At 37.4% G+C, this 118,927-nt stretch overlaps 18 protein-coding genes and 2 non-coding genes across 23 annotated transcripts; 14 read left to right on the forward strand and 6 right to left on the reverse strand.

The window, feature by feature from the left end:
- On the reverse strand, window positions 1,469-5,354 carry LOC18766705 (zinc finger CCCH domain-containing protein 32). Its single transcript, XM_007200935.2, has 7 exons — window positions 4,690-5,354; window positions 4,394-4,536; window positions 3,852-3,914; window positions 3,579-3,698; window positions 3,193-3,480; window positions 2,801-3,118; window positions 1,469-2,147 (listed from the first exon to the last, which is right to left on the reverse strand). Exons 1-7 carry the CDS (start codon window positions 4,769-4,771, stop codon window positions 1,746-1,748), a joined length of 1,416 nt encoding a protein of 471 aa, XP_007200997.1. The 5' UTR covers window positions 4,772-5,354; the 3' UTR covers window positions 1,469-1,745.
- LOC18767487 (peptide chain release factor APG3, chloroplastic) lies at window positions 7,321-11,806 on the forward strand. The gene is made up of 15 exons (XM_007201490.2): window positions 7,321-7,576; window positions 7,726-7,782; window positions 8,307-8,387; window positions 8,500-8,557; window positions 8,662-8,765; window positions 8,941-8,992; window positions 9,293-9,342; window positions 9,666-9,731; window positions 9,810-9,974; window positions 10,075-10,147; window positions 10,257-10,389; window positions 10,600-10,657; window positions 10,834-10,881; window positions 11,242-11,325; window positions 11,446-11,806. The coding sequence occupies exons 1-15, from the start codon at window positions 7,436-7,438 to the stop codon at window positions 11,515-11,517; spliced, it is 1,242 nt and encodes a 413-aa protein (XP_007201552.1). The 5' UTR covers window positions 7,321-7,435; the 3' UTR covers window positions 11,518-11,806.
- LOC18766457 (spermatogenesis-associated protein 20) lies at window positions 12,237-18,017 on the forward strand. The gene is made up of 15 exons (XM_007199598.2): window positions 12,237-12,786; window positions 12,896-12,968; window positions 13,082-13,103; window positions 13,209-13,287; window positions 13,466-13,498; window positions 14,094-14,242; window positions 14,353-14,509; window positions 14,853-15,093; window positions 15,308-15,549; window positions 15,727-15,990; window positions 16,097-16,207; window positions 16,572-16,796; window positions 16,884-17,087; window positions 17,179-17,355; window positions 17,471-18,017. The coding sequence occupies exons 1-15, from the start codon at window positions 12,427-12,429 to the stop codon at window positions 17,672-17,674; spliced, it is 2,541 nt and encodes an 846-aa protein (XP_007199660.1). The 5' UTR covers window positions 12,237-12,426; the 3' UTR covers window positions 17,675-18,017.
- On the forward strand, window positions 18,119-19,617 carry LOC18767973 (transcription termination factor MTERF15, mitochondrial). Its single transcript, XM_020570133.1, has one exon. It carries the CDS (start codon window positions 18,354-18,356, stop codon window positions 19,551-19,553), a length of 1,200 nt encoding a protein of 399 aa, XP_020425722.1. The 5' UTR covers window positions 18,119-18,353; the 3' UTR covers window positions 19,554-19,617.
- On the forward strand, window positions 19,775-19,847 carry TRNAA-AGC. Its single transcript has one exon. It is a non-coding gene; the product is annotated as a tRNA-Ala (tRNA).
- LOC18766732 (peroxisome biogenesis protein 6) lies at window positions 20,542-27,392 on the forward strand. Its single transcript, XM_007201155.2, has 16 exons — window positions 20,542-21,136; window positions 21,436-22,068; window positions 22,193-22,436; window positions 22,667-22,808; window positions 23,158-23,341; window positions 23,552-23,734; window positions 24,418-24,702; window positions 24,849-24,920; window positions 25,230-25,316; window positions 25,415-25,537; window positions 25,660-25,770; window positions 25,863-25,901; window positions 25,995-26,116; window positions 26,273-26,417; window positions 26,814-26,894; window positions 27,022-27,392. The coding sequence occupies exons 1-16, from the start codon at window positions 20,867-20,869 to the stop codon at window positions 27,109-27,111; spliced, it is 2,811 nt and encodes a 936-aa protein (XP_007201217.1). The 5' UTR covers window positions 20,542-20,866; the 3' UTR covers window positions 27,112-27,392.
- Window positions 30,152-40,353, forward strand: LOC18767729. The gene is made up of 14 exons (XM_020569630.1): window positions 30,152-30,914; window positions 31,767-31,839; window positions 31,946-32,076; window positions 32,205-32,603; window positions 32,697-33,979; window positions 34,170-34,627; window positions 34,720-36,626; window positions 36,708-36,856; window positions 37,415-37,575; window positions 37,692-37,852; window positions 38,253-39,070; window positions 39,231-39,379; window positions 39,476-39,595; window positions 40,066-40,353. Exons 1-11 carry the CDS (start codon window positions 30,753-30,755, stop codon window positions 38,445-38,447), a joined length of 5,079 nt encoding a protein of 1,692 aa, XP_020425219.1. The 5' UTR covers window positions 30,152-30,752; the 3' UTR covers window positions 38,448-39,070; window positions 39,231-39,379; window positions 39,476-39,595; window positions 40,066-40,353.
- On the reverse strand, window positions 42,119-49,085 carry LOC18766582 (cullin-1). The gene is made up of 20 exons (XM_007198936.2): window positions 48,860-49,085; window positions 48,018-48,188; window positions 47,795-47,894; window positions 47,475-47,660; window positions 47,302-47,349; window positions 46,990-47,193; window positions 46,827-46,904; window positions 46,058-46,147; window positions 45,892-45,972; window positions 45,743-45,802; window positions 44,944-44,973; window positions 44,778-44,864; window positions 44,547-44,696; window positions 44,371-44,426; window positions 43,956-44,076; window positions 43,707-43,868; window positions 43,453-43,596; window positions 43,124-43,342; window positions 42,855-43,022; window positions 42,119-42,644 (listed from the first exon to the last, which is right to left on the reverse strand). The coding sequence occupies exons 2-20, from the start codon at window positions 48,146-48,148 to the stop codon at window positions 42,543-42,545; spliced, it is 2,217 nt and encodes a 738-aa protein (XP_007198998.1). The 5' UTR covers window positions 48,149-48,188; window positions 48,860-49,085; the 3' UTR covers window positions 42,119-42,542.
- On the forward strand, window positions 51,511-54,531 carry LOC109950704. The gene is made up of 3 exons (XM_020570624.1): window positions 51,511-51,810; window positions 52,205-53,781; window positions 53,856-54,531. The coding sequence occupies exons 2-3, from the start codon at window positions 52,688-52,690 to the stop codon at window positions 54,433-54,435; spliced, it is 1,674 nt and encodes a 557-aa protein (XP_020426213.1). The 5' UTR covers window positions 51,511-51,810; window positions 52,205-52,687; the 3' UTR covers window positions 54,436-54,531.
- LOC18767188 (homeobox protein LUMINIDEPENDENS) lies at window positions 56,166-63,827 on the forward strand. 2 transcript variants are annotated; one of them, XM_020570598.1, is made up of 13 exons: window positions 56,166-56,521; window positions 56,685-56,712; window positions 56,877-57,022; window positions 57,376-57,725; window positions 57,813-57,906; window positions 57,985-58,078; window positions 58,448-58,580; window positions 58,656-58,707; window positions 58,796-58,839; window positions 58,938-59,026; window positions 59,368-59,808; window positions 61,854-62,419; window positions 62,948-63,827. In XM_020570598.1, the coding sequence occupies exons 1-13, from the start codon at window positions 56,360-56,362 to the stop codon at window positions 63,692-63,694; spliced, it is 2,946 nt and encodes a 981-aa protein (XP_020426187.1). In that variant the 5' UTR covers window positions 56,166-56,359; the 3' UTR covers window positions 63,695-63,827. The 2 variants fall into 2 exon arrangements, with proteins under 2 accessions (XP_020426187.1, XP_020426188.1); XM_020570599.1 differs by having other exon boundaries at window positions 56,892-57,022.
- On the forward strand, window positions 64,420-68,824 carry LOC18767033 (metal tolerance protein 2). Its single transcript, XM_020553643.1, has 12 exons — window positions 64,420-64,943; window positions 65,242-65,311; window positions 65,449-65,546; window positions 65,739-65,893; window positions 66,182-66,297; window positions 66,407-66,503; window positions 67,103-67,187; window positions 67,421-67,483; window positions 67,600-67,705; window positions 67,920-68,059; window positions 68,274-68,365; window positions 68,460-68,824. Exons 1-12 carry the CDS (start codon window positions 64,557-64,559, stop codon window positions 68,578-68,580), a joined length of 1,530 nt encoding a protein of 509 aa, XP_020409232.1. The 5' UTR covers window positions 64,420-64,556; the 3' UTR covers window positions 68,581-68,824.
- LOC18767522 (protein indeterminate-domain 2) lies at window positions 69,749-72,020 on the reverse strand. The gene is made up of 2 exons (XM_020570683.1): window positions 71,629-72,020; window positions 69,749-71,290 (listed from the first exon to the last, which is right to left on the reverse strand). Exons 1-2 carry the CDS (start codon window positions 71,982-71,984, stop codon window positions 70,105-70,107), a joined length of 1,542 nt encoding a protein of 513 aa, XP_020426272.1. The 5' UTR covers window positions 71,985-72,020; the 3' UTR covers window positions 69,749-70,104.
- Window positions 75,645-80,445, reverse strand: LOC18768647. Its single transcript, XM_007198964.2, has 3 exons — window positions 80,289-80,445; window positions 78,384-79,142; window positions 75,645-77,922 (listed from the first exon to the last, which is right to left on the reverse strand). Exons 2-3 carry the CDS (start codon window positions 79,113-79,115, stop codon window positions 76,186-76,188), a joined length of 2,469 nt encoding a protein of 822 aa, XP_007199026.1. The 5' UTR covers window positions 79,116-79,142; window positions 80,289-80,445; the 3' UTR covers window positions 75,645-76,185.
- On the forward strand, window positions 85,052-86,020 carry LOC18767596 (nuclear transcription factor Y subunit B-5). The gene has a single exon (XM_007201615.2). The coding sequence runs from the start codon at window positions 85,131-85,133 to the stop codon at window positions 85,659-85,661; it is 531 nt and encodes a 176-aa protein (XP_007201677.1). The 5' UTR covers window positions 85,052-85,130; the 3' UTR covers window positions 85,662-86,020.
- Window positions 90,090-94,485, reverse strand: LOC18768185 (potassium transporter 5). The gene is made up of 8 exons (XM_007200250.2): window positions 94,468-94,485; window positions 93,974-94,238; window positions 93,652-93,877; window positions 92,810-93,058; window positions 92,638-92,688; window positions 92,073-92,333; window positions 91,374-91,796; window positions 90,090-91,294 (listed from the first exon to the last, which is right to left on the reverse strand). Exons 2-8 carry the CDS (start codon window positions 94,145-94,147, stop codon window positions 90,318-90,320), a joined length of 2,361 nt encoding a protein of 786 aa, XP_007200312.1. The 5' UTR covers window positions 94,148-94,238; window positions 94,468-94,485; the 3' UTR covers window positions 90,090-90,317.
- Window positions 97,426-101,337, reverse strand: LOC18768331 (wee1-like protein kinase). The gene is made up of 10 exons (XM_007201461.2): window positions 101,025-101,337; window positions 100,853-100,913; window positions 100,699-100,765; window positions 100,290-100,556; window positions 100,108-100,175; window positions 99,879-99,988; window positions 99,758-99,798; window positions 99,500-99,648; window positions 98,399-98,752; window positions 97,426-97,774 (listed from the first exon to the last, which is right to left on the reverse strand). The coding sequence occupies exons 1-10, from the start codon at window positions 101,237-101,239 to the stop codon at window positions 97,679-97,681; spliced, it is 1,428 nt and encodes a 475-aa protein (XP_007201523.1). The 5' UTR covers window positions 101,240-101,337; the 3' UTR covers window positions 97,426-97,678.
- On the forward strand, window positions 105,410-108,894 carry LOC18766927. 3 transcript variants are annotated; one of them, XM_007201221.2, is made up of 12 exons: window positions 105,410-105,579; window positions 105,660-105,727; window positions 105,853-105,892; window positions 105,981-106,036; window positions 106,180-106,336; window positions 106,431-106,750; window positions 106,837-106,962; window positions 107,041-107,156; window positions 107,254-107,348; window positions 107,525-107,622; window positions 107,739-107,869; window positions 108,030-108,894. In XM_007201221.2, the coding sequence occupies exons 1-12, from the start codon at window positions 105,513-105,515 to the stop codon at window positions 108,091-108,093; spliced, it is 1,338 nt and encodes a 445-aa protein (XP_007201283.2). In that variant the 5' UTR covers window positions 105,410-105,512; the 3' UTR covers window positions 108,094-108,894. The 3 variants fall into 3 exon arrangements, with proteins under 3 accessions (XP_007201283.2, XP_020425149.1, XP_020425148.1); XM_020569560.1 differs by having other exon boundaries at window positions 107,525-107,616; XM_020569559.1 differs by having other exon boundaries at window positions 106,186-106,336.
- TRNAD-GUC lies at window positions 109,099-109,170 on the forward strand. Its single transcript has one exon. It is a non-coding gene; the product is annotated as a tRNA-Asp (tRNA).
- On the forward strand, window positions 109,302-112,604 carry LOC18767285 (autophagy-related protein 18a). Its single transcript, XM_007201019.2, has 4 exons — window positions 109,302-110,492; window positions 111,293-111,500; window positions 111,968-112,094; window positions 112,268-112,604. The coding sequence occupies exons 1-4, from the start codon at window positions 109,638-109,640 to the stop codon at window positions 112,356-112,358; spliced, it is 1,281 nt and encodes a 426-aa protein (XP_007201081.2). The 5' UTR covers window positions 109,302-109,637; the 3' UTR covers window positions 112,359-112,604.
- Window positions 113,447-114,633, forward strand: LOC18767567 (glutathione S-transferase F13). Its single transcript, XM_007201063.2, has 3 exons — window positions 113,447-113,781; window positions 113,920-113,968; window positions 114,053-114,633. The coding sequence occupies exons 1-3, from the start codon at window positions 113,635-113,637 to the stop codon at window positions 114,517-114,519; spliced, it is 663 nt and encodes a 220-aa protein (XP_007201125.1). The 5' UTR covers window positions 113,447-113,634; the 3' UTR covers window positions 114,520-114,633.

The following is a 118,927-nucleotide window of genomic DNA, read 5'->3' on the forward strand; positions in this document are numbered from 1 at the left end:
TATTTAATGTCAAATTGAAGAGCTTGGATCCTCAAATGGAAAAACTTATATGAATTAGGAATAACATTGTTTTGTTATTTTTAGCCAATTATGTTATGTTAAATAAAAAAGTTATCATGCATGACATAACGTGATTGACCGAAAATAGCAAAACAGTAATGAGAAGATAAAATAGGGAGTAGAAAAAAGAAAAAAAGGACATCAATGGGAAAATGATGTCTTCCTGTTTTTTTACCCATGAGGGTGAAAAATGAGCTTGAATCATTAGAGAAGGTGAGGAAAAGGGGTGGGTGAGCCACTGATTATTTTAAGAATTTTTTATTTAAAATAATAATAATAATAGTCTAAGCCCATTATTTTAGTTGTGGAGAATGATGGTGTGTGAATGTATTTGAAAGCAAGCATGTGAATGTAATTGTCAAACGTGTGACTAGGTGGATCATGATGCTGCTTGAGTTGAGTTATTAACTATTTTAAGCAAAGTTCAAGAGATGAGATGTAGATATGGGCCTTTCTTTCAATTATTTGGGGCCGTGACCAACATAGAAAGTCGCATGATACCATAACTTTTTTCCGTTTCAAGAACACTTATGGCTACTGTGGGTGTGATTTTCTTAGGATTATGGCAGCCAGCCATTGGCCAAAGTCCTCTCCCCTTGTACACTTTTTTTCTTTTTTTATAGAATCAAACACATGAGCTCGGGTACATGAGTAAATGCGTTTAACCACTTGAGCTACTAGTCCATTGTAGTTTTTTTGTTTATGCTTTTAAGGGCTGGGGTCAAATTCTTCACCAAGCTGCCCCAAAGCAAGCATGACCCTAAAGAGGCTAAAGTGAAATTGTTTGCTACTTTGTTGAAAGTGGTAGGTTTTTACACTAATGTCAATGATGGCAGCTTAGAATATATGTTTTTTTTGAAAACGAGGTCTACACAGAGACCTGGGAGCTGAGCTTGAGAGAAATTGAGACAACAGCAGCAAAGGGGTTCGCGTCTAGTCCTACCTAATGAGAGAAGAGCTCAACTGAACAACAAGAACGAAACTGTGAGTGACAGAATCAGAGAGTAGATGCGTACGTGTAACGGGCAATACATGTCAGCATCCAAAAGTATAGGTTCCGAGACCCCACTTGGCAAATATTTCCGGAAACGACAAACGACCTTGAGGCAAGGCGAATATGATAGAATAAGGCAAAACATTTCCGACCAAAAAAAAAAAAGAAAAAAAAATGCAAAACATTTTCGACCAAAAAAAAAAAAGAAAAAAAAAAGGCAAAACATGTGTAATGTCCTTTTTACCCAACTAGAGGACAAAAACAAGTATGGTCAAAGTTGACTTTGATAGTGCCCTTTCATTTGAGCAACACAATTGCTGTGCAGTACATGAGATGAAACTGGTGACACTTTTAGTGGAAGGGAAAATTGCTTGCTTGCAATGGTAATGGTAATTACTTGAAAGAGATGAAAAGTAGATATGGAAGGAATTTGAGCATTGCAGCTTATTTGGGATTTATATCGATTGCTGTATATAGATGACACAAGCATCAACAATGTCTGTCGTCTGTCCTACTACTGTGGGAAAAACAGATTTGGTTGATACGACCGACCATAACTGAGAAATGTGAAACCTTTGCACAATTGACCATTACACATTTACTTAACTGACTTCTATATAAACAAAACGAGGATGTTGGTGAAACCGCACCCCTCCGGAGATAATGAAAGAGTCACTTTTGGGTATTTCGTTTAACTTGAACGACGAACCTCACCACCTTGTCTCGTGCTTCTGCTACTGCTTAAAGGGACAGAAGTCTGACTGGTGTGTTGCACATCAGATAGTGAAACCGATCCACTCTGAGAAAAAATCAATCCAACTGAACTGCTTGAGGTGTTCCCAGAAGAAGGCACTCTAGTTGAATAAGTATCTTTTTTGGAAGTTGAAATTAATTCCGGCCGAAGGTCAGTTGACGAGGATGAAGGAGCCAGGGTAGCCAGCAAAGACCCAACTGGGTATGGAGTAACAGGCATATCAACCAGAGATGAAGCTGAGGGATTGTACCTCATGGTCCCTATTGGATGATCGAACTTGCACGTAGATCCAAACTTGCAGTGACCATTTTGCAGGTAGAATGTACAAGGTTGCACTCCCTGTTTTTCACATTATGAAATGAATTAAACATAAAAAGTCTGAAACAAAATCACAATAACATTTTCAGCACTGTATACCAACATTAAAGAAATCTGAATAGGAATGAGTAATACCCTAGAGGATCAAAAAAGCAAGGGAATGAAAAGGAAGAACAGATCTGAAACAAGGTAATTAATGAAAGAAGAATATTACATTAAAATTACACCAATTACCAATCAGATTAATCCAAAAATGAGCATAAACTACATCAGAACACAATCGCAAAGATTACCGTACAAAATAAATCATTTATAAAAGAAGACTGCTAAAGAGAACAAGGAAAACGAACACCCCTAAGTAAAACTGCAGAACCCTCTAAAATCAAAACCTTTTTACATAACCTATTCTACTTTAAGGAAGAAAAAAAGACAACACATAGCAAGACAGCCTGTCTCGGCTACTCAATTGTATGAATATGGTTGTACAAAGGAAGTCAACTATGTATGATTCTAAATGTTACACCTACCTTTTACAACAAACTTACTGTTTAAACAAGAGTAAGAAGAGAATATAAAATTGGATAACCAAGTCAGCAAGTATTCAATAACTTTCAATAGTGGAAATTTAAAAAATTAAAGATTCAAAAGAATAAACAGAAAACAACTTTGCATACCGGACGAAGTGGAAGACCAATTGGACTAAGGAGACAATTTGTCCTTGGTATGACCCTATCCCGAGGATGATGATACCTACAAGATGGTCCATATTTACAGTCCCCAGTTTTCAGATAGTACTGGCATTCAGGTTCGCCAGGCCTCTCTGGGAAAACTTGTTCACTCGGGCTGCTGCTAGAAGGACCAACAGCAGAGGGTACGGAGGTATAAGGTCTTGCAAGTCCATGTGTTGGAGAAGATAACTGTGTCACTCCATATAAAGAAGTTGCTCCAACTGTGGGTTGGGCTCCGGGAGACAGTACAGGGCTAAGAGGTGCCTGCACCAAGTAAACCAATTACGTAAAGAGATGAATTCGAATCATATTTCAAACCTAAATATGTTTTATCATACCGAATAACTCCAACCCTGAATAGGAACAACTCCTGGAGGAATCAAGACGGGACCATAAGCCCCTTGCACATATGAACCAGGTAATAGTGGAGGCCTAGGCACCCTCAAACCGGTGGATGCCCCCCCAAACTGCTCTGCCATAGGAACAGAAGGAGACTGCACCGATGGATAAAACTGAGGTGCAGAAGCCGGGATTGTTGTTCCAGCAGGTTGTGGGTGATGGAATTTACAGGTTATGCCAAATTTGCATTGCCCCGTTTTCAAATAGTAGGAGCATTCATTCTCGCCCTGTTGTGTAACACAAATTGTAAGGAATTTATACCACAAGTTTCTCAAAATTCTACACACACATGTGGGGATGAGAGGCAGAGAGAGGAAATTCAAACCGGTCGTAATGGTAATCCATAAATATTCAGGGGAGCTCGGCTCAGGGATCCACCTCCATGTTTTGGATGGTGGAACTTGCAGGACGCACCAAATTTACAGGTCCCAGTCTTTAAATAATACTGCACATTAAACAAACAAATGCCATAATTGCATACTGAAGTTCAAAGCTCAAATAATTAAATAAACAGCAGAACAAAATTGCAGCAAAGTTTCCAGATCTACATTGCATTTCATGCTACAAATTACAATAGATCACAAAAACAACTGCATACCTGACATATAGGTTCTCCCACTCGCTCTGGGTAGTCCCCTGTAGCTCTTACAGCTGCCACAACCTATGTGCAGCATCAAACCAAAATCATAAATAAAAGAAAACAAAATTCTCCAATAAGACTATTCAGTTATTGGTAAAATCCAAGCAAAGAAAATGAGTTTTTATTGTTAGTCGCTCAAGCAAAATCGCCCACTCCACTGAGCCCAAAACACAAATACTATTTTCATCAATTATAGACTGTACTTCACTAGGTATAAAACCCAATAAACATGCCATTCCAAAAATTTCCCCATTTTCTTTTCCCCCTCTTTCTCAGCAAACAAACAATCATCTAGTTTCGGGCAAAGGGACAACAAGCTATGAGCGCCAAAACACTCAAACTTATGAAAATTCAAAACAACCTATATTTCCTGATGCAGTCACCTATCACTGAAAGCTTAAGACTCATTCACATATCAAGATTCAAAACCCACATTAAAGCAGTATCGAAAATGCTCATTAACTGATTGCAATGCAAATTTACAATGAACAAGGATTTACCGCAGCACGATCACGAGGATGGTTGTAACGGCACCGAATACCGTATCCACAGAAGCCGGTCCGCATGTAGTAGACACAGTTGGGAACGCCGGGTCGCTCCGGGTACGATTCGCTGCTCGTCAGCCCCAATTGCCACATTTGTTCTACAATTCAATCAAAAATCACAACAAAACCCCAATCACACCCCCACATTACCATAACAATACAAAACCCTAGAAAACCCAGGGTACTAAATTGCCCAAATCGAACTCAAAACGAACGCAAATTGGAAAGGCTAAGCGCAAGTAAAGTAATACCTTCGAGGCCAGTCTCGCCGGCCCCCGGACTCCACTCTTGGTTAGACCCATTTCTGGCGGGGTTTCGACCGTATAACTCCATCAAAAAAGGGTGTCGTCTGGGGTCTCTGTACACTTGCAGCAACTGTAGGGACTATGGGAAGGGTAAAAAAGGAAGGCTGTACAAGATTTCACAACCCTTCTAGAATGATCACAGAGCTCGATCGAATGGAGATGGTGTGAAACCAAAGAGGAGAGAAAACGGAGACGGTTTCACAGTAGTGGAGAAGAGCTTAATGCTTTCTCTCTCCTCTCTCTCTCTCTCTCTCTCTCTCTCTCTCTAAAGAGACCGTATCCGTACGGTCTGGTATTGGCCTTTTTGGCGTCACACACACAAAACACACACTCTCTCTCTCTCCCTCTCTCTCTTTTTTTCCCTCTTTTTGTTTTGGGTTTTTTTCTTTTTGTTTTTTTTTTTTAACACTTGGACTGTGTTTCCGTACCGGCCAAAATAAGCACACCTGGAAAGAGTAAGCTTCGTTTTGGAACCGACGCTGGGCCTTTGAAATTACGAAGCAGCCCTTGTGGTGCAGACGTGGGATGTGACAAATTGGGACTTCGTTGTGGTGGACGAAACTGTCATTTCGGTAATTGGAGTGAGAGAGGCTTCTGATTGGCTTGTTTTTTGCTGGTCTCTCAGCCAGCCGTGCACGAATGGAGCCACTTTTACTCCGACTCAGCTGGTCTCGGACAAAAATACGAGTTTTGCGTTGTACCGTACGGCGTGTGGTCGGAAGTTTAGATTCTCAACTAATGAATGTTGTTGCTCTCTCTCTACAAAAAAAAAACCAAATCGGCGCTAAAATCTAGCTTAAGAATGTACGACAAGATTAACGGCTCGCTCCATCGGCATCGATCGCATCTAAATTATTGGGGGCTGCGGTGCACATTTGTTCTCCTATTTTGTTGGTCAAGGCGGTGCACATTCAATTATAAAATGCTTTGATTGCCTTATATTCTTGCAAGTTGCAACAACTGTTCTTACCAAATTTATACACCCAAATTTTATGAGCTTATTTGTTAGGATATAAATAAATAATACATTCCGTGATATTTTTCTTCTTAATGTTAAAAAAAATATTATAAATTTGAATTATTCCTCTTCTATTGATGAAGAATCAAAGGCTACAATGTATTATGACCCTTGCACATTTGTTCATGGCTTACATAGGCAACTATAACTTTGCTATGTGTCTATCAATTGTTTTGAATCAACATTGTCAAATTCATGTATGGTGAAAAAATGATCATGTGATAAAAAAGCAAATAGGGAGTTAAGGAAAAGTCATTGCATTAATCAAACGAATCATATTCTCCTTCAATTTAGGTAGGCGGTGAATGAATTAAATACATCTCGTATATAAGCAACTTTACATAATGTTATGCGCTACCGATTCGTATATCAAGCCAAGCCGAGTCATTGAAAAAGAAGCGCGACGCGCATTAATACGAGATATGTACTTTTCTTTAGTAAAGGCCTCAGTTTATCAACAATTTGCTTTTATACCCTTTCTTCTTACTTTAGAAGTGATAGACCTTATTTATCTTGTTGGTTGAAGACCGTTTGGATGTTAGCATATTGTCTACTATGTAGTTATGACGCTTACGTACCCATAACTACATAAATATTATAAAATAATGCATATAAAAAAGAAATAATGAAGCGAGATGGATGACGTATTCATTGTTTTTTTATATATAGAAATTTTAGAATTTCATTCATAATACAACCAAAAAAGTCACTAGTCACAAAAGGTCATTATAGTAACGGAGCGATCTAACATCAAAATTAAGACAATTTGATGCGCTTCCACTAACGATCATGCATGATCGAATAAACTCTGGTATAGACATCTCAACTAAGATTGCAGACTCAGAATAAAATTAAAGCTTGAAAAAACAAAGTCATAACAATATAAATAAAACTCTTACAAATGAGAGATAAAAAGCTCTCACAAAATGAGAACCCAAAGAGTCTCTGTAACTTATTGCGAACATAAAAAAACCACAAAAAAGATGGTGGTGGAGATTCGATGCAGAGACGCAGCCGCCTACGATGGTGGGAGGAAAATCATAACAAAATGAAGATAAACAGGAAAAATATTTTGTCTCTGAAAATGAGGGGAGAAAAGAGGAAGGAAGAGAAAAGGGAAGAGGGGAGGAAGAATAGTGACTTCCTCCCCCCTTAAAGAGAAAACAACTCTATGAGGATTTTTAGAGAGAGAGGGGCTTAGGTTTAGGAGAGAGAAGTGAATAAATTTTTAAACATTGTTTACTTATTATAGTTTTATTGTTAGTTAAATATAAATGATATTGGGAGAATGAGAAATCAAACCTTGCAAATGCTATTAGCTTAACTAGGTACAAGCACCTTATCGTATGCCTCTAATTTACTTAATTTATATGAGAGAATTGTATTTTAGCATGTGATCAGAAGTAGCAAGTTAACAAGAGTCTCCTCTTGGCAATTTTTCGTTTTCCACCAAAGAAGCTAGTTGTAGTTGCTTCCAATCACAACCTTATTCCGCGATTCGGATAGGATATCCCAGTAACCAAACAAGACTTGGAAAGGGAACTTTATCTTTTCCAAACACCACGTGTTCGTTCCTTCCCGGTTACCCCATCCATAACTTGAAAAAAAACCAAACCAATTTTCTTTTCCTACCACTTCGACTGGAGCGCGCCTTTTCGCTGTCCTCCTACTTCCATGGCTGCAATGAGTACGAGCTCCACCACACCCGCGCGATTACTTGCATTTCCATTACGACACCGTTTCCACGACCATTCGCGGAGTTCCCTGGCCTTTAATAAACCTCTTCCAAGAGCTCCTAGACTCATTTGCATGGCGGTTCGTACATCACAAAATAATAATAAAATAATTCACAGTTTTTAACTTCCTTTCTGTAATTGTATTTATTTAGTGATGGAAATAGTTTTCCCGAGAAACAAACAGATGCTGTAGGACTCACTTTCTTGTGTTGTTTTGTGAAATTGTAGGAGCCCTATTTGATTACAAAGCTGGATTCTGCCGAGAAGACGTGGAAAGAGTTATCGGTATGATTCTCACACTAATATAAATTATAATGTTTTGTTTTATCGAGTATTCTCCTTCTCTGTGTGTGTTTGTGAGCTTTTGAATTACTATCTAAGTATATGGGTTAGGGTTTTAGGCAGGGGTTTATGGATTTGTCTGGTGGAGAATTTGAATGGTTTGGGAAGGTTGGGAATATGGCATTTTGGTCATTAAATTTTTTATGGCAGTGATTGCAATTGAGGGCCATTTCAGAGAACTCTGGCATGAAACTTTGACTCAAAATTTTATGGTTCCTCCTCCGCCCTCTTTTTTATGCAATAGGCGATAACTCCAGACTTTCTCTCGAATGATTTAAATCTAAGACCTAGTACCATTACGGCATTTCTGGACCATGCCATCAAACAAAGGATTAAGAAAGACCAGCATAAATTGGGTTTAATTGGTTCTTCAGTATAGAGTATTGTACTATGCTGCTGCACGGTTAGTTATTGCTGTTGTTTTCTCTACATTTGAGTGTACTTAATAAAATAAAATAAAATTGCAGGTTAAGCTGGCTGATCCAGATGTCGTGTCAAATCCTAGTGAATACCAGAAGCTGGCACAGTCCGTGGCTGAGCTCGACGAGGTGATGCAGTTTATCTTTGCTACTTCTCCTGCCAGGTTTTACTCGTATGTTCTTCTTGAATTTCATTTCAGGTTTTCACTGACAATATTTTGCCTTTGTTTTCTTTGGTCAGGTTGTGACAATCTATAAGAATTACAAAGGCTGCGAGAAGCAGTTACAAGAGACAAAAGGTTTACTCTAACTTGTATGCCTGTGTAAAACATTTCTTTTGAAAATTCTGGAGGTATTCACTAACATTCATTCTGATTTTTCCCCCCCTTAATCGATATATCAGCTTTAGCAAAAGATGCTGGCAATGATGAGGATATGGCAGAGATGATATCTTATGAAATTGAATCTTTATCCAATCAAATCAAAGAACTGGAAGGGAAGCTCAAGGTACTTTTACATGCATAATGGAGTTATTTATTTATTTATATTCTCTGGTTCTTTTGATAGCAAATTGGTATTCTTGACTACTTTGATCTATGATTGTTGTTTCTCGTATATAATGTTTTTCCTTTGCCATATTCTGAAATATCCATTGGGATAACGTTCCATTTTATGCTAACAGATGCTACTCCTTCCTAGTGACCCTCTTGATTTAAGAAATATAATGCTTGAAGGTAATCTCATACTTGCCCTTTAAATAAATTGTTATATTTGATTGCTTGCGGACGACATGATTTTTAACAATGTAAAATGTTCTCTCCGTTTTAGGAAGAGATATGCAAACATTGGAACAATATATATGCGGAGGAGGTGGAATGAGTGATTAGCTTTGACCGAAACTGTTCCTCCCACATATATATTGTTCCCAGTGGACATAGATCATCTTTATTGAGTGCTTTGTTAATCGTTTGCAATGCTGGAGGTTGTCTTTCCATTTCATTAGGACTAAAAAGCAGTATTTTCCCTTGCTGCAGTAAGGGCTGGTACTGGTGGTGATGAAGCTGGAATCTGGGCAGGTGATCTTGTAGGTATATGTTTATTTTGTCCTTTAAAATGTAAAGAATGTCCCATTATTTTTGAGTTGCATACAACAGAAAAATTAGTTTAAAAAAAGAAAATTCATACTGTATTCATGGGTTAGGTTACAAAACAAAGTACATGTTTTTGTATCTCTTATTGATGTGCCTGTGCAATGTTTCTTTTCTTTTCATGTTTTCTTTTTAAATGAAAAGCCTCATTGGCCAAAAAGATATTTCTTGCAGTATGAAATCCTTCTTCTCAAGTCGCGTCTGAGCATACCTTGATGCTTCTGCATTTTCTTTTTCTTTTCTGTTTTTTCATATCAAGGTTCGTATGTATGAGAAGTACAGTGAGAGGAATAATTGGAGGTACAGCGCAGTTTCAAGCTCAGAGGTATGTCTCACTGACATTTTTAGAGGTATATCCTGTTGCTGTTGACATGACTAACACAGATTTCTTGCACTCTTTCAGGCTGAAAAAGGAGGATTCAAGACCTATGTGATGGAGATAAAAGGAAAACGTGTATACAGCAAATTAAAATATGAATCTGGTGTTCACCGGGTTCAACGTGTTCCTCAAACAGAAACGCAGGGTCGTGTGCATACTTCCACTGCAACTGTTGCAATCATGCCAGAGGTAGCTTATATTTACTTGCACTGTAATCTTTTGTGGAATCTTTATGATCAAGCATTTCTGTTTCTTGACTTATTTGTGCTTGTTCAATTCCTTAATATAGGCGGATGAAGTTGAGGTGGTTATTGACCCAAAAGATATTGAACTGACAACAGCAAGGTCTGGGGGTGCTGGAGGTATTAATGTGCAAATAATATAATTTTCTCAATTGACTTAATTTTCCACGCCTCACTCTTCGGAACAGGATTCCGCGTGTGTTAAGTCTCATGCGTGATTATCATGCAGGGCAGAATGTCAATAAGGTGGAGACAGCTGTTGATCTTGTCCATAAACCAACGGGCATCCGCATCTTTTGTAGTGAAGAAAGGTCTCAACTCCAGAACAAGCATCGTGCCTTTCAGTTGCTGCGAGCAAAATTGTGAGTACTGATTTCACCATGTTTTAGATGTCCTCAATTTTGTAGTCTGATTGGTATATTTATTGTTACCTTTTATGTAATGTTTTGGTTTTTGGATAAGATTTTTGTTACAGCCACTGAGATGCAAGCAATCAGCCGGTTTACACATAATGCTCTTGTTTGTGCACAATTTTTCTTCGGTCCGTATGATGATCAATGACATTGTTGCAGGTATAAGATAAAATTGAGAGAGCAGCAAGAGTTGATTAGGAATCAACGGAAATCACAGGTATCTTTTAGCTTAGAGAATAATTAAGAGGCATGTGAGATTGCAATTTCTCTGGTGTGAATATTTGCCGTCACATGTATGCTATTCTTTGAGATTAGGGTATGGACATGGGAGCTCTAGATTATGGTTTTAGGCACTGGACTAAACATTGTGATGTTTATATTTCTAAAATGCAGGTTGGTACTGGTTCTCGTGCAGAAAAGATTCGGACATACAACTTTAAGGTACTGAAAAAATTGGAGTTTAGTTTGGTTATATTTTCATGCCATAGTTTTCAAAATTTTCACCTTGGAAGTTTCCAAGCGAGGTTGATTAACGATTGATCGTGTGATAGTTAAATTTGACTGGCTAGGGTGCTGCTTAAGGAATTGCGATTTTCATTGAACTATTCAATTCAAAAGCTTTAGCTCATAGGTGTAGAGGGCCCAATATGTATATATAGCTATTAGCACTTATGCTAACCAATCTGATACTAGTGTCCAACAATTTTGTCTGTGAGCTTACTTGCAAGTTTTCATTTTGTTCTTTCGTAAGATTGGGTTATGTTTCTGAAAGTTAGGGACTCTTTTTGTTTATTGAATTAGGACAATAGAGTGACTGACCACCGGTTAAAGACGAACTATGAGCTCACCTCTTTTCTTGGTGGTGATATAGAGAACGCAGTTCAGGTATGGTTTCCACAGCATCCTCTTCTAAGACATGCCCTTTTCCTAGTAAGTGTTATTATAGGTATGGACTTATATGCTGGTTTTGTAACAATACGATTGCCATTACCCATTTTCCTGCAGGCTTGTACTTCCCTGGAACAGCAGGAACTCCTGGAAGAACTCGCCGAATCTGTAGGAGCTCCAGCTGGCTAATTTGTAGCCTTCTGTGATATCTATACCGCCGGACTGGATAATCAGGAAATCTTTGCTGGAAAAAAAAATTGTTCAAAATGGGGCGGTCCTCCTATATGATTATCCTGGACAGGCATTTTTTTAAAATTTTATTTTTAATTTATTGTTGACAGAGGTCCAATTTGAATCTGGAATTTTTGTATTCCGTTATATCCAGAGCTTATATGTACAGATCAAATTTCCATGTTTATAATTTTCACATTGGATTAATTCCAGGACAGAGTTGACATTGCAAAAACTTTTTTTAGCTGCAAGATCAAATTGCTTATTTTGGTCATTGATCTTAGAAAACAATCCAGGTAAACAACTGGGTTTGCGTATGGCCCAAGCCCTTACGAACCAAAGTTCTTTCCATGGGTCCCTCCTGCTGGATGGGCCCAATTCTTGTTTTCACTTCTATTGTTGCTCAGGTGAACTCGTGTCGCGGGATTGTCTGGAGGTAGAACCCACGTAGAATCCTGAATGGGTCATCATGCTGACGTGGAAATTGCAATAACCGGTGGTTTTTTGTATATATATATATATTTTGTCTTCTTTTGAGATATAATTGAGGGTGGATTAAGTGTAGTGAACAAAATTAAACTGACTAATTAGTGGTATTTGTCTTTGGAGTATGTCTCTGATTCGATTGATAATATATATTTGTCGCAATGGTATAGCTTTGTGAGGGTATTAGTCTGTCGTAAATAAATAAAAAACATAATTAAGTGTTACTAATATTAGTTACCACTTCCACTTACCACAATCCAGAGGCATGAAAGCTGGGCCACCAGTTCATTCGTGCAACAGTTAACTCTGCTATGCTCCACCCGTCAAACAAGCCCAAGCTCCACATGGCCCTCTCTGCCTCCTCCTCACCTCTCTCCACACATGGCACCACCACCTTCAGCAATTCCTCTTTTTAAACCGTCTTCATCCCCACCGCCAAGCTTCTCTTCTTCTTCTCTGCTTCTTCACAATTCTATGCTGAAAAGGCTTGCCTTCTCTTCCTCTCTCCATCGCTTCCTCTCTCACCCAACCAAACTATTGCCTTCCTCAACAACAACCCAACATATTTCCCCTGCTCATTTTCCCGCACTTTCCTCCCTCATTTTCCGTCGACCCGTTTACGCTTCCAAGCTTCTCGCCATGGCTGAACAGACTTCCAACCCAGCTTCGCAGTCTCACAAGCACACCAACCGCCTCGCTGCTGAGCACAGTCCGTATCTTCTTCAACATGCCCACAACCCGGTGTGTGTTTGATTCTCAATTCTCTCCGAATCGCCTCGCTTTAGTTAATTTTAGTTTTTTCTTGATTTGCTCTGTGACCTGACTGGGGCAAGTTGACTACTTTAACTAGGTTGATTGGTATCCATGGGGTGAAGAAGCTTTCGCCGAAGCTCGGAAGAGAGATGTGCCCATCTTCGTATCAAGTAATTTTATTCTAGCGTTAAACTACCCATGTTTTGTTTTCTTTGGTAGTCAACTGATATGTGATTCATATGATCGATTGCTCATTGCAAATGCGTTGATTGTATATGCAAAGTCGGATACAGCACATGTCATTGGTGAGATTTCTCATCCAATCTTGAAAGTTGATTAATCTACTGGTTAATATCAAGGTGATAATTGAATGAGATGAACTAACTAGTTGGTGTTTAACTGTCAATAAGGTGCCATGTTATGGAGGTCGAGTCTTTTGAGGATGAAGGCGTTGCCAAATTGCTGAATGATTGGTTTGTTAGTATCAAGGTGAGTCTAATTTGTTAGCCTCACAGGATGTACGTTCTGTAGTTCGTGAGTTCAATTTCCTCTTTCTAATATTTTAGTTATATCAGTTCTCGGAAAGAAAAAAATGAACTTTTTTTTAAAACCTTATTTTTGGTTTTGTCATTCTGTGTTAAATTTATCTAACGTATCAATACTGCAGGTGGATCGGGAGGAAAGACCAGATGTAGATAAGGTGAATGATACAAAGTAATAAACCTTTGAAGTTACCATCATTACTTCGAAGAAAAGTTATTAGCCAGGCTTTCCAAAGCTCTCTAACATATGACCTGCCGTCTTTTCACTTTTAGTTTCTTTATGTCTCAAGTTGTTATGCTATTTAAGTTACCATCATTACTTCGAAGAAAAGTTATTAGCCAGGCTTTCCAAAGCTCTCTAACATATGACCTTCCTTCTTTTCACTTTTAGTTTCTTTATGTCTCAAGTTGTTATGCTATTTGTTCAACTATATTGAAGGTGACCTCTGTGAGGTTTAGTACCTTAGTAAAGCGCTTCTGAATCCTGTATTTACTTACAGGTAGAGATGTTTTATTAAGGTAATACATTGAGCTAGACTTTGTTTTGGGTTGAAATCTTTCCTAGCCCAAATCTAAAGAAGAAGAAAAAAATGTTGAGTATGCATTTGAATCCAGTGCATACATTTTTGGCATCAGTGGTTCTAGTTTGGAAATAAGTACTTTTTTAAAAATAGAACAATAAATTTTCACCAGTTATACTGGTGTCGTGATGTGCTAAGAACTCTTTCTTTGTTGTTTTCTTCATTCTTACAGGTATACATGACCTATGTACAGGCTCTGTATGGTGGTGGAGGTTGGCCGCTGAGTGTCTTTCTTTCACCTGATTTGAAACCTTTGATGGGTGGAACTTACTTTCCCCCAGATGATAAGTTTGGAAGACCAGGATTTAAGACTATACTTAGGTGAGGAGACGGTGGTCTCTGTTGAGTTGGACTCTGCATGTTACCTGCACACTTATTGCTATTGTTTAATTTTGGCCTCCACTCTCATTTTATTGTATCTTCTGTTTTAGAAAGGTGAAAGAAGCTTGGGATAGTAAGAGGGATATGCTTGTTAAAAGTGGAGCATTTGCAATTGAACAGCTATCAGAAGCATTGTCAGCAAGTGCGAGTTCTAATAAGTTGCCGGATGGGCTTCCACAACATGCATTGCGTCTATGTGCTGAGCAAGTATGTATCTTTACATTGGGAACTTTCCTATGTTTATCTCGTCCATGGTATGCCTACTTTTGAGTTTTTTGTGTTGCGAGTAAACAGTTTGCTAACCCTCCCTCCTTCCTTTATTTTTTCTTTTAAATAAGGTCATTCCAGAAGGAGAAAAAAAAAACGTCACTACTTTTCAGAATAGAAGTATGCATTGAAAATTTGGGGTCAAAACATAACTCAAACATTACTGGTTCTCTAGTTGCAAGAGAACATAGCTATTATGTATTTGCATTGGTTTGTGGCTGTTGATGCTTGATCGAGATATATATTTGTTTATCCTGATCCTCCTGCTTCAATGTGTTTATAGCTTTCTGGAAGCTATGATTCAAAGTTTGGTGGGTTTGGATCTGCCCCAAAGTTTCCTAGACCAGTTGAGGTTCAGCTCATGCTTTATAACTCAAAAAAGTTAGAGGAAGCTGGAAAGTTGGGTGAGGCAAAAGAAGGTCGGGAAATGGTTTTCTTTACCTTGCAATGCATGGCAAGAGGGGGTGTCCACGATCATATTGGAGGTGGCTTCCACAGATATAGCGTTGATGAGTGCTGGCATGGTCAGTTTTTTTTAAGAAGTCTTTTCCGTCAATAGTCGGTGTTTATTAACTGATAAGATGTCCTCATATAGTGAACTGTTTATTCAGTCAAATGCCTATGTCTTATACCATTATACACTTTATAGCTACCATGCGCGGGCCCCAACTCCTCTCCTCTTTCTTTTTCTTGGTTGTTTCTGCAACAAATTGTTGAAGCAGTAGTGTTTTATTGCAGTCCCCCACTTTGAGAAGATGCTGTATGATCAGGGGCAGCTTGCCAATGTTTATTTAGATGCCTTTTCTATTACCAAAGATGTCTTCTATTCATATATTGCTCGGGATATTCTTGATTATCTACGGAGAGACATGATTGGACCGGAAGGTGAAATATATTCAGCAGAAGATGCTGACAGTGCTGAATCTGAAGGTGCGACAAGAAAAAAGGAAGGAGCCTTCTATGTTTGGACTAGTCAAGAGGTTTCTCAGTGTCTCAACCTTAAATTGACTCATTTGATTGGTGTTAATTCTAATTTTTCAAGTTCCCTGTGGATCTTGAAGTAGAGAACACTAAGTATCAGATATCAGCAACATTTTATGGTCATTAGTTACTCTATTCTTTGTCTCCCCTAATGTTAAACTGGTTATTGCCACTAGGTTGAAGACATTCTAGGAAAGGATGCAACTCTTTTTAAGAGCCACTATTATATAAAACCTTCAGGGAACTGCGACCTTTCTACAATGAGTGATCCTCACAATGAATTCAAGGGAAAGAATGTATTCATTGAGAGAAAAGACTCTTCTGAAATGGCATCAAAATTTGCAATACCTGTTGAGAAATACCTTGATATTCTGGGCCAGAGCAGGCAAAAGCTTTTTGAAGTAAGGTGTACCCGACCAAGACCACATTTGGATGATAAGGTGTTCTCTCTTTACACAATGAATAAGATTATGGAAGAAACAACCTCATACAGTTTTGGTTTTTCTCTTATTTCAAGCACAATTTGATAGATTAGGTTCCTTCTAGGTAATTGTTTCGTGGAATGGACTGGCTATCTCAGCTTTTGCAAGGGCTTCTAAAATTCTCAAGAATGAACCTGAGGGGATCAAATTCAACTTTCCTGTTGTCGGCTCTGATGTAAGTTTATACCATCTTTGAGTTCATCTGTGGGTAGCTTATGATTTGTGTACTGTTTTTTCTTATCCTTTTACAAGTAGCTTGAGTTGTGGAGGAGAAGGTTCTGTAGTTGTGGCTGTCATGTTGACTGTGGCAGACATTTTAAATTCCTCCACGAATAGGCTTGTGCTTGAAAGCTTTAATACCATAGTGGATTGAGTGGTCTTGTACTCATAACCGTTTGTTCATCGGATAAGCAGCTGTTAGGTTTAATGATTTAACACAGGAGGTGACAATGTTGTATGTGGCACATACAATTTATTAATTAATTTCCATTATTCATATTTTACTGACCATTGTGGTTTATTACATCCAAAATTATCAGCCAAAGGAGTACATTCAAGTTGCAGACAGGGCTGCATCTTTTATCAGGAGACACCTTTACAATGAGCAAACACATCAACTACAACACAGCTTTAGGAATGGCCCATCTAAAGCGCCTGGGTTTCTAGATGATTACGCATTTCTTATTTCGGGGTTGTTGGATCTTTACGAATTTGGTGGTCAAACCAACTGGCTAGTTTGGGCAACTGAGCTGCAAGACACCCAGGCAAGAACTGATATCTGCCATTTCCAAGTTGTGTAGCTTTCCACTTTGTTCTTTGTTTTGATGCTAGTTTACTTGAGATTTTTCCAGGATGAATTATTTCTTGATAGAGAGGGAGGTGGATATTTTAATACACCAGGAGAAGACCCCAATATTCTCCTTCGTGTGAAGGAAGATCATGATGGGGCAGAGCCCTCTGGAAACTCAGTTTCTGTGATCAATCTTGTAAGATTGGCATCCATGGTAGCTGGCAACAGGTCTGATCATTACAGGAGGGATGCAGAGCATGTTCTGGTTCGAGTTGCTTAACCAAAAATTAAGTTTTTATAAGTTATCTGGGGAATGTCTCATCTGCTGCTCACTTGCTTATTCTCTGCTTCATCAGGCAGTTTTCGAGACAAGATTAAAAGACATGGCTATGGCGGTACCTTTAATGTGTTGTGCAGCAGACATGCTCACTGTTCCTTCCCGAAAGCAAGTTGTCTTGGTTGGCCATAAGCATTCTGTAGAGTTTGAGAACATGCTTGCCGCTGCTCATGCATCATATGACATCAACAAAACAGTGAGTTTGGGGTTTTTATGTCTGAATTCACAAGTTCATCTTTTCATACTCTTGTATCCAAGTCTCTTGCGATTTCCAAAAATAATATTACTTTCATGATGCAACCAAATGGCAGGTTATTCACATGGATCCAACTAATTCCGAAGAGTTGCAATTTTGGGAAGGCAACAATAGCAACATCGCCCTCATGGCAAAGAATCATTTTGCTGCCGACAAAGTGGTTGCTCTTGTGTGCCAAAACTTTGCTTGCAGTGCTCCTGTAAATGACCCCAGATCCCTCGTGGCTTTGCTCTCCCAGCAATCATCCTCATCTGCATGAATGTAATTGGAGTAGGATATCAACGAAGGATACTTGTGTATTTAGCATGACTTTCGTCTCCTTTGGGACAGTGCAGTAGTATGTTCATATGGAGTCGAGACAGATTCTGTCATGTTGCTCGATACTAATGGGTGTGGGTGTGTAGGGCGTGGAAGGAAGATCCAAGATGGTGTTTGAACTTATTTATTTTTTTATCTTTTGGTTTTGTTGGTCTCTGGTCACGGTTGAATATTGTGATTGTGAATAGGTGAGGAGGAAAGTTGAAGTTTATAGAATAAGTTGTGTAAAATGCAAAATTTTCTTAGCTCTATTTATCAAAGAAAGGAAAAAAAGTTGCAATGCTCATCGGACTACCACATTAATACTTGAGCAGAGCTTTTATCTTGCCTGTTAAGTCAAGGATTTGCTTGTTTTTTACTTACTTTTGTATAAGTGATAATGCAGGAACTCTAAAAATATATTAGAATTAAAAGAAATTTGTCTTAAAACTAGTTTTCGTGTCTCTAATATTGTAGGAGAAGGCTTAACCTGTGACCTGTCCTTCTGGGCCTCGCAAAAGCGCCCAGCTTATGCCTAATGCTCTACCGATAGCTTTCAGTTTGATAACGACGAAACCCTAGAGAGTGACTTGAATTAAACATCAAAATCGATCATCTTCATCCATCAATTCATCCAAAGCATGGCAGCGCTCTACATTCTCAAGAGCCTCAGATCCGCACACCCAATATTCTCTTGTTTATCTTGCAAAAACCTGCTCGCAGTCGAAAGGTTTGCCGTAGCAGATTCACACTTTCCTCTTCAAAATCTATCATTCTGCAGACCCGTCACGACCAAAATCTCAGCAGAGCAAGATGATTATACAGTCTCTTACCTCGTAAACTCATGTGGGTTGTCGCCGGAATCAGCCATTCAAGTAGCCCAGAAGGTAAAGCTGCGATCTTTAGAGAAAGCAGACGCCGTTCTGGCCCTTTTGAGAAACCATGAATTCTCCAACGCCGACATCTCAAAGCTTGTAAAGAGACACCCACTAGTTCTCATGGCCGATGCCGAGAAAACCCTTCTGCCCAAGCTTGAGTTTTTCTGCTCCACAGGGATATCAAGGATGGATCTTGCCCGAACTCTGAGTTATGATCCGGCCCTTTTGAAGATAAGCTTGCAAAACCAGATTATACCCGCTTATAACTATCTCAAGAGCTTGCTGCTCTCTGAGGACAAGGTCATGAAGGTTTTGAAGAACAAGCCATGGATTTTCCTGGAAAATCTATCCAAGAACGTCGTGCCCAATATTGAGCTGTTGAGAGAATTGGGAATGCCCTCCTCTGGCATTGCTCTGTTGCTAGCTCATTCTCCGAATATCTTGATGAAAAAGCATGAGTTGTTCAGTGAGATTGTGGGCGAGGTCAAAGAACTGGGATTTGAGCCAATGAAATCGAGCTTTGTGTCTGCCATACGCGTATTGTCTGGGAAGAAGACAATATGGAGCAGAAATTCAGAGGCTTATAGGAAGTGGGGTTGGTCTGAGGATGACATTCTCTCTGCTTTCAAATTGAACCCTTTGTGCATGACCAAGTCAGAGAAGAAGATCATGGAAACAATGGAATTCTTGGTAAACAAGATGGGATGGCCCCCAGCAAGCATTGCAAAATATCCAACGGTCGTGAGTTTGAGTTTGGAGAGGAGAATCATCCCAAGGTGTTCGGTTGTAAAAGTTCTGTTTTCGAAAGGATTGATGGTTGAAGAAAATTTGAGTTTGGCCAGTGTGCTTTGTCCTGCGGAGAAGCCCTTCTTGGAGAGGTTTGTGATCAGATATCTCGACCAAGTACCTCAGTTGTCCAATGTGTACCAGGGGAAAGTGGATATCCACGACATATATGATTGATTGTAATAGTTTCAAATCAAGATTCATCATCAATCAAGAAAACAAATTTAGCGTTTCTCTTTAACAATTAATTTGATTTTAGTGTTATAATTATAGTTTTTCATTGTCATTGAGCTTGTCATCAACGGCGAAGTAAAATGGTGGAACTTCCATTTTGTTCTACATAGGGGCGTCAATCTCAAACAAATAAATATGATAACGGTGACACTTCAGACAAGCGTGGGGATGTAGCTCAGATGGTAGAGCGCTCGCTTAGCATGCGAGAGGTACGGGGATCGATACCCCGCATCTCCATATTTCTTCCTCTTTGTTTTTCGCGTGTGGTTTTCTATTGGCTTGAAAACCACGCAGCTTTACATGGAAAATTTATTTTCTTTTCTCTTTGCTAATTTCCCTGGAATTTTTATTACATACACAAAGTTCTGATTTCAAGATTGTATGTTGGGCTCAATTGGAATTGCAAGTCAAGTCACTGATTGCAAAAAGGATACGAAATTAATGGAAACGATGAAAGTATTGTGCTCAACTGATCAATATTGTAATTATATAGTTGAAATTCTCAGGTGATCATGGCTATGGATTCTTTTTATAATTGCTTTTTTTAGCCATAACGAGAAACTACCTGGTCACCTCGACAAAGTCAGAGTCTGCAATTTCATCTTCTGCAGATAGATCACCTCTTGCCATAACTTTTTGTATAGTTTGAAAACAAAACAAACATTTACGTTTGAAAAAAATACCAACCTTTCAAATCTTGAATCATGTTGTCTAGTTTTCGATTTTCTTTCGCCAACCGATTGAAAGATGAGGTTATATATTTATGTGCATTTTATGTGTCTTAATACCAAAACACTTTGAGAGCCTATTTGGAGACGAAAAAAACCTCATTAAGCAGTTCTGATTTAGTGTGTTACAATTTTTTCATTCGAAAGTACAACATGAAGTTTTTCAAAAGTATCATACGTGAGTGTTTTTTTAAAAAAATTATAAAATATCAAGTTGAATGAGACAATTTGGGAAAGTTATGCGTGGGGTTTGACTCATACACATTCTTTCAAGATTTGTGTTGGACCCAAGAGTTTAGTAGTATTGGTACAAGCCCAAGTTGCAAGTCCGTCCATCCAGATTCTAGCCCAAAAACACTGCTTACGTACGTTGAATTGAAGCCGTTGCAGAAGCAGAAGGCAGACCAACTTGCAATAAGCTCCTTCATCGATTTGTGCTATTTACATTTCAGTCAGTCTCATCTCTTCTCTCGCACTCTCTGTGTGTATAATATGTAAATATTTGTCTGCATAGAATTCCATTCTATAATGGTGGGGAGGAGGAGGAAGCCTCTGGTACTCACTTCCACCAAAACGCTAATCAATTCCGTACTGAGTTTGTCGCGACCGAGTGAAGACCACCGAGTCCACGATGTCGATGACGCGTCGACTAGCTTGCAGTTGCCGCCTGGAATTCTCCGAATTTCTAAGGACAAAACGGCTATTTCAAGCCCCAAATTGGCTTCTTTCGACGACTCTGCTTTGGTCGGGCTTTCCACTTCTGTCCTCAAAAGGCTCTCCATCACCTCAGGCTCGTTGGTACTTATTCCGATGCTCATTCATATACTCTGTGTTTTCCTTTCCCTTAAAGTTTCCTGCTTTTGTTTGGTTGCCGGGAAAATGACTGAAGGGACAAGAATTTTCACTTGAACTCAAATTAAATTACGCAATTAAAGACTTAAGTTATCCATTTTTTGCTTTTTAAGACAACTGAATTTCGTTAATTGCTTTAGAATCTTTGGCCTTGAGATTATAATGCAAACTATGAGCTAGTAACTGATACCAAGTATTCTATGTTTTTTTCTTTCTCTGGTTTGGCTGGATTTTCAATACACAAGGTGGTTGTAAAGAATGTCGAGACAAACATACAAAGAACCGCTCAGGCCATTGTTCTGGATCCTCCGAACAGCCATGACTGCGCCGCAGACGTTGAACCATCCTTGTCCCAAGTTTCTCACACAATGCTTATTTTGCCATCTTATACTTTCCCTGAAAATGACCATATGTCATTAAACCGGGAAGTTGCCTATATATCGCCTCTGTTAGCATTTAACCTTGACTTGCACACATTGTGCTTGAAATCACTCGTTCATAGAGGGGAAGAGACTCTGGCATCTTATTTTGGAGTTAGAGTGGATGATGAGGTGAGTGGGAAAGGCATTGAGGCTTCCGTAGTTGGATTACTGTTGGAACCTCATCCTCAATTGCCGAGATATGCTTCACACTTGAGAGCTTCATTCGTGAAGATACCGGAATGTGGTACACTTGACTCTCTTAAAGGAAATTCTTCCGTTGATTACGAAGATCGTCAAGAAATGATAGATTTGGCATTACAGAACTACTTTGGAGTTGATAGGTATCTAGCAAGAGGTGATATTTTCAGCATTTGTATAAATTGGAATTGCAAGTCAATGATGTGCATTCCTTGCAACCAAAGATCGCAAGATGGAAGCGACAACATCTATTTCAAGGTAACTTCTCTGTATTGTTCTTCCTATTAAAAAAGAAATCTCAATGTTGTTCTCTGGTTACTTTTATACTCAACACATGTTATAGTGTACCAAGTCCAATCACAATGTAAATTTATATTGCAAGGTTGTGGCTATGGAACCTTCAGACGAACCCATTCTTCGAGTTAATTGCTCTCAAACGGCCCTCGTGCTTGGAGGAAGTGTCTCTTCTTCTGTTCCTCCAGATTTGTTGATTGCTGGACAACAAGGTTTTGCACCTTTGCAAGGGGACACAGTGAAAATATTGGCTTCCGTACTTATGCCACCTCTCTGCCCCTCAGCACTATCTTCAAAGTTCAGAGTTTCTGTTCTATTGTACGGATTGGCAGGTATGTTTGGTTTTTTCTTTTGCAGTTTGATTTTGATGGTGGCATTGATTTTTTAAGTTGACAAGGTTTCTAGCAAGTTTGCTAATTGGTAACCATATGCAATGTTCTTTAAACCTGTTACCAGTTATGAAAAATGATGGTTACGAAAAACTGCTTGTTTTGGTTAAGATATGTTTTTCATGTGCACATGTGTGTGGTGTTGTTGGGTACTGATTCAGTGCTTGCTGCAGGATGTGGGAAGAGAACGGTTATTAGATATATTGCTCGTCGATTGGGCCTCCATGTAGTTGAATATAGTTGTCATAATCTAGTGGCATCATCTGAAAAAAAGATGTCCATTGCACTAGCTCAAACCTTGAATACAGCTCAAAGGTGAACCAGTAAAGTGTTTAGTTGTTGCAAAATTTGTTAGTCACTTTGCTGTAGTACTCTTATTTATACTTGACAAGTCAGCCACAGTTCTATGCATCCTTGTTAAATGTTTATGTTACTATTATTATTGTTAATTCTGTTTCACTAATTATCTATCCATCATTTATTCCAACTTATGTGAGAAACCGGTCTATGCTATTCTATCCTTGTTTTGTCCCTCAACCATTCTGTCATTTGATGGGAGAAATATCTCAGTTACATCTGGAAATATACTAATATTATTGTACTTTATTTTCCTTATTTATCGTTCCCTCTTTTTTTTTTTTCCTTGTGCCAATTTTTCTATCAGATACTCGCCTACAATACTTCTTCTCCGTCATTTTGACGTTTTCCGGAATTTGGCCTCTCACGAAGGTTCACCCAATGATCAAGTTGGCATCACGTATGAAGTTGCATCACTTATCAGGGAATTTACTGAGCCAATTTCTGATGATGGAGATATTGATTCTGAAGGAAAATGGAATGGTGATATGGTAAGATGCAAATGTTTTAGTGCCACATATCTTGGTTTATGGATACTTAGATAACCTAGTAATATATTCTCACGAATGATCAGTAGTTGAATAATGAACTTCTAGTGCTCCTGTCCCTCTTTCTTATGCATGTGTGCGTGTCTTAATCTTTAACTCTTTTGTATGTTATTTTTAATCTTAATAACCCAATTTATAATGGAGCATGTGCAGGATGCTGGGAAGATAGGTAGGCATCGGGTGCTGTTAGTTGCAGCTGCTGACAGTTCTGAAGGTCTACCACCAACTATTAGACGTTGCTTTAGCCATGAAATAAGTATGGGTCCTTTGACTGAAGAACAAAGGGTTAAAATGGTGTCACAGTCCCTGCAAACGGCCTCTGAACTCCTTTCTAATGTATGTGAACAGATGTGTTGTTTCTCTGTACCTTTTGTGTGTGGTTTTTATAGAAAGATAACCGTGATGCATAAGCTATTCCTAAAAGCTTAGGACACTAGGATGTAGGTGAATAATTATGATTCTGACACTCTGCTCACATGTGAGCATCTCTCCAGCACTAGAACTCAACACTGTGAAACTTATGTTGAGAGGGTTCCAATTTCAGGGATTCAAACTCAGGATCTCTTTTTATAATTCCATGAGTACTTTTTCGGTTTCCCATTATTTCTCAAAGCTTTAACTGTTAGGATGTGACCAACAATATTTTTATTCTAACAGCCCCCACTAGTTCAATTGATGATTCATCACCTTCTATTACATGGGAAAAGCTTATCATGGGTGCACCAAGCATTGAGATTACTCAAGTGTGTCTTTGGTAGCATTTCTTTATTTGAAGTCCTGAGGCAGTGTTATCAATTGTCAAAGCTATCTATCTGTATCACTTTTGAATTCAAAGCTTTATGTGAATTTTGAAATCCATAAAGCAACAAGTCGTATACCCTTTATAGAAACTGAAGTTAATCTTGTCCAGATAAGTTGTTATAAGATCTTCTACTTAGGAATACTCTACTTGGTATTAATTGTAGTTTTTTCTGATCATAACTGGTGACTTTGATGGATCAGATTGTTGTTTTTTGCAGACTGGTTCAGAGGATTTTATAAAGGATATAGTTGGGCAGACATCTGGTTTCATGCCTAGAGATATTCATGCTTTGATTGCTGATGCTGGTGCAAATTTGATTCCCAGAGGCAATGTTCCAATTGACACTGTTAACTCAGAGGAATCGGATGGATCTCTCAGAGCTGAAATGGGACCGGACAGTAAGTCCTCCGAAGTTGCACCTCAGGTTCTGGGGAAAGAAAACTTGACTAAGGCATTGGAGCGCTCAAAGAAAAGGAATGCATCAGCCCTGGGTACTCCAAAGGTAATTCAGAGACAAGACTAACTTCGCTACAATATTATATCCTTGCTAAAGAGCTTTACTGCTAAAATCAGCAAGCAGGAAATTAGTAATCTTATGTAACATTTATGATGTATATAAAAGGAATTTTCAAGTCATTTTTCCTATAGGTCCCTAATGTGAAATGGGAAGATGTTGGCGGTCTTGAGGATGTGAAGAAATCAATTCTGGATACTGTTCAGGTAGGTTCTCTTTGTACCTCTAAGCCCTTTGTATGTTCATCTTTAGATACATATAACTCTATAACACTTTATGTTTTATTAAATTCCAAATTTTATTTTATTTTTAATTTTAATTTTAACACGTCTTCCTTTAAAGGCAATGACACTGAATTTGAGAGGGCCAGAGTTCTGGCACAGAGAGAGAGAGAGAGAGAGAGAGAGAGAGAGAGAGCGATGTCCTTTTTACCTGTTGTCCATTAGCAAGATTCCAGTAGTTGGCAGTTGGAAGGCTCTTTTATTGTACTCAGTTATTTTTTGTTGTATTTGTAGTTACCTCTTCTGCACAAGGACTTGTTTTCATCTGGTTTACGGAAGCGTTCCGGTGTTCTGTTATACGGGCCACCCGGAACTGGGAAAGTAAGTTACTGTGAAACTGTTTTGAGGACTTCTCAGTTTTCCCTCTCACTTACCTTATGGGTTTTGACCGCCTTTGTTTTGCTTACTTCAAACCTCAGACTTTATTGGCAAAAGCTGTTGCAACCGAGTGTTCCCTGAACTTTCTCAGCGTAAAAGGACCTGAACTAATCAATATGTACATAGGAGAGTCAGAAAAAAATGTTAGAGACATTTTCCAGAAGGTAAAACATTCCACTACGATCAGTATCCCTTCAATGGAAGAAGCTTATGGTATTGGTTATATACTTTAATTTCAGAACATCCAATTTAACTCACAATAAGTGAAATTGCACATACTTTGCAGGCCAGATCAGCACGCCCATGTGTTATATTTTTTGACGAACTTGATTCTCTTGCTCCAGCACGGGGTGCCTCTGGTGATTCTGGGGGTGTTATGGACAGAGTGGTTTCTCAGGTGAAGTCTCCTGTTTTTTTTATGCCTTCCACAGAATATTTTCTTTAGTTCCATGATGTTTTCTTAATGAGACAAGTTTTCTGTTTTGCTAGATGCTGGCAGAGATTGACGGCCTAAACGATTCAACACAGGTCATTTGTTCTATCTAATATACCTGCCTTTTCGTTTTGATACTATTGTCCTGATAAAGAAACTAAACTCATGTTTCTTTTTGTTTATTTTAGGACTTGTTTATAATTGGAGCAAGTAACAGACCAGATTTAATTGACCCAGCTCTTCTACGGCCTGGACGATTTGATAAGCTGCTTTATGTTGGAGTTAACTCTGATGCATCTTACAGAGAGCGGTTAGTATTCTCGTAATTTCGATTTCATTCTTTTATAATCCATACTTCATGAGTAAATAAATTCTCTCTTCCAAAAATAAAGAAACAGATCATGCATATGACATTAGTGTGATGATACTTTTTTTTACCTTGTTTGCATTTCTTCATCTCTTCTAGGGTCCTCAAAGCACTTACCCGAAAGTTTAAACTACATGAAGATGTACCACTTTACTCAATAGCAAAGAGATGTCCCCCGAACTTCACTGGTGCAGACATGTATGCCTTGTGTGCAGACGCTTGGTTTAATGCAGCAAAGCGCAAGGTGAGTCAAGTCAACCCAAAAACTGGATCTTTGGTTCTGATAAACTAAAACTATTAGTACATGTTATCTGTTATTTGGGGTGTTAAATGACAGTTGACAGCGGAAGTGCATTGATTTGGGGTCTTAATAGTAGTTGACTGTATAGTCTGATTATCACTGCAAATTACATGTTTTATTTCTGTTAAAGTTGGGAGTATCCAACCCAAAGACAATTAAGAAACTGAGTTTATGCTGAGATAGAAAGCATAGAGAACCAGTTTAGGACTTTGTATTCTCAACAATGTCCTGGACTTTTCTTATTGACACTTGATTATTCACAAGGTAGAAATTTTGTTCATAATACTTAGGTAGATAAGGAATGCTCCTGTATCGACTGACGGTTGGTTTCGTGCGTAGGCTTTGAGTTCAGGTTCAGATGCTTCTTGCATGGATGACCAATCCGACTCTGTTATTGTTGAGTATGATGATTTTGTCAAGGTATGGCAATTGTTTTCTCCACTACCTTTGAGGGAAATTATGAATAGTTGTGTGTTTTACAGTATAAAGCATGGGTCTAAATCCTGTTTCCAGATTATGGCCTGACTGCCTTGTCCTAACGTGTTAGGTGTTAGGGGAGCTTTCTCCCTCTCTCTCCATGGCCGAGCTTAGGAAGTACGAGTTGCTGCGAGATCAGTTTGAAGGAGCTCCCAAGTAAATCCCCCTCATATTAATATGAATCTGAGGGGAATTGAAATTTTGATCCACTTGTTGCATAATCAACTGTATATGATATCTGTATGTACTTGGAGAGAAAAAGGAAAATAAAATATAAAATAAGACAGAAAATAAAGAAAGAGTGAGTATTAATATTCCCATTGCATAATTCTTAAGATATCTCATCCTATTAAATGAATAATATGTTGTTGCAATCTGATCTGAGTGACATTGGATAGTGAAATTTAAAGGGCACAAATCCAATCCAAGCATATTCTTTCATGATTAGCAACGAGTATATTCCAACAAAAACCAAACCTTTCTTTCTCCTGCAACTATTATACAGAGAAGAAATGCATCCTTCTCCTCCCAACCCAACCCTGTAGTGTAGGACCCAATTATAATTATTGATTTGATTATCAGATTACTCAGCCAGGCGCGTGCTGTCTGTGCTACAATTCTATTGCCTAACTAAGATAAGGATTCCACACAAAAATATAAACATAATTAATTGTTGGCTGCTGTTAATGATCTTATCTATTTTCTGTTGCTTAACTTTATGCCTTTAATTGATACTTGTTACTGATAATAATATCATCCCTTGGATTTATTTATGTTTACCTTAATAATTAATTCCAACAGGAACAGGAACAGGATCATTGTTCATAAATCTGTTGTTCTGTTATAGATAGCTTCGTGTACGTTAACTGTTATATTGTCAGTTTGGACTTTGGACGAACGAATCACAGGAGTCACATATGATATGAATCAGGAATGATATCTGATCATAATATATGTACAATGTATTTGTCTAAACTCAAGTTGGTTACAAACTACAAAACTGCATCTTGTCTTGTCTGCACATGATTTGCATTGCATTGAATTATTCTTTTCCTCGACAAGGTGAAAAAACACACAGCACAAGCAGAACCACATAAATAAAGGGAGCTTGGGGACATTTTTGTCCCAGAAAATATGTAACCAGAACAAGGGTCAACCAGCACTTCTCCTCCTTCTCTTCACCAACCGAACACAGCATGTATGTATGTACGTGTACCTCTTTGTTTATTATTTACTTTTCTTTTTGTGGTGAAATGAAAACAGTAATTTTCTTTTTCTTTTTCTTTTTCCTTTTCTTTTGGGGGTGGGTGGTGTCACTGTCAATGTGGTGAAAGTGAAACACTTGGGTAAATAATCAATTTTGTAAAATAAAAGAGCATGTTGGATTCGCCAGCTGACAAGTGACTCCATGGAGAGTTCTCGCCCCCAAACGCTTTCCAAAAATCTTAAAACACAACTTCCACGAGTGCAAATGACAAAGTTACCGCATAATAAAAAATTATTGGAACGGCAATAAAAAAATAATAATGATAAACCAAATTTAACCAAACTATTGATTATACTTAGCAGTGTTTCTAAAGCCAAATTTACATTTTCTAATAAATGGGAGAGGGGTCTCATATCGAATTAATTAACCATTAATCGAGCTTATGCTAAGCAATCAATTTATAATTTGTTATACTTAGAGAAATTAAATAAATATAATGATTCTTTTAAGACAATCAATACAAATACCTAATTGTAATTTTCTTTTCTATGATTCTAAGAGTTTAAATCTAAACACAACAATAGATTCCAAGTTCGAATTTATCCTTCTCGCCTCATAAAAAAGTAGAGAGCAAAACATTCATAAATTTTATTAACTATATTTATTCACCATACAATACGATCTTTAGAATTCAATAAGTATATATGTCAAACATTTCATACAAGATAAGTATATACATGCCAAACATTTTATACAATATTCTACTTAACAAATGGTTTAGATTTATAGTCAAACAACACAAATAATATTCTACTTTATTAGTGGTCCAAATTTCCAAGATTTTACCGAATCTCCAAATTCACAAATTATACCTAATGTTCAAATCAATGGCCCCAATTTACAGTTTGCTAGCATATCATTATATATATAGTTCATACAACATAACACCTAATTAGTAACCCCACTTACAATTAAGATAACACTTAATTAGTTCAATTAAGATTTTGAGTAATCAAAATTTATTTACAAGAGTATACTTAATTAATGACACAAGTTTTCAATTTGACAATATTACTTGCAACACATTTCAAACAATATTCTAACTACTTAATGTCCAAAATTTACAGTATGTCAACATGACGTGTCAGATTAAATGGTAAGAAAAATAATCTTTTTAATCCAGTGCCGAATATATTTTATTTTTTATTATATATATATATTTTTACAAACAGCTTTTTACGTATCTAGCATAGTGTAACAATCTTGATAAGGTATATTTTTAAACATCCTAGGGTTTTTAAAGTAACCGATTTACGTTTTTATTCATTATTTATTTCAATGTTAGTTTTAAGATTTTCTTAACAAAATGCGTTTCAAGATAGTTATAAAAAATAGATCTAAACCCCAACATGCAACTATATAGACAAATAAAATAGGATATGGTGAAAAATAAAATATTATGTCTCGTGTAGGCCAATCGTTTTCTCGCTCGGAGCTGAATGAAGGTATTTCCTTTGGCTAGACGGAGTGGAGTGACGCGAAGTTCCTTTCAAAAGGATCGTTTTTTGGGCTTGATTTTGAAGCGTAGTTTTCCACTCTATTTTCTACTATATATATAACAAGGAGTGGAGCTGGAGAATCTCCCTCCCCGGCTAGGCTACTACGTTTTCTTGTTTGAAATTCCAGGTTTGGTCTTCATTGGTATTTTGACTGTGTAAAAAAAAAAGTTTAAATTAACACACCCATAGTTTATTGTTGAACATTCCTGTAATCATAATATCATAAAAGTCACGTGTGTAAAAGAAAATGGTACATATATGTTAATAAATGCTCTTGAGTATAAATTTTTGATGGTTTAATTGTTTATATTGTGTTTATGTTAGAACAACTTAGAAGCCACCACCACACAATTTTTACGTTCTTGCTTTGCTCAAGGGTCAAACAGGGTGAAACGTGTCGCCACGCGCATCTGATTGCGTCTTACATTGGAAATCCAGGTGCTATCAGGACATAAAAATACATGAAATAGAGGGCTGAAACTCTAATAAAGGAAAGTATGTTACCGGGAATGTAAACGGTGAATCTGACCTTTTTTTCTCCATCGTCTCTCCTCTCTGGTTAGATCCCGGTTCTTTCCTAATTCTATGTGGCCACCTAAATAAATAATTAACTATTTTGCTTCAAGAGAAAGAAAAAAAAAAACAGAAAAGAAAACAAAAATTGAAAAAAAGACCGGCTGCTGTATACACCAAAACCCAGAGAGAGAGAGAGAGAGAAAGAGAGAGAGAGAGTTCTGCTGAATCAATTTCAACTCCTATAGAATTTGCACGCAGAAAGTGTCTCCAAAGAAACATCACGCACAAGATTGTTGTGGTCAAATTCGTGGTTTTCAGAAACCAATTAGTTTTTTTTTTTTTTCGTTTTAATTTGGAATAATTCGGTGGTTGTGAATTTGGGGTTAGGATATTGATTTTTGGGGTGTTTGTGTGATCGGGTCTGAATTTGATTGCTTAGGAGAATTCTGTTGAATGGGTCGTAGAGAGTTTCGGGTTTTGATTAGAAATTGAAGGCTTTGAAAGGTTGGGGTTGCGTGGATGATTTCTGTGGGGAGTAGGGATGCGAGGAAGGAGCTAGGGTTAGGGTTTGGTGGTGGGAGAGAGATGGAGGATACTGAGCTTGAAGAAGGCGAAGCTTGTTCTTCCCATATCAATGAATACGATCCCAACATCGACCCTGATGTTGCTCTCTCTTACATCGTAAGCATATAACATAATACGTGTAGATATGAATATACATGTGTGTATGTGTACTTTTTGTTGCATACAAGCTTGATCCTAACATGAATATTGGTATTGAATTGCATTGAATTTTTCGGGTTGACTTGTATGGATGTCTTAGATCCAAGCTTCGGAGTTTGATTGAATTTGAATTTTACTTTGATTATGTTAAAAATTTAAGGGCACTGAATGATATAAATACTTTTCTTAAATTATATTGTATAAACTGTAGTTTAGGACTTCATAATTGTTTATAGGGAGCAGAAACTGTAGTTTAGGACTTCGTTACTTAGCTCATGCTTATTGTAATGTAATTGCGACATTAACATATCATAGTTGTCCACTTTGTAATGCAAGGTAGTATCCCTCTTTGGCTTATGGTAGGGCATGACAATGCTGTTTTGAGGGATTGGTTCATTCGAATAATTGTTTTCTATGCAGAACTTACTGATTATGGTAACAGTTTATTATGGCATATAATGTGCCTTGAGTTCTATTCAGGTTTGGAGTCTTTAGATCTATGTTGCCCTCCTGTCTAGTTATGAGTTATGTGAGGTTGTGAAATTTGAATGTTATAAATCAAGTTAGGTGGATTTAACTTCGAGTGCAATGCATGATCTTTCGGAATTTGAAACTGGGTGTTGAGTTTCTGCTTAAGTGTTTTAGGGTCGTGAAGTGTAATTGTTTTAGGGTATTAATAGTTGGTAGTTCTACAATGTAGTATCTTAAATCTTAAAGATGCCTAAATATTTTCTAGCCCTTGTTATCACTTTTTGTCTCTTTATATGAGCTTGTCATTTTAATGACTCATGCTGCTGTGTCTGGTAATAGGATGATAGGATTCAAGATGTTTTGGGACAGTTTCAGAAAGATTTTGAAGGTGGGGTTTCTGCAGAAAATTTGGGTAAGTCAGTAGAAGGGAATCACACTTTCTTTTGTGCTTAAGAGATTCATTACTTTGAAGTTCCTCTCCTTTAAGTAATGAATTGGCGATCAATACATTGCAACAGGGGCAAAGTTTGGTGGGTATGGCTCATTTTTACCTTCCTATCAGCGGTCTCCAGTGTGGTCCCATTCGAGGACTCCACCAAAAGTTCACAACTACAGCTTACCCAAATCACCTTACAACGTGAAACTTGAGGTATCAACTATCAGCTTTTTTTTCTTTTTCTTTTTCCTGATTGATTTCTAGTCCTGTATAGAGGAACCAACATCATTTATTGGTTTATTTGACAATTCTCAGTCATCTTTGATTATTTTACTGCACAGGGTGGTCAACGTAACAATGTAGTTTGTTATACTACGCCTCAGTCAGTGGGACTTGGGCCTGCTTCAACGGGTTCCACTTCACTTGTTGCACCAAAGGCGCCATCAGCGAATGATCCAGTCAAACAAGAAGGAAGCATGTCATTAGATCAAGCTGACCAGTACGCTCCTCGACATGAATCTGCAAACAAGAAAGCTATTAGTTTATCAGACCAGAAAACACTGAAGGTGCGAATTAAAGTGGGATCGGATAACTTGTCGACACGAAAAAATGCTATCTACAGTGGGCTTGGCCTTGATGGCACACCGTCTTCCTCACTAGATGATAGCCCTTCCGATAGTGAAGGAATATCTCATGAGCCTCAGGATGCCCTATTTGAATCTCCCACCAGTATTCTTCAGGTGAATCATCTCCCTGTAACATTCAGATGTTTTCTGTATTTGAACTTAATAAGCTTAAACTGAAACATTTCTTTTCATCGTGCTCTGGAGTAGATTATGACATCCTTTCCGGTGGATGAGGGTATGATGTCACCTCTTCCTGACGACCTAATTTACTTAACTGAAAAGGAAAAGCTCCTAAAGGAGGGTAGATCTGTGACTCTTCCAAGGGATAGCTGGGAAATGTCTGGCTCCCAAGCGAATGGAACTCATACCATGGAGGGTGGTGGGAAATTGTCAGGGCAGAGAAAAACAAAATCTGTTGAAAGAAATGATTTTTCAGCAGAATCGAAGAATGGGAATAATAAGGATGGAATTGGCCTCCTGTCAAAGAAGGAACATGATGCGGACGCGTTTGCTTGTGAGGAGCTTGTTTCTAAAACCTTGCAGCTCCCACTTCTATCCAATTCATTTTCCACTGTCAATGACGTGATAAAGAGCAAAGAACTGGATAAGAAATATTTATTTAAGGATGGTCAAGTAGAAGATGAATCAATGGACCCAATGTCCAACCAAGAGGATGCCTGGGTTGAAAAGCGAAAATCCATTTTGGCTGGAAAGGTTCAGGAAGATAGAAAAGTAAGTTCCAGCGATGATGTTTTGGTTCATCCAAAGAAAGAGGGCCCTTGTAGACGAGAGAAAACTTATGAATCAGTAAAAGGTGACTTAAATGTTTCTAAAGGGAGGAAAGCTTTAAATACTGAAGTCATGGACCATTCAAAGCAGAAGGTCAATCAGAGGGCTACATCCCATGAGGTAGATGATACGAGACTAGTTTCTGGGAAGGAATATCCATTACCTGCAGAGAAAAAGAAATCGAAGGAAGGTCACAGGACCCTGGTTGCAGAGTTGCCAAAAGAAAGCTCGAGGGTTGGTTCCTCTTCGGGGCCCAAAATGAAGAGCACTCATGTGAACAATTCTAATACTGATCCAGAAAACTTCAAACTATGTAAAGATCTTGATCAAATCAGGGATACAGACAGAGGTTTATTTGGGGATTTTGATGACGGGAACCAAGTGGAATTGTTTGAGTTTCCTTCTGAAGATAAGCTTAAGGACTCCGATACTGTTGCAAAAAGTACATCTGCAGTTAACAGTGGATCAAGGGAGAGACCAAGTGGCAAGAAAATCGATAAACCATTAACTTCAGCTTCAAATATAGCCCCACGCTTTGGAAATGGACCAATTTTTGCTGCAGCTCCTGCTGCAGGGGCTCCTGCACTCATAGAAGATAATTGGGTATGTTGTGACAAGTGTCAGAAATGGCGGCTTCTTCCACATGGTACAAACCCGGACAACCTACCTGAAAAGTGGCTGTGTAGCATGCTTAATTGGCTGTAAGTTACTTTCTAGTAGGCATTTTCTATTCTATAGCTATTTTCATTGCATTACAAGGTATATCGACAAAACCTGGAGTGGTATTTTGATATATGTCAGTTTAGAAATTGTTAGTGACTGTTTGTTCCAATCTCTCTCTCTCTCTCTCTCTCTCTCTCTCTGAAGCTTGATGTCTTGATTCAAATGCAGGCCTGGGATGAATCGGTGTAGTGTAAGCGAGGAGGAAACAACAGAAAAAATGAAAGCTCTAATTGCGCAGTGCCAAGTTCCTGCCCCTGAGAGCCAAAATAATGTGCCCAGAAATCCTGGTGGGTTTATGGAAGGAGAGGCATTGCCTAAGTCTCGGAACCCTGACCAAAACCTCGAAAGTTTTGGTTTGCATGCCATGCCTAGTGGAAAGAAAAAAAATGGACCAAAAGAATTGTCAAATGCATCTAATAGAGATGGTTCCGTTCAGTTGCCAAACTCCATGAAGAAAAACATACAGGCATCAGTGAAGAGTAGAAGCTTGAATGACGTGAACCAGTCTCCATTGCTAAGTGAACCAGATTTGCAGCAGCTAAGCAAATCCAGTGACATGGCAGTGGAGAAACGAAAGCATAAGTACAAAGAGAAGCATAAAGTTTTAGAGCCCTCTACCAATGGAGGTATGTATATGAAGCAGTGATTTTTTGTGCTTGGAAGACTTCCTTAATTATGTTGAATGCTATTTACTTATTAATAAAGCATATTAAAACAGAAACAGGTGATATCATGAATTTAAAGATCAAGAGCAGAAGAGACTCCGATCCAGATTCTTCTAGAGCTTCCAAGAAAATCAAGACTGAAGTTAAGCGTATTACTGATGAAGAATGGGCGTCAGACTACAGTGTGGCAGTTGGGGAGGTAGGTCCTAGCTCAAGTAGTGGTTTTCGGACTGCTGCAGCAGGGAAGGATCAAATTAAGAATAGGCCACAGGCAATTACAAAAGCAAAAGATGAAGTTTTAGATAATCGATCCTTAGATACGGGAACTTGTGATTCTAAAGGTAGATCAAAAAAGAGAAAAGTGAAGGAATTCCCTGATACTCAAATTCATATGGATTCCATTCCCGCTACGGGGAGCTATGTCCAGGATCGTTCAGTCGTTGCAAAGGAGGAGTTTAGTGAGAATGACTACAGGAAGGAAAAGAAGGCAAGGGCATCTAGATCTGACGGGAAAGAGTCTAGTGCAAGCAAAGGAAGTGGTAGAACAGACAAAAAAAACAGCCATACAAAGAATCAACAACTTAGAAAAGATATAAGTAGTGGTCTAACTCACCGGAGTAGGAATGGTACGGATTCTTCGAAAAGAGATTTGGGATCTGTACAGGTTCCTGTGGCTGCCACTTCAAGCTCTTCCAAAGTTTCTGGTTCCCAGAAAACCAAATCCAGCTTTCAGGAAGTTAAAGGTTCACCTGTAGAATCTGTTTCATCATCACCTATGAGAATCTTGAATCCTGATAAGCTTACATCAGTACACAGGGACCTCATGGGAAAGGATGAGGCACAAGATGCTGGTCATTTTGCAATAGGTAGCCCAAGAAGATGCTCAGATGGTGAAGATGATGGTGGGAGTGATCGATCTGGGACAGCAAGGAGGGACAAATTTTCCACTGTGGCTAATCATGGGTCCCTTGATTCTTCTGTGCTTGATTTTCAGGACAGAGATTCTAATCACATATCTGGTGGTAAAGCTAGAGGATTGGTTGTCCCGTCTCCTGATATCACAAATGGTCTTTCTGTTAATGGTAATTCAGGCCAAGATACTCGGTTCCCTAGTAAACCATTGGCTTCAAATGGTGGTGAAGACAGAGATAATGGCAACCATTATCATGGTAATGGTTCTCGCCCAAGAAAGTCAGGGAAGGATTTCTCTTCTTCACGGTCGAAGGACAAGAATGGAGGGAGCTTTGAGTCTGATTTGGATATGGGTGAGGGCAAGAATTCTAATGTTTTCAATGAACTCCAAGATCATTCACCGTCTCACGGAATAAAACCAAGGGATGGTAAAAACAAGTTGCAGGAGAAATTTGGGATCAAGTCTGGTGAAACTGAGAACAAAAATGTCGGCAAGAAAGATTTTACTGGAAAACCCTCCAATGAGAGTAGTAAAAGGGAGAGTCAGTCAAATTTAGGGGGTAATGATGGCCCAGATGTTAGACTAGATGCTAAAAAAGATGCAATTTCTACTCTCAAGCAGCATTCGCTGCAAGACTGTGATAGTGAAAGGCCTTCAAGGAGGATTCCTTCTGAAAAAACTGATCGAGTGGATACAGGCTCAATTAGGGGGAAGTCACTACCGTTGCCACCCTCTGGAGGAGCTCAAAATGAGATGACGACTCGTTGCCCCCGACCAGCTTCTGGTTCTCACAAAAGCAATGGAGCAGATAGTATACAAGTTGATGCCTCTGAAGGTAATAATGCTGTGAAGGTGCAAGTACAGACCAGAAAGGCTGATAATCAGAATGGAACTCAGCATATCAGTTCAAGACATCTTACACAGAATGGGCACAGGGCCAGGGATCTTGATGCCCATAGTCCAGTCAGAAGGGACTCCAGCAGCCAGGCTGTTACAAATGCTGTGAAAGAAGCTAAAGATTTAAAACACCTTGCTGATCGTCTCAAGGTTTTAACCTATCATATTTTCGTGATTAGATGTTTATGTTCTCCTTTCTGTGATAATAATGTGTAACACCAATTTTTGCAGAACTCTGGGTCATCTGAAAGTACGGGTTTTTACTTCCAGGCAGCTGTCAAATTTCTTCATGCAGCATCTCAGTTGGAATTGACTAACAGTGAGGGCACCAAGCATAATGAGAGTGTGCAAATGTATAGTAGCACTGCAAAACTATGGGAGTAAGTCAACCTTTAAGCGTTATAAACACTGTTCTCGTGGCACATGCATTGATTTGGGTCTTAGTGATTCATATCTGTTTGACGTGTACACCTTGCATGCAAGTCTCTGCCTACCCTTGACGGAGCCCTGCATGTGTTAGATTAGGACCCATAAATAGACTTGGGAGATTTTAGGTAGTAATTCTAATTTCAGTTGTATTTTGAGGTTTTTACCCTCATGTAAGCCTTTTTGGATTGGGTGGGGGGGAGGGTTGACAGAAACTGTACTTTTGGGGTAGGGTTAGTTTTCAAGACATAAGCAGTAATTTTTACAATCTTCTCATACTTAGTGAAGTGGTCTCATCTGTCTTTGCACGTAGCTATATGCTTTTGGACCATAGTAGGTAAATCATTGTGATTCATGATCGACTGTCTATATTTGGTCATTAGAATAGTTATTGGTATTTACCGTAGTAGCATGAATAGGAGCCATTTCTTGCAGATTTTATACTCTAATGGACTATGGAGCTTCCTTGCCTCTTTTTATGCTTTTCCTTATTAATTTGAATTATCTTGTAGGTTTTGTGCTCATGAATACGAGAGAGCCAAGGATATGGCTGCTGCTGCTTTGGCCTACAAATGTGTGGAGGTGGCTTATATGAAGGTGATATATATCTCGCATGCCAGTGCAAGCAGGGATCGTCTTGAGTTGCAAACGGCTTTACAAATGGTTCCTCCTGGTAAATTGACAAGCGTCATAACTGAGCTATTTTTTTGGTGCTAAAGGATATGCAAGGCTCTTAATAACCTTGTTTGAGTTGCTGCTTATTTGATGTCCTTGTTGCTTTTCTATCAGGTGAATCTCCTTCTTCCTCTGCCTCTGATGTTGATAACTTGAACAACCCCTCAACGGTAGACAAGGTTACCTTACCCAAGGGTGTTAGCTCTCCCCAAGTTGCTGGAAACCATGTTATTGCTGCCCGAAACCGTCCCAATTTTCTCAGGATGCTCAATTTTGTAAGTATATATAAATCCTCTATTGAAGCTTTAATTTGTTACTCTTATACTAATGCACAAATCTTTATCAAAATATTTCTTTGCATCTTTAGCATGTGTAACATGGTCAAAGAAGGTCATGAACAAGAGTTGACTACCAATTTATCTAAAAAAGGGTATTCTCCTTTTACATGTCTACCATAAGAGAAGTGTCGATATCGGCCACTGCATGCCTTTCTGTTATACCCCTCAAGCACAACAAACATATAATGTTTTACCAACTTATCAAGGGGAATTAAATTCTCTCTCTCTCTCTCTGAGTCTTGCATCCTATTGTCATACATTGCCACATGATTCAATTACTATACCTGTATATTGGACGGCGAATGAACAATACATGATCAAATATGATGAATTGCAGGCTCAGGACGTAAATTTTGCAATGGAAGCATCAAGAAAATCACGGAATGCTTTTGCAGCTGCTAATACAAACGTGGGAGACGCTAAGCGTTTAGAAGGCATCTCTTCCATTAAAAGGGCTCTTGATTTCAACTTCCATGATGTGGAGGGATTACTACGTTTGGTGCGGCTCGCGATGGATGCCATTAGCCGTTGAAAGAGTCCAAGAGGTTGTGGGATGATTTCAACCCTAGGAAGGTCTGTGAATCTTTGGTCTCATGCCTTAAGGAGGGAGGAAAAAGAGACTGACCTTGATACTTCTGCTGAACTGCTTGGAACTTCTGTCAGGGGACTGGTGGTTTCCGTTCCTGTTTGAAATACAGATAAACTCCTATTCGTTTTAGTTTATGTGGTCCTAAAATCTGCTTTCTAGCACAGACGGACCAAAGAGGTTATTCTGATCTCAATAATCAATATTCATTTTGAGGTTTTGTGAACAATCATTGATTAAGGCTCTGCTGAGAAGATTCTGAGCAACTTCTGAAGGTGGATATGCTTCATCAGCAATGTGATGGAAGACATAATAGTTGTATATAAGGAGAAGAACGTTGGTTCTAAAAACAATAGGGGGTTTCTTTTAAGTTCCAAAACACGAAAGTACAACTTTGGGGCGTCTTTTTTCTTCAGACTGTTAACGTATCATGATAAGTCGTTATCTTGCATTATGTGGAGACAACCTGTGAATGGCAGCTTCCAGTATGTACACAAGCTGTCTCACAGTTTACAGATTGAGACCACACCAACACTATGAGTGAGAGTGGAAAAAGATGAAAATCGTAGGTATGCTGTTTCTTTAATAGATACCCTCTATTTTCCCCCTCCACTTTTATTTTATTTTTCTTTGTTTTCTTTTTAGTTACCAAAAATTCCTTTTGTAAAAAATAAAATAAAAATTATTTGCATTTATTTCTGTCTGAATTTAATTTGGTTATATGTGCAGGTTGTCTTCATCACCCTTGTTGTAGTTAGGATAATTATCCTCTTTGCGTTAATAGAGATGAAACCAGAAGAATATATTATCAGAAAATTATTATCACTGCGATGCATGAGCTCGCACTGCTGCACTTGCCTGAGTTTCTTTCCTCAAAGGTTTGTGTAGCTGTAATTGTTTTCGAAAATTCACTGCTTCATTCTATGTGCCTTCATCTCTAACGATTTCTCTGTGTTTTTACTTTCTCCTCACAGTGGAGACTATGTATATATACAAATCATTGAATCGAGATTATTGAAGATTCTGCATGTTTTCCGTCTGTAAAGAGAAGGGGATGATTGGATATTATTAGGTCATTCCTTCAGATCAAACAGGTAAGGCTGTAACGATTTGACAGTGTTTATTTATTCGCCGACTTCAGATCAATTTGTGTACTTGTAAGGTGTGAGTCTCTCAAATTAGAAGCATGTGTCTAGAAATTAATTGAAATTACAATTGCCGAGCATGAGAGGAGGGAGGGAGAAGATAGTAAATAAATAATAAGAAAAGCATCAATAAATCTATCATCCTGCAACTTGAAAATTAAACATTCTTTCTAAGGGCTAAATATTGTCCATGCGCATGATCATCCTTAGTTGTAAATTGAATTTTAAGATATAATATTGGTTTATTTGCAAACTTCCTTCTTAATCTTGTGCAGAAAGAGAGTAATGATGGAAAGTTGTATACTTGTATAAATGGTTCATACATAACCCTCACACTGTTCTATATTGTTTTACCTGTACTTTTTAATTTTAGGAGATTGGTTGATAAGTTGCTAACCGAACAGGGTCTCTGCTTGCAGGCTGAGCAACCGGGATAGTTGCGGCTGCGGCTGCGGCAGCTCTCGCTAGTAGGCAACTGAGTTTGATGTGATACTCGTTTTCAGTTTTCCCCGATGTGGGTGTGTAGTGTAGTTTCTATCCAAATTATGAACTAGTCACTAAACGGTTGATTGATTACCCATACAGTACAGATGACATTTATTATAGGTTTAGACAATAAAATTTTGAATTATTTATTCTTGATTACCCATAGTGATTGTAATTATCCGGGTTTTATTAATAAAGCTTTCGATTGTTTCAAGTGACGACATTGATGTCAAAAGCCAGAGATGCGTGTGTTACGTCAAGTTTCAAACTCAGCCTTCTGTCAAATATTCAAGTTTATCTTTAATACTCGATACAAATTATACAATACAGACACAAACACTAATAAATTAAGCCTTAACCAATTAGTAATTATTTTTGTCGTTAATCACTCATTTTGGACTACTCAACAATCTCGAAATCCACCACAAAAATGCAGAACCCAACTCCAAAATCCATTTCTCTTGACGTTTTGGTCCCAAAAAAAAAAATATTGGAACTCCAAAATCCAAATGCCAAAATGCATTTCCAGTAGAATTTAATATGTTCTGTGTCAGATATATGAGTTTTGCTATTTAATTTTCGCATTCCCGGGCTATGTGAATTAATTTTTGGCATTTTAAGATTACATAAATGAATTTTTACATGTTAGGGTTTCATGAACAAATTTTTGCCAATATGGTTTCAAGAATGAAATTTCACATTTCGAATCCACTATAAAAATTTTACTTTTGGAGTTTCACGAAACTTGAGGGTTCCGAAAATGAATTTTCCCTTTTTGGTGTTTTGCGAATGCATTTTTTGCATTTTGAGGTTTTCTTAATGAATTTTCGTATTTTGGGGTTCCATGAATAAATTTTCATATGTTGGGATTTAGCTAATGAATTTTTGCGTTTCGTAGTTTCAAGAATGAATTTTCGCATTTTAGGGTTTCGCTAATGAATTTTTGCATTTTTGGGTTTCGTCAATGAATTTTTGTATTTCAAGGTTTCCCAAATGAATTTGCACAATTTAGGGTTTCACTAATGAATTGTCGCACTCTAGGGTTTCATTAATGAATTTTCACATTTTGGAGTTTTCCAAATGAATTTTTGCATTTCGGAGTTTTGCAAATGACTTTTTGCATTTTGAGGTTGCGAAAATGAATTTTCGATTTTTTTGGGGTTTCATAAATAAATTTTCACACTTTGGAAAAGGCCAAAGGAGAGAGAAATTTTTTAAAAGAAGCCAAAATGGACAAAATTGCCCGTATATATTTTTGGATTTCCTAAGGAATCCTTTACACTTGCATGTCTTTGGTTTGAAAGTTTAAAGGTTTTTCTGTCTCTTTTTCAAAAAGTTTTGGCTTTTTCCAAAAGTGAAAGTTTTTTTGTGGCTAAAACCTAAATTTACTTTTCGCTAATGAGTTGTGGCATCTTGGGGTTTCGTTAGTGAAGTTTCAAATTTTGGGGTTCTGCACATGAATTTTTCGCATTTAGGGCTTTTGCAAATGAATTTTTCCATTTTTGGTTTCTAAATGGTATTTGTCATTTTGGGGTTTCATTAATAAATTGTTTTGAATTTCGCTAATGAATTTTCACATCTTTGGGTTTTGCTAAACCCCGAAAGGCAAAAAATTAATTTTTGAAATTCCAAAATGCGAAAATTCATTAACCCTAAAATGAGACAATTCATTAACAAAAGCCAAAAATGCGAAAATTCATTTGTAAAACCACAAAATGGGATTATTCATTTGTGATACCCTGGATTGTGAAAATTCATTTGCAAAACATCGGAGTGCGAAAATTCATTAGCATAAACAGAACATTAGCCTATGAGATGTACTTTTGACACGTTTTGCTTTTGTTCTTACTCAGAATAATGTAACACACTAATCAATCACATTGATTAAAGTTTGATAAAATTAAATTTTCTATTTGAAGCTTAAAATTCCCAAAAACAGATACACAGCGAGTCCAACAGCAATCAAACTTGGCAATCTATCTCAAGTTGAAAACTTTTCAAGTTGTTTGTTGAATCTTTATCCAAAATAGTCGCCGGCAATCTCAAACTCAACGACTCGGACAACTATCATGATATCATCCTTATAAAGAAAGGGGGCTGCTGCGTTTAGAAAAGCATAAAACAGAACATTATCGAGTAAGAAGGACAACAAATTTTATCAACATTCCCATATATGGATGGATATATGGGTGAATTGCACAAAACTGGCTTTTAATAGCGAAGAATTGCACAAAAAATTCTCCACTCCTTTTCAAAATCCTAGAATTTTCTAAAAGAGCTGCACATAATTTACAGCAGATCCCAACTCCAAAGAAACTACGATATTCTTTATGTTCCTGTACTTCAGGGCATCAATTGTACCTCCACCACCATATCCCAAGTAAAATGAAAACTCCGACACTCAGATCATTCATGCAAGATACTTGAACATGTTAGGGTTTTCCTTGTCCCTCTCCAGGTAGTCACGGGTGATGAGATCTTCAATGCGCTTCTTAATTGCTTTGATGTCAGGCTGCACATAATTCAACCATAACCATGTTAGTAGAGAATTATTTGGAACAAGAAATAACACAAAAACTATTTATACGGATATGAGAGACTTCCATTTTATTCTCTTGGCTAAATTAGCCATGACCTCTAACAAGGACTATTGACTGAAATCTTGAACTTCAAGTTAATTATTATTAAACCACATATGACACCATTCTCCTGAATTTAATACCTTGAACATACGTCCCAACTGCTCAACACACTCCATGACTAATTGTTGATGACCCAAAACTTTCCTACTCTTCATAATCCTCACAATTGCAGCATCAATAGCGTATCGCCTGTCTTTGTCAACATCTTCAATTACCTTCTTCCTTTCATCCACTGGTGGGAGAGGAATCTAAGGATTTAAAATTTAAAAATAAAAAAATTTGTCAGAGGTATGAATCCTCAAATCCTAATCTAAAATTTAAGTGAAAAAAGTACAGAGGGATCTCAGACCTTAATTCTTCTCATTCTGTCTGTGAACTTAGAGTTGAATTCAAAGCTGTCAGTTGGAGAGATAGTCTTCGTATTTGGCTCCTTAATGAGGATCTTGTACTTGGCACATGACAGCGAATGAAGCAATCTAACCAAGTCATCATGGGTAAGGTTCAACTGAGTCAATATCTCTGAATAGTTCAATTTATCAGCAGTATTGAAGAGAAGCAGGAGAGCAGCCTGTAAAAGGCGGCAAAGAAATGTAAAGTCCCCGTATTAGAAAACATCTTGGAAAGGAGACATTTTGCCAAGACTCAATAAGTGAACCATAATACTGCCTACTAAGCTACCTGATACGTTGACACGACCAGTTCAATGTTTTTGGGTTCAAACTTGCCATTAACATTGCAAGTTCCCAATGAGTAAATCCATGTAAGTTTTCTGTGCTTCGTTTTTGTTTCATAGAATCCCTTGAAAACTTCAACACACTTCACCTGAAATGAACATATACAACAAATTCCTTAGCCAACATTTAAAATTTTCAAGCATAAGCTATATTTGCTGGGGAAATCTTAAACAAACTAAATATGAACGCAAATGTTACCATCTCTTCAGGAAGGTTCAGATCAAACGATTTATAACTTGGCCAGTAACCAGTTGTAAGCACAGTGACTGTCAAGTCCATCCCAGGATTTACGTCAGGGTTATTGTGAAGATATTCCTCAAAGTTGGCCTGATTGTCCCGAGCTAATGTCAAATCTGTGACCTGCAAGAAAAATCCAACGCCAAATTTAATCTCCTACCACAAGAGTAACATACAGAAAGACACCCAGAGAAAAATAGGTCAACTCACCATTCCCTCCATTTTTGAGGTGAACTGTCCACCACATTGCTGCTTAAGCTTTGTCAGAATACTTTTTTCATGGTCCTCGTTGGCACTCCGATCAAAAAGTAGCCGACGGGCAAGTTTTTTTCTGTGAATAAAAAATAATATATTCGTTTATGACTTGCAAATACATACACACACATATATGGGAGTGCTAGACACTTGCCGGTAAAGCATTTTAATAAGGTATCTACCATTTTCTAATTCAATGGATGTAAATTCAATGGCCAACATGATTGTGGCACTTGCTTACATGACCTAAGACTTTGTACTATTTGGACATGTCAAGTGCCTTATTAAAACACTAACAGGCAAGTGGTCTAACTAGAATTGAACTTGTCAGTGACACATGAAACCGAATCCCCGCCAAACAATGTTCTACCTGTAGAATTCTGCAAAAAGATCCTTGTCACTGATATAAGCAAGGAGCTTAACTACCTGGAAAAATTCAATGACAACATAAGATTAATTGAAAAACCAACTGAATTCTGCAAGAATCCAAACATAACATCAGAAACAAATGAAAACCATAATAAGAAAAAACCCAAAGAATAATACCTTCTCAAGTGTTTCTTCAATGGCCTCGTCACTCAACTTCTCACTCCCACCCTTCTTGAGGATATTATCACAGAATCCAGCAAGTAATTCAGCACTTGAACTCCCAGAAACAGCTTTATTGCAAAATACCTCAAAAGCCTCTTTCAGAGCCTATGATGCAAACAAATGAAGAGGGCCTTTTAGACTAAGTGATAAGATCAAATGTAAATGACCAGTAACTACAGCACCAACCTTGTGAAAGAGAGTGTGGTTTAAAAAGCAATCGGTGACATATGCCATATACTTGTCATGCAGCTCAATTATTTTTCTGACAAGGACCTGAAGACCACAAACTTAAGTCAATCATGGACTTCCAATCACTTCTAAAATTCTTAAATATAATAATTGAATAATTTACCTGTTCCTGTGTGCCAGCTCCACTTGAAGTCTGCAGAAGCATTGTTGCTACCACTTAGCATCATAATAATAAAAAGCAGGATAAACAATTAGCTCACGCATGAACCCATGCTAACAACATAATCACACACCATCACACATAATCAAGAACTGTTTAACAAAAAGAAGAAAAAAAAAGAATATACTGACGGGCCAAAAATGATAAAAGTCCAATTAAACAATCATCTCCTTACTGTCACTTTTTTTTCTCTTCTCTATGATGAAATTACTGTATCATTTAATCAAATATAATAGAGCATATAAAATTAAAAATCATCTACATGAATCAGCTCCTATAGCCATATCGATTTGAAGTTAATAAGTCTTTGAAACAAAACTCGAACATAAGTGATCAACTGTGCATGAAGCAACCATCGCAATAACCTCAAAATCCATTTGATTTAGTTGAGCATCACTAATAAAATTGTGGATTGTGATTATTTCATGAAAACACACATCATCACTGAAGCATATTTTATATATGTTTTGTGCAGAATACCAAACTATTAAATTAATCACAAAGAATGTTTGCACCTTCCTATTAAGTAGCCAGAATTCTAACATGGGACCAATGATTTGAAAGGCGTCCATTAGACATGTTGAATTAACACACAAAATCCACACAATTTACACTCCAACATGCATACAGAGTTGTACGCAGGATGAATCAAATAACAGAACACAACATATAATGGAAAACAGCAATTACACCAACAAACTAGCTAATATATCACTTCCAGGATAAACCCAAGAGACTGAACCTGGTTACTTGCAACATCTTCAGCCTGCTGGACCAAGGCTGTACCTTCAGCAGTAACATGCTGCAAACCATCAGTGATATTAGTACTGTCATAATAAAGAAACAGCTCACAGAGGTCAGAAATAGAAGATGCACAGAAAACTAACTAACCTGTTTGAATACGCTACTAACAGGTTCCAACCCTTTAGGTATTTTGTTGTATAGTCTATATATCCTAGAAAGATCTTCCACCTGACATAAATAAGTAGACAGCCTTAGAAATGCATTACAAGAATGACTGGATAAAAAGATCATAACCTGCAAGGCGACAAAATACCTTATCATCTCTAAGCAAAGCACGACATCCAGAATGCTCCTTATCAAGCAGTTGAGTTGCATAAACCACCAACAACTCATGTTGCACTTTCTACAAGGAATATCACAATATAAGATAACATATAAAATTAAAAGTAGTGCAACAATATCAAACCAGAATTTTTATGCTGCACTTTCAATCATAGAAGCAGGCTCATAGGATAAGGCAAATAATTCCACTTCCAATGTAACATGACAGAAATTAAAAGGCACTTTATCTATTCCTAATAATGTATCAGTATACGCCACACCACATCCCATGTTATATGAGTGCTGATAGATTTGGTAGATAGGTACTTCCTCATATATTCCTAATGCATCAGTGCTAACCCGTCTCTAAAAGCTTCACATATTAATCAATGTTCAATTATTATTCTTGGACTTCCTGTAATAAATTATTGCGAACAGAAGTATGATTCAAGCTAAATATTGGTCTGCACGCTGAATCACACACCTTACTTTTGGAGTGGTGCAGCTGATTTAATACCTTAACTCCTTAGGTAACAAACTAAAAGTTTATTTGAGATCCTACTACAATATAGGCACCAGAGCTACCACCCACTAGCACAACAACTTGCGAAACAAACCTCACACACACACACACACACTCTCTATCTCTCTCTCTCGTATCTATACATTTAACAAATCTTTCCCAAATTACAGCTACCGCCCATTACCACTCTATATATATATATAAGCACTCTCTGCTATCTGATTACATATTAACTAACCTCCACCAGCTTCTGCTCACTACTTGAATGAAGGTAATGAGAAACTCTTTCCTTCTCCCTTTTCAAGCATTCCTCTGCCTGTACAATTCCACAAGAGATTTAGACATGAACTTACCTGATAAGCCACACCACACCCATAAGCATATCTAAATCATACACTTACCTTCAGCATGTAATCGGGACAAGAATCCTCCAAAATCCAATTTGATGCTTTACGAGAATAGTATTCACCACTATCTCCTAGCATGTATGCTTCAAAGTCCCCTTCATAAGCATCCATGTGTCCCATCCCAATCTCAACAAATATGTCAATCACATTCTTCAACAGTGCTCTATCAATCTGCTCTCCCTCACGTTCTTTATCAATCTGGTTAAAAAGTATTGGTTATATACAGCCGCTACTGTGATCATCATGGACAGGATACATACATATGCATACTTCTCGCAATACATGATCAGGAACCGATAAACTTACAAGACCAATAACAGCAACTCTGGCATTAGCATTGACCTCACGATAAACCTGCGATTACAGATTTATATCAGGCATCATTAAAGAAAACTTTGGACAATTGGCACGCATATAAAAGGGTGTAAGGTTTTTTGCATAAAATAGGCAGAAGCATAAAAAAGAGTGCAATAACTAACCAAATCACGGAAGCAGGTGAGTCCAACTTCATTTAGAGCAGGAAGTGACCTTCTTGCAATGAAGTAGCGATCGAGATAATGAAAGAAACGTGACAGCCACCTAACCATAACTTTATGATTAGCCCATCTTTTAACAAGCTCCCGCAGCATAAACTCATCATGCTTCTCTCTTAGAGAGGGCAACACCTAATGGATGAACAACCAAATAAGACTATGATTCTTTGTAAGTTCAGAAAGTAAATGAAACCATATCACTTGAGTAACTGATATAAGACATAGAAATCATAAGTAAACATATCACGATGTTCCTCAATCCTCACCGTTGAAGTAATGTATTCCTCAAATGCCTCTCGATATTTGTCATAAAGCTGCTGAGAATAATCGTTCGGGGGCTTTTGGGTACACATGTTGTAGATAGTTCTGTACTTAATTAAGGAAAGGTCTCCTTATAGCACACAACAATAACGGAGCAAATAAAAGAAGGAACACACACATACATGACAATAGTATTTGAATAACACATGTAAAATAACAGAAGGATACGTGTAAAGCATCATATATTCCTCTGAGTTGAACTGAGGCTCCGGTATTCCCTCTAGGATCTTCTTTAGCTTCGTGATCCCCTTCTGCATATAGTCCCATCCTTGATCCAACTCAATAATTTTCCGTTCCATTGTCGTGCAATAAAGGATTTGCTATCCTCCAACTATAATTCTATCAACACAGAAAGAAAATCATTAAAATGTTAACACATGGTTTGAGTTTGAGTACAGGCGTGTTTTAATTGGGGAACAAATCCAGATTAACACCCAATAGTCATAACAAATGATTGACGAATAAATACCAATCGTAGAGTCCGTAACAACTACCAATAAGTAACAATAAATGAACAGGGACAATATTCTAAGGGCACATAACTGAAGGATGCGTGATGTTTACCCAGAAATCGAATTCAGAAACCCACAACTGGAATTCTACATGCATATGTATATTTAATATTTTTTAAAACTTAATAAAAGCGAAAAAAGCAAGAAACCCTAGATAGATGATGAACAATCAACCATTGATTTGAATTCATATATTCTGCACAAAACATAATACAATGCGACCGAAGAAAAGCGAAAAATCTTTTTTTTAAAGAATGAAAAAACAGATCCCTGAAAAACAAAGTACACTACAAAGGGCAGTACCAAATATAATTGAAGAAACAATAGCTCAAAATCCTATATGAAAGATAAACATGAAACAAATATTACAAGAAGATGAGAGAGACAAAAGAACGAGAAAACCCTGAAATCGAAGCAAACTAACAAGAACAAGAGGGCTGCGCATGAGTTTACGATATTCCAAACAATGAGAAGGAGTTATAAGGGAGGAGATGGTACCTTCGCTAAGAATTTGGGAAAAAAATGAAGAAGAAAACCTAATCGTAAAGAGAGTGGCGTTGGTTGAGAATTGAGAGCTAGGAAAAATCCCCAAACCCAATCCCTGAAAATTGAGGAGAAATAGTGGAGGACGAGACTAATCAGAAGTCAGGTATTTCTTTTATATAGAAAGACGGAGGAAAATAAATTACTAAGCCTAAGTCGGCATTAAACGGAACTGCGGAAATTAGTAGCAATTGATTATCATAATATTATGTATTTAAAAAAAAGCATCTCGCACTGATTAAAAGACTAGTATTATTTAATAATGTCATTTTAAACTATTTTTCTCCCACTGATTAAATAAGCCATTTTTTTTTTATTCCTTATTTTTCATCAGGAAATAATCGATTGGTAAAATACTTTCTCTGATGTGCTATGAATAGAATAAGTTATTTTGACCCTTAAAAAATATAATTAAAATAAAAAGATAAGTGCAAGGGAGAAGAGACGCCATTATTGTGGAGGTCCGAGATTTACTAACTGGGTTCTGATTCTGAGGCCATTTGTTCCTGTGGAATATTTTGGTTTGCTTTAATCCACTCGTTTTGTTGCTTGTTTGGAAAAAGGCCTTAACTTGCCTAAAAATTTTATATGTAACGGAAATAACATTATTTTATTATATTTGGCCAATAATATAATGATATATAAAAAATTTATTTTACATGTCATTTCATTATTGGTCGGAGATAGCAAAAAGTGCTATTCTCGTACATGAGAGTTTCTCTTATTGACATGCAAACTAGAGGTTTCAGGTTCAAATTTCCATGATATTAATTGTGTGTATATAAGAAACCCCTCCCATTTAATTTAAATTATTATTTGTACTAAAAAAAAAGAGGAAATTACCAAATTAATATGTCTGTGACGGGAGATTAATGTGATTATTTTCCTTTTTGTTATACTAATTTTCTTAATAAATAAATTATGTGTGATTCCGTCAATTACAACTTTTATCTTACAACATTTTTTCATGGGTCATAAACTTATATTTCGTTAAGCCCGGAACCTTAGAAAAGTCTAGGCCCACAAGTCAAGCTCCTGAAAGAAATGCTACAACCAACCGGGGCCTTTTATTTTTTCTAAAGCATGGAGGCCCAGAATACCTTTTTTCAAATCATATCAGCAAAATGACATGGAGGATTCGAGCTTAGGACATTGTTCACCAGTAGCTCTTATCCAACAGTGTAAATAGCCTAAATTGCACAAATCATCTATATTGTATGTCAATGTTACACTTGCGGTTTGTTTTTTTTAACTCTTAATAATACCCTTATTGTGATGTTCTTGGCTACGATATTACTTAATTGCAAACATTATGTAATTAGCTTTCTTAAGGAAAATTTTGTCGAGACAAACTTATCCCAGCTAAATCAAGTCATTTTGGATACTCGATTAGGTCGAGTTACGTGAGTATCCAAGCCTAATCGAGTCATAAGTGCCCTAATGTAGGCTTATAGTTGGGGTTTGAGGCTTGAGAAAGGTTTTAGAACAAGTTCGAAAGCTAAGGTTGTTGGTTCAAGACTTGGATTTAGGATTTAGTCTAAAATTCATTTTTGGGATACTAAAATAATTTTCTAGGAATTTTAGATAATTGATATGATTTCAGAAATAAAAAATAATTTTAAAGTCCACAAAATTATTTCAGCTAATTAAATATAATTAATTACTATTAATTAAGTAATTAATTAAATAAAATAAATATTTAAATACTAATTATTCAGTAAAAAATAATAATTATAACATAATCACTAATTAGTGTAATTAAATAAGGCTTAAGAAATTACTTAATTACAAATATTAAACAAAAAAATAAATTTTGTAAAAAATAAATTTCAAAACAAAGTCCACAAAATAATTTAAAATCATTAATTCTATTTATCAACTAATTTATGAAATTAATTAAAATATTACAATACTAATTTTTCACTAAATAAATAATACTTAAAACGTAATCTATATATATAAAGCAAAAGGCAGAGAATGGTGAAACATTCAAAATACCAGAAAATGCCCTTGGTTAATGCAAACATTAAGAATTAAAATTATTAATTAAATGAGGATAATATGGTAAATTCACAATTTTTCATATTAAAAAAATTAAAATTAAAAGAAAATTCAGATAATGGATCCTATTTTTATGAAACACAACTATCCATTATCTTTTTTAATTCTAAAATAAATTTAAATTTTTTTAAAAAAAGCCTCTCGCAGGCGCAGAAGCGCGTGCAGAGAGGCTAGTTACTAATTAAAGTGATTAAATAAGACTATATATTACTTAATTATAAATATTAAACTAAAAAAACTAATTTTCTATTTAAGGAGTATAGCCGCACAACCCATTTTTACTGTGTTTGGAAGCCACACAAGCATGGCTAGGAAAAGCTCCGAAGTTCAAGCTCTCTATGAACCTTGCCAAAACATGTTCACGCCTCAGATGCACCGATACGTCAGTTTGGAGGGGTATGCTTGTATCGGATACGGCTCCGATACGATACGGCTCCGATACGTATTCGATACGCCACGTGGCGTATCGTTGACTTATATGGCATGTTGACTTCTCAATATGGATCCGATACGTCCTCAATACGGTCCCGATACGGTCACGATACGGCATCGATACGTCTGGGGGTAAAAACGAAAATATTTGCAGACTTTGGGGGTGATTTTGAAAGTTTCTAAACATTTGGGGTTAAAATGTAAAAACACAAACTATAATTTCAGATTGCTGTCTATCGAGAGGCTAGATTTTTGGGGTTTCATTTCAACAGAACAGAGGCCAAACAAAAGAGAAGAAAGAAGAAGAAGAAGAAGAAGAAAAAGAAGAAGCAGAAGAAGGAGGAGGAGAAGGAGCCGTCGCTCGCACCCAGTAGGCAGCTCAAGGTTTCTTTCTTCTTCGCAGGCAGCTCAAGGTTTCTCTTCTCTTCTTTCTTTCAATAATCTGCTATTGTTATCTTATATGGGTTTGGAACTTGGGTATTGTTGGAACTTGGAACCTGGGTATTGTTGAAACTTGGAGTTTGGGTATTGTAACTTGTATGGTTGGAACTTGGAGTTTGAGTTTGGGTATTGTTGCTGCCTACGAATTTAATTGGTTTAGGTATATAATTTAATTGGTTTGTGAAGTCAGAATTTTTGTTAATTAGATTATAGCTGCCTAGTGCCTACGAATTTAATTGGTTTGGGTATATAATTTAATTGGTTTGTGAAGTCAGAATTTTTGTTAATTAGATTATAGCTGCCTACGAATTTTTGTATATGTATTAATTGGTTTTTTTTTATTATCAAACTTTATTTGATTCACAGGAAATGAATAGTGTGGGTAGTTCTAGTGATGGGAATACTAGTAATAATAATGGGGAGCATGGAGATAATGATAATACTCCTTTATGGAAATATCTCAAGAAGCTTGAGAAAGATGGTAAAGCCGGTGGCAATACTTCATTCCAATGCAACTATTGCCAAAAAACTTTCAAAGGATCATACTTTAGAGTGAAGAGTCACTTGTTAAAACTCAAAGGCAATGGAGTTGCTAGTTGCACTAAAGTTACAAATTCTCATTTGATGGAGATGGAAAAAGTAGTGGAGGAAGCGGAATTGAGGGTTAAAATGGCACAACTTAGAGATGTACCCTTACCCACCTTTAACACTTCAAGTCAAGGAGGTTCAAGTAGTGGTTTGGGTATGAGTTCAAATTGGTGTAGTGACTCAAAGAAGAGGAAGGGTAATCCTATTGAGAAAGCATTTAACAATAATCTTAGAGAGTAATTAGATGGTGAGATTGCAAGAATGTTTTACACGGGTGGCTTGTCATTTCAATTTTCAAGGAATCCTCATTATGTTAATGCCTTTAGAATTGCTTGTAGTAAAACACTTCCGGGTTACCAACCCCCCGGTTACAATATGTTGAGAACTACACTTCTCCAAAAAGGGAAGAATAACATTGAGGAGTGTTTGCAACCAATGAAGAGGGCATGGCAAAGTAAAGGGGTAAGTGTTTGTAGTGATGGGTTGTCGGATGCACAAAGAAGACCTCTCATTAATGTGATGGCCGTTTGTGAAAGTGGGCCTATGTTCTTGAAGGCAATAAATTGTGAAGGTGAGTGTAAGGATAAATTTTTCATGGCGAACTTGCTTATTGAATCAATCCGGGAAATAGGTCCTCAAAATATGGTCCAAGTGGTCACCGATAATGCTCCGGTTTGTAAGGCGGCCGGACATATTGTTGAGGCAAAGTTTAAGCACATCTTTTGGACACCATGTGTGGTTCATACTCTCAATCTTGCTTTGAAGAACATATGCTCACCCGTGCCAAGAAATCCGGAAGTGTATGAGCAATGTAGTTGGATTTCAACAATCTCAAGTGATGCATGGTTTATTAAGAATTTTATTATGAACCATAATATGAGGTTGTCAATGTATAATGATCATTGTAAGTTGAAGTTGCTCTCCGTTGCCGAGACACGTTTTGCTTCTACAATTGTGATGCTTAGAAGATTTAAGCAAGTGAAACAAGGCTTAGAGCAAATGGTTATTAGTGAGCAATGGGACATTTATAAAGAGGATGATGTGGTAAAAGCAAGAATGGTGAAGGAAAAAATATTGGATGAGTGCTTTTGGGAGGACATTGATTACATACTTAACTTTACTTCTCCAATATATGAGATGCTTAGGTTGAGTGACACGGATATGCCTTGTCTTCACTTGATTTATGAGTGGTGGGATAGTATGATAGAAAAAGTGAAGACAATTATATATCGAAAGGAGCGCAAGCAACTCAATGAAGAGTCCATGTTCTTCAATGTGGTGCATGAAATTTTGGTGGACCGATGGACCAAGAGTAGCACACCACTCCATTGCTTCGCACACTCCCTAAATCCTAAGTAAGTCTTTACTTTAGTAAATTTCTCCTTGTGTTTATCATTATAATTTTATAATTCTTATAATATACTTCTAGGTATTATTGCAAGGAATGGCTTGATATGGCTCCTAATCGTTGTCCTCCACATAAAGACATTGAGATTACAAGGGAGAGGAAGAAATGTATTGAGAGATTCTTTTCTAATGAGGTGAAGAGAAGAGCGGTTAATGAGGAGTATGCCTCTTTTTCGGCATGTATTGAAGATTTTTCGGGTATGGACTCTATGAAAGATAGAGGTTTCATGGCTCCGGTAAAATGGTGGGTTATCCATGGAGCTTCCACACCAAAACTTCAAACCATAGCATTGAAGCTACTTGGACATCCTTCTTCCTCCTCATGTTGTGAAAGAAATTGGAGCACTTACAACTTCATTCATTCTATTAAGAGGAACAAGATAACACCGGAAAGAGCGGAAGATTTAGTATTTGTGCATAGCAATCTTCGTCTCCTTTCAAGGAAAAGGCCCGAATATAAAGAAGGGGAAACTCATATGTGGGATGTTGGAGGCGATGCATTTGATTCCATGGATTTGGAAAATGCCGGAGTACTTGAGATTGCAAACCTCTCTCTTGATGAACCGGACTTAGAAGGCATCATATTTACCCATGATGAATGAAGTTAGAGCTTTGAGAAGTGATTTCTAATGTTTTAATTTGTGCTTTGTTTATGGATACTTGTATTTTGTGTGTTTTGGTTAATTTTTGCTTTGTTTATGGAGATTTGAATGAAGTTATGTGTTTTGTTAATGTTTTGAAATTATTATTGGTGAAATATCAATTTTCAAATTTTCTAGTTATATTATTTTTAAATATATATATATTATTTTAATCGCCGTATCGGTGCCGTACCCGTATCCTATTTTTTAGAGATTTACCGTATCGGCGTATCGTATCGTATCGCCGTGCCCGTATCCGTATCGGTGCAACATAGGTTCACGCCATTGGGGTCTCCTTCCCCTTCTTCTGCAGCAATCAACAAGCTTAGTTCTGCTCTGGGTATTTCTCCCGCCTTATTTAAAATTTATAATTACATGGTTTCGTTTAATATATATGTGAAATGTGTAACCAAAGTTAGGCTCAATTTTGCATATTGGTTTTGCAAATTATGTTGAAACTCAAATTGAGTTTGCCCGTTCTGGTGGTGTGAGAGTCGAGCGATATATTTATGGGGTTTCTTTAAATTGCTAGAATATATTGATTCTGTAACTCTACTTGGTCTAGGTTCCATTGGCATATAATTTAGCAGTGGACTAGTTTAGCATGAAATATGTGAAACTTGAAGCAATTAAGGTTTGTCTGCAAAGTGAGTTTAGATTCATATATTACCGGATTGCTCGTCAAGGTGAAAAACCAGCTGGATGTTTGCCCTAAAAAGAAAGACTTTACATTCAAAATGCTAACTTAATTACCGGATTGCTCGTCAAGGTGAAAAACCAGCTGGATGAAGCATCACGTTTCTTTCCTTTGTGCCATTTGTGGCGAAGTTTGACAGTTCTTTCTTAAACTTGGCGGATAGGGCTTTGTTGCTTGTTGATAATAATGCCTAGGGACCAATGCTACTTGTGATTTAGATTTCCATGGCCCCTGGTATGTGGAAGCAGCTTGGTTGAGCTTTTTCCATGGCCCCTGGTATGTGAAAGGTGATGTCAGTTTCAGTTCCTTCCTAATAACTAGAAGACCAGGTTACTCAAATATGATTCATCAATTTTATAGTTAGGATACACCATGTCACAGTATCTTGCCCTTTATTTTTCTGATCTTGGTTGGAATTCACAGACACAATGTCTCCGGCTGATGTTGGGCTTAAAGAGGAAAATCTGGATGTTGATCGAGGCCATGGATTTTTTGGACTTGACCAACTAAATAGAGTTGCTCCAATAACTTACTTGGATATATATGAATGTGATAGTTTTACGGTAAGCATTTAGTGACGAAGAAGAAGAAGAATAGTTTTACAGTAAGCTATACCGTCTTCTCTGTAAAGTACAGCCGCGCGGCTATACTATATAAATACCATAATCTGAATTTCTCTTTTTTAATTACTTTAATTATTGGTTAATAATTAGTATTTAAGAATTTTCTTAAATTCAAAAATTTTAAAAACTAAATACTATTTATTAAGTAATATTTTTTATAATTTTAATTAAAATATTTAATGCTAATTATTCACTAGATAAATAATATTTACAACATAATTACTAATGAAAGTAATTCAATCAGGCTAAGATATTCTAGGTATAGCCGCACGGCTATACGTTTTATATTAAGGGGAAATGGAAACTAGTACAGGTGCATATGAATACTTTCTTTTACTTGTGCAAAAACCGGATCCGAATAATACACGCGCCAATTGTACCTAGCGCTCTTGCGACGTGGACATGTTTTGGGTTTTACTTTCCTACTCTGTTTCTACCCTCTTCGTCTTTCTCTTTCTGGAAATCAAAGCCTAACCCTAACTTTATCTCAAAACCCCAATATACCTGGTTTCGAATTCCTTATGTGCTACATTTAGCTTTGGGATTTGGAGCTTGGAGGTTGGCAATGGAGGATCTTTCGGAGATGGAGATTGGGAGCTCCGTGGAGTCGTTCCAGAAGTTCTTGGACTCGCAGAGGCAGCTATTCCACAGTCAGATCGATCAGCTTCAGAAAGTTGTTGTCACCCAATGCAATCTCACCGGCGTCAATCCGCTCTCCCAAGAGATGGTGCGTTTTAAAATATGAATTTCGTTTTGCGTTTGGTTTCCGAGAATTAGAAGAATTATCCCTGCCGTTGATTTATCTTTTTCTTTGTCTAACTGAGAAGAAACAAGTTCCATGTGCAAAAAATTATTCTAATAATTTTCTTCTTTCGTTTTGCCATATGCAGGCAGCTGGTGCTCTTTCTGTTAAGATTGGTAAGTCTTGGAAGTGTAATGTTTGATGTTTATGTTTCTTGAATATGCTCCTTTAGCTTCAGTATGTAAGATGCTACATGTCCATTTGGCTATAATTTTCCATTCACAATCTTTATACATTTGCCTGTCTGTTTCTCGTGGCCGCCATCTTTTTTTCTAATTAGATGGTCCATTTGCAGGAAAAAGACCTAGAGATTTGTTAAATCCAAAAGCTATAAAGTATATGCAATCTGTTTTTTCTATTAAGGATGCAATTAGCAAGAAGGAGTCCCGTGAGCTCAGTGCTCTATTCGGCGTTACAGGCACACAGGTTCGTACTTTCATTTAGTTGAATATTTCTTTCTTGCTTTTTTGAGTTCACTTGTTCCTGTATATGATTTTGTAGTACATTGAACCGTTAGCCCTCTCCCATGAATGCCAATGCGGATCAAATAGATAATAACACACGGTTTTACACTCCTACTAATGGCTATTTTAGGTTATGATTATCTATATCCAGTATGACAGTTTCTCCCCAGTTTGGTTTTATTTCATTTTATTTCTTTTTACTGGTTGGAAACTTGGAAGAGCGAAAGGTTGAAGGTTTACAACATCTACATGATTGCATAATTCTATTTCAACCTATAATTGTTTCTGACAGACTTGGGTTCTATTGATTGACAGGTTCGTGATTTTTTTAATAGTCAACGGTCGAGAGTTAGAAAACTAGTCCAGTTGTCAAGGGAAAAGGCTACGAGATCCAGTGAACATAAAGAATTGCAGGATGGGGTCTCAACAAGCTCTGACCCTCTGACACCAATTGATCCGGTTCCCTTAAATTCTGTTGGTCCCTCCAGTGTCGAAGATGCACCATCTTGCTCAACTCAAGATGATGCTCTTTCTGGATTAGACGACTTAGATAAACATTTTGTAGACAACATTTTCAACTTGATGCGGAAAGAAGAAACGTTTTCTGGGCAAGAGAAACTGATGGAGTGGATATTGCAGATACAAAATTCTTCAGTATTATGTTGGTACTTACAAATCACTTTATAGGTTTGATAATATGTCACCATTGTCTCTTTTCATGGTCTAGACCAGACAAGCTTGTGTGCACGCAGGTTTTTAAATACAGGTGGTGTCATGATTTTAGCAACATGGTTGAGTCAAGCAGCCATTGAAGAACAAACAAGTGTTCTCCTTGTCATCTTAAAGGTATTTTTTGAACTGAAATCTGTTTCTGATGTGCTTTATGATTGCTGCTTGAAATTCTAATAGTTATCTGCTGCACAGGTTCTTTGTCATTTGCCTTTACATAAAGCTCTTCCTGTGCATATGTCAGCCATACTGCAAAGTGTTAATAGACTGCGGTTTTACAGGACAGCAGGTGCGCTTTTGTTGCCGAAACCACTATGGTGCTTTGTCACTTCTATATACCTTCCTCTGTCTCTCTCAAATTCTTCTCTCGTGCTTATCTCTTTGTGGTTAAACTTGTTCTTGACTCAATGTTAAAACAAGCTTCTCCGCATGCGTAGATAAACCATATGTTTAGTGACCCTAAAGTTTGTTTTGTATAAATAAGCAACTGTATATGTGCTTGGGTTGTATTTGACTATAAACCATCACATTTTTCATCTCATTTTCTGTGGCATCTATAAAGCTTCTTGTGCATGATAAGCAATTCTGTATGTGCTTCATTTGTCATTTTTATAAACCATGAAATTTTTGAATCTCATTTATCTGATTTGAAGATCAGACGTATCAAACAGGGCAAGAGTTTTGCTATCAAGATGGAGCAAGTTATTAGCAAGAATCCAAAATATGAAGAAACCAAATGGCATGAAAACATCTAGTGACTCGCAACACGAATTAGTAATGCTGAAGCAGAGGCAAGTACATTTTTCACTGCCCATGCATTAAAAATTAGTGTAATCAGTTTTTAATTATTTCTAATTTTCTTACAGTATTGATGAAGTTATGGGTGATGAATCATGGAAGTCAAACATTGATATTCCTGTAAGTGCTCCATGAATTAGAAAAAAAGATTTGTTCAAATTGATTTAAATTGCCTATCGTTTACAGATTGTAATTTTCTGTTATACAGGAAGACATCTTTGCAACGCCTTTTGAAAATGCAGAGAATTCCAGGTAAGAAGATTTCTTTAAACTGACATACATTTGGTACGATAGTATGGTTTCTGATTGTGTTTGTGGTGTTAATCCTATCCTAAATGTCTCGTTTTCAGGAGATCAGAGGCTTCAGAACCATTGAAGCTATTGACAGCATCATCGGATGAGTCAAATAAGAAGCAGATCCTAGGTGTATCTTCATCTCGTATCCTGAATATCATTTTTTTAAAATTTATCCCAAATGATATTTTAGAATTCCTATGCAACATTTACAGTTTGTTTGAAAGAATAAAAATTATATTCCTTAGTTAAGACAGTAGGCTTTTGTTAATTTTTAAGTTTTATTTCTATGTTGGTTATCAAATAAGTTTGGGAAAGATGTTAACAGTTCATATAGCTTCCTCATTTTGAGCTCTTACGTGGTCCCCTATACTTTGCTTTTTTTTTTGGTTATGTTTCCATGTGGATGGCCTAAAAAGAGGTTATGTGAATGATTCATGTAAAACATATAAAAGTGAAGGAGCTCATTTCCTTAGCTAGTAACAGAATTTCGAGCACGCAGAAAAGTTCAGTTGGTGGAACAGCCTGGCCAAAAATCAGCTGGGAGAAGTGTACAGGTCACAAGGGCAACACCTGTGAGTAAGGGTCGTCCAATGTCTGCTGATGATATCCAAAAAGCAAAAATGCGGGCACAATTTATGCAGAGCAAATATGGGAAATCTGGTTCATCTAATGAAAATAAAGAACTGAAGACCGAAGGTGGGAACAAACTTTCAACCTCTCAGGACAGCATTTTGCCTGTGGTACCTAAAGTTCCAGTTCGGCCTAATATTGAGGAACCCAAGAAACCTGTGACACTTCTTTTGAAAGAGAGGGAAACTCCTAATAGGCTGGAAACTTCTCTTGCTCCAAAGCTGAGAATGGATTTGAAGGAGTCCATATTGGAGAAGTGCCAGAGAATCCGGGTCCCGTGGAAGACACCGCCAGGTACATATGCTTTTAGTGGAATTTTGCTGCTTCCTTTGACTATTTGTTCATAATATTAGTGTGAAAGCAGCAGACATTATAGAAGGGAAATATATATATATATATATATATATATATATAAAGAGATCCTCCTAAGTTGTTTAGAGTTTTGGGGAGAAAGTGCCTTCAGTATTTCCAACATATTTCGTAGAGAGAGAGTTTTTTGCTTGTGTTAATAGCTTCTAAATGATGAATAATTTCCTTTTCCAACTATCTATGTTTGCTCACTGATATGAATAGAATGGGATAACCCTCAAATATGCTTTTCCATGGAAAACCGGGGTAGTAGTTCAGTTGTATAAGTTAGCAGGTGAAAGCTTCTTGAAATTATTTCCTCCTCATCCTTTTTCTTTATTTTTTCATTAAAAAAATATAATTAGTTACTATTAAGTCTGAATTCTTGATCCTGCACAGCTATGGGTTTTGTTTACTCTTTTCTACTGATGGTCTGTTAAGCCATCATATATAGGAAATCTGTGGATTACTACGTCATCATAATATTTAGGCCTCAAATGACTTCCATGGCAAATTGAATCTTAAATGGTATTTCATTTCTGTATTGTAGATTTTATAAAATCAATCTGTCATAATGTCTCCCAGGGTTGCAAAAAAAACAGAAAACCCAATCTTATAGCAGTTGATGTGGCTCTTAAAATCCCTTAGATGCTTGGACTTGGTCTGGTTATTATTCATATTTTGCATTTTGGTTGGGAATGTGACAGTACAGGCATCAGTATTATATGGTAGATTATACGTGCTGCATAGAGCAAAAGATTGGAGGATGTCATTTCTTCCATGTGACAATTGCTGGGTGTTTGAAAGATGGTGCCTGAGTGGGTGTTGCATGCCTGATCAAAATGGGATTATTCAGTTTGGTTTTCTAAGCATATTAATGGCTTTGTTTGTTTGTTTGTTTTTTTATACAGAAATAAATCACACCTAATTACCAATCCTTACTTCCCCTTCTATTCAATCACCATTGTGGGTTGCGATACTTCCGAGGGCTGTTTTACAACACACATCATTAAAAAAATGTGCTCCAAAGATTTATTTGATTTGGTCACTCGTTATTTGATTTTGTTGTTCATGTGGTGTTTCATTGCCCTGGATTGCTTTCATCTTGTGACTTACAAATTTAAATTCAGTTTTATTTCTTAGAAGAAAAAAAACTTTAAATAGTCTGGTTTTAGTAAGATTTGGACACTCTTTGAGGTCCACATGGGTTTTTACCTCAACGGAGTCAAATCCTAGATTATTACTATGGTGGGTTGAATGTGAATGATTTCCAATCTAAATGTTTGCTCTAATTTAATTGGGAAATTCTTCCAAGCAGGCTTAAGTGAATGGAAATATCCTCGGTGTTGAATTTATAAGCATGAAATAATGAATGAGGGTTTGTTGCTAATGGCTAGTCTGAACTTGAACCCGCTCAAGTCTCTTAACTGATTACTCTCCGATACCCGTCTCCGTCAAACTTGGTATAGGACTTCACTATGCAAAGGTCGTATTGAAACTCTGGTAACAGGCCTCATGTTCTGTATCTCTCGAGGACTTCTTATTCTGAGGGGTTGACTATATAATTTGGTAAACGTAGTAACTGGATGACATGACACCCGGATATAAAAACCAATGAACTACCCCTAATTATTTTCATTAAGGCATGGACAGATGACATTTTGATGCAGAAGCAGACAGTTTCTGGATAATGATGAACTCAACCATTAATTTTCATTATGTAAAATAACATGACTTGTTATTTTCAGTACCTAGCCTCTTTCTTGGCAAGGTAGCTTGAAAACTTGACTACTAGATACCCCACCCATGTCTGGAGCACAAACATGACTTGTTGTATAATGAAGTACGTTTTTTTGTTTCTTTTTTTCCTGATTTACTTTGGTACTTCTTTGGTTGGTTGGCTGGCTGACGACTTTTCTAAGTGTTAAGTAACATTTTCTGCGGATGTTGACCTTTTTTTTATTAAGTTTCCTGTCCTTTCCTTTCTGCAGAAATAAAACTGGACCCTGAATGGAGGGTCGGTGGTGGTGAGAACGGCAAAGAAATTGAAGTCCAGAGAAACAGAAACCACCGCGAGAAGGAAACTATCTACCAGAGAGTCCAGGACATACCATCTAACCCCAAGGAACCATGGGACATTGAAATGGACTATGATGATTCATTGACCCCAGAGATACCAATAGAACAGCCCCCTGATGCTGACGGCACTGAAACACATTCCCTAAGTAGAGAAGGAAACAATGCACAAACATGGGTTGCTTCTTCTCAAGGAGTAAACAGTGCTGCTTCTTTGGCACCCGCCTTGTCTCAAATGAATGGTGCAAGCGCAGCAGCCGAACCCGATCTCGAGTTGCTTGCTGTACTGCTAAAAAACCCAGAATTGGTGTTTGCCTTGACTTCTGGGCAGGCTGCTAACTTGTCAAGCGAAGATACAGTAAAACTGCTGGATATGATTAAGTCTGGGGGGGCTGGTAATTTAAATGGGTTAGGTAGAAAAATGGAGCAGAGGGTGGAAGTTTCTCTTCCATCCCCAACACCTTCGAGCAATCCTGGAACGGTGCGTTACTTGGGCTCATTTTGCAACTTTAATGTGCACTGTATTCTACCCTTCTCCTTCTCTAGAACCTTGACAGCGAAGGAAATAGAACTACAAAATGAGAATTTAGGATAGAGAATGTGGTCCATTAGTGGTTTTGAACTGTAGGGCCTTCTTTTCTCTTTCCCTTTTCTTTTTTCTTTTGGGTAGGAGAGAGACCATCGATGAAACAAGTGGCAAATCCAGACTTTGGGTGCATGCCATTTTCCTTTATGGATGGCTGGTAGGGACCTCTGTGCATGGGCCATGGAATCATGGCCTGGCATTGGAGCCTCATATTGATTTGATGCCCATATTCTGAAGAACACCAAAAAAGGAAAGGAAAAAAAAAAGATCCGTTGGGAAATTCAATTAATTCGATAATAAAAATACTGAAATTTTTTAAAATGTTTTCTTTTTGCTCATCAGCTACTTTTTATCATATAATTATTCACAAGATAAACTGATTGTGTTTCTCTGTTTTCCAATTTTTTTTTTTCAAATTCACAGAGTGGATGGAGAGCAGATGCTGGAAGGAATGCATTTCCACAACAAATGGCGACCACCAACAACAGCTCAGTTTCGTCATCTGTACATATGATTCCATCACAACGGCTATCAACTTCCCAACCAGCAGTGCCGTCATACTCGCCAGACTACTTTCCTCCCTCTATGCAAACACCAGCAGCGTCAGAGATGGTTTTAACCATGAAGAACACACACTTGAACAACTTATCTAACTCATATAATGTAGCAGAAAGGCAGCCAAATTCATTCCCAACGCCCTTGGTTTCCACTCCGGCACGGCAGCAAAGGCAGCCGCAACCGCTGCAGCAACCCCGTTTTTCGGAGCCTCGCCTCCCCACACATATGTACCCATCTAAACCACAAATGGGAAAACCAGGCCCTCCTCCTCCATCTGATTCATGGAGAGCCAGGCAGGATGTGCCCTCAAACTACCATTACTTAGAGAACCAAAATCAGTATAATGCATCACATGGAGGACCTTTGCAGCAGCCTCAGTTGTTGCCAGGTCCTTCTTGGGAACGAAATGAACACGTGGGTGGCAACCAAGACTTCGAATCATGGAGTCCGGACAATAGTCCAACTAGAAACCCTGGGTATATGTACGGAAGAGAACCCAGAATGAATCCCGCACGGGATTACATGCCTGACAGGTCGAGGCAAATGAATCCTTCTGGATACGGAGGCCAAAACAGGCTTGGAAACAGGTGGCCGGACCGCGGCAGACACTGAGAGTTATTTATGTCCGGACGGGATGGCACTCTGGTGGAGATTGTGATACTAGTGGAGCTTGTAAAAGCCATTGTGACTTTGACTATAATAGTTTGGGATGCTCGTATTAACTCTTTACTGATCATTAATATCGTGAAAAGGAAAAAAATCCAAAATTTTGGCAACTTATTCTTATTCTCCCACTTCTATTAAAAAATATATAAAATTGGGGTGGGGCCCTAGGCCCAAGACTTAAATGTGAGCATCGGGTTTCTTGAAAAATCAGAGTTGAAATGTGTGATTCTGGGCATATCTTTATGGCATTAGAGTTCTAGTTCAGAGATGCATAAAGTTGAAGTAATTCAATTTACAAAAGGATAAATAGATTGGCCAATTTCTTGGTAGAAAGTCTCTATAGATTGGCTAATTTCTGGGTAGAAAATCTCAACAACAAAAATAAAGTGATTAAGAAATAGATTTGTGTATTGGCTTAAGAATTAAATAATAGAATAAAGCCGTTCTGCCTGCTGTTGGGCCGGTCCAGAAAACAATTATCTTGTCTTCCCAGTGGGCTTGAGCGTCACTCAATTCCGTTTGGTTCGTGTCAAGAGTTTGAGGGAAAAGGCCGAATCTCAGCTAAAACATTGTTGGTAGTCATAGGTCCACTTTCGAGTATGGGCCTGATCCATTATGCCCAAGAGCATATAGTATCAGTGCGGTAAAGCAAATTCCATAAATTAAAAAAGGTAAAACCACAGTAGGTAGCTCATGGCTTCACCTTCAAGTTCCAGGCTTCTAGCTCAAGCTCCGTCACGTATCAGGAAATTAGAACAAAATCAATTTTAAGGTTTGATCGACTGATTTTCTCTTTGGAGTTTCAAGTATGGGATTCAGATTTCACAATCTCAATTCCCTACATAAAAGGCTTGCTTTGCACATACACAAGCACAAGCACAAGCACAAGCATCCTCCTCATCCTAATTGCACAGTAGCCCAAGAATTCCTCACTTCCCATTTCCAAGGCCCTTCTTTCGTTCTCTCGCAAAATCCCATTTACTCAATCCCCAGAAGATGGCATTTAGGTCATTCCCACCACCACCATGATGATGAGCACCAGAACCAGCACCGTGGCTCTGGCGAAGAGGGCGAGAAGATCTTCAGACTGGGATTGGCAGCTGATATTGGACTGGCTACTGGCAAAGCATTGACTGGTTACTTAACTGGAAGCACTGCCATCATTGCTGATGCAGCCCATTCAGTCTCCGACGTGGTAACGATTGTTATTTTGCTCTCTTCTTGCTTGCCCATGTTGGTTTTTCATTTGTTATTTTCTAGTTTTGGGTGAATTATATGTTATTGTTGTTGTCTATGCATCTAGGAGCTGAATTGCGCTAGATTGCCTCTATTACTGATTTTTTTGTTTTTGTATCTTGTACTTCAATATCTGTTATCCTGTAGAATTTTGGGCTCAGGCATAATTTGATGTATGTAAGATATGTCTTTATCTTATATCAACTCTATTTTTAGATTATCATGCATACTCTGTTCGTTTGCTGCTTTTATTGTAGGTTCTTAGCAGCATCGCTTTGTGGTCATTTACAGCTGCAAAGGCTCCCAGAGACAAAGAACACCCATATGGTCACTCTTGATTTGTACCTACACGCTACTCCATTGATCTCACATTATGCATATACACCCCTACTTTTGTAGTTCATTGTCGTCTGTGTGTGCTGGGTTCATATACAACTGTTTTCTTGTTTCACTTGTTTTTCCAGGACATGGTAAATTTGAGACTCTTGGAGCACTTGGAATCTCTTGTATGCTGTTGGCAACTGCTGGTGGCATTGCTTGGCATGCTTTGGATCTTTTGCTGGTAAGTGTTACTTTCTCCCTTTACCTCATTAAAGAATGGTACTCATATGTAGTTACTTTGCGGTTTCCAAATGGATTTCAAGATTGATAGTCTATTGACAATTTGATACTTGGTGGTCAGTTTGTCTCTTGATACTGGATCAGATTCTTGTTTTTGTATTTGTCCTTAGAAACCATTGTCTTCCACGTGCAGGGATTGTTTTCAGCGGATCCTGCTATAGTTAGTCAGTCATTGACTGATCATGTGCATAATCATCATCATCATCGTGGACATCACCATGGAGTTGACATGGAGCACCCTGCTCTAGCTTTGAGCATGACTGTTTTCTCGATATTTGTTAAAGAAGGGTACCAAAGTTTATAAAATCTTAATTTTTCAAGAGTTGTCTCCTATTCCATATCATTGAAAAGCAGATTGAATTTCCTTATCTGAACGACATAGCTATCTAGGTCATTGAATCATTGGTCCTTGTTGCTTATGTGTAAACCATCTAAACTTCATGTTTATTTCCTCCGACTTTATGTGTGCTGTTCTCTCTCTCTCCCTCCTCCCCTCCTCTCTCTTATCCCCCCCCCCCCCCCCAAAAAAAAACCCCACCCACAATCAAATTAATGTGTCTTCCTTTTTACTTCCAGACTTTATTGGATCACAAAACGGGCAGGAGAAAGGCAAGGTAGTGGACTGATGAAAGCAAATGCATGGCATCATCGTGCAGATGCCGTTTCGTCAGTAGTTGCTCTCATTGGAGTTGGTGAGACAATTTGGTTCTTCCTACAGATAATTTTTATTTCTATTTTTCTAAAATACTGAGTTAAATTTTAAATAATCAACTGAGCATGGTTCATTCTTTTTTATTTTAGGAGGTTCAATCCTAGGAGTAAAATTTCTAGATCCACTTGCTGGACTACTTGTCTCAGGCATGATCCTAAAAGCGGGACTTGAAACTGGGCATCAGAGGTCTGATTTTTGTTCTCCACTTTATCTGCACCTTTGTATCACTCTTGCTTCTTAGACTTCCATTGGAGGTCATGTGAATGTTTAAGCTATTGCAACTTGCAAGTGTCGATTGGCAATATGAATGCAGTTGCAAGATATTTTCAAGATCTCTGTGATCCACATCCGTACTTTCATTTTTTTCCTTAATTTTTTGTTTAGAGGTTCTGCTGGTTTCGTGATTGGGTGAGGCCTTTAAGGCTACGTATAGTCTCCTCAACTGAATAAAACCTACTTATAGCAATCATATCTTGCCAAGCCTTTTGGTAGTATAGATTGCGTCTGTAGTCTTTAAACTTTATGTTCAATTGTGATGCAGCAAAATCATAAGACTAGTGTGAAGGAATAGGGGAGCATGAATGCCCATTTAATGCCTTTGTGCTAATGATCTTACAGTAGGACAATGTTTCTGTTAATCTTCCAACTTTGACACTTCTATGTGTCCCCAGATGGTCTTTAGTTTAATGCAAGCTTGTTATATGTTTATTTGTGTGCATGCCTGTTAATTTTTCACCTCGCTATCTGATGTGTATGTGTGTTTTTGGATGGTGGACCCAATTTAGTGTCTTGGAACTGGTGGATGCGGCAATCCCAGCAAAGCATTTGGATCCTATTAAACAGACAATTGTACAAGTTGAGGGTGTGAAGGTATCTAGTGTAAAATTCTTATAATGTGTTCATGAAATTATTGGTCTGCTTATCTGATCTTTGAAGCCCCCCTTGTTATTTTCCTTCATGTATTTAAGCTTTCAAGCAGCGCTTCTGTAGAGGGTGCCATGCCATCAATATTGGCTTATGGATGCTCTTATGTTCAATAGTCATAGCTAAGATCTTACGTTCTGTTTTTTACTGTTTCAAATTATCTTTCAAACTGTGTGCAGGGATGTCATCGCTTGAGGGGAAGGAGGGCTGGTTCAACTCTATACCTTGATGTACATATTGAGGTTGATTTTCCTGTTCTACACTTTCTCCTGTTTGCCTGAAAATTCTCTGTGGGGTTGACAAATATTGTGCAATGTTTCTCCTATAAGGCGTTTTATTCGTTACTTTTACTTGGCAGGTTGATCCGTTCTGTAGTGTTAGTGCTGCACATGACATTGGAGAAAATGTTCGTTATCAGATTCACAAATCCCATCCTGAAGTCTCTGAGGTTTTCATACACATAGGTAGGCACAGTTTCACTGGCGAATTTCTGAAATTGGGCTAGACAAACTCTAATAATTTTTATCCAATTTTTTCTTATATAAACATTCAGCATTTTCCTACATAGAAAAAAATGGATAAAAAACACTCGGCATTTTCCTTCCATATATTAGTTCACTTATGTTGGATAAAATGATTTTGGCTTCTCACTCATCACCTGCTCTAACTTCTTTGTAGATCCTTCAATTCAACAAATTTGCCCCAGTGTAGATCAGCAAGAAATTCTCGAGGGAATTGCATGCCAGAAATTTTCTCCTGGTGAGGATAAGGACATTGAGGCGGCTGTTTCTCGAATCATCACATCTAAGTATGCAGAGGTAAGTCTCGTCTCCTTATCAAGTTGGAGATGGAAGTTAATCTTGACTTGTGTTTTTGCATTATGTTGTGAATGGAATTTAGATTAAGAGGGGATAAACTTAAAATTCATAGTTCAGTTAGTTCGACACCAAATATGTTTCTTTTCTTCTGAAATGCACATTCTTGAGCCTTTTTATATACTATTGCAAGTGAAAATGACATTGTGTGTTTCAGAAAATGGTTGTTGAGCGCATAACGCATCATTTGTTGCGGGGCAAGATGTTACTCCAAATTGAGGTTTCCATGCCTGCGGACATCCTGATTCGGTAAAAACTTGCATAACAATTTAGTGATTTTGATGCTGTCTTTCTAGTTATGTTTCGCAACGGCGTTTAAGTAATGTTTTTCTTTTCTTTCCAGAGATGCGGTGGAGGTGGCAAAAGAAGCTGAGGAAGAGATTTTGAAGGCGGCGACCAATCTAATTCATGTTAGCATTCAGCTACGTCTGGGAAGTCCAATTCCACAATTCAACCATGACTAAAACACGGCAGATAGAAAAGAAGAATTTGTGAGAAATACTATTTCGAATGGCAATAATAAGATCTTATTATTGTTTTAGGTTCTTAATCATTTTGCATATGTTACAATACAGAATAATAGATTAACCCCTGGCAGACAGGGGAGAAGAAATGATAGGATACATTAACATTTGCTTTGTTGTTAATGTAATCTTTTAATGTCATTGACATCGAAGAAAGTTTCAACCCTGACATTCGTTTCTGTAATTTTGTTCCCAGTTATTGTTTGGAGCAGACGAAATGCCATACTTAAAATGAGGATTTTGGGGAGAAATTTGGAAGAAGACTCATCTAGGGTTAGAAACAAATAAAACTCCAATCGGCTATAGATTTCCACAAATTTGGTCAAAATATTATTTAGAAACAAATAAAACTCCAATCGGCTATAGATTTTGGATTGAAACCTAATGCTACTCCAATCCAAAGTTCAGACGCAAACAATTAGGCTGATATGAAAAATAACAATTGGGTTTCAAAAGTAAAGACACAGGGAGAAAAAAAAAATAGAGAAACCATTGATCAGATAATTGTAGTCTGTTATTTTAAGTCGACACTATAAATTCCGAAAAACATATCATCACGTCAATGGTTCTCCTCAAACAGAAAATAAAAACGAAGAAAAAATAAAATAAAGAAAAGAAAAGAAAGAAGAGAGTGAAGGCTCAGAAGGATCCATTGGTAAATTTTGTAATCACAAGGGAATATCTTCCCTCAGAAAATAGGTAGTTTATCAACATCACAGCCTCCTCCAACCCTTGTTTCTTCTATTCTATGCAAAATCAACTAACCAAAACAAAACCCTATTGAATTTGTTCCACAGATGAAGAGAGAGAGCGAGAAAACGAGACGAAAAGACAGAGATGGATGCGAGAGAGAGAGGCTTTGAGCTCCCAATATATAGGGAAGCGATCTGAATTAGGGTTTGAGATTGAGAGGGTTTTGCCTTCTATTCATTCTTGGAATTACGAAATTACCCTTACAGCTACAGCCCAATAGGGCCCATTGGGCCTCTGTGGATCATGGATGTTAACCAAGCTTGAAATTTAAATGGGCTTGCTAATATTCAAAATCCAATAACAAAGTAAGACAAGTTTTCAATGTCGTTGACACAACACATTAACATTGATGTAAATATTGAACATTCATTCTTGATTATGAAAATAAAAATACATTTTAAGGTTTTTCAAGCTGACTTAAAACAAATACAATGCACCCCAAGAGTTTTTTTTGCTATCTATCTCATTGGGTCATAAAAACTCAGTACTTAAAAAAGATGACTTGGGTTGACAGAAAAAAGGCCCAGATTTGACTATGCCCTAAAGAATTTCCAAGACCCCATCATCACAATACAATAAAATGAAATGATAATCAGGCCCCAAATCTCAAAGTCTCTCACCGTGTCAGCAAAAGCAAAACAAGACCTACTTCTTCTTCTTCTTCAAATGATGAGGAAGTTATAAGTATCATAACATGCATGTACTTTTTTGTCAAACATCCCAAATCTGTTTTTCCATAGATGAATCTCCATGCGAGCGCTGTTGCTGAAAAGGGTTCATGATTGCTGGTAATCTGTGCTGGCTCATTGCCTCCAAGTCCAACCTTTGTTGCTGCTGGTGGTGTTCATGCAGATTTGGTGGCCTTGACCCTCCAATCCCCAGCAGATCAAGTGTCGTGGACGGTCCCATCGCGCCCCGTTCCATTGCGTTGATTCGAATTCCATGTATCGAATTAGGACTAGAATTATTATTGGCAGCACTAATCTCATGATGATGATGGGGATCACCACCAATCCCCATGAAGACTTGGTTAAAGAGACCCATGTCAGTCATTGCAGAGCTTGCAGCTGAGTTGGTATGATGATCAAAAAGCTGAGACATTTCTTGTGGGCCGCCCTTCTGCATCAGCTGGTTGGTGAATCCTCCAACAACCATGTTGTGTGAATTATGTGGTTGATGATGATCAGGCGGCTGCTGCTGTTGGAACTGATGATGATGATCATCATATGATGATGGTGGTCTAATATTATTATTATTGTTGTTATTATTATTAACGGAAATAGGATTAACAGAGAGCTGATCAGGGCCTGCCATGCCACTAACAAAGCTCTTCTGCATCATGGGGGAGTTGATGGTAGAGTTGCTTGCAGTGGCACCCATTTGAGCTGCTTTTTGAAGTAAGGCAGTGGCAGACATTTGAGCTGCCCCAGTAATGTTACTTTGGGTGCTCCCCCCATTTTTGGTTTCTTGATGGTGAAGGTAATTGAACCCAGATGAGCTGTTGTTGTTGTTGTTGTTGGAGCTCAGCTGAAGGCTAGAGGCTGAGGCTGATGAAACGCTTCTTGGCCCACCAAAGAGTGAACCTGAGGTGCTTGAAAACATGCCTGGCCCCCCTACACCCCCACCTGCCATTATGTTCATGTTCATGGACTTGAATGGCATTGGCACAAGATCGTCAGGGAAGGATTTATTGAGTGAGTTTTTATTCGAAATATCGTAATTGAGGACGTCGGATCCTCCTCCCATGGATGAGTTGGTGTTCATGGCCATTGATGATATGAGCTGGTCATGAGGGAGAGGCATTTGGGTCTGTGAGGTCATGAGGCCGTGGTTGACTTTGTTGTTTTCTTCTGCCAATGCGTCGCAGAAGGCTCTGTGGGTGATAAAGCTATCTCTCCTGCACAAACACATGCATGATATTCAAGTGTTGCCTTTGTTTTCTTTGTTCATATAATTAATTAGACATTGGTGGGAAGAGAGAGATCATTTGAGACTTAAAAACTAAAAGGTCCCAGAAAGGGATATGGATGAATGTATATATATTTCAATTGGTCGGACATTTCTTTCCTAACTTTATATATATATATCTTTGAAGTGTGCTCCAGAAATGAAATTGTAGGTGATCCCAATATAATCTCATATATGTTCATGCACATGCAATATTTATTTTATATATAGGTCCAAACATGAATGAATGAATTAATTAAAATCATGGTTTTGAGTTAATTGAACAACCTGGAAAAGATGGTTCCGCAGTCACATTTGTATTCTCGAGTGCCACAAGTCTTCTGATGAGCCTTCCAATCCGACTGCACTGCATATTTCTTGGAGCACTTGTCACATTTCCATTTTTTCTCTCCATGTTTGCGGCTGAAGTGCTTTTTAATGCCGGTGAGATCTCCCAACGCCCGAGCCGGGTTGTGGTGGACGCAAGTCGGCTCGGGGCATATATAAACCCTTTTTCTAACCTCAGTGGTGGTTCTCTGCCTGAGCTTCCATGGAAGATTGTGGCCTCTTCTGTGCAGCTGAAGGTTCTGGTCCCTCTGAAACCCTTTGTTACAGATCTCACACACAAATCTGTTGGTTGCCATCAGCGTTGTTGGGGATAGAGCAATAACTTCCGCACTTGGATCTGATCATACACAATAATTAAATTAGCATATATATATAATATGTATGTAACAACCTGGTGTACAACAAAAGTTGAAATCAAGCAAACAGTTCATGTAATCTTAAAGCAGTAATTAAAAAGTTTTGATTCTTTTACAGGATAACTCAATTTAGAAAACATTTGTTTTTTTAGTTATTTTGAAGTCAATCAAATATCCATCTTCACATGCAAAATTAGACTCCATAACAATAATAACTGCCAATAAAAATTAAAGAAATATACTTGATATTATTACTACTCAAGTAATTGATTGAAAATTATTTGCCTGGAGTTCCTGGAAGGTTTCTCTTCTTCTTAAGTGGAGGCTGCTGCTGCTGCTGATGCTGCTGTTGAGTGACAGAACCATTGCTGTTGCTCTGGGCACCAGAAGGGCCTCCGGAGCCAGAGCCTTGCAAGTGGTTTTGCTGCTGGTTTTCTTGATGAACTTCTAGCTCCCCAGTATTGTTCCCTGAAGAGAAGCTGCCTTCTTCAACATCACCTGTAATATTTGACATATCTTCACAGACAAAAGGGGTTCGAGATAATTATACAATTATAATTAGCTTGTCCTTTCTACACCTCTTCAGAATTTTTCTATGTTGCTTATAATTAGCTTGTCACTAGAGAAAGCTAAAAGGAGGGGCTTGTTTTTGGTGAAGAGAAGAAATTCAGGAATTTGCTTCTGGTAGAGGAAGACAAAACCAGGGAACTCAGCTCCTTCATTTCTGGTGAGAGAGGATGAGAGAAGCAACTATTTTTGCAATTAGACTTAACCTTGGAACTTGGTCTTCTTTGGCCTTATATAATTATATATACTGCTCACAAGAAAACATTATTGCAAACTTAAGAACCAAATGCCCTTCACTTGTTGGGTAAATACAACCATGGCCTTGCTAGCTTGTATCCCATTCTTCTTCTTCTTTTTTTTTCTTTTTTTTTTTTTGGGGTAAATAATAAATATGTGTGACTAATTAAAAGGAGTGCAAGAGTGAATAAACCATTGAATTTATATCCAACGATGAGTGATCACAAATTTCTTGAACCATGTAGTCTAAGAGATTGGGACTGAATGAATTAATATTTATTCCTTCTAATTTATTATTGTTAATTATTTATATGCACAATATACATTCTCACTTTCTTGTTTAATGATCTAGGTATGCTCACTTCTAGAAAGTTTTTTTTATTTTTTATTTTTTAAGCATGCAAATTATAAAGGCCCTGGCACATTGGGATGCCCCCTCCTTCCAATTAATAAAAAGATTAAAGTCAAAGAAAAAAAATCAACCTAGGACCTCAATTTATAAACAAAAAGATAAGGAATTGAAAGAAGAAGAAAAATAAGTACATTGTTTTGATATGAGGATGCACTGAAATTAACTTGGCACACAAGGGGTGGGTTTGGGATTTAAATATGAGGATGCACTGAAATTAACATGGGTTTTAATATTTCGTTTTTCCTCTGAAGTCTAGACGACATGTCCTAATCAACTTACTTACCCAAAGGCCATTTGCTATAGCTTTAGGTTCTAAATATAGTATTAGTTTAGATGGGAAGAAATATGGCTATTCAACCAAAGGATGGATTTCTTAAGTTCAAAGCATCGCTAGTTGCATGCTGTCAACGGAGTCTAGCCTAATGAAAAATAGTCTTAACTTGTAGTAGTCTCAAGTACATCATAATAGTGCGTGTGAGAAAATTCTCTCCCAGTAATTTAGACTATCGCTTGTACAGAAAACTAATTTCAACTTTATTTCTCTGTCTATTGTGCTTTCATAACAGACCTTACTGACTAGATGCCCTTGTATTTTACCATGCATCCTACCTGTTAAAATCAATTAATTTAATTAAAACCCACGTCAGTAATTAATAAACCCGGTACTTAAAGTTTAAACACAATTTTGCACAAGCTTACATGAGATGTGGGTGTTATTAGTTGAGAGCTGCCGAACCCTTTTTGTCTTATTTCTTCCAAACGATCGAAGGGAACCAAACAAGTCTATTTATGTTTTTTATTTAAAAAATAATTAATGACATAATAGATGTTGCTGCTTTGTTTTCTAGGTCCAGTTCAATATCAATGAATAAGGACATTAGCTATAAGCCTCATATCAACAATCTTGAAGAAGAGCACTAGGCCAAATTATATTCATTCCCATTCCGCTAAGCTATACTTAATTAGCACTAATCATCTTTGTAGAGGTGACGTCTGACTTGTTAATAATGTTCAATTTACGGAATATATACAAGTATTAATTAATTTTCTACCAATAAATAAACTATTATAATCTCTCAACAATCTTGATGTGATAAATCTTGTTGGGTATTTGCTAAGCTATGTGAAAGAAAGAATTCATGTGGGCACGCAGTTTATCCTCAGAAGCTTCATGGGAAAAAACAAGCAGCAGCTGGGCTATAAAATGGAAAACAACAAGGAGACAGAAGCTAGAATATCAAACATGGGAAAACATCTAAATATTCAGTCAATAAATTTTTATATAAAGGGTTTGGCATCCAAGATTCTCTTTCTTGATCACAAATCATCGATCATTTCAAATGGGACCAAAAGAGATTGCTTAGTAATCATCGAGGAAGATCGATGCAATTGATGAAGCTAACATCAACACAACAATGTAAGGACAATAGCATCCACACATCACACGCATTCTTCCATGTTTTCCTTGATTATATTATGATTAAAACCGAATTTAGGGCGACCGAAGCAGCATTTGGATGCTAATTATAGTTAAGTTTTTCATAATACTAAGAGACTAGAGACTCATGAGTTGCTAATTGACATAAGCAAAGGAGCCCCATGGATAAAACCAACACAAGAGACGGTCAAGGCATATTAATTTATGAATTAATATTATTTGTGTCATGGAAAACGATGTTTGAATAAACAAAATACAAAAGGGTTATCTTATTGGGAGGGGTTGATATGGACATGTTAGGGAGCAGGATATTTTAGAATTGTAGTCAACCATCAAAGCTTCAACTTGGTCAATTGAATTTCCAATCAGTGTTTCTCTTGGTATTAGATTTAAGTAGGGCACTGCTGTCAAAGTTTTTTCCTCATTTGCGTGATTATTCGGCAACTAGTGCTTTGCAGTTTGGCCCCAGAACTTTAAACTAATCCTTCCTTCATTACAATTTACTATTTAGAGACCTATTGATTTTATAGGGCTGTTTGTTTGACAAGTCAAATGAGCTACTGTACTGTGGACCCAGCCCATCTTGATGAAAATATATGTTGCTATCAAGGCTCAAAGAAAACTTGGGAGGTCCTTAAGTTCGAAAGTCGAAGGGTAGAATTCTATATAGGGGATCAAATTGGTTAGTTATTGGATCAAATTAATTAGTTTGATTAAACAATTAAGAGATAATACCGTATCTAATGGCCTGATCACTATAGAATGACTCGAAAGTCACCTCCAAGTCCTGAGGTTTTGGTTTTTTTATTGATAAAGTAGAAATGAACTTGACACATCTTCTAATGTTGGAAAGAGAAAAATCGTTATGTTAAGAATTTACTTGGTTTCTCGTGATAGAATTTGAGAAAACAAGAGATTCTCATTCTCTGTGATGTAGGATTCAGACTGATATACAATAGAATGACATATCATCATAATTTCGTCAACATAATTTCATGTTCAAGTTTCTATAGAGGTAGAAAGCTGGATGATGAGTTTATATGCAGATGAAGACAGAATAACAATTACTTTGTTCATGGAGTTTATGTCATTATTTCAGGTCAGCCCTCAAGAATCAGTGAGAGAAGTATAGGCCAATATAGATTAAAAATTAAAAAGATGAAGGCAGGGAGAAGGAAGCATGCAACAAAATATGGCCTTGCTTGCCTCATCTCAGTCACCTGTACTGTATCTCAGTATACCATGAAGCTACTAAAGCTTCAGAAACTTGAGCTAAACCAGACCATTCAAACACACTCTTGACTTCCAGTCAAGCCAATTTCTGCAGGTCAACATACCAATTTGCTCCTGCCAAGTGAAAAGAAGTGCATTTGATTCTCCACATTCGACATATGGCCTGCAACTAATTGGACGTTCTTTAATATGATCACTGCATTCTTCTTGCATCAAACCTGAGGCACACCAACCGCATTTGCATTGTCACTTTGCTACAAACTCTTAACCCGTTTTTCTCCTCTATCCTGGATTTCATCAAAAACTGAACTAACACTAGTGTTTCCCCGATCTCTTTGCAACCTCGATGTTGACTTATTTTGTAGAGTCTCACCCTTTCTCTTCCTCTTTGTCCTACAGAAATCAAGTTCAAGAGCTTCCCATGCTCTTGTGGTTAATGGTCGGTTCCTTGTACTCTGCCTCTGGCTCTTAATAGCAGGTTGTTGCTGCTCCATACTCTCCCCAACTTCAGGAAGCTTCAGTGGCTCAGGCTGCTCGCTTGTATCAGATAGAGATGATGACTTGTTTTCACTTGAATTGTCATTATTTTGCATCATGCACTTGATCAAAGGTTCATCAGTTCCTAAATCTGGTGAAACAGGAGGAAGGTTCAAGTCAATCAATGTCCACGGTTGAGATTTTTCAGGAGACCCTTCTCTATCGAGGCAATTCGCAGTGACACTGCCTTCATTGCTTCCACCTGGACTGCCTATTTCCAGAGAACTAGCTGTTGAAAAATGTTGTGGATCTACTTGATATTCCATAACTTCACATGCATTTGGCAAGTTTGATTGGGCATGAGACTCATCTTGAATTGGCTTCCTATCCACAGGGATAATTTCACCACCGCTGCAGCTTGACTCTCCATGCTTACAGTCAGTCAAATCCTTCTGTTTCATTATAGGGGCCAAATATTTTAAGCGGCCTGACGTCAGTTTCCGGCTGAATTTATCCTTCACTATCTTGCTTGGACACTTATCATTAAGCAGACTTGTACTTTGACTTTCATGATTAAGCAGACTTGTAATTTGACTTTCATGATTTTCCATTGCCACCAAAGCAGGATCTGGGGTGTCAGGCATTCCAGTATTCACATTACTAGTTACGCAATATGAGGAGTTAACAAATGCTTCCCTGTCAATCATATCCTCTTCTGGGTTTGAGGTATTAGCTTCTTCTGCATAATCTTCCGACTCTTTAGATGAATCTTGTTCATTTTCGCTAGAAAGATTATAAAGGGTGCTTAGACCTGCAGTTTGAACATGCAAACTCCTCAGTTCTCTTACCTTCGGTTTTTCTGCTACAGGAAGCATACTGGTATCCACAATTGTAAACTTCCTCAAATCTCTACTGCCATTTACGCTGCGTGGAAGGAGGTAACGGTGGTGTTGCTTATTTGACAAATCATTTCGACCCTGACTTTTTGGCAGATCCCACCTGTCTTTCCTATCTTCACTTTCACTGCCTTTAGGTGGTTCATTATCAAGCTCAAGAATACCTGGGTTAGATGCAACATTTTTCAAGACATCACTGACAGAGTCAAAGTACTGATTGCCTTTCACAAGACTCCTTGAAAACTTCTCAATACCAGGTACCAGAAACACCAAAGACTGCTTAGGCTGTTCAGAGTGCCATCCTCTTGCTAAAAGACGGGGCCACACAGCTTCCCAGAAAAGATCATTCATTCTAGCTTTACTTAACCGAAAATTTCCTGTTAGAAACTTGATGATCTCTGAAGCTGTAAGGGAGGAACAAGCTTTGCCAATCGGTACTTCAGGACGAAAAGAAATTACATGATTGTTCTTCATTGGCTCCAAAGCAGTGCCAGTAAGGTCTTGCTTCCCTTTTCCAACACCTACTGCTTCTATAAGCATGTGGATGCCAACAGTATCCTTTAACTTGAATATATATTCTTCAAATGAAATCTTTCCCTCTACAAAATATCTTGAACTCTGCACAAGAGATCGAAACTTATTATCAGGACATGGCATATTTTTTCCATTACTAAATTTGTAAATCTAGCTTCAAACCACAGTAAAAGCAATATCCGGGTGAGCTTTTGAATTTCAGAATGTCAGAAAATGAAAATACTTGAACAATAAAACGAAATGGTTAATCAGTATTGACTATCAAAATCCCAGATAGCCAAATCTAAAAGTACTAGTTTCTAAAAACAGATTCCCTTTGCAATAAAAAAGATAAAAACCCCTGCTTTCCTTCGCTCATTAACACATCTTAGTCCTGTATACATTTGACCAGTACCACTTTGAAAGTTGTACTGCTGATTTGCACTGGTTGAGGAGTATAACACAAGAACATGATATTCAAGGAACCATTAGAAGTATGCATGTCTGCAAAACAAAATTATGCATGATAAGATGACAGCTTGTATAGAACAAAATTGGAAATCTACCTCCATCAACATATCTTGGCATTCCTTTGACACATGAGGAATCAATCGTGATACCAGTTCCTTCTGCCTCCATCCTGTAAATATCTTCTTCCCATGTATACAGCGTCTACTTTTTAACTTCCGACATTCTGACCATCTGCGATATCCGTCAGAAGTATAAAAAGTTCCATAGTAAAAAGACAGTATATCCCCCATCTCCTTACTTCCAATAAATCTCTTCACAAGCCTAAGATTCTTCCCGAAGATATATAGACAAAGGAGAAAACTATCTTCCTCCAGTTTGCTCCAAGATTTCATATTTGATTCCAGAGGTAAAACCAAGCCCCTTCCAACAGTAGGTGCAAGGTTTGAAAATTCTTCCACGTTTTTTGCATCTTCCAAAACAGGATTAAGATGTTTAAATTTAAGTTCTGAATTTTCATTGTTTAAGGAAATCCTGCTCTGTTCAACACCCCCAGACTCTAGTTTTCCATTGCACTTTTTAACTTCACAATTTCTCCATGGGATAGGTAAACCCAGTGAAAAATAATTTGACAGATCAAGCTGGGCTTTGGAATCAGCAGGCTTATTTGTAATCTTCAGATAATCGAAACCAGCAATTAGGGGTGGAACCTCTGCCTGATATTCATTTCCAATTCGAGGAAGCACCTGTGGATCCTCAAAATGATTAACTGGACTAGACGAACGTGGAGACACTACTTGCTCAACATATTCATCTTCAACACTCTCCATATGGTCATCCAATTGATTAGGACCTATCTGCCAAAACAGGAGAATTTGAACTCAGACATTAGGATGACCATTCTCTTGAGCTCTTACATCACCATCAAGGGGAAGTTTTCATAATTTTAAGAGGAAAGGAAATGTAAACAGATTCAGTTTTCTAGTATGTCATGACCTTTATGATCACTATGCATCTCTGGATGACTTGACAACAAGAACTATTCCCTTAAACATCATTAGGTTAATGCCACATTCAGTTTCTTTTAATAAAAATTAAAACCTTTACTGAAAGACTAAACAAAGCATTTTGATTGTCATCTGTTTTAACTTGGTTTTTATTGTTTGGTTCTCAATTCTCATAAAAGTAAGAAGACAGATGCTTCAGCTGTCAGTTTAATTGTCACTGATCTCAAACCATACAAGCATATATGTGCGTTTGAGTGTACCATAAGTGAAATATATGCAAGATCTACTGAAACAGAATAAAAAAAATTTGCAGTTGGTGTCAAAAAGCTATCTGAGTGCATAATTTAAATGCATTGTTAACCACAATTAACTAATAAATCAACAGTAAATACTATAATATGAATGTTTTTTTTTAAACAACCAGAAAAAGCATTAGACAAATACAGAAAAATAAGAACAACAAAATCGAAGAAACCCAAGTAAATATTATCAACCACATTATCTATAGCATGATTACAACAGTACAGTAAATAATAAATCAACCAAATATAGCACGTACTAATTGTTAAGTAGTAATTCAAAACAGAAAAAAGGAAAAAAGAACTCGTCAAGATCGACAAACAGAAACATTCAAACAGATACACATGAGATATGCATAAAGGAGAAAAAGCAAAGCATGCAAAGATGGTTGGAGAGAGAACATGTGCGCAGCGCAACTAAACTAAAACCTCCATGACCATGGAGGAAGTTGACGTTAAAACCCACGTGGGAAAAAAAATGAACCTGGGTGGGTAAATGGGTCTTTTGCATTATTAACCTCGATTGTCAACTTTTATTATAGAGAAATCAAAGGTAACAAGAATATTAAAGAAAGAAGACAGAGACTAAATAAATAAATATAATAGAAGAAGATGGATATGATGGACAGAGAGGCTCAGGCTAGAGAGAGAGAGAGAGAGACAAAAAGCATTCTAAAGAGAAGAGAAGAGATTTTACCTTTGTACAAGACTCGAGAGAGTTGAGCTTTCATGGATGTGGAAGTTGGGTTCTCGAGGAGAGGGAGGCACAGAAAGAAAGAAAGGAAGGAAGGAGGAGGAGAAGGCCAAGAGAGGAAAAATAAGAAAATAGCAAAAATAAGAAAGAAGAAAAAGCTGAGAAATTTTTTGATGTAAAGGAGAGGTTTCGGTTTGATTTATGAGAGTGAGACCACACGCGGTCGCTGGTCATGTGGGTGACTATACGTAGATTGATTTACGAAAATACCCATTATCGTGTTCGTTGTGCTTGGGTTGGTCTTGTTGGCAACTTACTTTTATGTCATGTTTATTAATCCCTATTATAAGGAGTTGAATTTCAATAATATTTCTGTGTTTACTTCACATGAAGGAATAAAAATGCGTGTGAAATTCGCACAAAATTAGAAATTCAACTCCTGATTTTAGAGGAATTGGACTATTAGGTATGAGATGGTATTTTAATTCCTAAATAACTAACTCATTAGAAATCTATCTTTTTTTATCCATTATATCATCATACAATTTTTTTAAAATTCCTAATTTTTCATGTAGTTTAACCCAATTACGAGGGCATTGTAGTAATCACTTTGGTTTCAATTTCGATTCATAAAAATTTATAGTAAACAACTTATAAGGAATCAATTCCATATCAGTGTTCTATTTGCAGCACCTTAACGCCATTTAATTTCACATCTCTCAAATTTTATGGCATGATATGATAAAATATTATCAAATTATATATTGATTTTTTTTTTTGAACTCACAAATGATCTTGCAATATATGTACCGATTTTGGTCATAAAAGGGTGAGACGTATTTATATATTATAATGAAATTGACTAAAATAGTCCTCTTTCACAACTTCTATTCTAAATTAACCCCCTTGCATTAAAGAAGCATTATAGGGAAAAGAAAAAAACCTTATAATAAGGCATGCAACTATTAGTATAAAGAACCTTCTACTAAAAAAAACTGAAAGAAAGAGAGAAACTAGGATGATCCAACCCAAGCAAGTTTGATTGAACAGTCCATGAAAGGCCCTGAAGAAAAACAGACAATTTGGTAAGGCCACCTGAACTCTTTCTATTGGGCCGGATCCTCAGGTTTTGAAATACCTTTTTGGGTCGAAAGCTAGATCCATTTACCTTTATATGGGCCTAATGTAATCGACCCATAAATCAAGGCTACATTTATTTCATGAAGTGTTATTAGGCAAGGGTGCGGTCCTGTTTTCCTATAGCACCGAAATTGAAATCGAAACTGGAAAATTTATATGGTTTAATTCAGTTTGGTTATCACAAAAAATACTAAGGAAACTGAACCAAACTAAACCTTAACAAGGCCGGTTTTGAGCCCATTATATATCTTTACATTATGTAATTAATTTCCTGATGTTGACAGTGATTAGGTTTCCTCAAAATGGTTCAGAACAGTGTAAACTTTACGTTTTGTGATTAATTATGCTAAATTATGAACACTGTAAGCTGGTTCAAGTGATCCAATCAATCTAACTTAGACGAAATCAATGATGTTTAAGAATGACAGCTAATTATGTTTTTGTTTTGAAGGGTTTGTACTTTGTAGGCAGGTCCACCATTGAGATGCAGCAATAATTATTCCCCTTTTAGGTTTTAAGCAAACCTAATTATATTAGCAACCTGCAAATAGAACACTGATATTCTCTTTATTATGTGGTTTTGCTTTTCACTTATATATTTGATTCAATTATAATGAAAAGTTAGTTAGTGCGGTTTGGTTTGTTTCGTCATATTAATTTTCTATAAATCTCTTGTCATGAACTTGGGCTAAATACTGTCGACAATCCAAAAAAACTTGGGATACATAAAATAAAACAAAGCACACAAACAGCATAATAAGAAAGAAAGGAAAATCCTGTCATCATGGCAGTGTTTAATTACTTACAAGCTTTGTTCCAAAAGGGCAGTGTACGTACCAAAGCCCTAAATTTAAAAAACGGAAGATCGGATCAACTAAAGATGCCCACTAGAGCAAGCAAATTGGGGAATCTTAACGAAAGTGGGAAGGTGTGGCCCCTAAATATGAAAAATATCTAGAATAATGCACATCTTCACCAGATCATACAAAGTAATTGTGATGATGCGCAAAGAGGCTTTTAAGAATAATTAGAATGTCAACGGAGTCTAATCCAATGAAAAACGGAATTGACTTATAGATAAGAGGTTTCAGATTCAAAACCCCATGACATCTAGTTGTGTGTGTGTGTGTGAGAACTCTTTCATCTCTTTAGTTTAGACTATCGTTTACTAAAAAACAAAGAACAATTAAATGACTGCTAATTAGTTCTAAAACATTTTGAGGTGGCCTAATTACTAATCACAAGATGAGTTGACAACTAAAAACGCTTATAGCAGAAAATTTTGAAGTACTTACGGGTCATAAAATCCTTTATAAAGAAGTATAAGTGTTTCCTACATAAGCAATCTCAAACGAAAGTGATTTATAATATATAGAGCATATTCTATTTAAGTCGCCTAATTAATCACGTATGGATGATGATTGTGTCGTAGAAACAGGAAAATTTTAAATCAATGAAGAATAAGACTAGGCATACAAAACCAGGCTGTTTGCAAAATACCATGTACTCAGAAGCTATGAGAGCCATAAGTATGGTCTTATATCCTTGTACTTTTTGCATGATCTGCCTAACGACCAGGGGTTGATACTTGGTATATGTTCAGTGAACAAGGACCACAAATCATGTTCTGTAAACAGTGGCTTCACGCTGAGAAATCGTACGGTAAGAAGCAGAACGTCGGTTTGAAAGCAGCACATTTTGCGAGTAGCCTTGGAGGGAGGGAGGAACATACATTACAAAGATGTGGTGGTAATATAAAATATGCCTGGGATGGGATATATTCTTTTGACAATGTTATACATATTTTTTTTTAATTTTTCTTTCAAGAACAAGTAACGAATATGCATGTAAAAAGGTGCAGCCAGGTATATTAAATTTTCTTTTTTGTTATCACCGTTCAATATGTTCTATCTTCAAGGAATTAGTGTATTATGTAAGTTGTGAAATTAAAGCAGAAGAAGAAGTAGATGCAACGCTACATATACAGTTTAAGCTTTTAGATCTTAAAATAAATCTTAATCCAGAAGGCAAACAGAAAATAAATCTGAATTTATCTGTTTTGTTCTGTCTGATCCTTCTCTATATATGTCTGGTTTTTAATATATATATTTAACTACCCAATTTGGCAAGTTTATGGTCCTTTTCATCTGTAAACTTTTATTTGTTGGTCGTCTCACGATCTACATACGTATGCATTTCCAATTAAGCATATCCAAAATGTGACTTCATATAGATTAAGATTAAAAGTAGCTATGACTTTAATTAGACCAACAATAACATATAACTTTTCCTGCATAGATCGATGGGTTTGTGTTGTCGTTAGTTGCACATGTTTTCCCATTCATAGGCTGCTATATAGTGTAATTTATTAATGTAACTTGATGTTCATGAGCATATATGATACGCTAACAAATGTCATACATGTTTCTTTCTCATGATTTGTCGAGAACAATTCTCTAAACGCTAATATTTATAAATTAGAAATAAATTTTGAATCTATGACTACGAATAATCTTTTCAACAATTTATTTGATATTTAAAACAGTTTGCACAGACGAATCGGATTTCATTGCAAATAACTATGACATCGAATAATTTCACAACCCTCTTTTCAATTGTGGCGGGTGTTTGCTTTTTCTATTTCTTTTCGAGAGAATCTTTGATTGTCGAGGTTATTCAATTTAATTTGAGATGCGTTGTATATGTAAGGAAAATCTAGTTATGAATAAAAAAAGTTAATTAATTACACCTTGAAAAGTGACCTAGACCAAATAAAATATAATTAATCGAGTCATTTTCACAAGGGTTGGTGAGGGGAGGTTTCACAATATTAGGCCTAATAATCAAGATTAGGACCTCTAGATTAATTTGCACCAAGTAAAATTGTATCCACGTACGGTTCATACACTAGCTAGCTAGATGATCAACTACCGCGAACTGCCACATGCCAACCCTATGTATAATTGTGCTCTTAGGCAAACGAATCATGATCAATGCATTTCATAAACCAATCCAGAATTCCTGGACCTGGCTGTCACCTTAACAAAAGTTACTTACAAAGTAGTACTGCCGTTGTACAGAGCCATCGATCCCATGGAAAAAACCTAAGAGCAGTAGGTAATCAAACACTAATATTAGTATTATAATTAGTCCATTCTTTTTAGGTTTTGATTAGTTTGTATATCTGCAGTGCAACAAATACACGTGCATAACTTTAGTCCACAAATTCAAATTCATGGAATTATTTAAAGATTATTTCTTAATCTTATTTAGGCTTTAATCCAACAGATCGATGAAAGACCAAGCGGGGACCATTCACCATAATTGATCAGTTTAGTCTTTTACTATTTTTTCAAAGTTTTTATTGGGTCGGGGAGTAGATAGCTTCCACAAAAAACCTTACACAGTGACATGGGGGAGAGAGAGAGAGAGAGAGAGAGAGAGAGAGGGAAAACATAAAATAAAATAAAATAAAATAACCCAATCAATAGCAACCTAGAGAATTGCCTGTTGTGCTGACCAGGTATTTGTCGAAGCATGTCATCATCATATGGAGGAAGCTTTACCATCTGTATGGTGCATATGTACATAAACATGCACATATGGACATCTGATGTTCTATATAAAGCAGCAGCTTAATTAGTTAGCAACTGAGAGGAGGTAGCAACGTGTCTGTGTTTGAGAGGATCAAAATTTCATGTGGAGATGGATAATAACATAGGCAATAATTCATCAGAGAGAGAAGGGTTTAAGTACAATTTCACAGGCAGTAGTATCTCTAGCGATCATCATCATCATCAAGAAGATGGGGTCATCAAGGAGCAAGATCGGCTGCTTCCGATTGCTAATGTTGGGCGGATCATGAAGCAAATTCTTCCCCCAAATGCAAAAATCTCGAAAGAAGCCAAAGAAACCATGCAGGAATGTGTTTCTGAGTTTATAAGCTTTGTGACTGGAGAAGCATCTGACAAGTGTCACAAAGAGAAGCGCAAGACAGTGAATGGCGATGACATTTGCTGGGCTCTTGCAACTCTTGGCTTCGATGATTATGCTGAACCATTGAAGAGGTATTTGCATAGGTACAGAGAATTGGAAGGAGAGAAGGCGGCTCACCAAGGCAAGGCCAACAGTAGTGAAGAAAAAAACGAACTGTCACCACCAAGGACAAGTACCTCTAGTCCCTTAAAGTTCAATGTGCTTGAAAGGGGAAATAGCTCCCTCTCCCGGCGATTTTGAGTGATGATCATATGAAGCGAGGTAATTAATATACTTTTCAAATTAGTGGTACTCTTCTTAAACTGTATGAGTTGAAGGTGACGATGATGATGATGATGATGTTATAAACATGACTATAGATAATTAAGTGGGAAGGTTTAATTTTAGGTTTTTTTTCTTCTTTTTGTGTTTCTCATGTGTGCTCATAACTTATTAAGTCCTGGGTTTCTTCTTTGGTTGACTGTTATTAGCTCGAGAATTACGAGAAATTGGAGTTAATCCTTTGACTAATTTGTCTGATGAGCAATTATATCTCTACTTCTTAGTTTTCTAAGCTGTAATTAGCAAGTAATCTATGACATACTGTTATCTTGCTAATCTTTCCTTTTCAATTTTGTCCTTGACTTGAATTCAAGGAGGGTTAGTTGAATGGGATATACTTCACTCTTTATGTAATATCCGCGGGGTGGAAGCCATAAGATCACTAAACTACAAAACAACTGAAACACTAGTGATGTATGTATCTCTGATTAATTTATGGATTTTGCTTAGTGCAAACTGCCGTTAGGGTTTTTTGGACCTTTTATTTTGGAATCTACTATCACCAGAGATCAATTCACATAATCTCTTTTCAATTTTGATGCTACTCACATCTTTCTGGTGTGAGTTAGATCTGATATGATTTATTTCAGAGATTGGATGTTTAGGGTTTTATATATATATATATATATATAGGACCCATCTTCAGTTTTGGAAAAAATTCAAATTAATTATTTCGATTTGTTTTCTGGCAGATAATATCTTATACATTAATTCTCTTGAAATTGGTTTACATTTTAAACACTCTGGTTGCTCGAATTAAAACTATCTTCGAATAACCTATCCTCCCCGTTTGGCCTCCATTGAATATAGGAAAATAAATCTCTCCCAAAAGATTGTCCAGCCAACTTCCAAAAGAAAATCAAAAACTCTCTCTGAGTTAAAAGTTGTATTTGTTGGTGTATAACATGCCATATGTATGGTTTTGGCCTTTTGAATATGAAATTCACTCATAAGACATCAATTACACATAATCTTTTTCTCCATTGTATGCCATGTTTTGTTCATATTTCTGATGTAATCAAAATCCGATATGAGAAATTGGATGCTTTTAACTCAGGTTTTGCGAAAAACAAATATTCATTTGCTTTTAAGTTCGTCTTATGGTATTCTTATATTAATGAGTTATTTACACTAACACCCCATGAGATTTTCGTTGTTTTCATAAAATCCCGTAAGTGTTTTCACAAAATCCATTTCCATTGATTTTTCGTCCAAAGATTGATGATTTTATATGAAAAAAAATTCATTCAAATGACAAAGTTAGCATTTGAGATTAGATTGCACATACATTCGTTGAGGTGAATTTTGTTATTTGCAGAAGTTTTTATGTATGGAATCATCAAATTTTGGGTGAAGAATCAATGAACATGGGTTTTTTTTGTGAAAGCAGATTGAAACCTCAGGAGGTGTTTGTGTAAGTTTTGAAACCTTAGGAAGTTTTGTGAAAACACCGAAAACTTAGGGAGGTGTTAGTGTAAATACCTCTATATTAATACTGGACTTGAAAATCATACCCTATGAAATTTTCTAGTTTTTTTAGTGAAGTTTGGTTTTACATGTCTTGAGCACTCTAACCGTTTGAATTAACTCTCTCTCTCTCTCTCTCTCCTCTCTCTCTCTCTCTCAAAATTCCTGTCATCTAAATTACCATCTATATATACACACACATGCGCATGCTAGATGCCGTGTGAGTGGAAGGTAGCTAGCTAATTTGCATTGATTCTTGGTTAATTTAAAAAGGGAAACCCACATTATCCGTCACTCATGTAGTCATGTGGCTAATTATGTTATTCAACGGCTAGCTCTAGGGTTTCCTTTGATAACCACAGCTATACTTTTGTTTGTTTTTTAACCGGGACCACAGCTTTGGTGGCCATGGCTCAACCTTCCATGGTTAATTTGTCGTTAACAACACATCTAGTTTCGATCATGGCGACGATTTTTATAATGAAATGAGTTTTTGGATCATCTTCCCACAAGTGAGGATGACTAAGCTGTAATGTCAAGTTGTTTACAAGTTTTTTGTGTGGATTCCTGGCAAATGGAGACAAACAAGTGCAAGACTGAATTGTTAGGCTTTCTAGGGTTCCTCATGCCAATTAAAAAAAAAGAAAAGGAGGACCGAAATATATGATACAAGATTTGAAAAAGGCGATCGAGCAGAATTAAAATTTCTAGCTACCTCATGGGAAGTCACTTTGTTCGTTTCGTGCGCTTTCTGTACTTTGAATGTTTACTTACTCTCTTGGCTTTGGACTTGGAGATTATATATAGAAAAATGGAAAACAAGAAAACTCTCACTTCATGGAATTAATCTCCGAAACCCATAAATCTGACAGAAGCGCAGGCATGTAGTTTTTGAGTTCTCCATGTGACACCTAGCAAAGTCCCCAACTCTACACGTGCTAGCTATTCTGCATTTCTTTCCCAAGTGTCAACTTTTACCGCCCACCACATTTTATATGTTGTTTATTCAAAAAGACAGCACTGGATTACATTTTTCACGGCTTCACTGTGGAAAGCCAATATGCTCATGTTGTATGAATTTTTGACGGCTGGGCCAAGAAACTAATTGGCATTTTTGCAGCATATATATGATTAGAAGCCGTGCAGGAGGTTACACTGATATCAGATATATAAATACAGAGGGGTTTTGGGATTCAATATTGTAAGATATAATGCGGTATATAATCCGTTATTTAGGTTGGATGTGTATTAATCCAACACGACTTTGGATGTGCACCATCCAACGCGGGTTTGGATACGCATTAACTCAATGCAAGTTCGGATGCGCATTAATTTTTTTAATTAGTCTTCTTTTTTTTCTAAAGTTCATAAGTCATGCCCACTTTCAGCATGTGCTTGTGAGGAATATCAAACACTTTCTCACTCTGCCTCAAATTCCTCTTCAAGAAATTGTAAGCATAATCGATCAAAATTCTTTTGATTATACCAGCTCCTTTTGCAGCTGTCACTTCATTTTCCGCAATTAAGTGAACAACCCCCCAACTCCATGCCTTGTCTATTGCTTCAATCTCTCTGTCCAACAGATCTTGTTGCCTCTCCGTTGATCGTCAAATTGCCTCACATCCTGGTTGCCATTCTCATCCTTAACAAACCCGTCATCGGATTCCCCCTCTTTGATGTCAAACTTCTCTCCACTAGTGCTGTGCATTGTTGTTCGAGATATCAAAAGCTTATCCTTTATGAACGCTTTCAGATTTTCCACCAACAACTCTTCAAAAGGCTCATTTCGAACATCCATGTACCCGTATCTTGCAATACACCGAAACACATTGAGCTCCTTATATTCTACTATCTGGAAAAGAAAGTGCTCTTCCAACAGGACCTTACTAATTTATTTTAAATAGTATAGCCGCGCGGCTATACTATTTTTTTAAAAAAAAGATAATTTACTGACAGAGTACAGCCGTGCGGCTATACTTGTTAAATATAATAATATGTGTAAATCGTATAGCCCGTCGGCTATACTATTTATTTTAAAAAAAGAGGATAATTTGTTTAAAGAGTATAGGCGGGCGGCTATACTCGTTAAATATAATAATATATATCAATAGTATAGCCGCGCGGCTATACGTTATTTAATTTTTTTTTATTTGTAACAGACTCGAAAATGAATAACAAGAATAAGAAATGAAAATGAAGACCTTGGAGGCAAGGCTATGGTGAGCAGTGAAACTGCGTGACTCGAGGTCCAAGGAGTCATATATCTTCGCAACTTTTGCCATGAAAGTTTCTTTGCTTTGAGTTCCTGACTCTGATCAGAAACTTGTTGATGATCATGATCTTGGCTTCCCTGATGATCAGTGGCGCTTTCCAATATTACGTCTTCTTGAGCCATTTCTGTGTTTGTATTTGCAGAAATCTGGGATATTTAAAGGCCAATTAAGCAAGAGATTTCCCACAACTCATGCTTTTTTATACAGGCGTATACAAATAAATATTATTACTCCTACAAATGCACACGCAGGTCACACGTTTAAAGAAAACCAATCCCATGGGGACTAGCACAACAATATTAGCTTAGCCCTTGTTTGTTGAGATTAATGCCAAGCTATAAGCTAACGGGGACGTCCGAGGCAGGATGATGTTTATCCCTTTACCCCTTGAATTACCACTTACTACAGTTTCATGCCCTGGATTGCTCGATTAGGATGGAGGGATTCCAAATTTAAGGATTTTGAGATGACATTATTAGGTAAAATTCTTTGTTTAGATTATTACAATCCATCTATGTTAAGATTTGAATAAGAAAGAAATTAAATAAATGAATTTTCAAATGATTCGGTCATTTCAAATGTACTACATTTAGTTAGTCAAATGCTGTAACAAAATTTGATTATGGAGTTATTCAATATAATCTCCCTTTCTTGGGAAAAAAAACATGCATATATATAATGACTTTTGGCTAGAATTAAAAGATTGGAAATCACCTTAATTAAGTGTCTAATCATTCATTCTATACGACATGGATACGTATGTTAGTATTGGATTATTTATCTATTTTCTGAAGCTATACTCAAACTCGATCATGTCTCCTCTTTCTTCTTTTTTCTAAAGCTCATAAGTCATGCCCACTTTCAACATGCGTTTGTGAGGAATATCAAACACTTTATCACTCTGTCTCAAATTCCTCTTCAAGAAGTTGTAAGCATAATCAATTAAAATTCTTTTAACTATACCAGCTCCTTTTGCAGCCGTCACTTCATTTTCTCCAATTAGGTGAACAACCCCCCACCTCCATGCTTTGTCTATGGCTTCAATGTCTTCGTCCAGTAAATCTTGTTGCTTCTCTTGATCATCAACTTGCTTCACATCCTCGTTGCCATTCTCACCGTTAGCCAGCCCGTCATCGAATTCCTCCTCCTTGATGTCAAATTTCTCCCCATTATTATCGTCCATATTTCTTTGAGATATCCAAAAACTATCCTTTATGAACTCTTTCAATTTCTCCACCAACAACCCTTCAAAGGGTTCATGCTCATTTCGAACATCTGTGTACCCATATCTTGCAACACATCGAAACACATTGAGCTCCTTAGGCTCTACTCTCCGAAAAAGAAATCGCTCTTCCAATGGAACCTTGCTTATAGGCAACGATTTAATGGAGACGAAAACAAGGACCGAGTGCAATGCAGGCACATTTGCTGCATAATGATTGAAGATCGGAGGGATGCCTTGAACAAGCTCCGAATAGAACATGGCGAGGCCAGGCATTCGACAAAAGTTTGCGCTAACAGCAATTTCCTTGAGTTGTACTGGAGAGATTTTGTGATCAAGCTCGTAATAGTACTTTCTCCGATGCACATCATTCCACACAAACATTATAATCATCAAGACCATGGCAAAGGCGAGGGGAAGATATCCACCTTGGTCGAATTTGTAGAGCACCGAACTTAGATACATTAACTCCACACTTCCAATGACAAGAACATATGAGATGACCAAAAATATGTTGGTTTTCCATATCATTATCATGATTAGCACTAGAAACGACGACGTAAGCGTCATTACAAACACCACAGCTATACCTGTGTATAAATAAAAATAAAGACATTCATTAATTAATTAGTAAATCAATTTCAAATTATTATAATTTAATTTACTTACCGTATGCATTGCCAATCTTTGCAGTGGTTCGGAAACCCAAAGTCACGCCAACGCAAGCCAACATGAGAAGGTAGTTGACCTCCGGAATGTAAACTTGTCCTGCGTACCTGGCCGATGTGTGCACGATTTTGACACGAGGGAAACACCCTAATGACAGTGACTGTTGGATTATAGAGAAAGTCCCTGAAATCATGGCTTGACTGGCTATGATTGATGCCAATACAGCCACCACAAACATCGGCCAATACAATGGCCCTGGTATAGACTTGAAGAAGGTTTCATAAACAAGATGATGGTGGTTGCGAAGAAAAGAGGCTTGTCCAGTGTATGCCAATATGAGAGCTGGATAAGTAACTGCGCACATACTTATTTGAATGGATCGGACTGTGAAGTGGCCCACGTCAGCAAACAATGCTTCAGTTCCTGCATTTTGTAAAATTAGTAAGTCAAACTTAATAGTTATTTCATGCGTCATGTGAAAGGATCAACATTTGACCCTAAGTCTATGGGCCTAAGCGGGTCGATTCAAATTTGATGGACCAAAGTCCCACCTGACTCATTATTAAAATTGTGTAAAGCTTGGGCCAAGGGTTTAAAACCTTAGTCGGCCTGAGCCTGACTCGAACCCAAAAAATTTGAACCGAGCCACAAACCCTAGTCATGTGTTATTTGAGAAGAAGAAGTAAATTAGATTGGAACCTGTTATGGCAAGGACAATGCCACCAAGAGAAATCCAAGCGTCTTTTTTGTTCCTCCTGAAGTAATCTACTATGTATTGTGGATTTAGGGCTTTGACCACCGTAGGATCAAACTTGATGAAGTTGTAGACACCAATGCCACCAATCAGTGTAAACCAAACACAAATGATTGGTGCAAAAGTGTAGCCCACTTTATCAGTTCCAAATCTTTGAACCATGAAGAGGCAAATCAGGATGGCTATTGATATCCAAACAATCCGATCTGTGTACACACATAGCAAAAGTATCATAAACAACAATTTGTTAACAATTACATAAATTAAATAATTGACCAAACTATGCAATATTATATACAAATGATTAATTAATAAATTCATTCACAAAATATGTATGCCGAATTAGGGCAGGGTCAACTTTTTCGGGCCAAATTGGGGCCGGGTTAAAAAAGTTGGAATTATATAATACATACTAATAATAACTCTCTACTGTTTTGTTTTTGTTTTTTTAGCAGATGATGACCTAAACTTATTTTTGGAGTCAAAAGAACGTGGGGCCATGTGGGGTACCTTCTGTCATTGCAGATGTAGCTTCTTTGATCCCTCCAACAGCCGACAAAACTGCCATCAAATTGGAACAGAAAAAATTTGTGATGGTCTAGTCAAAATAAAATGAAACTTTGATTTTGTCTTATTGCACAATGTTCAACTCAAATGACCATGGCAGTGAAGAATTAGAAACCTGAGATGCAAGGAGTGAGAACACCGTCGCCAATGACCATGGAAGTACCAAGCATGGTGGCGAATAATAAGAAGACTTTGGCAAACGGGCTGTTCTCTAATTTAGATTTCAGCCTTGATGCTCTCTTTAGGCGTTTGCTCGGCAACTCCAGCTCAAAATTTGAGACATCCCGATCCTCTGCTTGTTGACTCGGAGTCAAACCAACCTTGGCATATCGACATAGCAAAGAGTATAGTGCGAACGTCCCTCCTGCCATATAGAAAGACAAAAAAAAGTCAATAGATCATCTGTCATATATCAAGCGTATTGAAATTAAATAATTATATTAGAATGACTATAGTCTATAGATGAGTTCGTCCCTGGTTTGCGCCTCATCGTTGTGTTACTTTAATTCCTAGTTACAGGGTCCCAGGATGACACAACGATACATCAAAGTTAGGACTTTTGGTCAGATTAAAAAATAAAGATAAAATGACCAGGGTTCGTTTGGGAGTAATTCTGGATAGGTCAAAAAGAACTTTTATGGAAAATAACTTCTCTATATAATCACTTTAAGTAATTTTATGGAGAAGCACATGACAATTGCTTTTTCCTAAAAGTGATTCTAATCTATCCAAAATTACTTCCGAATGAGCCTTAAAAACTTGAGTAGTACTTGAGAGTCGTGAGTGACTCGTGCACTTGGGTGGTACCTATTTAAATAACTAAAAAATTGTATAAAAAGTAGTCGTGACTCGTGCAATATATTTAAATAAAAAAAATTCAGAACAGCAATCACAAGAATAATATACAGCTAATTTAAGTGAAATATTATGAATTTATTAGCTAGGATGAGATCTTACCGTCGCCATTATCGTTTGCCCGTAAGACAACGAAAACGTACTTAATCAAAGGGATTAAGGTGAGGGTGTAAAGGATCAAAGAAAGAACACCCAAAATGTCGTCATCATGATTGATGCCTTTGGTAAAGGTGCTTGAATACACATAGAGAGGTGATGTACCGATGTCCCCATAAACTATTCCAATGCTCTGAAATGCTAGGTGCAATATCACCGACCACTCCGCACCCTATAACAAAAACAACCCAAAGGAAAACAAATTATAAGTTATATATACAAACAGACCAGAAAATGAATAACAAAAATAAGAAATGAAAATGGAGACCTTGGAGGCATGGCCATGGTGAGCAGTGAAACTGCGTGACTCGAGGTCCAAGGAGTCGTATCTTCGCAGCTTTTGCCATGAAAGTTTCTTGGATTTGAGCTCCTGATTCTGATGATGATCAGGAACTTCTTGATGATCTGTGGCGTTTTCCAATATCACCTCTTCATCAGGCATTTCTGTGATTCCTGGATGAGCTAGTTGAAATCTGGGGAGAGAGAGTTGAAATCTGGGGGTGCGTAAGTATGGGGAGCTGTACTACTTCTTCCTATATGTGAGGATATGGAGGGTCATATTTAAAGGCAAGTTAAGCCCACAACTGATCATACTTGTATACTTATACGGGTATGTACTCGTATACTTATACGCGTATGCACACGTACGTCACAAGTTAGAACAAAAAGAAGCATGGAAACCAATCCCATGGAGCTAGCAAAAAAATAGCTTAGCTAGGACAAGAGCTTGACCTTGTTTTGTGAGATTAATGTGAAGCTTACCTAATTAACGGGACGTCCGAGGCCGAGATGTTGATGGAGATCTTTTTTTATTGCCACATCTGTTTAATAATCAATTATGCCCTTCAGTTTTTTTTAAAATTATAATACTATATATATTCAGAAGTTGTAATTTTACAAGTTAAACGTCCCCAGTCCACTTATGAAATTTCCACTCTATATATTATCAAATTTAGTCTCCTTATGTTTTGGCCTAGGAGTTTTAGTGCCCATATTGCCCAACAAAATATTTATCTAAATTTGAATATACGCGTAGTTTAATATCTAATAATTTAACTTCGTCATCATATTTTATATTGGCTGTTTATAACTGGAGAAATTTTTATGTGTTTCAGGTACATCATATTATGGGTCAAATTGATTACATAAGAAAGTTATAAACAAAATTTTATATCCTAGAGTTTACTTATGTACGTACTTTTCAATTAACTTCCTTTTTTTTTTTTTTTTGGAAAAATAAGAAGAAAAAAGATAGGAATTATTTATAAATAATTGGAAAGAAAATACAAAATCAGAAAAAGAAGAAGAATAAAAATTCAATTGGAATGGCAATGAAGAAGAAATTCTAATATGAATACTGGGATTGTGACACAATCTAAGGTACCTAGTCAGATTGGAGGCCGTGACTAATAATTACAAGTCAAATTTTGTGACAATCTATACAGGCTTATTGTACAAATGTAATTATAACTTAGCATTAGCATGAAAACCAAAATTGGAAAAGTAATTAAACATGATAACCAAAGTTTATGTTTTGCAGCTAATCAGAAGACGACAGTTGCTGCTTAGTTATAATCGGATAGCTTAGAGCAAAAGTCATAGTAGTTTTCTAGTAGAAGACGCCACGTGCAATTTGGTCTTCGTCACGTGTGACATGTGTATCTGGTTTAGTCTTTATGCTTTTGGCAGTATCAGAGGAAGGTGACAACTGTTTGACTATGGCATGGCATGCATGCAGATATGCAGTATGGCACAACCAAAGCTCATAAGTCATAACCCTTCGGCATTGTCAAATAACACCGCCTGAATCATGATGAGGAGAGAAAGGGTGCACCGTTCAATGAATTATGAATCTTCCACACAAAAAAATAAATTTTATATATATATATATATATATAGCTGGGGTTAACTGTAACAGGTAATTTGGTATCTGAGCAGTGTTTAAGATATTTTTAAAGTTCAAAATTAACGCATCAACAGTTAGAATCACATCCGCACTTGTAGACGGCTGTAAAAAGGTATAATTTGGATTTCCTTTATGGCCGCCTTTGTATTGTAATTTACATGAGAGCAATTATGCGGTTAACTTTTTGTATTTTTTAACTGTTGTGTTGGAGTTTTGTCGATTGGACCACCCAAAAATAACAAACCTTGGTCTATTGTATATTTTAACCTAAATTAGGAATCTGTCATGAGCTGATCATAGAGTATATGTCCTTGCGGCCTCGGTGCTGACTCCATATTCAGATGTGCACCAAACCTAAGGCCATCCCCCTCCCCTCCCTCGGCTATGTTATGACTTGTGTGGCAGAAAGCCTAATAAAATTGTTTGCTTAGAAAATGTTTAGCTGCTGAATCCCAGACACCATGTGCGGCTTGCTGTCTGCGGTGTCATTGCAATTATAAGTAATTGTGAATTAACTATGAAAATAATGCAGAATCAACAACAGCCAACAGCAGCTACCAATATATGTACCATATCACTTCTGATCAGTCTGTCCAATTGATTCTGCTAACTAATTTATTTTTCATCTGTACTATTAATAAATTGATTAATTAATATGTTTAGTTAATTACTTTCTAGTTTCTTCTACCAGGTTCTTTGTTGCCGGTTCCCGTGCGCCAAAATGAAAGATACATATAATAATATGCACGGTTTGTTTAAAAACAATGATTTACCAAAGTTTTCTTCCGTCAGATTTGATAACAATGATTGCGCTTATTCTAATTAACAATGATAGCTTCTACTAATAAAGCAAACAAGTCGCGTAAAAACAGTGTTGTTGACCTCTTGGCTCTACCAAATTGTTGTTGTTGTTGTGCATGCATTGTGTTTCAAAAGCACTTACGCATGTCCATCCGAGAATATTCCAAACTCAGAGACAAAAATTTACGCGTGTTGTGGTTGCTTTGCTTTGCTAATTAGACCCTTTAGTCAAAATAAATATGCTGCTACAAAAGTATTGTGGACGAATAGACGTTCGAGCAAAATAATATATCGTTTGGTTTATGCGTCGCGTAGAAACATCTGTAACTTATTCTGAACATGCTGCTGACATAGCACAATTATCCAGTTGATTACTGTGCTTGGGACTGTGAAAGGCAAGTGACTCGTGCTTGGGTGACTGACCTTAGCATTTCTCCCACTCAACCATGGACATCACCCATAGTATTTCTTGTAGAATGTACAAGATCATATGTTGGTATCGTATTTGTAGGGTTGTTGGGTTCCTCCATTTGTACACTATAAGGATTTGCCTCTTGCAGCACTAGGACTACTAGCAGTGTTGTCAAGTTGTTGGCCAACCAAATGGTTGTTGTCAACTTTGTGGTTCAAGGGCACATATGCATGTCCATGCGAGAATATTCCAACTCAAAGACAAAATCTTCTACGTGTTTTCTGTTTGCCATCGAAAACTAGTCACTCAGATGCTACAAAATATTGTGGATCGTCTTGACACTTTTGATAATTAGGTATGATTTGGGAAAATAATGTTTATATTTTGGATTATGCGATTAGAGTTTTCTCATATGAACGGCAACAAGATATTGTCAAACGTGCAGCTGAGACAACAGAGTTATCTAGTTCACTATCCTATATATCTGTAGCTGTAGTTTATATCCCCCATGTTTTAATATCAATTTCTGGGGCTTTATGTCTTGATCATCCTTCATCCTTACAAATTAATGTCTCTGTTAACGAGTAAAGAGAATTAGCGATCAATGCAGGCAATAAATTTAGACCTTCATTAGCAGCAGCACATAAGCGTGAGTACATGACCCAGATTTCCTCCAGATTAACAAAATATGCACCGAAGAAATGGGAAAATTAGGTGCATAGTTTAGAGGAATAATTTATACTTACAAAATTGGTCATTCACGAATTTCACTTTGCCTGTTTTACAGGGCCTGCTGATGCAAATGAATGACGCATACAACACCCCAATCTCTACAAAAGGCAATCGTGGTTGTCCTAAGCTCGTCCCTTTCTCAGGACCTTGTCAAAAATTGGATTTTCAACCAAATCTTTAGCTGATGGCCTCCAAACTGGATTTGGGTCCAACATGACCTGAGAGATTTGAGAAAATATAATGCAATCAGAAACGCCATCACAGGGTACTTTTATAACCCAAACCAACTAAGAATGATATGATCATAATAGGATCAGAAGCAACTTGACTATATCCAGTAATAGCATAATATCATGGCAACTGAAACAATGGATATGGAGAGCCGCAGACAACAGCATTGTTAGTATGATTTCACATGAAAATGTCCTGGCCTTTTCATCTGAAGTGCCTTTTACTAATTGTAGCAAGCAGACATTTCAGGGATCATTTTCTTCCTACCCCATTCCCGCTTGCAATTATCAGCAAACCAAATTACAATTTACAGTTGAAATGATATTGTACATACAAAGTAATGGGGTACTCATTATCAAACAAATTTTGATTTCCCATTGCAAGATTTTGGAGCAAAGATTTAAAAAAAAAGGGAGTAAATTATTATTTCATGCATTTTTCTCAATACAAAACCTTGGTGCAGGATGAGTTCATAACTTAGAAACACCTAAACAGAAAATAGTGTTTCTTATAAGACTTCAGGCTAATGCATACAAAAAAGTGAAACAGTCACAACTTCACATTTACAGAAGAAAAGCCAACCACTAACGGAAAAGAAAAAATTATAGTACCTTGAGTAAGTTCTGAAATTGCAGCGAATGACCAGGAAGGAGTGGCAATTTTCCCTCCCTAAGATTTAAAATTTGAGGTCCTGATTCGGGCAAAGGTAAACCTCTAATAAGCTCATAAATGGCAACTCCCAAGGAGAAGATATCAGCCTTGTCAAGATCATCATATTTCTCATTCAGGATTTCTTGAGGCATATATCGAGCATCACCCTCTTCAATTGGTAGGCTTTTATCAAGTAGAGTTGCACATCCAAAGTCACCAAGCTTATAAACACCATTCTTGACATATATATTATCAGGTTTTACATCTAAGTGAGCTATTCCTTTCTTGTGTATAAACTGCAACGCCTTTGCAATCTGTGTATGTGATTGTATGAGAAATAAGTATATGTCAACAGAAGAAGAAACCTTGTCATGCTAAAAAGAGTACAAATTAATTTGAAAATTTTGGCCTGCCAAATAAGATCTTGACCTCAGATTTATGTCAATTCCTGTGTGTGTGCATGCAGTGTGAGTGTCTGTGATTTGAGTAGGGACATTCATTAGATTAAAGCCATTCCATCTTGTTTAACATAGCAACATGACATTCCTTCATGTAGGAAAACAGAACATCTAAAATTATCAAGGGATTGAAATCAACACCACTACTGCACATCTAAAACAATCATACATGTGTCAAGGAAAGGACTTATATTTCAAATGGTGACGAAAACAGAACACAAACACATACACATAAATATTATTAGTTTTGCGTAATTAAGAATTATGAGGAATCTAAATTCCCCTGACATACTTAATTGCATGCACTCTATACACTAGACAGGAGTATAAGCATATAATATAACAATTGAATGTAGGTCTTCATGATAAAGAAAGAGGTAAACAGCTGATTACCGACCTAGCAACCCTGTCTATCATTACTCCTTTTATGTGTAAATGTTCAGAGGCTCCTATAATGCAGTGAAAACAGATCACTGCAATGCAATCAATCTAGTGATAGATTTAATGCTAGAACCTTGTTCGGTTTCAACTTTCAAGTGAGAATCTTCTTTTACATGGTTAATGTTCAGATTCAAGTGAGATCTTATTAAAAATCACACAAACCTGAAACAAGACTTCTAAAATCTCTCCCTCTGTGAAGGTTCGGGAAAACTTGTAGATGGATAAGCTGTGATCGCATAATTCCATCTGAATGTAGAGCTGCTCATTTTCAAACCAAGACGAGTAGTATCCAACAATATTTTCATGGGAACCTAGGGAAGGAAAAACAGTTAAAACATAAAAGGAATTGCTATGAGGTCAAAAAGATGAAGCAGAAACACAAACTGGAAACATATTTATGCATATATCATGCAAATGTACCTAAAGCTGCCAAAGATTGAACTTCCATCAAAGCCTTTCTCCTGCAAAGGATGCAAAATAATTACGCATAAGAATATAGCTTGACCAAATGGCAGATATATCTAAAGCATGAGTAAGCAACCTTTCTGTGTCCTGATGCAACTGCTTCATGCTAAGTTTCACAGCATACAAACAACCATCAATTCTGTTCAAGGCTTTAAAAACATGACTGAAGTACCCGCTACCAATTTGCTGGAAAGTGACGGAAAATTACAAACAAGTTAGTCAAGCAGAACAATATTAAGAATTTAGAAATAAAAAAGCACTAGTGGTGTGCTTAAGTTCAAATGTTCTTAAGATTTGGTAGACACCTCAATCTCATGAAAATCAGCGCAATAGCGTGAAAGGCCATTTCCTCCCATAATTGCAGGGAAGAAAGCTGTACATTGCACCATTATGTAAGCAGAAGTTGAAAATTGAAAATGAAATAAAGGATTTCTGTTAATGTCTTAATACTGAAATAGAATTATATTGGCAGCTGACAGAAGTGTACCAGCACATTTCGATCTTTGGTTGCCAAGAGGATCAATGTCCATCTCTGAAGCATCCTTTAAATATGGATTCTTAAAACATGGAGGAGGCATGACACGACAGCGTAAAGCCACTGCAGATTGAGATACATAATTTTGTGTCTTTCGAACTTCAGTTACTGTTGGTTTCTCTATCTTAGCTTCATCTATGCCAAAAGAATCCGTTCCCAGTTCCACTATCTGCTGATTTCCGGAAAATGTAGGGCTGAGAGGATTCAATAAGACATCACCTGCAGAAAGTATGGATTTTTAATTGCAATGCTAATACCCAATCGATTTTCATCAAAGTTGACTCAATAAACAGTGCATAATTTTCTACATTGGAAAAATACAGATATAAAAGCAAAATCATAGTTGTAGTCTTAGTCTGACCCTGTCTGCGTCTCTTGGATTTAACCGTATTTGACTTCTCTGGTGATTTTGGGCAAGGGATATTTTCCTATACAAGGTAGAACAAAGCTATTAAAACAATACTTTTAAAACGCAGCTCAAATTTACAGAAAGTATAAAATTCAATCCATGGTACCTTATTGCAATCCCAACCGTTCAACGTATGTTGATTATCCGGGGTGATATAATCAGGGGTGCTGCATTAATCGGAACAAAAAAAACAACCGAATTTTTCATCAATCATCTGAATCCGAGTATTAAAAAGCTTGAAAATTTATAAATCAAATTAAGGATGCGGGGAGATCTACCAGAAAAAGTCTTGGCTGAGAATGAAATCTCTGTCGTCGAAATTGGGGTCAAGGTCAGTACCGAGAGGAGACGATGAGGGAAGGATGGCGTCGGCAGCTCCGGAGTCTAAAAGGTTCTGGAAGCGAGAGGAGTTGGAAGAAGATAATTTTGATGACGGGGGGAACGACAATTGGTGGCTTTCACCTAGCTGAAGCCTTGCTAGTGCTCCCTTCATTTCCCTCCTACTCTTCTTCTTCTTCTTCTTGCTCGTATTTAGGGTTTCGGCCAAATCGACTGTCTCTGTGTTTCTCCGTCTACTTGACTCCTGATTCCTTTGGCCCTGTCTGATATATTTAAAAATAGAAACTTGAAGGGATTTATTGGGCATAAATCACATCAGGAGCAGAAGAGTGCATTTCAAATCGCGCGGGATTGTCGAGGGCAAAATGGATTGGGTGGAGCAGGAACTACCTTACGGTTCTCTAATATTTGATCTTGTCCGTAGAATTAGATCGGGGAATTTCGTGGAAGATTTGTGTACGACGTTAGATGGGATTTAATTTATTATGTGATGGGTCGCGTACCATGTAAGCCATTCTCGTTATGGAGGGAAATAAGGCTTTTCAAAATTAGTGCGCGCTGCACGAGGGCAACCTAAAATTATTATATTATTTGATGGCTAGTGGGTCCAACAAAGTGTAAAGCAAAAAATATTATTAAAAAAAGACCACCATACTCTTTAAATAAATAAATAATATTTATGAAGTATAGCCGCCCGGCTATACTCTATAATAATATATTTAAATACTATAGCCGCTCGGCTATACTTTATTTTGAAAAAATGATAATTTATTTAAAGAGTATGGCCGCCCGGCTATACTCGTTAAATATAATAATATATGTAAATATTATAGCCGCACGGCTATACTCGTTAAATATAATAATATATTTAAATAGTATAGCCGCGCGGCAATGCCCCACAAGTGTTTATGATGTGATTCTTAGTAAATTAGGTACCTGCAAGATATCAAAAACTTTGGCTGCAATGTATTTGTGATGTGAAGTAGCACCTTTCTGCTGCAGCTTATCTGGGTGTAAACAGAGCAGAGCCCCTTGGTATGCTCTTTTCACTGAGTTGGACAAATCAATGCCTCTCACATGTTGCATAGTAGTCAATAACGAGAGTATGTTTCCTTCCTTTCCTCTTGACCACTGTCGTATCTTCGCATCAATCGCCTGCATTTTATGAACTAGTACATTACTGCTAGCAGGATAAAAGACAGAATTGTAACAGCATGCTGTGTTTGTTTGCTTTGTATTTTACCTGGATTTCTTCATGATTTTCGCAAGCTTGTGGCTGTTTCTTCTAATCTTGAGTTAATTCTTTGACCTGCCAACAATGTAATAGCTTATCTGAAAATCTGGTAGGAACTATGACTTTCACAAAAAGTATAACATTGCTCAAATTCAAAATTTAGTTCCTTAATATTATTGTTAGGCATAGCCTGCAGAAACATAATTGGCATGGGAATTCCGAGTTTGTTTACTTCAATAAAAAATACAGAACGGACTGAACGAAACTTCGTTCACGGCAAATGAGTGCACATTATAAGAATACAAGAAAAGATGAAAACAGTTGTTTTACGGAAGAACCACGTACCAGGAAGCAACTGATCCTGTCAACACTTAATGAATAAGATGTATGTTGTTTTGTTTGCATAGGCTAGCAATCTGTTCAGGCTTAGCTCAGAAATTTCCCCATAATGACTAAAGATTTCTAGTGTTGTTGTCTGCCACTTCTTCCTCTACTTAAGTGTTTAGCTAAGCCACATTACTTATATAGGATTAAGAGAACTAACCACAACTTGATGCTGAGACGTCCTGCCTAGGAGCATTACTAAGTACATAGCTAGCAGTCTTTGCTTCACAATATTCTTTCTCTAACTGTTTGAGATCTTCATTCATCTGGAAAGAGTAGAAAACAAAATAAGATACTTAGCAAAATGTTGAAGAACACATATTGTTAGTTTTTGGGTATGTGAACTCAAACCATTCAAACTTGATTACCATGATGGAAGCATTTGGAAATGGGCTTTTCACGTTGGACTTTTGCTAGTCCTCGGACATTCTTGCTGCGCCAATAATACTCGCTTCATTCTCTGCTCTGAAAGCGCCTTCCTTCTTCGTTTTAGATCTATGACTTCCAAGGTCACCATCATATGCGGGTTTGCACAGAACTTCTTGGTTGAACATTTTAACAAAGTCCTTGACCTTACCCTTAACTTTGCTTCTTCCAAGATTATCTCTTGAGTTCCTTGGTGAACCCTGGAAACTAGCTTTATCAACATCAACATTCGTCAAGGAACTCCTTTTTCCATTCTGATATTTTGCAATTTTGTTAGAGCCAACATCTACAGATGATTTTTGGTGCCTTTGACCACACTTTCCTTTCTACCACCCACTTTAAATATCACATCATTGCCTGCATAAGAAAATACAAATGTGGTTTTAGATCAGGCCCGCGAACTTGTTCCAAAAGCACGGGGCTTTCTTTTTGTGGGGCTTTGCCAGAAGCTGTTTCAAGTAAAGGATAAGCCTCTATATCTTCACTTCAATGGCAAGAGACAAGTTAAATATAATAATATATGTAAATGGTATAGCCGTTCGGCTATTCTATTTATTTTTAAAAAAATTATTTAAAGCGTATCGCCGCGCGGCTATACTCGTTATGTAAATAGTATCGCCGGGCGGCTATACTATTTATTAAAAAAGATAAATTATTTAAAGAGTATTGCGGCTATACTGGTTAAACAAAATAATATATGCGAATAGTATAGCCGCACGGCTATACTATTTATTTAAAAATGATAATTTAATTAAAAGGTAGGGCCGCACGGCTATACGCATTAATTATAATAATATATTTGAAAAGTATAGCTGCGCGGCTATACTATTTATTCCCCAAAAAAGATAATTTTATTTAAAGAGTCCAGCCGCCCGGCTATAATTGTTAAATATAATAATATATAAATAGTATAGCCGCGCGGCTATACGATTTATTAAATAATTAAATACAACCCGAGAAAAATTAGGTATTAGACATAATTAACTTTACTAATTAGTATTTGAGACATTGGGCATTTTTGTTTGGGTTTTAATACCTAGAAAAGAATTGTTATTTTGGATTAGGCCAAAGGGGAGGCCCATATTCGTTAGGCTTGTCTAAATTATAAAGGTAAAATACAATTTTACCCTTTTGTTTTAAAATCAAATTTCAAGCAGTCAAAAGCTCGCTGTTGTGTCCAAACCAACCGGCTGCTGGTGTTTCAAGCCATCGGGTGCTCCTGTTTGCCAAGCACATGGTGGCACCTGCAGTGTCACTTCCACATTTTGTGTATTGGAAGCAAAAGCTTTGCCTGACTTGGTAAGGCTCTTATCCGGGGAGGTTTACGAAACTGCCATCGAAGCAATTCAAACTCTCTCCACATTGGTTCTTGAAGCCTCTCCTCAAAGAGGAGCCAATGTCTTGCATGAGGCTGATGCCATAAAGCCTACATTGGAGATCTTGACTTGGGGAACAGATTCTCTCAAGGAAGAGGTATTGAGTCTACTTGAAAAGGTTTTCTTGTCAAAGGAGATGGTGGAATTTTATGGATCAACTGCCAGATTAAGTCTTGCTGGTCTAACTGGCAGTAATTTTCATGAGGATGGTCGATGCTCGTCATCGTTGCTCATCGTCTTCGTTTCTGGTCGTCCCCGTTGCTGCTCATCGGCTTTGTTTTTGGAGAATAGTTTGTAGGTTTGCAGTGGGATATGAAAGGTCACGCAAAACCAGTTTTTAAAGTGATTAAATTTGAGTAGTGTCGTTTTGTGTTGTGTTTTGTGGGAATGTTATGTCGTTTTGACAGTTTTAAGTTTTGGTTTATAATTAAATAAACTGTATTTGATAGTTAAGCACAATGACACATGTAGTAATTTTAGGGTTGTTGGATGTCCTTTTGGTAAAATTAGGTGGCTTTGGTTTTATCTATATATATAAAGCAAAAGGCAGAGAATGGTGAAACATTTAAAATACCAGAAAATGCCCTTGGTTAATGCAAACATTAAGAATTGAAATTATTAATTAAATGAGGATAATATGGTAAATTCACAATTTTTCGTATTAAAAAAAATTTAAATTAAAAGAAAATTCAGATAATGGATCCTATTTTTATAGAACACAAATATCCATTATCTTTTTTAATTCTAAAATAAATTTAAATTTTTTTAAAAAAAAACCTCTCGCATGCGCGGAAGCGCGTGCAGAGAGGCTAGTATTAATTAAGCAAAATTAATTATCTTTCTTCCAAATTAGTTAAGTTTTTTATGGGTTAAAACTAAAGAGCGATTTCTGAGTAGGCAAAGTGGCAGTTGGAGCTCGATCTTTTCCCTAGTGTAATTCCAAAGGCCTCTTCCCGTTTACAAATCTACCTTCTTCTACAAAATTGAATTTGTTGATTGGCCTAAAGATGTATAAGCAAACAAAGCATATGCGTTGTTTTGAGACAATTCCAGATTCTGATCAGAGCATTTCCGGTAACTCCCTCATTTCAATTATCGTATTATGCACATTTTGTAATTATTGGATAAGCGTTTTTGGTTCTTCACCTGCGTAGATGAGGAAGAATCTGACCAAGATTGGCCCAACAAACGCCTTACCCTTGACGGATCCGCCAAGAAAAAGGTTTTCATTTCTATTTTTAATTCTTAATTTTGCTTCAATGTTCTTGATTTGTGTGTATGTGCATGTATCAATGCATCAATGTGTGTGTATCGTTTTATGTAGTTAGAATTTTGATTTCTTAACAGGAGGAATTACCGCTTTCATCACGGCTAGAAATGCTCAAAGGTAACATGTTTTTCCAGAACTGGCTGCTAGCGTTGTACTGCCGTAGGCTCTTTGAGCAGAGATAATGTTTGTTTAATTGTTTCTGAAGCTGGTGCGCATGTGGATGCCTGCAACTTGAAGGATGACGTGAGCTCTGGCGATGAGGTATGCATTCAGATATAGACATATCTTATTTATGTATTGTGTGTTAGTGTGCTAGTGTAAGGCGGTATTATGCTTGCAACCTGTTTGGGGAAAAGCGGAACAATGTGCTCTCGAAAATTTATGTTACTGTTGGTGGTTAAAAGTTGCAGAAAGATGATGTTCATAGCATTGGAAAAGAAGACGGATCATACACATGGTCTGCGGCAAGTAAAGAAGTTGAGGAACTTATGCGTTCGAATGAGAAAAAGTCATGTTCATCGTCACATTCTTCTTACTTGAAATTGAATAAATCATCTAAAGGTACGGTCTCGTGTTTGAAAGGTAATTCTTGATTTTTGGGTTTATTGTCACAATCTGTAGTTTTTTTTTAAAACTGCAAAATCAACTGCTGTAGGAGTCAAAGGCAAAGGCAAGCCAAAGTTTTCGTTCCGTTTCCCAACACATAAGGAAGGACACTCTTGGCTTTCTGTATATAAGGATGACAATGATGTTTCATTCAAGGTTCAAGAATTGCCTGAGAGGTTGGATTATAGAACTGAAGAAAATTCAGATGCTGAGCTTCTTGAGGATATTCAGGTTGAGGAGGAAAATCAGTTGGAGATTGTGCCTTTTGAAGTCAATGAACATGGGCATGGCTGTATTGAGCAGTCAATGGCAGAGCTTTTAGATGGCCTTCAGGATAAGACGACTATGGCAAGAGGAAGTTCCAAAATGGTTCTCTGTCTTCTTCAAACATGTTTTTCTCATCCTTTTCCCTTTACATTTTTTCTCTCCCCTGTTTGATCCAGTGTTTGCTTCAGTATAGTAGAAAAAGATGTAAAAGGGGGCAGCCTGTTGTGAAGAGAGTACCCCCACTTGGAGATAGACTTATCGACAGTGAAAGCTTCCTTGCGCACTTAAGCCCTGAATCGCCAAGTGATAGCGAGGTATCTCTTTTTTCTGTTTGCTTTATAGGCTATTTCCCTTTCAAATCAGTACTCTATCTAATGTACATTCTTAAACAGGCTGATGATCAAATTTTGAAGCTTGATAAACCGGAGGTGAAGAGGCAAACATTGGTAGATAGATTTCAGGAAGCTTTAAGTGACAGAGCCCTTGTTACAGTGCCTAAAACATTAAGGTACACAGTGGGATCATGTTATACAAGTGCAGTTGATGCTAGTAGAAGTGCTTCTATACTGATTGCTGAATGTGCTTATATACTGCCAATTTTGTAGAATTGGATTATTTGGGCAACTGCAGCAGGTCGTTCAGAGTGAAAAAGAAAGTGATATGGAATTCTTAAAGAATATTGAGAACGGAGCTAACCAAAGTAATAAAGCCTTGCAATTATTATATTTTTTATTTTATTTCTACAAGCATAGAATACTTGGATACGACAGAGAACTTTGTATATGTGGGTTTGTACTTCTAGGTGAAAAGGGAAAAATTATGTAAGATATATCCTTCGGCCTATTGTTCATCTCCTGTTTCATGTTTATATCTCAGAGGAACCAAGCTGCATCGATGTGAAAATTTGTTCGAGACACCTGGATGCAAAGCTGACAGTTTGCCACTGCTCCTTTGGCAATAAGTTAAAGGTCATGGTAATGATCATTTCTTAGATGTTCTTCCAGCAGCATGTTTATGAGTGAATACACATGCATGTTTTCTGATGGCTTTGTTAGAAAGGATGAGTGAAGATGCATATTTGTTTGTGCAGAGCCTCCCACGGTCAGAGAGCCCCAAGCACATGCTGAACGAAGAAACAACACAGATAGTTATTTTCAATCCAAGAGTTTGCAATGATGTTGACCTTGATGCTGGGAAATGGATTCGTATTCACGCTCCATGGTATGAGACTGAAATTTGAACCTTTGCTAGACTTGGCTTATTCTGCATTACTGCAGTGGGGGTTGGAAATACCACCAGAATTTGATTACTTCTTAGTTGTGTATTATTCTACTACAAATATCATGATTAATGTGAAGTACGATGGATAAAATCTGGGCAGGAAGGAGATTCATGTGGGCAATGACAAAAGCATTATCCTATCCACTCATTTCTCCGAGATTTGAATTTGACAAGCTCAGGTTACCAGGATTGGTATGAAATATTTCAGTACAACTTCAAAGTCCACCCCATCCGGTGATGAGCAGACCTTACATGGGAGGTGGGTTTGAATATCAATTGAAGGCAATACACAACCTCCATTGGAAAATCTTATTCATGATAAGAACCCTATGCTGCCAGTGCCAGACGGATATGCTCTGCCTGAACACTATTACGGCTATCCAAGTGGTGTAGACAGTGAAGAAGAGTGAATTTGTCCTTGAAATGAATGCTGCTTTTTATGGCAGGAGTGCGTGGTGGATGATTTTTTTTGGTTCAGTTGGTTATGATGGTGGCTGTGAGAACGATAAATATTGGTGTCTTTTAACATGGATCTCTACCTCAAAACAGTTTGTCAACTGTTTAACCCAGTTCTAGTTTGATTTGCAATTGCTATGATTGGCTCAGCAGGATTCAGGAAGCAATGGAAGCTGCTTTGGCAACTTAATAGCTCCGTTACCAAACACCATGCGTCTATGCAATCAGATCTAGCACCATGAACAACGTTGCTTCTTACACATATGTAGTTTTGTTGGGAGTCGATCCCAATCCGTTTAAGTGTACATAAGTTTAGTGACAGATGTACGGTACTCGTAAATTAGGATTAGTAAAAAAAAATTGGATTTGCCAATGTGGTTTAATACCACTGGGTTTTTTTCATTTTGCTAGCGTAACTTGTAAGCGTACTTCTTGTTTAGAATTTTGCTAAAACACCTATTTTGGTGGAAATTCAACTCGGAAATTGGATGCCCAAATTTTCACGATTTTTTACGTGTGTCATTTAATAAATTCCGTGCTTAAGTTGCCAAACAAAGGAATTGTCAATTTCTCCTCTTAAATTCTCGATTTTCAGTTAAATTCCGAGTTATTTTCCCTCATCCAAATGGACCATAATGAATGTGTAGGAATTCTGTTTTCCATTTTTACTTTGGTAGATTTTAATAAAGCTGGTTCATTCATTTAGCATCAAAGTCGTTGTAGTATAGTGGTAAGTATTCCCGCCTGTCACGCGGGTGACCCGGGTTCGATCCCCGGCAACGGCGTTTGTTTTTGACACTTTTTATTTGGTCGAGCTTTTTAAATTAACTATGTTTAGACTTGAGAAATTTACTTAGGCCATGGACTAATTAATAAATTACTCGAAAATACGACGAATAGCGGAAGAAGGTGCCCGTTCTATCAGTCATCAGGCGTGGTTCGGACGCGAACGACATCCCGCTTTTGTCGTGCACTCCAATCAACGAATAAAATCACCTGCACTTTCTGGATCACAATTCTGAATTTCACTCGCAGCCTAGCACCTCAAGGACACTATTGTCCTTCGACCCAAAAAAAAATAAAAGGACACTATTGTCTCTTTCTTCTCCCTAAATTCACCAAAAATTTCCTGTCCGTTCTCCAATTCTGTGCGCAAACCAGAAAAGGAGCAAAGAGTAAATTGAGTACTCTATTATCTCTTAGCTCCTGATATCAATTCAACCCTCGAAAATTCCTTCCAGATCCTCCTCCAATGGCGACCCTCTCTGCCTTCGCACCGCCCTCGTGGCCTGACCCCAACTCCAACGCCACTTTCCTCTCCGAACCCATCGACGACACCTCGAGCGTCGCCGATTCGTCGATGACAGCCGACGACCACGCCCCCCAATCACCCCCGGACCCTAACCCTAATGTCCACAGCAACCCCTTCTCCGTACCACAAGAGCTGCCAACCCCACCTGCGTCACGCTCGCCTCCGTCGCTGTTTCACTTGTCCTTCAACCAGGACCACGCCTGCTTCGCCGCGGGTACGGACCACGGCTTCCGGATCTACAACTGTGATCCGTTCCGCGAGCTCTTTCGCCGGGACTTCGACAACGGCGGCGGAATCGGCGTCGTTGAGATGCTCTTCCGCTGCAACATCTTGGCTATAGTCGGCGGTGGGCCGGACCCTCAGTACCCCACCAACAAAGTCATGATCTGGGACGACCACCAGGGCCGGTGCATCGGCGAGCTCTCCTTTCGCTCCGTTGTCCGGTCCGTACGGCTCCGCAGGGACCGAATCGTCGTCGTTTTGGAGCAGAAGATTTACGTGTACAACTTCGCCGACCTGAAGCTGCTGCACCAGATTGAGACGATCGCGAACCCCAAGGGGCTCTGCGCTGTGTCGCAAGTGGCCGGGTCACTGGTGCTGGTGTGCCCTGGCTTGCAGAAAGGGCAGGTCAGGGTTGAGCATTACGGGTCCAAGAGGACCAAGTTCATCATGGCTCACGATTCCAGGCTTGCGTGCTTTGCGCTCACACCCGACGGCCAGTTGCTCGCCACCTCCAGCAACAAAGGGACTCTTGTTCGGATTTTTAATACGCTTGATGGAACTTTGCTTCAAGAGGTATGTTTTTTTATATTCAAATTATGATGAAAATTTCTGAATTTTGTTATTGCATCATTTTAGATTGGTATGGCATGTCAAATGTTGATATTGGTCATCATTCGATGCAATGTGTTCTATAGTTGAGCTTCAAGTTCTTGAATTTTGGGGCATCTTATAATAGAGAGGTTTGGGTTTGCTGAAATTGAAAGCCTTGTAGTATCGATAAGCACTTGTAAGTTGCAGGTTATTGTTCATGCGCATGGTGATTAATATTTCAGTTTATATGGGAATGGGATGGGTACATTGCGAGGAAGTTTCCCCTACCATTAACAGGGTCTGTGCTAATATTCACTTGATTCATTATTTATGATACATTTTTTAAGCACTTTATAAAACTTAGTTGGTTCAGGGATCTAGATCAGACATGCATTATTACGAAGTCATGTCGCAGGCATGACCTTGTAAGCATGAACATACATGTATGCATAAACCTCGAAAGCAATTAGAAGTAAGTTTGCCATCAATTGGTCCTGGTAAGAAAAGAACAACCCCATTTGTTCCACCACCGCTAAGTCCAAAACAAATCTTTAACGTGTTTGTAAGGGATCCTTATGTTTGAATGACATGGTGTGAGCTGTAAGTTGTAAGTTGAATGACATCGGAAGGCTTTTTTTTTCCTCAGTTATGTTCTTGTTTTTTCTAAACTTTGAAGAGGGTGCATCCCTACTCCCTTGGAAATCTGAAATGGTGTTGATGTATGATTACAGATTCAAATTTTTATTTATTTATGAATTCGAGTTAATTGGATGCAAATGCAGGTAAGGAGGGGTGCGGACAGAGCAGAAATCTATAGTTTGGCATTCTCTTCAACTGCCCAGTGGCTAGCAGTCTCTAGTGACAAGGGAACTGTCCATGTTTTCAACCTTAAGGTGAATTCTGGGTCCTCTGGAAATGAGAATTCACGAACTGCATCTGATCCTAATCTTGCTGTTTCATCATCAAACTCCTCTCTTTCTTTCATCAGAGGTAAACTCCCCCCTCCCCCCTCCCCTCAATATTTGAATTTTTCTGATCTGTTTTCTGTCAGCACTTTTTGAACATTCTACATAGTTGACAAATTGGTCATATTGGGGATTTCCAATACCATATGCTGAAATACTAGTGAATTTTGAATACCAATAAAGAATAGAGTGCAGTGCATTGTTACTGCAGCACTATAAGATGTCTTAAACCTAAATTTAAGAGCAAGATGAAGTTTATGTGGTTGCTTTAAAGAATTCCTGATATACCTTTTCTTGCAAAGTCAGATCATTTTGTTGAAAATAATTGTTAGAAATAAGGTACAATCTGATTATCTGAGTCGATGAAGTCTGCTTTTCCTGTGTTTCCTCTCCCTAATTTGTAATATGAAGTGGTACACCGGCAAAGGACATATCATGTTTTTTTTTTTTTTTTCTGAGGTGAATGGATCTGAGTCTGGTTTTTGCTTGCAGGTGTGTTGCCTAAGTATTTTAGCTCAGAGTGGTCTGTGGCTCAGTTTCGCTTGCTTGAGGGCTCTCAATACATTGTTGCTTTTGGTCACCAGAAGAATACAGTGGTAATTCTTGGCATGGATGGAAGGTAAGAAAATAAATTTGAGATGGTTTTGCAATTTCGTAATGACTGAACCATATCAATGTACAATCGTCACCCATATATATATATATATATATATATATAGGATTTGCTTAGCCATCTTTCATGTGATGAGTTTGGAATTGAAACTTTGTTATGAAATTTGAATTTGGATGCAGCTTCTATAGATGTGAGTTTGACCCCGTGAATGGAGGAGAGATGACCCAGCTGGAATATCACAACTTTCTAAAGCCAGAAGAAGCCTTTTGAAGTGATATATATATATATATATATTGTACTATCCATCGTTCCTATCCTACCTACAGTGTTCTAAGTACTGTTTGGTCTTCTGCTTTGTTTTTCTCCCCAGTTTTAGCATATGGGTAAATTATGTTGTAAATACATGAGCATGTAAATTTGTAAATTTCTGAGTGATGTACCAACAGTGACTTTAAGAAATGAAAAGGAAAAAAAAAACTAACTTATAAAGAATATGCTTTATACTGGTTTTTTTAATATCTGTGAATGAAAAGTGTTAATTTTCCCATGAAATTGGCAGACATCATGTGAGAAGTTGGTGGAGGACAAAATCCCATGTTTCTCTTTTGATCCCGTGTGAACTTCTTGTTATTTTTAATGTGCGCAGCCTGCGGCATGCAGCATCAATCAACCCTAACTCTGAAGTAACTTCTTCCATCTCTTGTCCGTTACCATTTGTGTGGGAAACTGCAATTCACCGCTGCTGATGGCCACAGAATGGACTGGTGTGTTGTGTAGCCCTGATTAAAAATGGACTTGGAGTTTGTGTGGTGTTTAAAAATGAGAGCAAATCTCAAGATGCAGGTTGCCAATCATTTTAAATTCACTGCACTGAAATCTTTGTTTGACTGGACAATATTTCATTTCATACAACATTAAATTATACAAAGAAGAGTATATGCCCCCAATAATTATTGTCTTAAGCATCTGCATCCCATCTGAATGGTGGTAGGGTTGCAATGGGTCTACTTAACCTCACTGTCTATCTGATGGGGGATTCTATAACGAGAGCGTGTGTTGAGGGGTTCAATCCAACCGTTCAATGTGGAGGAGTTCATTATCAACGGCTATAAAGAATCTCTTTGTTATAACCCCTTAATATAGCCCTTCGTTATAGTTATAGTTGTTTGTGACATGAAAATTATACATTGCTTTGGGCCTTTGCATAGATTGATTTGAATACACGAAAGTATTCATTATTTTAAAGGGAAGTTTTAAAAATGCTATTATAGCAGGCAGGCAGATCATTGCATCGGGGCTTACATTCAGTCACGTGAAATCCAATCGAATATCACACAAGCATCAGTTAATCAACTGTGGTTGCAATTTTTTTATTTGCAGCAGTACAAGTCCAAATGGTCATGACAGACAGAGAGTATCACAAGGCCGAAGGCCAAGTTATTTATAAGGAGGACCTTGGTTTGGTCTCTATTCTCTCATCAACATATCCATAGACATAGAGCTACTAATTTGTAGGACTCTCGGCTCTTGCTCTGCTACTCTAAAAATGGTGCTCAAGCTGCATGGATTTCCTGTATCTCCCAGCACGGCTCGCGTAGAGGCTTGTCTCCATGAAAAAGCTCTCGACTTCGAGTTCGTCCCGGTTAATATTTTGGGCCTTGAAAACAAGCAGCCTTCTTTTCTTGCCAAGAATGTAAAATTTCATTTCCATTAAGTTACAAAAACTTGATAAATTTTTAATTTGATGTATATGTTTATCTTTATAAGCTTATTGTGGTTGGTCATACACTAGCAAAATGTCTGATGATATATTTTTCTCACCATCATGTAGCCCTTTGGCCAGATTCCAGCATTTGAAGATGGTGACGTCACACTATTTGGTAAGTGAACTCTCTCACAAAATCTTCACATATAAATATATAACAATATGATATATATTCTAAGTTTCATTTTTACAACACCAGAGTCCAGAGCAATCACAGCATATGTAGCTGAAAAATTCAAGGAAACTGGATATGATCTCATTAGGCACGAAAACTTGAAAGAAGCTGCATTGGTGAAGGTATGGATAGAAGTGGAATCTCAACAATACCACCCAGCAATCTGCCCCATTGTGTATGAGTTTTTCGGGAAGCCTGTGGTGGGCTGTAAGCCCGATCAAACAGTAATCGATGCGAGCTTAGAGAAGCTCAAGAAGGTGCTCGACGTGTACGAGACCAGGCTGAGCAGCAACAAGTACCTTGCTGGTGATTTCTATAGCCTGGCTGACCTTCACCACTTCGCTTACACTTTTTATTTCATGAAGACTCCTTGGTCTTCATTGATAAACGATCGTCCTCATGTTAAGGCGTGGTGGGAGGAAATTTCAGCTAGGCCTGCCTCTGTCAAAGTGGCTGAGGGCATGAATTTTGGTGAAGTTGAAATTAAATGAGTGCTTCTTCTATCTTTGTATCTGTCTGGTGTGTTTTGGATATGGAACAACTTATCCCCATTGATTGTAGCAGAATAATTTAATACAAAATGTTGTTGTGTGCTCTGTTTCTTTCCTGCTACTGCTAACATATTCAGAACAACATAGAAAATCTGTAGAAATAATCGTGATTAAGGAGTTCTCATTGAAATTTAAAAGAAACAAAAGTACAGCATTGCCAAGTGCTTTCTTCAACCCTTTGCTAGCTAAGATAACATCTCTCCTGGGTCCTGACCAACTTGTATATCAGCTTTGGACCCCTCCATAGATTTCTCATGGCATGGGACCTCGATAGATTTGTCATTTTCACCCACCTAACAAATTTATCACTTGCTGTCTTCTCTGTTACAAGTCTCCATCTAGAGAAGGCCTTGCTCGATGAAATATTTCAAAGAGGCTGAGATAGCAGCTAATGCTGATGGTATTTTCACGTCCCCACAAGAGAAAAACAGTTTTCTTACCTATAACTTAAAAAGTTCCAGAAGCTGTATATCCAAAAGTTGCCCAGACTCATCTACCACTGTCCAAGATGGCTCAGGACCCCTCTATACCACTGTTCAAGATGGCTCAGGACTCTTCTTCTTCCTCATCTCATCAGCTGCCCTCTTTATGACTCTTCTTCTTCCTCATCTGTAACTGATTGTAGGTATCAATTAATGCCCACTATGTAGATATCAGTGATTGTAAGGGATGGTACAATTACTATATAAATCAATATACAACAGCCCACTATGTATGTGAGCCTTTTACTCATTTTCTAACTCTCTTTCATTCCAAAGGAGCATGGAAGAAATCCCAAACACCCCTGCAAACCCCACTGCAGAGAGGTTACAAAAATACTATTTAGAAGAAGACTGAAGAACAAGTTGAACATCCTGCAAAGCCCATTGCAGGGAGGTTACTGAAAACCGAGCGGCTATACCCGATTTATTTTTTTTCAAAAGGATAATTTATTTAAATAGTATGGCCGGGCGGCTATAATCGTTAAATATAATAATATATGTAGGCTATAATAACGAGTATAGCCATACGGCTCTACTTGTTAAATATAATAATATACTATACTATTTATTTAAAAATTTATATATTTTATTCAAAGAGTACAGCCACGCGGCTATACGATTTATTTAAAATATATATTTTATTCAAAGCGTACAGCCGTTCGGCTATACTCGTTAAATATAATAATACATTGTAACAGTATAGCCGGGCGGCTATACTATTTATTTAAAAAATATATATTTTATTCAAAGAGTACAGCCGCTCGGCTGTACTATTTATTTAAAAAATAGATAAATTTATTTAAAGCGTATTGCCGTGCAGCTATACTCGTTAAATATAATAATATATTGTAATAGTATAGCCAGCCGTCCGACTATACTATTTATTTAAAAAATAGATAACTTTATTTAAAGCGTATAGCAGTGAGGCTATACTCGTTAAATATAATAATATATTGTAATAGTATCGCCGCCCGGCTATACTATTTATTTAAAAAATATACATTTTATTCAAAGAGTACAGCCGCTAGGCTATACTATTTATTTAAAAAAATAGATAATTTTATTTAAAGCGTATAGCCGTCCAGCTATACTCGTTAAATATAATAATTGTAATCGTATAGCCGCTCGGCTATACTATTTATTTAAAAATATATATTTTATTCAAAGAGTATAGCCGCCGGCTATACTATTTATTTAAAAAAATAGATAATTTTATTTAAAGCGTATAGCCGTGCGGCTATAGTCGTTAAATATAATAATATATTGTAATGGTATAGCCGCATGGCTATACGATTTATTTAAAATATATATATTCTATTCAAAGAGTACAGCCGATCGGCTATACTATTATTAAAAAAAAAAAGATAATTTTATTTAAAGCGTTAATTATTTTTTGTGGATAAATTTCCTTTGCTTCTAATTGTTTTCATCTGCCAAATTCATGTTACAAATTTCACAAGGAGCAAAAGTTGATTTACTTAGGGGTGAGCATAAAAACTGATAAACCGAACGAACCGAACCAAATCGAACCGAAAAATGAGGTTTGTTGTTTGTTTTTTAGGATTGCTTATCCTCTTGAACATTTTGTGAACGAATTTATGTTGATTTCAGGACATCGATAAAAAGAATGAGCTCATCTTGAGGATGCAAGGGGCTCGGTTAGCTGAGTTGCAACAAGGAGCAAAAGTTGATTTACTTAGGGGTGAGCATAAAAACTGATAAACCGAACGAACCGAACCAAATCGAACCGAAAAATGAGGTTTGTTGTTTGTTTTTTAGGATTGCTTATCTTCTTGAACATTTTGTGAACGAATTTATGTTGATTTCAGGACATCGATAGAAAGAATGAGCTCATCTTGAGGATGCAAGGGGCTCGGTTAGCTGAGTTGCAACAAGGAGCAAAAGTTGATTTACTTAGGGGTGAGCATAAAAACTGATAAACCGAACGAACCAAAAAATGAGGTTTGTTGTTTGTTTTTTAGGATTGCTTATCCTCTTGAACATTTTGTGAACGAACTTATGTTGATTTCAGGACATCGATAGAACGAATGAGCTCATCTTGAGGATGCAAGGGGCTCGGTTAGCTGAGTTGCAACAAGGAGCAAAAGTTGATTTACTTAGGGGTGAGCATAAAAACTGATAAACCGAACGAACCGAACCAAATCGAACCGAAAAATGAGGTTTGTTGTTTGTTTTTTAGGATTGCTTATCCTCTTGAACATTTTGTGAACGAATTTATATTGATTTCAGGACATCGATAGAAAGAATGAGCTCATCTTGAGGATGCAAGGGGCTCGGTTAGCTGAGTTGCAACAAGGAGCAAAAGTTGATTTACTTAGGGGTGAGCATAAAAACTGATAAACCGAACGAACCGAACCAAATCGAACCGAAAAATGAGGTTTGTTGTTTGTTTTTTAGGATTGCTTATCCTCTTGAACATTTTGTGAACGAATTTATATTGATTTCAGGACATCGATAGAAAGAATGAGCTCATCTTGAGGATGCAAGGGGCTCGGTTAGCTGAGTTGCAACAAGGAGCAAAAGTTGATTTACTTAGGGGTGAGCATAAAAACTGATAAACCGAACGAACCGAACGAACCGAACCAAATCGAACCGAAAAATGAGGTTTTTATAAGACTGGCGAATGTTTTGAGTTGTTATGCATATATGGTCCTTAAATTTCTACGTTATTTAACTATTTCGTTTTGGTATTTGGCCTAATTTGTTGATTACTATCACCTTCTTTAAGTTTGCTCTCAATGTTTCATTTGTGATGTTAGGGTATGGTTTTTGTTGAAAATGCAACGGTTCTATCAATTTCAACATATGATGAAATGAAAAACGTCATTCAAAGCGGCTTAGAACAAAGACATATAGCTGGAACTCAAATGAATGCAGAAAGTTCAAGATCTCATGTCATACTTTCAATTTTCATTGAAAGTACCAACCTTCAAATTCAATCAGTTGGAAGAGGAAAGGTATATCAATGTTTTCTAGAATAAATGAATGAATATTTGTTCATGCACATTAGTTTGCATTCACTCAAGGCATGGTTTAGTGTTTCATGTGAAGTTATGCTCATAATATCTTTCCTTTAATGTGTAGCTAAGTTTCGTGGATCTTGCTGGTTCGGAAAGAAATAAAAAGTCATGCTCTTCAGGCAGTGAACTTAAAGAAGCTCAAAGCATTAATAAATCACTTTCAACACTCGGAGATGTTATCAAAGCTTTGTCTGAACGAAATCAACACATACCCTACAGGAACGATAAATTGACGATGTTGATGAGTGATTCACTTGGTGGTAACGCCAAGACGCTAATGTTTCTCCTGCCGAATCAAATGTGGATGAGACATACTGTTCTCTATTGTAAGTTCTATTGTTCTTAGTGGCATTTTGGTATTATATAACTCTGTTTATTTATTCAATTAGTTTGTGGTTGATTGGCTTTGACTGAAATCTTGGTTAAGTGTGATATTTTTGTTTGAAATGTTTCTGACACCTTTATGCTAATTCAGGTTCGCATCAAGAGTTCGATTGATTGCGAATGATCTAACCAAAAATGTTGCTTCAAAAGGAGAAGATCAAGAACGCGCAACTTTGCCCTCAAAACCCAATTCTTCCTCTTCCTCTATGTTTTCTTCTTTACCCAAACCCAAACCCAAATCCCGACTTCATCTCTCTTCGAATCCCTTCCGCAACCTAAACAAACCCAAACAAAACCATCTTTTCTCAATATGACAGCATGTCTTGGCATTAGATGGCCATTGTAGGAGGAGGCAGTTGGCTGTCTGTAAGTCAGGGGATTGCAGAGGACACATCTGATCCAGTTTCTGGTTTTTCTACTGTTGGTGATGGATTGAGTGAA

Source organism: Prunus persica, chromosome G8 (genome assembly GCF_000346465.2).
Source record: "Prunus persica cultivar Lovell chromosome G8, Prunus_persica_NCBIv2, whole genome shotgun sequence".
NCBI lineage: Eukaryota > Viridiplantae > Streptophyta > Magnoliopsida > Rosales > Rosaceae > Prunus > Prunus persica.

Coding starts and splice junctions, on each gene's coding strand:
- LOC18766705 (XM_007200935.2), bottom strand. CDS start 4,771: ATGGAGTTATACGGTCGAAACCCCGCCAGAAATGGGTCTAACCAAGAG. Junction 4,537..4,689: donor CGGCGAGACTGGCCTCGAAG/GTATTACTTTAC, acceptor ATTGAATTGTAG/AACAAATGTGGCAATTGGGG. Junction 3,119..3,192: donor TTCAGGGTTGGAGTTATTCG/GTATGATAAAAC, acceptor TACTTGGTGCAG/GCACCTCTTAGCCCTGTACT.
- LOC18767487 (XM_007201490.2), top strand. CDS start 7,436: ATGGCTGCAATGAGTACGAGCTCCACCACACCCGCGCGATTACTTGCA. Junction 8,766..8,940: donor AACTGGAAGGGAAGCTCAAG/GTACTTTTACAT, acceptor TTATGCTAACAG/ATGCTACTCCTTCCTAGTGA. Junction 8,993..9,292: donor AAGAAATATAATGCTTGAAG/GTAATCTCATAC, acceptor CCCTTGCTGCAG/TAAGGGCTGGTACTGGTGGT.
- LOC18766457 (XM_007199598.2), top strand. CDS start 12,427: ATGGCACCACCACCTTCAGCAATTCCTCTTTTTAAACCGTCTTCATCC. Junction 14,510..14,852: donor TGCGTCTATGTGCTGAGCAA/GTATGTATCTTT, acceptor ATGTGTTTATAG/CTTTCTGGAAGCTATGATTC. Junction 17,356..17,470: donor CATATGACATCAACAAAACA/GTGAGTTTGGGG, acceptor ACCAAATGGCAG/GTTATTCACATGGATCCAAC.
- LOC18767973 (XM_020570133.1), top strand. CDS start 18,354: ATGGCAGCGCTCTACATTCTCAAGAGCCTCAGATCCGCACACCCAATA.
- LOC18766732 (XM_007201155.2), top strand. CDS start 20,867: ATGGTGGGGAGGAGGAGGAAGCCTCTGGTACTCACTTCCACCAAAACG. Junction 21,137..21,435: donor CCATCACCTCAGGCTCGTTG/GTACTTATTCCG, acceptor TCAATACACAAG/GTGGTTGTAAAGAATGTCGA. Junction 26,117..26,272: donor GATGCATCTTACAGAGAGCG/GTTAGTATTCTC, acceptor CATCTCTTCTAG/GGTCCTCAAAGCACTTACCC.
- LOC18767729 (XM_020569630.1), top strand. CDS start 30,753: ATGATTTCTGTGGGGAGTAGGGATGCGAGGAAGGAGCTAGGGTTAGGG. Junction 31,840..31,945: donor GGTTTCTGCAGAAAATTTGG/GTAAGTCAGTAG, acceptor ACATTGCAACAG/GGGCAAAGTTTGGTGGGTAT. Junction 34,628..34,719: donor AGAGCCCTCTACCAATGGAG/GTATGTATATGA, acceptor ATATTAAAACAG/AAACAGGTGATATCATGAAT.
- LOC18766582 (XM_007198936.2), bottom strand. CDS start 48,148: ATGGAACGGAAAATTATTGAGTTGGATCAAGGATGGGACTATATGCAG. Junction 44,974..45,742: donor AAGATGTTGCAAGTAACCAG/GTTCAGTCTCTT, acceptor ATGCTTCTGCAG/ACTTCAAGTGGAGCTGGCAC. Junction 44,865..44,943: donor GAGCTGGCACACAGGAACAG/GTAAATTATTCA, acceptor TGTGGTCTTCAG/GTCCTTGTCAGAAAAATAAT.
- LOC109950704 (XM_020570624.1), top strand. CDS start 52,688: ATGTTTTACACGGGTGGCTTGTCATTTCAATTTTCAAGGAATCCTCAT. Junction 53,782..53,855: donor GCACACTCCCTAAATCCTAA/GTAAGTCTTTAC, acceptor ATATACTTCTAG/GTATTATTGCAAGGAATGGC.
- LOC18767188 (XM_020570598.1), top strand. CDS start 56,360: ATGGAGGATCTTTCGGAGATGGAGATTGGGAGCTCCGTGGAGTCGTTC. Junction 58,581..58,655: donor TTAGTAATGCTGAAGCAGAG/GCAAGTACATTT, acceptor ATTTTCTTACAG/TATTGATGAAGTTATGGGTG. Junction 59,809..61,853: donor CCCGTGGAAGACACCGCCAG/GTACATATGCTT, acceptor TCCTTTCTGCAG/AAATAAAACTGGACCCTGAA.
- LOC18767033 (XM_020553643.1), top strand. CDS start 64,557: ATGGGATTCAGATTTCACAATCTCAATTCCCTACATAAAAGGCTTGCT. Junction 65,312..65,448: donor AGACAAAGAACACCCATATG/GTCACTCTTGAT, acceptor TTGTTTTTCCAG/GACATGGTAAATTTGAGACT. Junction 66,298..66,406: donor AGTTGCTCTCATTGGAGTTG/GTGAGACAATTT, acceptor TTTTTATTTTAG/GAGGTTCAATCCTAGGAGTA.
- LOC18767522 (XM_020570683.1), bottom strand. CDS start 71,984: ATGGCAACCAACAGATTTGTGTGTGAGATCTGTAACAAAGGGTTTCAG. Junction 71,291..71,628: donor TGCGGAACCATCTTTTCCAG/GTTGTTCAATTA, acceptor GTGTTTGTGCAG/GAGAGATAGCTTTATCACCC.
- LOC18768647 (XM_007198964.2), bottom strand. CDS start 79,115: ATGGAGAGTGTTGAAGATGAATATGTTGAGCAAGTAGTGTCTCCACGT. Junction 77,923..78,383: donor GCCAAGATATGTTGATGGAG/GTAGATTTCCAA, acceptor TCTCTTGTGCAG/AGTTCAAGATATTTTGTAGA.
- LOC18767596 (XM_007201615.2), top strand. CDS start 85,131: ATGGATAATAACATAGGCAATAATTCATCAGAGAGAGAAGGGTTTAAG.
- LOC18768185 (XM_007200250.2), bottom strand. CDS start 94,147: ATGCCTGATGAAGAGGTGATATTGGAAAACGCCACAGATCATCAAGAA. Junction 93,878..93,973: donor ACCATGGCCATGCCTCCAAG/GTCTCCATTTTC, acceptor TTTTTGTTATAG/GGTGCGGAGTGGTCGGTGAT. Junction 93,059..93,651: donor GGCAAACGATAATGGCGACG/GTAAGATCTCAT, acceptor TCTATATGGCAG/GAGGGACGTTCGCACTATAC.
- LOC18768331 (XM_007201461.2), bottom strand. CDS start 101,239: ATGAAGGGAGCACTAGCAAGGCTTCAGCTAGGTGAAAGCCACCAATTG. Junction 100,766..100,852: donor ACGGTTGGGATTGCAATAAG/GTACCATGGATT, acceptor TACCTTGTATAG/GAAAATATCCCTTGCCCAAA. Junction 100,557..100,698: donor ATCCAAGAGACGCAGACAGG/GTCAGACTAAGA, acceptor TACTTTCTGCAG/GTGATGTCTTATTGAATCCT.
- LOC18766927 (XM_007201221.2), top strand. CDS start 105,513: ATGTATAAGCAAACAAAGCATATGCGTTGTTTTGAGACAATTCCAGAT. Junction 107,157..107,253: donor ACAGTGCCTAAAACATTAAG/GTACACAGTGGG, acceptor CCAATTTTGTAG/AATTGGATTATTTGGGCAAC. Junction 107,870..108,029: donor ATTCGTATTCACGCTCCATG/GTATGAGACTGA, acceptor AAATCTGGGCAG/GAAGGAGATTCATGTGGGCA.
- LOC18767285 (XM_007201019.2), top strand. CDS start 109,638: ATGGCGACCCTCTCTGCCTTCGCACCGCCCTCGTGGCCTGACCCCAAC. Junction 110,493..111,292: donor ATGGAACTTTGCTTCAAGAG/GTATGTTTTTTT, acceptor ATGCAAATGCAG/GTAAGGAGGGGTGCGGACAG. Junction 111,501..111,967: donor CTCTCTTTCTTTCATCAGAG/GTAAACTCCCCC, acceptor TTTTGCTTGCAG/GTGTGTTGCCTAAGTATTTT.
- LOC18767567 (XM_007201063.2), top strand. CDS start 113,635: ATGGTGCTCAAGCTGCATGGATTTCCTGTATCTCCCAGCACGGCTCGC. Junction 113,782..113,919: donor CTTCTTTTCTTGCCAAGAAT/GTAAAATTTCAT, acceptor ACCATCATGTAG/CCCTTTGGCCAGATTCCAGC. Junction 113,969..114,052: donor TGGTGACGTCACACTATTTG/GTAAGTGAACTC, acceptor TTACAACACCAG/AGTCCAGAGCAATCACAGCA.